Source organism: Eriocheir sinensis, chromosome 55, assembly GCF_024679095.1.
Source record: "Eriocheir sinensis breed Jianghai 21 chromosome 55, ASM2467909v1, whole genome shotgun sequence".
NCBI lineage: Eukaryota > Metazoa > Arthropoda > Malacostraca > Decapoda > Varunidae > Eriocheir > Eriocheir sinensis.
Window position 1 is genome coordinate 8,976,416 of NC_066563.1, and position 105,000 is coordinate 9,081,415.

Consider the following 105,000-nt stretch of genomic DNA (forward strand, 5'->3'; position numbering starts at 1 on the left):
TCGTCAGGTACTGCACGTCGTCCAACCCATACAAGTAAGTCCCTGAGAGTCTCGTTGTTTGTTCCCTTATTTCAGGAAGCAGCTGAGGGCGGGGCGGGGCAGGGCGGGGCGGTGGGGCAGGCACGGCAGCCACCACCCTCGCCCTTCCTTACCCCGTAACGCCCTGCTCGTCACGCCCGCGCCTCGGTGCCTGGCGGGTTACGTGACGCCCGCAGCGGCTGTCACGCGGCTTACGGTGAGCCTGACATCCCGACACCCTCCCGGTGGGGCTAACAACACGGGGCGCGGGGCCTCGGGGGGGGCGGGGAATGTGGTGGCGGGCAGTAACAAAAAGCGAAGTGGCCAAAGTTTACGCTAATCCCCACGAAGACTTCCCTTTCCCTTCACATTACCTCTCTCGGTCTCTGGAATTCACTTTCATTTCACCCTCTCTCTCTTTTTGCGAACGTCACTTTCATTTCACCTTTTCTCTTTTTGCGGACTTCACTTTCATTTCGCTTCGCCTCTTTTTTGCGAACAAACAGTCCCTCTTACCTTGCTTCCCTCCGTGGCTGACCTTTCCTTTCTCTCCACTTTACCTCAGGGCTTGTGGACTTACCTTGCCTCTCTTTCCTTGCATTTGACCTCGCCTCCTTTACCATTGACCTTTTCCTTACCCCTTCATCCTTACCCTATACCCTTCCTTCATCGTCTTCTCTTACCGTCTCCTTACATCTTACCTCCCTTTCCTAACCCTTCCCCTTTATCCTCCACCCCTTCATCCTATCTTCATCCTCTACCTGACCTCTCTCGCATTGTTACCAGAACGCTTGGGGGTTTGACGCTTCGGTAAACAGACACTTACCACACACCACCTTACCTGGGCTTCTTTACGTGTCCTTAACCACCTCACCTGGAGAAAGAGTCATACTGGTTCTTCTCTCCCGCCCTTCGCTTCCTCCCTTCACTAGTGCCATTTTCTAACGCCCTCCTATGGGAACTTTGCATGTTGTTATTCATACGTGCTTTAGGAATAGATAAATAGATAGATAGATAGAGAGAGAGAGAGAGAGAGCACTTCAAACGGTAATTACGAGATGCACTCAACCACAACACAAATTAATTAATGCTTGCACAAAATTACATGCATTCTCCAGTGAACCACAGAGGGAGGGGGGGGGGTAACTCTCTCTCTCTCTCTCTCTCTCTCTCTCTCTCTCTCTCTCTCTCTCTCTCTCTCTCTCTAGTATGTGCATTTCCTCCTCGAGGTCGTGTGTGTGTGTGTGTGTGTGTGTGTGTGTGTGTGTGTGTGTGCGTGTGCGGGTGAGAGAGAGAGAGAGAGAGAGAGAGAGAGAGAGAGAGAGAGAGAGAGAGAGAGAGAGAGAGTTATTCTTTTTATATATATTTCTAATCTAACTTGGCATGTGCTTAAGTTGCTGTCGTAAATGCTTTCAATAATTTCTAACTAGTTTTTTGTCTTGCTTCCTGTTTTTTTCTTGTTGTTATTGCCATGAAATTAAACTCATTATTTTTATAGTGTGGCCAAGACAGCTGGTGACATAGTTTGCATCAATATTTTCTTTTTGCTTAACTTGCTTTTACTTCATTATTCAGTTCCCATTTTCTCTTTCCATTTAGTTTCCATTTTCTCTTTGCATTCAGTTCCCATTTTCTCTTTCCATTTAGTTTCCATTTTCTCTTTCCATTTAGTTCCCATTTTCTCTTTCCATTTAGTTTCCATTTTCTCTTTGCATTCAGTTCCCATTTTCTCTTTCTATTTAGTTCCCATTTTCTCTTTGCATTCAGTTCCCATTTTCTCTTTGCATTTAGTTCCCATTTTCTCTTAGCATTTAGTTCCCATTTTCTCTTTGCATTCAGTTCCCATTTTCTCTTAGCATTTAGTTCCCATTTTCTCTTTGCATTCAGTTCCCATTTTCTCTTTGCATTCAGTTCCCATTTTCTCTTTGCATTCAGTTCCCATTTTCTCTTTGCATTTAGTTCCCATTTTCTCTTTTAGCATCTGCACCTGTGAAAGTATAATGTATGAAAATGTTTTCCCTCAAATCTTTAGGAAACATTTTTTTGCTTGTTGAATTATTGCTGGCATGATAAATGAAGATGTAGATTGATTTCAGATTTTTCCATATCGCTTTTACTCCATTACTCAGTTTTTATTTTCCATTCAGCTTCTGCATTTTATTAACAACAGCATGTCTAGTGGTTTTTCTAATAGCCTAATATTTTTTTTTTTAGTTCTGTAGTGACCAAGAATGCTAAATATGTAGATTGAATACCCATTTTCTGCCTTTCAAGTCAATTATTCAGTTTTTCACTTTAATTTCAGCTTTACCATCTTAACGAACAGCATGTCTAGTGATTTTCCTCAGCGTTTAATGTTTTCTTTGATCAGTAATGACGAAGAGTGCTAAATATGTAGATTGAATACCCATTTTCTGCCTTTCAAGTCAATTATTCAGTTTTTCACTTTAATTTCAGCTTTACCATCTTAACGAACAGCATGTGTAGTGATTCTCCTAAGAGCTTAATGTGTTTTTTTAGTTCTGTAGTGGCCATGAATTCTAATTATGCAGATTGAATATACCCGTTTTCTGCCTTTCAAGTCAATTATTCAGTTTTTCACTTTAATTTCAGCTTTACCATCTTTACGAACAGCATGTCTAGTGATTTTCCTAAGAGTTTAATGTTTTCTCAGGTCACTAGTAGTTATGAATTGTAAATATGCAGAGTGAATACGTATTTTCTGCCTAGCTTAACGTCCATTAGTCAGTATTATTTTCTTTTCAGCTTCTGTATAAGTGAAATCAGCATGTCTAGTGATTTTCCTAAGAGTTCAATGTTTCTAAGTTCTGTAGTGGCCAAAAAATGCTAATTATACAGATTGAAGACTCATTTTCTGCCTTGCTTAAAGTGAATTATTCAGTTTTTTCACTTTTCTTTCAGCTTTTCCATCTTGAGAACAGCATGTCTAGTGATTGTCCACAAAGTATAAAGTAGCGGCCATAAATGCTTAATATGTTGTTTGAAGACCCATTTTCTGCCTAGCTTGAAGTCCATTATTCAGTTTTTGTTTTACTTTCAGCTTTTGCATCATTGAGAACAGCATGTCTTGTGATTGTCCTCAAAGTATAAAAAATGCTTAATATGTTGTTTGAAGACCCATTTTCTGCCTAGCTTGAAGTCCATTATTCAGTTTTTCTTTGCCTTTCAGCTTTTGCGTCTCAAAGAACAGCATATCTGGCGAGTTTCCTCAAAGTTTAATGTATTTTTAGCACAGTAGTGGCCATGGATGCTAAATATGCAGTTTGAATACCCACTTTCTGCCTAGTTCAAGTCCATTATTCAGTTTTTATTTTCCTTTCAGCTTCTGCTTCATTGAGAACAGCATGTCTAGTGATTTTCCTCAAAGTATAAAGTTTTGTGTGTTCAGTAGTGGCCATGAATGCTAGTAGTGTAGATTGAATACCCATTTTCTGCTTAGCTTAAAATCCATTATTCAGTTTTTATTTTTATTTCAGCTTTTGCATCATTGAGAACAGCATGTCTAGTGATTTTCCTCAAAGTATAAAGTTTTGTGTGTTCAGTAGTGGCCGTGAATGCTAGTAGTGTAGATTGAGTACCCATTTTCTGCTGAGCTTAAAATCCATTACCCAGTTTTTCACTTTCCATTCATCTCTCCCATCTTAGCGACCACCATGTCAAGTCATTCCCTTCCAAACTACCTGACTCTTTACTCTCCAAGCCACCACTCACTCGGGTCAACACGTATTTAGGTCACGCAATGGTAGTAATTATCAGGTCAGGCGTTGCCCAGGTGGTGACGTAAGAGGCCCAGGTACTCAGGTGTCACAGAGGCGTTGGTGGTGATGTCCAGGTGGTGTTAGTGGCGCCATCTGTTTACCGAGCGTGTGTCTGTCTGTCCTTCCAGCAGCCGTGTACGTCGTGTGATGATCCTCGGGCGCTCCCTCAGTGCTCCTGTCAATAGGTGGGTACACGAAGGTCTCGGGTTTGGTCTTGGGTACGTGTGTTGACCGACGGGCGGATGCTGTGTTACCTGTTATGGGAGATGGAGGTGAACAGCAGGAGATGAAGGGATCGGAGGAGGGGGGGGGGGGTGATGCTAGTCATTGAGAGAGATAGACAGACAGAAAGGAGAAAAAAATGTAAGAGAAAGAGGAGAAAAAAGACGAAACTGAAAACATAAAAGTGAGGAAGAACAATTAGGCGGAGGAAAAAGAGAAAAAAACAGAAATAGAGAAAGAGGAAGAAAAAAAAGTAAGCGAAAGAGGAAGAAAAAAGGAAACTAATAACAAAAGAGATGAAAAAAACAGTAGACGAAGGAAAAAGAAAGAACGACAAGAGAGAGAGAGAGAGAGAGAGAGAGAGAGAGAGAGAGAGAGAGAGAGAGAGAGAGAGAGAGAGAGAGAGAGAGAGATTGATTCATATTACATGTTGGTCCCACTCTCAACCAATCATTTCTGTCCTTTGGTTATATAACGTGTCTTGTCCGTCTGTGTTTGTCCGCGCTTATTCGTATCTGTCTTATGTTTCTTCGTGTCTATAGGTGACCGTCAGAAGCTTAATCATCTGTCTACTTCCTCTCATTAAGCAATTAAACCCAAAGGTGACGTCTACTGCAAAAAGGCGAATCAGGTAGCATGCGAGGTCATACTGAAGCCTCACGTGACTCCACTATGATGTTTTAATCCCGGTAGCAGCGGGGATCATGTTTCTAAATGGTCCCTCTAAGCGAGAAAAATTAGAAAAAATCATCACTCACACAAACCATCTCATAATATATATATATATCAAAGCATCTGTGATCAGTTTATGTATCATCTATTTGGGGGGTTTAAATCATGGCACAAATTTGGCTCGTCGCTGCTACAGGGTTAAGTATGAGAAGAGGGTCTAAATTCTTAAACGTCTCGGGCTCTCCTCTCCCACTACGACTTTTTCCCAAGGCCACAGAGAAGATTAACCCGTCCACTGCGATTGGCACGGATTTCGCCTTCACTGATAGCCTGGTAACATATGCTCCCAGGTCTTTCTGTGGCTCTGTGGTGGGTAGTGGAGTGTTTCCCATGTGGTATTGGTATGCTGGATTTCCCCTCCCAAGATGCATGACTTCACATTTTTCTTCACTAAATTGTAGCAGCCACTTTATGTTCCACTCCTGTAGCTTGGTGATGTCTTCTTGTTGGAAATCCGCATCCAAGGGGTTAAGCGGATTTTCATGAGTGGGTGTTTTTTTCCTGTTCATGGTGAAGAAGTCGTGTACAACTAGGGAGGGGAAGAAGGGAGGGGAGAGAAGGAAAAGAGGAAAAATAGGGAGAAGAAAAGTAAATGGCCAATCACTGGGGTCACAAAACAGTCCATGGAAATCACAGGAACTTCAACAACGAGAGTCTTTTTAAACAGGCGAACTGAGATAGGTTTATGAATTCGGGCTTAAACTGTCGACTTTTTTTGGACACCACAGCTCGACTTATTACAATACAAAACCTCGACTTAAGGCATTTTCAGTGGTAGTTTTATAATGCCTCTTGTAGCCTGACCATTCTTCTGTACGTTTGACCTCAAAACACACTCATTAGAGCCTGATTGAACCTTAATTCCCCAACGTTTACAACAGCGTCTCCTTCACTCACATATATATTTTCAACGTCATTTCTCTTTCATTTTATCGGCATCACACTACCTCCATTATGATATGAGCTTAACCGTTGACTTCATTTGCGCCACAGTTCAATATAATACAAAACCTCGCCTCATATTCCCAACAGCGTCTACTTTACTAATATATCTTCGCCGTTATTTCCCTTCCTTTCCCTCGGCCATCATTTAAGTAAGATTAACCGTCGACTTCTTATCCTACAAAGCCTCGACTTATAATCCCAACACCGTCAACTTCACTAATAATTTCCCACCGTCATTTCTCATCCTCTTTATCGGCCGTCACGCGCATTATCCCCAATCGCCAAATCATCAAAGACAATCACGAGAAAATTGAGATTACGCATGACGCTTCGAAGTTGTCCGGCGCCGCCTCGCGTGGTTGGCTGTCGTGAGGCCGCTGGGAAATCTACTGCTCGACCGTCTCACGTGATTGGCCCGCATGTTCCAATCAGCGGACTCGTTACGTCGTTGACTCATGGGGGTTGTGGGAGGGAGGGAGGGAGAGAGGGAGGGAAGGGAAGGAGAAAGGGAGGGAAGGAAGGTTGGGAAGGGAGGGAACGAATGAGAATCTGAGAATGAATTGACGTGGAGTAGACAAATTAAGAGAGAGAGAGAGAGAGAGAGAGAGAGAGAGAGAGAGAGAGAGAGAGAGAGAGAGGAAAGCCTACTATTCGTGGACATAAAGAAGAGAAAGAAAATACATAATAAAGAAGAAAAGTAACGACAAGTAAATAGATTGATAGATAGATAAAGAGAATAAAAGATAGATTGATAGATACATGGATAGTTAACACACACACACACACACACACACACACACACACACACACACACACACACACATCAAGAACTGACCCTCTCCAAAAAAAAACGCAAAAAACACTCCACCCTCCCAACCTTCAACTTTCTCCACCTTCTGCTCCATCTTTCCCTCTTTTCTAATCCTTCTTAAGCCCTTCATGACTCCTTCTTCCTCCTCCCCTTTCCTCCACCCTTCAGGACAGGTAGAGACGAAGAAAAGAGATCACACCTGTAGGGAAAGTGAGCGGGAGGAAAGTGAGAGTGAGACAGGTGGTGGGCAGGTGTACCTCAACGCGTCCCCTCTCACTTGCACTCTCAGGGTCACGCCGACACGCTAACTAAACAGCTGACTCACTGTAAACAAATCCACGTGTTGGCTTGGATACGGCTGTCACCCACCCATAGAACAGCTGATTAAGTGTAAACAAGAGCTCGCGTTAATATTTTGGTCTTTTACCCCATTCTGGCCCTCTGTTTTACGCTGCCATTCGTAGACAGCTGATTCAGTGTAGTTATATTCACGTGTTAGGTTAAGTACGGTTGCCTTCCACCCATAGAACAGCTGATGAAGTGTAAACAAGAGCTTGTGTTAATATTCTAGTTTTTTATTCTAGTCATCGTTATCAGCTGACTCAGAGTAAACAAATCCACGTGTTAGCTTAAAATACATGAAACAGCTGATTAAGTGTAAACAAAAGGTCGTTTCGTACAACTCCATAATGGGAAAATAATGACGTTAAGCGGAGAAGAAAAAGATGATGAAGAAGAAGAAAAAGTTGAGGAAGAAGACGAAGATAGAGAGGAAGAAAAAGATGATGAAGAAGAAAAAAGAAGAAAAAGTTGAGGAAGAAGACGAAGATAGAGAGGAAGAAAAAGATGATGAAGAAGAAGAAAAAAGAAGAAGAAAAAGTTGAGGAAGAAGACGAAGATAGAGAGGAAGAAAAAGATGATGAAGAAGAAAAAGTTGAGGAAGAAGACGAAGATAGAGAGGAAGAAAAAGATGATGAAGAAGAAGAAAAAGTTGAGGAAGAAGACGAAGATAGAGAGGAAGAAAAAGATGATGAAGAAGAAAAAGAAAAAGTTGAGGAAGAAGACGAAGACAAAGAGGAAGAGGACGAAAAGCTAATGTTAATTTTTCACTCTCCCTCTCATAAACAGCTGACTTTATCTTTAACTCAACCACCTGATAAGATAATACCGTTGTCTGCACCTCATAAACCTTCTGAGTGAGTGTGAACGACAGTATTATCTTGCAAATTATGGCGGATTGGTGGATCAGTCGAGCGGTGGTGCTTTATTTTGTGATTATGGCTTAAAATTCATGGTTCAGTGGTTGCCTTTCGTCCATCAAACAGCTGCTGGTCGGGTGTAGGTAACCGTGTGATCTTGTTAACCCGATCCGATCCGACGTTTTCAAATTTTCTGCGTTTTTTTGTTTGACTGTTTTTCTTCTAGAGTTAATAAAGAAAAAAAGGTGTATCGTTTTAATCGAAGTTCCTGAAGGGAGGCCAGATTTGTCCCCCCTCGGATCGGATAGGGTTAAATAATGTGTAGATGTTTTTATTATTATAGACAAAAATTATAGATCTGGTCTCTACTTCAACACGATTTCTTCTCTGATCTCTCGCTTTTGAAACAAGTAGTCATATTTGAAGAACATTATTATCTGGTTAAATAATGAAAAATAGATAAAATACTTCAAAATGGTATCTCCTCTCATCTCTCGCGTTTGAAACAAGTAGTCATTTCTGAACAATATTATTATCTGGTTAAATAATGAAAAATAGATAAAATACTTCAAAATGGTATCTCCTCTCATCTCTCGCTTTTGAAACAAGTAGTCATTTCTGAACAACATTACTATATGGTTAAATAATGAAAAATAGATAAAATACCTTAAAATGGTTTCTTCTCTCATCTCTCGCTTTTGAAACAAGTAGTTATTTCTGAACATTATTATCTGGTTAAATAATGAAAAATAGATAAAATACATCAAAATGGTTTCTTCTCTCATCTCTCGCTTTTGAAACAAGTAGTCATATTTGAAGAACATTATTATCTGGTTAAATAATGAAAAATAGATAAAATACTTCAAAATGGTTTCTTGTCTCATCTCTCGCTTTTGAAACAAGTAGTCATATTTGAACAACATTATTATCTGGTTAAATAATGAAAAATAGATAAAATACATCAAAATGGTTTCTTCTCTCATCTCTCGCTTTTGAAACAGGCAGTCATTTCTGAACAACATTATTATCTGGTTAAATAATGAGAGATAGAAAAATGAGCTGTATCGATTCTTGTGTGTTAATGAGAAAGTGCACAGCTTGAGTCACTTCATCAACACTTTCCCTTTGTAAAAAAAATTATAAGCAACGGCGTGATCTTGTAAATTACCATAGTGAGTAATCAGATGAATTGAGTTGCACACATTTTTTTTTATTTATATATGTTTGACAAAGTTCAATGTTCGTCTCCCTTCTGTCAATGCTTTTGGGTTATTTTTTTTTTTTTTTTTAGAGTTGACAAAGTTTATTATAAGCTCGTGTCTTATACCACCATCATCTTTTTGTTCCTATTCTTCATGTTCTGTTTTTTGTTTTCTTCTGTATTATCTTCTCCTCCTCCTCCTTCTCCTCCTCCTCCTCCTTCTCCTTCTCCTATATTTGGTTGGTCTTCTGTTGATCTCTTTTTTTGTCTTATTTATTGTCTTTATCATCTTGTTCCTGTTCTTGTTCTCTTTTGTTCTTATTCTTCATTATCTTTTTCTTCTTCACGAGCTATACAGATTTTTTATGATAGGGAAAATTTATGATTACCTCGTATCTGCTATGTAAACACTTTTTGATCTGTGGGTTATTTTTTATGGGTGGCAAAATGTATAATCAGCTCGTCACCTTTCTGTAAACACTTCTCCGCTTCATAAAGATCAAACCAACACGAGCATTCTCTCTCTCTCTCTCTCTCTCTCTCTCTCTCTCTCTCTCTCTCTCTCTCTCTCTCTCTCTCTCTCAATAGAGCTGGGAGGATTTTGACATTTAACACCTCGGCGGCACACTCCCAAAAAAACGGCTTCCCTCTGTAAATAATAATAAGTAAATAAAAAAAGAAAGGGAAGAGAAAGAAAGTGAGTGATGAAGTATGCAAATTATCTTCGCTGTTTATTTTTGTGTTTAATTTACGATGTGTTAAGGAAAATGGATACTCTCTCTCTCTCTCTCTCTCTCTCTCTCTCTCTCTCTCTCTCTCTCTCTCTCTCTCGTAAACTGGCAATGAGGATGAACGTGTAAGTAAGTAAGGTCATGTGTACCTACCCACGTGAACACACACACACGCACACACACACACAAAGAAGGGAAGCGTGTCAAGGTTGTGAATGAAAGAAAGAAATAATAATGGACATCGTTGGACACTATCAGAGAGAGAGAGAGAGAGAGAGAGAGAGAGAGAGAGTCGTTGTTGCCAAGTCAATCAGCGAGGTGGAGTGGCCCTCGCTGCAGTGTTGCCAATAGTTTATACTCGGAATTTATGGTTCACGGGGTCACATTTTATCCTCTTCCTTCCTCTCTTTCTCCTCCTCCTCCTCCTCCTCTGCTTGGTTGGTCTTCTTCCTCTTGTGGGGGTTTTTTCTCCTTTTCAAGAGTACCACCATCATCTTTTTGTTCCTATTCTTCATGTTCTGTTTATTGTTTTCTTCTTTATTATCTTTCTTTTCCTCCTTCTCCTTCTTCTATATATGTTTGGTCTTCTGTTGATCTCTCTTTTGCTTTAATTATTGTCTTTATCATCTTGTTCTTGGTCTTCTTGTTCGTGTTCTTGTTCTTTTTTCTCATTTTTCATTATCTTTTTTCTTCTTTTCCTCCTCCTCCTCCACATCTCTTTCCCAAATCACGGGAGTCTAATAAAAACGTATTTGAATTCCACTTACCAGAGATGAATAAGAGAACCCAGACAAATAGATAAATAGACAGACAGATAGATAAACATTCACCTTCTCGGGGCAAGATAATACACCGCTTCCCTCTCTTTCGCTAAGCGCTTAGAGAAGAATGGCGAAATATATCAACATCCGATTTACTTTCTTTTTCATTTGTTTTGCGTTTCTCGGAATATTGAGTTCGATCGCCTCAAGTTTGGGTTTTATTGTCTCACCATTCGTATTTCATCTTTATTGCGGATGTGAAGGAGTGAGAGTTGGGGGGAAGGAGGAGGAAGAGGAGGAGGAGGCGGAGGCGGAGGAAGAGGAGGAAGAGGTTCAAGTTCAGGAAGAAGAAATGAAGGTTCGAGTAGAAGAAGAAGGAGAGAAAGGAGGAGGAAGAGGAGGAGGAGAAGGAGTCGGAGGCGGAGGAGGAAGAGGTTCAAGTTCAGGAAGAAGAAATGAAGGTTCGAGTAGAAGAAGGAGATAAAGGAGGAGGAAGAGGAGGAGGAGAAGGAGTCGGAGGAGGAGGAAGAGGTTCAAGTTCAGGAAGAAGAAATGAAGGTTCGAGTAGAAGAAGGAGGAGATAAGGGAGGAGGAAGAGGAGGAGGAGGCGGAGGCGGAGGCGGAGGAGGAAAAGGTTCAAGTTCAGGAAGAAGAAATGAAAGTTCAAGTAGAAGAAGAAGGAGAGAAAGCAGGAGGAAAGAAAAGAAGAAGAAAACAAACCACAAACACAGGAGTTGAGGAGGAGGAGGAGGAAGAAAAGGAGGAGGAGGAAGAGGTTCAAATTCAGGAAGAAGAAATGAAGGTTCGAGTAGAAGAAGAAGGAGAGAAAGGAGGAGGAAAGGAAAGAAGAAGAAAAAAAACAAACCACAAACACAATCTTTAAGCTAACTGAAAGACAAACGTTGAATGGGAAAAGAAAAACAAACAGAGAAGGAAATAAGAATAATGAAAGCTTCGGAATTCATGCAGAACAAATTGGGACAGTGGAAATTCTATAAACCTCCAAACGAAGAAGAGGAAAAATATGTAGAGAAAAGAATAAAAGAAAAAGAAGAGTAGTAGTAGTAGGAGGAGGAGGAGGAGGAGGAGGAGAAGAAGAAAAGGAAACAATATATCATCTATCCTAACACAAGAAGCAGAGATAGTTTGTTTACGCATAATATACAATAGACATTCATAATAGCTTAAACATCAAGAGTAGAATAACCTCAACCTTAGCAAAGCGAGATATAACATTACTTCCCTTGCATCTTCTTATCATGGGCCGAAGGAGTGATGGATTATTTTTTACAACAGATAAAACAAAATAGATAAATGATAGGCTATACGAGACATCAACAAATTAAAAAAAAACATCGCTAACAAATTATGAACGTAGAAAAAGAAAGAAAAAGAAACGAGAGAAAAACCCTCGACAAAAAGGGGGGAAAAACACTCAGCCCTTCTTTAAAATCAGATGGAAAGGAGCGGCCATAAGAGAGACCAATTTCGGAAGGTGTGTCTGTGAATAAGCGGTTGGTGAGACAGGTAGGTAGTCAGGTATCATCGGTAAAGGTTGGCGGGTCGCTCTATTAGATTTTGGGGTCGTTTGCTGGGTCCTCGTTTGGTCACATTATTAATTCTTCCTCGACAAGTAATGGAGTTGTGTTGCCCATATTGATGCCGAGGTGAAACTGATATGGAGCCTGTCTGTCTGTGTTTTGTCGGTGTGTCTGTCTGTCTGTATCTCTCTCTCAGTATCTCTCTATGTTATCACACACACACACACACACACACACACACACACACACACACACACACACACACACACACACTCTCCATGAACGGTTTCCTTCATGACCATCCTAACCAGTATCGCAAACTTTATTATTAGCCTCAACACACACACACACACACAGAGGAGATAAACAGTAACTCATGCGACACTTCTCTTCTCTCCTCCCCCCCCTCTCTCTCTCTCTCTCTCTCTCTCTGATAGACGCATCCTGTACAAAGAGATAAGGACCTGAGGAGTGTCGTGATTTGAACTCGTTAGGTTAGTCTAGTCTCACTCTCCGTACGGTTTCAGCGGGCTAGACTTGACCTCTTAAAAACCACCTCTTGGATTCTCGTATACTTCATCGTCCCCCCTTGATCGTCTCCGCCGCCGCCTCCTCCTTCCGTTTTCTTTCGACCGACAGGAAGTTTGGACGAGGAAGGAGTTGCGTTGGCTGGCGGTGTTGTGGTGACAGTGTTGGTGTTGGTGTTGTTGTGTTCGTTTACCTTTGATAAGAGTGTTGAGGCTTCTGTTTTCGGGGGTGGCTTTGTGTTAGCGTTGTGTCAAGTTTGTGTGTTTCGTTTGTTTGTGTTTGTGTTCGTCGTTAAGGACCAAAACAAACTGATAAACTGGCCATTGGTGTAAGATCATCACTTTCTTTCTTAGTGGAATATCTGTAACCCTCCACTGAGCTCATCGATATTACATTCTTGGTAAGGAAAACGAAAACGAGTAATAAATGATGACAAATACAGGAAAAAAATAACTTGAGGCCTAATAATAGCTATGATATAGAAGAAGTGGGCGGCAGAAAATGAGTAAGAACCGTTGAGAAATAGCTATAGAAACAAATAAACGCCTAAAAGAAGTGACTAGGCCCAGGAAAAAATGAAAAGCTGAAGAACTAGTGTACGAGACATCACTAAGAAATTATTACGAGACACCTCTAACAAACCATGAACGTACAACACAGAAGAAGAAAAAAAGTGATTGATTGATGGTTTATTGTTGCAAGTAAACAACAAAGGAGAAGGGAGGAACATGCCATCAAACAAAGGAGAAGGGAGGAACATGCCATCCCAACCCCCAGGCAGTACAGAGTGTGATTATACAACTAAGGATACATGTTGGAAGTAGCACCAGGAAACTAAAAAGATACAATTGCAGAGGCCAAGTGCTAAAAAAATAAAGAAGGACGAGAGAGACAGAAACCCTAAACTTAAATAGATAAATGGTTTTCAAGACATCACTAACAAATTATGAAACCGCTAACAAACTATGAACGTGGAAAAGCTAAAAAAGAACGAGAAAAAGAACCCCTCAACTCACAGCCACAAAATGATGATGTCCATTGATGCATAAGTGGCAAGATGACTGACCTCTGCACACAGGTTCGAATCCCACCCATTCAACTACACATCTTCAGAATCTATGAATGGAAGTGACGTGTTTCTTATCTACGTTTCCCTTGAACTTGAACCTCATTGTGACACTCTTAGAAGAAATAGATAATGTGTTTCTATAATGGATACAAGCGCGGATTCCTCTCACTCCCTTATCTTCTATGAATGGCAATGACGCTTCGATCCGCTTCCAATGTTTTCCCCGAATCGGATCCTTTGTGTGAGCAGATAAGTGTCTTCCGAGTACCATTCACCCTTCTCAATGTTTACAAGGCCACTCCTCGTCACCGTCTGTTCTGGCGTGAAGTATCCTCAAAACAACCCCGTATAATGAAGTGTGTTGGAGTCTTCGTAAAGGCCGAGGGATAGTGTTCTCTGATGTACTGCTTTAAGAATCGCATCTCAAAACTGCTAACTGCATGTCCCCTCCACGGATATCCGAACCCTCCTTTCCTCTCCCGCCGGAATCTGTTATCGTGTCCTCACCTAAAAAAAAAAAAAAATAAGCAGTGACATTTAGACGCAATGCAGTGTGCGTATCTTGCGACAGGAAATGGAAGACACCCGTGACATCATTTTGCGTCCCTTGAAGACAGCGGCAATGAGATACACAGCCGAGTCTCAGTCAGTGCTCTCAGTGACATTTGGAGCGCTGCAGTGTGAGGATACACCCGCCTGATCCTCGCGAAATAAACTGGAATCGAATGGTACAAGCTAAGACTCTTAACTCCAAACAAGTAACCTGACTGGCAATCCATCGGCCGAGGAAAGAAACAAATGGGATCCAGTGAAGTGAAAACCATCAGACTGTTCTTGAAATCACCGGTAAAGACTGAATGAGGAGACGCAGCCTTGCCGTTTCGACCACTGAATTGTCCGAGAGATTTTGCCTTGCCGTCTCTGCCACTGAATTGTCCGAGAGATTTTGCCTTGCCGTTTCGACCACTGAATTGTCCGAGAGATTATGCCTTGCCGTCTCTGCCACTGAATTGTCCGAAAGATTTTGCCTTGCCGTCTCTGCCACTGAATTGTCCGAGAGATTTTGCCTTGCCGTTTCGACCACTGAATTGTCCGAGAGATTATGCCTTGCCGTCTCTGCCACTGAATTGTCTGAAAGATATTAAGGGGATTACCGGATGAACGCACACTCTCCGGCTTGTCTCTGTGAAGGCCGGAAGTTGCATCGTGACTCCACTGGCTGAGGAAGGAAACCAACCTTTTGACAGTGAGCGGCTATGACATTTCGAGAACCCAAAGCAGAGCAGGATCAGCGTCTGTTACCCTCACGATAACCAGGACTCACGGGTGACTGGCGTGATCTCTTTGACGCCTCTGAAATCCCCGCATCCTCGTCGCCGCCAAGAAACCCCGCGACACTGCCCTCCCCTTCCCTCATCTCAGTGGTCGTCAAGGAAGCCTGAGACGCTATCCCTCCACCCATGATCAGCGGCAGCATCGTCGGGGAGTTCTGCAAGTGGTCGCCGAGTAGTGATGGCAAATATGAAACACGGGACGGTGCGCTGTGGCAGGGCTTTGACGGCGAGGGAGGACTTAGTGAGGGGCGTGGTGACAGACGTGGCTATGGTAGAGAAGACAGCAGCAGTGACGAGGAAAGTGCAGTGAGATGCTCAGAAGACAGAGAGAGCTTTAAAGTGTGTGGATATGTTTTAGGAGGGAGTTCGGAGGAAATTGGAGGAAAGAGGAAGGTGGTTGGGGGTAAGGACAGGGAAGTGGAGGGGAAAAATGCGAGCGATGACCTGAAAATTCGATATTTGGACCCAAACGGCATGTCTTCCGGATCGCAGTTTGGAACGTGTGAACGACATGAAGAAAGTGTGAACGTACTTATGAACTCTGAAAGGAGCGTTCTGAGCGACGGGATGAAGCCCCACATAATAAGTACCAACACAGACGGAGGCACGACACAGAGGAACCGTAATAATGAAAGTTACGTAAGAACCTTTGACTTGCCACAGAGTAATTCCCCCGACAGCAACGAGTTCCAGTCCGCGGGGGGCAAACAAGAGCCCGGCGTCACGGGACCAGAGCGAGAAAACAACAACAGAGGTTCTCTCGTCCTCGCAAGCTTATGGTCCTCCGTTAAGAGACTGAGCGGAGTCGATGGGGGTCCGGTCATCGATACTCCGGCAGACAGCAGCGCTCCACCGGAAAACACTCCCAAACAACCGGAGGAAGTCGGTGAGTCAGGGGACCTCGTCTACAGACCCAACCCCTCGAAGAAAAGAACCCTTCGATCTGTTTCCTTTCCAAATTGTTTCTCCAAGCAGCCAGCCTCCGCCTCCTCCTCCTCCATCACCAGGACCGCCAGATTCAAGACCCTTCCCTCAAGACTCGAGCAAAAGGGTTGCGATGGAAAGACAGTCCTCGAATGGCGAAGAAAACGGCCTTCATGGAAGCTCTCGCGCGGCTTGCCGAGGCGTTCACGTTATGACAACTCTTCCACATCCTCTGCTGACTCCTCCGGCCCCGGCCTCAGGCGATGGAGCAGATTATCCATGAAAAAAATTGGGATCAATGTGTTTAATACCGTTACGAGGCTTTTCAGTCAGATTGTCACGAGGTCGCCATTGAGCGCCTCAGCTCAGGACGGAGAAGGAAAACTTCAACACAGAGGCTCCGCTGTGTGGCACCAGCTGGAGCCATCGACGCAGCAAGGAGGTGAGAGCAGAGACAAAGAAGATGATTCGGGACAACGTGAAACGGGAATGAGTGTCGCGTGCGGAGGCGGCGAAAGGCACGGCAACGGCGAGGAAGTGTCGTCCACCGCGGAGAATAAAAGAGAGGAAGACAGGAAAACTCAAGAGAGCGACGGAACAGGTCATGATCTTGACAGTGAATGTGAAGATGTGAGCAACGGTCTCAGCTACGTACAGAGGGTCGTGAGGAGGTTCGAGAGCATTGTGAGTGATGAAAAGAACGATGACAAACAATCAAGTTCTAATGGAATCAAAGACGATACCAAACAATGTACGAGACTCCAATCAGAGAGAGAACGAAAGGATGGCAAACAAGGACCCGAAAACGAACAAGTAAAGACGGAGGAGACATCAAAGGGAAGCGGACGGCCGGACGAAAATCCACTAGTACCCCAGACGGCGACGAGCGAAGCTAAAGAAAACGAGGATAAAACTAAGAACTCCAAAACAGAGGAACCCACGGAATCGCGTCCCTGGAACCGCGATGAAAAAGAGAGACTTCGAGACACCAAGGAGGAGGAGAAGAAGGAGAAGGAGGAGGAGAAGGATGAAAAGGCCGAGGAGAAGGAGGATAACTCAGAGGACGAGAGTGAGAGCAATTCAGAGGGCGAAGATGTGATTGTCTTGAGATCGAAGCCACGCGGTCAGACTTTGTCCTATTACCGCTGCCGCTCCTTCTACCGCACCTCCATGATCAGGCCCAGGACGGTCATCATCGGCCTCGGGTAAGTGAAGAACAGCAACCGGATTCCCGTTTTCTTTTATTTACAGTGACGGACGCAGCTCGAGGGCAAACTAAAGGATAAAAAGTAACCGCTGTCGCTGCTCTTGCAAAAATAGTTGATAGGCTCGTTGGCTTCAGGGTATTTTTTCAACCATTTTATTAAGTGATCCGTTTGATGTTCATTTTTTTTTTTTTTTTTTTTTTTGACGAATGATGATTTAATTAACTTGCATAGGAATAATAGATTTAGGGAATATCAGCTTGGTTATATTCTTTCCACCAGCGCACGTTTTTACCTTCTTTCGAGTCCTTTAGACGGGGCTTTGGCCTGAGACACACGAAAAGGTAAAGATTAAGCCTCCGTTTTTCTTGATCTTAAAACTGTCTACTTTCTAAACCAAAGCTTGTTACTGTCTTTCTCTTTTAGCCTGTGGTCGGGGTATTTCCCTGAGACACAGAAAGGGGAATGTTTACCTTCTGCGTAGCTATACTGAGTTTGAGGTAGGCCTACAGTAATCAAACACTTAGGAGAATACACAGGCCTACCCTCAACTCCAAAGCTTGTTACTGCCTTTAACTTTTAGACCAGTTGGTGTTATTTTTTTTGCCGGGACACACGGAAAGATAAATATGAAGTTTTTATACCTTACTTGCATTATGATCTTAACCCCACAAGGTCCGAGGGAGGGCAAATCTGGCCCCCCCTGAGCCACTTCTATCAAAACGATACACTTTTTTTATTATCAAGTGTAAAAGAAAATTTGAAAAGGTCGGATCGGATAGGGTTAAAAGAGGTAGTACAATAATCAGAAATTTAGTATATACAGACCTACTTTCTACACCAAATCTTGTTACTGTCTGTGCCTTTGAGTACGGGGTTGGCGCGCTGCCCTGAGCCGCGCGGGAAGCCTCGGCGTGCGGGTTATCAAGGCTTACCTTCACCAGGCTCGCGTTTATCTGCCAGCCGCGAGGGAAGCGAAGCAGCTGCGTGGAATGTGCGCGGAGTAGCACCAGCCACACCCCGGGTCTCGAACGTGGGTGTACTAGTTATGTCAAGGATGTGGTTACTGTATTGCCATGGTTTTGATATACGCGTGGAATGTAGTGATATTGCTGTTTTAATTTAGGTTAAGGGGAGCGTCCAACATATCTTTAATTATAGCGTATGATCCTGATTATATCCATGTTTATTAAGTAAGAAAACAGAGCTAGTGATCAATTTTAACGTTTCATTTCTTGTTTATATTTATTCTTTTATATTTTGTCTTTTTTATCACCCTTGAACTGAAGTCAGACTGTCAATCACGTATAATGCTTTAAATCTTCATATTTGCTTCAGTTAATTAATCAAGCAATATATTAGTTATTTTGAGTATCAGTGTTGGTGTTATTGTTGTTGTTGTTGTTATTGTTATTCCTCTAGTTCTCTTTCTCGTTCTACTTCTTTTCCTTTTTGTTCTTGTTTTTTTTCTGTTCCTCTTTCTTCCCTTCCTCATCCTCATCCTACTTCTTCCCTTTCTTTTTGTTCTCCTTCTTTTTCTCCTTTTATTTTTTCTTCTTTTTCCTCCTCATCATCATCATCCTCAACCTACTTCTTCCTTTGCTTTTTGTTATTTTTCTTCTTCTTCTTCTTCTTCTTCTCCTTCTTCTTTTCCTATTATTTTTTCTTCTTTATCCTAATTTTTCTCTTCATATTTCCTCCTCCTCATCTTCTTCTTCTTCCTCCTCCTCCTCCTCCTCCTCCTCCTCCTCCTCCTCCTCCTCCTCTTCCTCCTCCTCACCATCACCACCATCTTTTTCCTCCCTCCCCCAGAGTCTGCACGGAAACCAAGTTCATCAACGACTCCTTCGGCGACGGCGTGAGCGAGACCGAGAGCGAGGATGAAGAGGACATCTCCCCCGCCCCCGTGCCAGCCCCCGCCCCCACGCCCACCCGCGCACGCCCCACCACGCCCTCCCGCTCCTCCCGCCCCCACTCCCCCCTCTCTGATATGGACACGGAGTCGAAGAGGAATTCACAGGTAACGGGTTCGAATTGGGTTGTTAAGTGAGGTGACGGATTTGAGCTCTGAGGCCACGCGTAGCTTTATCGTATGCCTTTATCGTCTCTCTCTCTCTCTCTCTCTCTCTCTCTCTCTCTCTCTCTCTCTCTCTCTCTCTCTCTCTCTCATCCTTCCTTTCCATTTATCTTTCTCTTTTATCTTTTCTGTTATTTTTACTCTTTTCTCTCTCTCTCTCTCTCTCTCTCTCTCTCTCTCTCTCTCTCTCTCTCTCTCTCTCTCTCTCTCTCTCTCTCTCTCTCTCTCTCTCTCTCTCTCTCTCTCTCTCTCTCTCTCTTCATTGGTATTCCTTTCTTTAGTCTCTCATAAGTTGCCAGTCCTCCTCACACATACCAAGCAGTCTTTTTATTCTCTCTCTCTCTCTCTCTCTCTCTCTCTCTCTCTCTCTCTCTCTCTCTCTCTCTCTCTCTCTCTCTCTCTCTCTCTCTCTCTCTCTCTCTCTCTCTCTCTCTCTCTCTCTCTCTCAAGACTTCTCGTGGAAAGACTTCAACACGTTTCTTCATCATATTTTTTCCCTTAGATCATAAAAAAATTGAGGAAGAGTCCGTCAATAGGCCTAGTATTTTGAACTCTAAGGAATAATCACACTTATACTTCCTCTCCTTCTTTTCCTCTCTACCTCCTCGCTTTTATTATCTCCTTCTTCCATCCTCACTCTTCCTCCTCCTCCTCTTTATCAGCACGTTCCTCCCTCCTCAGTACCCCTCCTCCTCCTCCTCCTCTTTTAGCACCTTCTTTCTTCAATGTCCCTCCTTTTTATCTCTTCCCTTTCATTATCTCCTTCTTCCCTCCTCACTCTTCCTCCTCCTCCTCTGTATCAGCACTTTCCTTCCTCCTCAGTACCCCTCCTCCTCCTCCTTCTTCCTTCCTCAGTGTCCCTCCTCTTTACCTCCTCCCTTTCATTATCTCCTTCCCTCCCCAATATCCCTCCTCTTCCTCTTTATCAGCACTTTCCTCCCTCCTCAGTACCCCTCCTCCTCCTTCTTCCTTCCTCAATGTCCCTCCTCTTTACCTCCTCCCTTTCATTATCTCCTTTTTCCCTCCTCAATATCCCTCCTCCTCACTCTTCCTCCTCCTCCATCCTCAATATCCCCCCTCCTCACTCTTCCTCCTCCTCCTCTTTATCAGCACGTTCCTCCCTCCTCAGTTCCCCTCCTCCTTCACCTAACATTCTCGTGGACTCCTGCAGGCCGTGAGCACCGAGCCGTCAGAATTTGAGGACCACAGTTCGGTGACCACCAGTGACCTTGACTGCCACGAGCACCCGGCGCCAGACTCCCGCAAGGACAAGGCGTACAGGATCGCCCTCGAGCTGCTGCACACCGAGAGGACGTACGTGAAGGTGCTGCATCTCATCGACCAGGTAAGGACGAAACAAATATAGTTCTTTTTTCATCTATATTTTCACCTTCCTCGTGACCTTCCAATAACCGGCCTCATCTTTCCACCATCCTCCTGACCTGCCCCTTGTATCAACCTTCCTCCTGACCCGCTAATAACCTCTTTTTTTTCTTTATCAGGCGAAACCAATACAGTTATTTTTTCATCTACATTTTCACCTTCCTTCTGACCTTCCCATAACCTGCCTCCTCCTCCTCGTTATCAGCACTTTCCTTCCTCTTCAGTACCCCTCCTCCTCCTCCTCCCTTAGCACCTTCTTCCTTCCTCAATGTCCCTCCTCTTTACCTCCTCCATTTCATTATCTCCTTCTTCCCATCTCCATATCCCTCCTCCTCACTCTTCCTCCTCTTCCTCCTCTTTATCAGTACCCATCCTCCTCCTCCCTTAGCACCTTCTTCCTTCCTCAATGTCCCTCCTCTTTACCTCCAACATTTAATTATCTCGTTCCCTCCTCCATATCCCTCCTCCTCACTCTTCCTCCTCCTCCCTATCAGCACTTTCCTTCCTTCTCAGTACCCCTTCCTCCTGACCTGCCTCATCATTCCACCTTCCCCCTGACCTTCCCATAACCTGCCTCATCATTCCACCTTCCTCCTGACCTGCCCCTTGTATCAACCTTCCTTCTGACCCACCCATGAACCTTCCCATGTTCCCTGCAGGAGTTCCAGTTCCGCGTGGACAATGAGAACCGGGCGCACCACATGTTCCCACCCGACGTCATCCTCCACATGTTCTCCAATATCAAGTCCATTTACAAACTGCACCATGATTTCCTCCTGCCGCAGCTGGAGGAGCGGATGGCCCAGTGGGAGCACAACAGGAGGATAGGTGAGGCCCGGCACACGCACACACACACACACACAAAAAAAAAAAAAAAAAATAAATAAATAAATAAATAAATAAATAAATAAAAATAACAATAATAATAATAATAATAATAATAATAATAATAATAATAATAATAATAATAATAATAATAATAATAATAATAATAATAATAATAATAATAATAATAATAATAATAATAATAATAATAATAATAATAATAATAAATAGATAGATAGATAGATAAAATAAATATAAAAAAAATCAATAAATAAATAAAATAAATAAATAGATAGATAGATAGATAGATTGATAATAAAATAAATAAATAAATAAATAAATAAAAGAGAATTAACATCACTCACTCAAACCGTTTCATAATATATATCAACACATTCGTGATCAGTTTAAGTATGTATCATCTATTTTGGGGGGGCTCGTCACTGGTACACGGTAAAGCCACAAATTTGGCCCCTCACTGGTACACGGTAAAGCCACAAATTTGGCCCCTCACTGGTACACGGTAAAGCCACAAATTTGGCCCCTCACTGGTACACGGTAAAGCCACAAATCTGGCCCCTCACTGGTACACGGTAAAGCCACAAATTTGGCCCCTCACTGGTACACGGTAGCCATAAATTTGGCCCCTCACTGGTACACGGTAAAGCCACAAATTTGGCCCCTCATTGGTACACGGTAAAGCCACAAATCTGGCCTCTCACTGGTACACGGTAAAGCCACAAATTTGGCCCGTCGCTGCTACCGGGTTAAAATAATTACTCTTTTTTTCTATTATCAGGAGACGTTAGGAAGAGCTTTAAATCACTTATATGCCCTTCTTCTGCTTCCAGGCGACATCATGAAGAGCTTCGCCCCCTTCCTCAAGATGTACACCGAGTACGTCCGGAACTTCGACAATGCCATGACCCTCATCAACCAGTGGCAGGCCAAGTGTCCGCGCTTTGCCGCCATAATGGATGATATTCATGTATGTAACCTTGTTCATGTTTCTTCCTATCCATTGTCCCTCTTTCTTTATATTGTGTCCTTGTTTCATCTATAGCCATTGCCCATGTTTCATTCATCTCATAGCCCTGTAACACAAGTCTCCTTCCTCCCCGGCAGTCCATGGAGGTGTGTGGAAGCCTCACGTTGCAACACCACATGCTCTCCCCCGTGCAGCGCATCCCCCGCTACGAGATGCTCATCCGAGACTACCTGAAGAAGCTGCCCGAGGACTCGCCGGACTGCCACGACACAGAGAGTAAGTGGGTCCTGCGGTGAGGCCGATTCTGCTCTCCTTGGTTATTGAGAAGTTTATTTTTAATGGTAAAGGAAATAACTCAAGGGGAAAAATAAATAAAACATAAAAGCCTCAATATCGCAGAACACTAATTTCAATGGTGTGTGAATTATCTTGGTGCCATAAACACTGATTTACATTGAGGTTTAGATGTGTGAAAGACAGAAAACACAATATCTCAGCACACTAGTCACAATGGTTAAGGAAATACCAGACAAACCCTAATTGTCGGTGCCATAAACACTGATTTGCATCAAGATTTAGATATTCGGAAGATGGACAACCCAATATCTCAGAACACTAATCGTAATGGTATGTATGAATTACCAAACACACCTAAATTTTCACTGCCATAAACACACTGCCTCTACCCCCACAGAGGCACTCCACCTGGTGTCCACTGCAGCTAACCACGCCAACGATGCCATGAAGAAGATCGACAAGTTTGAGAAGCTGTTGGAGATTCAGGAGAGCCTTGGCGGGGCGGAGGACCTCGTGTCGCCCACCAGGGAACTCATCAAGGAGGGGAAGATCATCAAGATATCCGCCAGATCGGGAGACCATCAAGAAAGATATATATTTTTGGTGAGTATGCTAAGGGGATAAGGCTGAGTATGGCATATAGGGTAGAGATACTGAAGACTACACAACCCCCAATATGTTTTCAGTGAGTACGCTAAGAGAATAAGGCTGAAAATGTCATATAAGGTAAAATGCTGAAGATTAAACAACCCCCAATACATTTTCAGTGAGTACGCTAAGAGAATAAGGCTGAAAATATCATATAAGATAAAGTACTGAAGATTACGTGACCCTAACAGATATTAACTTGTTTATTCTTAGTGAGTACTGTACCATAAAAGAAGGCTGAGTAGGTTATGACTCAGCAGTCCCCACAGATGGTAAAATATATGTTTATTGTATGGGTTCAGCTGTAGTGTATTGTAAACTCGCTATCCTTATAAAGCGACTAATAGAAATAAATGATGAGTATTATTTTATAGATGGTCTAGAATTCTGAAAACTGTGCACAAGGATTTATCTCGTTACAGTTATTTTTTCAAAGCCAAAATAATATTCCTCAAAGAAAGATCATTAACCCGGTAGCTGCAGGGATCATGTTTCTTAAAGCCCCCTCTAAGCAAGAAAAATGAGAAAAAATCATCACTCACGCAAACCATTTCATAATATATATCAACGCACTTGTGATCAGCTTATGCATCTTCTATTTTGGGGGGGTTATATCATGGCAAAAATCTGACCCATCGCTGGTACTACACGGTAAAGCCACAAATTTGGCCCGTCGCTGCTACCGGGTTAAGATTTCAACCAGATCAAATAACCCCCAAAAAAGATATAATTTTCAATGAGCACCAGACGGCTAACCTTCCCTGATCCTGTCTTAACCCCCCATCACAGAAAGCACATTAAGATTGATACCAGATCCGACAACCCCCAGGAAAGATATTAATTTCAATGAGCACCAGAAAACTAGCTAACATTCCCTCATCCTGCCTCCCCCTCCAGCTGACGGACCTCCTGCTGTTGTGTTCGCCTCGGCTGATGGGCGGGCGGGTGATGAGCGGCCCACAGTACCGCCTGAGGGCCAAGTACCACGTGGAGAACCTCATCATCCAGGAGGGAGACAACCTGGAGACGGCAAACACCTTCTACATCAAAGACAACAATAAATCAGTGGAGCTTTATACTCAGTAAGTTAACAGAGTGGACAAGCAGGCAGAGGCTCCATAGTGTTGAGTAGTGCCTCCGCCACAACGGGCTGGGGCCGACCATCAGGCTCCATCAAGAAAGCATACCGGCGCCATAGGTGAATACGGAAAAAAGAGGAAACAGCTCAAGGGCCAAAAACAAAGAGCCCACACACAAAAAAAAAGCCCAAAAAAACACAAAAAAAAAAACCACATAAAACACACACAAAAAAGCCCACAAAAAAAAACACAAAAAACACACAAAAAAACCCACAAAAAAACCCCCACATAAAACACACACAAAAAAGCCCACAAAAAAAGCCACACCAACTTTTTAGAATCAGTTTTGTGTCAATGCTTTGAGTTTGTCAGAAAATGTACTAAGAGTTTTGTTATTAAGTAGAGAGGCTTGTAAGACTAAAAACGTAGCCTGTAAACTTTTTTTTATAGCTTCAGAAACATTTTACAGTTAATTTTCCACTTTACTATCCACAAAAATACATACAGATGAGATATTTTATTACATTTTTCATTTTTGTCTTGCATTTCAAATCACACAATGGCTATGGATGACAAGTCTTCACACATCACATTTTTAAGGAGTAATATGAAGTTCACTTTTTATCACTCCTCTTTTATCCATCTCCAGAACCATTGAGGAGAAGGAGCAGTGGCTGGACGCATTCATCCGTGCCATCCATGAAACCTCCCAGCGGAAGTCCTCCCTGAAGCTGCATTTCAATCCCAACCAGCGGATCTTGGATTTGGACCTTGGCCAGAAACAGCCGATGCTTATCCGGTCAGACTCCGTCAACAAGTGCATGGAGTGTGCCAGCCAGTTCACGATGGTCCGCAGGAAGCACCACTGCCGGGCGTGTGGAGCGGTGAGTGGAGGAGCGGTTTGTTCGACACACGCCACAGATGTCATTTTCAGTAGTCATTGAAAATAAATGACTTAAAATGACCAAACTAAAAAAAATAATTAACTTTGTTACCAAACTAATGAAAATAATTGACTTTGAATTACCAAACTGCTTATGGTAGTAGAGAGAAGGAGTATTTTTATATGATACTCAAATAGATTAATAGAATATCACCCATTTTCATGTATATTTTTATGTTTTGTAATAGAACAGTGCTTCTTCCTTAATTTTTACATCAATATTTCCTGGAATGCACATAGATTAACACTTGGCAATTTGAAAGACAGCTTAAATTTTAGATATTCACTAATACATGGCTTTCACTGAGACCTAAACCATCATGTGTTAATGCTGCATCGGCCCCCAGGTGGTGTGTAGCAAGTGTTCCAGTTTTAAGGCGTCGCTTGCCTATGAGTGCGGCAAGAGTGTGCGGGTGTGCAGAACGTGCCACGCCACACTCCAGGAGCTGTCGTCCTCCACGGCCACGCCCTCGCCGGAGATAGATGAGGGTGACGAGTGCTCCTTGTACAGTGCCAAAGAACCCCTGGACCTTCCCTTCCGCAATCGAGGAGTGTTAGAAGTACGTGCTGTTATCTGTAAAACACTATCATGCTACATCTGTGTCTGTCTAACTGAACATTTGATTAACCCGGTAGCAGCAGGGATCATGTTTCTTAATGGTCCCTCTAAGCGAGAAAAATTAGAAAAAATCATCATCCACACAAACAGTTTCATAATATATATCAAAGCATTTGTGATCAGTTTATGTGTCATCTTTTTTGGGGGGGGTTTATATCATGGCACAAATTTGGCCTGTCGCTGCTACACAGTAGAGCCACAAATTTGGCCCGTCGCTGCTATCAGGTTAATATATGGCAACGGGCTTTTTTTTTCATTGTTTCCTTTTTTGTGTGCCTTTGTGCTGTCTCCTTTGCTGTAAAAAAAAAAAAAAAAAAAAAAAACTAGTGTAAAATATTGTATTGATATAAACACTGTTTGAGATCTGTCTTCTTTTTTTCTTGTGCTTTATCTATCTGTACCAGGACTTGTATTAAAATGAAAGCCTAATGGTAATCTGAATTTTCAAGGTGTCCGCCAAGACCAGCGGGGCAGTGATCCAAGGGTTCCTCCAACTTAAGACTCACCGCAAAACTTGGGTCAAAAGATGGTTTGCCTTACACACCGACTTTGTTCTTTACTCCTTTAAATGTGAGGCTGACGACCAGGCGCTCACGGCCACCCCAGTGCCTGGCTTCACGGTGACACACCTTCAGGTACGGCAGAGTGTGGAGGCAATAAAACTTGTCATGGTGAGACACAGAACAGATAACGCTGCAGGGGATGTCAATAGGAACTCACATCATGTTCATGCAACGGTGCCAGATTGTCGTTCTCAGCTTCTCATTTTTCCCGATTTCAGGCTAAAAAATGTCCCACCCACAAAACTAACGTCACCTATTTATATTTATTGCTAGAAGTGTTAATTATAGGGGGTTTTGTGCAGTCATTATGCATTAGATATGGGAAAATCTAGTTTAGTGAGTATGATATCATGGCATCCCTGTGTTCAAGTACCAATTTTCATGAAGTAAATGCACATATTTCTCAACAGGGTACGAGAAATGAAAGTGGAATCAGCGATAAGGAGAAAGAGAGAGCATTTAAGTTACATCACGCCAAGAAGCAATACATATTCCAGGCAACTTGTAAAGAAGAATCTCAAAGGTGAGAGAGAGAAGAACAAGACACCATGCTGTCAGTCATGGTGGAAGTTGTAATCAGTTGTCCCACATAATCACAGCATCTTTTTTTCTGTTTTACTATGTGGGAGCAGCATGTTCTTGAAATTTTATATACAGTACCTATATTTATTGTTTATCCCTTGCTCTGTCTTCCTTGCCATACAAAAATCTTATGTCCCCCCAGATGGGTAGCGGCCTTGAAAAAAGCATCGCAGGCGGAGCTGCCATCCCCGGTTCAATGACGAGAGAGGCAAGTGATCGAGGCTCTCATCACAAGTCTGTGAGAACAACTACCAAAAAGTAACAACTACAACTCTACATACATACATGAACACTAAAACACAACCGCACACACTCACCCAATTTGGACGTGGTTACAGGACTTGCTGTGGTATATTTCTTCTCAATCAACTCTTGAGTCACGCTGACTGGAGAGTGACACACCTCAACGGTCCACCACAAGACACAATGTAACGGTGCATTTCCTGAGTATCTCGTGAAAACTGTTTGTTATGTTACTGTAGCACAGTTAGCAAGGTTATTTAGGCTTCATATGGAACAGTAAAACTTATTTATGTATTTGATGCAACTTGCTAATGTAAAATTATGGATGTTTACTGGTATAATTGTTTTGTGTATCTTCTCTACTTACTTTTGTGGTAGTAAATTCAGTAGAAATGGCTGGTAAAACATTTAATTCTACAGCAGTTCTTTCTATCCATTGAAGCTTTTAGTAAGTCAAGTTCTTCACATCTTCATAGTGGTCATAATGTGTTGTGGCTTGTGTGGAGGACATTCCCTCCCTGTGCTGCGCGGCGGAGTGTTGGCGGCCGGCAGCACAGTGTGAAGGTTTGTGTTTTGGATTAGGGAACAGGAGCAATAAGAAGTTCAAAATGTACATAAATTTCATTTATGCTTATAAAGAATTCAAGAACACCAGGAAGAAATATAACATTTCAGGTTCTGATATGAAAGTCTAAAAAAAAAGAACAATAAAACACATACATCAAAACGTCCAATCACAAAGCGCACAGATGACGTGACGTCCAGAATTAGAAGGTTAAGACAGAGACGTGTAATCAGTATTGTTGTTATTGTAATTGGCATATCACAATGTAAGCTGTCTCTCTTTCTCTCTCTTGAACTTTCTCACTTGAAGTACAGTGCAATACTATTTCTGGTCAAGGGTTCTGCTGTGTGGGAGAACCTCGCAGAGCTATTTTTAAGTAACATTGGGATACACTTGTACTATACTTTTTACAGTTAATGTGAAAAAAAAGTTAGACAAACTGTTTAACTAAAAAAATTATTAGAATGGAATAGTACAGCTTCAAATCGGTCAAAAGAAGATTAACAAGTGTGTGCCATGAGCTGCATCAAAGACCAGTCAGCACACAGAGAGGTTTAGTGATGGTTTTAGCAGACTTAGCGTTGTAGGTTTCAGTAAGTCTTAAAAAAGAGGAACATTGAATAATTATAAATTTGATTATTCATTCAATAATAATGAATAACATTCATGAGATTTAAGTAAATACCAATCATGCCATGAAATCTGCCTTGACATAATCAAAAGTTCAGATACTTCACCATGGGGTTATTTTTGTGGGTGCTGGAATGGTCATGTTACTTCTGAATTATTTTCTCTCCCACTCAAAAATCCTCAAATCACCCTGAGTGTTGGAAGTGGATGACTTCACTAATGCCCATTTCTGTACTCAGTTAATGTGGTGGATATAAGAGACCTGATTGAGCCTATATATTAAACACAAACATTTTACCATCAAGGTTTTCACATTCACAGCACCACACACTTCATAACATACATTCTTTGACCAGCATCTCCACTCCACACCGACAGGTACTTCTGTTGCTTTACCTGTGTCTAGTACCGTAGCACTTTTACCATAAATTTTGTAATTCTGTGATTAAATTTACCAAAAATAATCCCAAAACTTCACAAAAAGTGCCTGTGTATGTGAACCCTAGGAGAGGTGTTCTTACCTCTGGATGGCACTGAAGAAATGGGATTGATACTGGCAAGAAAATTAACAAAAAAATCAATTAATTATGAATGTGACGCCCGACAATAGTATTTGAGCTGTACTGCCGCTGTCCTCTGCCCTCTCCCTCCTCCTGTGTCTTCAGCCCACACATACCTCAGCTTGTACAGTGACTGGATGTGTCAAGATATTTCTTTTGTATGAAAATCAAATTGATATCATGGAAAATGGATATGTATAGACAAGTGTATGTGTAAATTAGTCTAGTGAAAATGTGTTAACTACAGTGAAGGATGTGGTACCTAGTGGCTTCTACCGAGATCATGGTGTCCTTACAACTAGTTACTGGAGACAAATATTCCTTTGTCATTGAAGTTCCTTCCATGCAGACCCTTCTTGCTAGACCATTACCATAGAGAACAGTGTACCTTGCTTATGTATGATTGGGGAAGTTTTCTTTCACAATGCAACCCAAGACCTCAGCACTGAGGAATGGAGGCTTGTCGGAGGAGGTTCGTCTGTTCTGTCTCATAGCAGCAGCTTCATCACCTCGTCACTCGGGTGTTGCACGGCCCCGGGCTGCACCACACCCACTCTCATCTGGCTGCTTGTTGAAGCTTCATTGTGCTTACCATTACTTGTTTCATAGTTTCAGTAAAACTGAGATGAAACTTATGCTAAAGAGAGTGTGTTCTTTTTTTATCTGAAAACATGTATCATGTCACTGAGAAAACTTGTTTTCACTTTTTTATGAATTTTACATGTAACAGGAAATTTTCTAGGAGTATGTAGGATTTGAGTTGTTTACAACAGAACAAACTGACAGGTTTGGTCCTTGAGGTCACCGACATGAAACACAAGTGGATGCTTGTTGAAGTGTTATAATTATTTGAAATTAACAAGGTGTGTGTGTGTGTGTGTGTGTGTGTGTGTGTGTGTGTGTGTGTGTGTGTATTTACCTAGTTGTATTTATCTAGTTGTGACATACAAGAAAAGAGCTACGCTCACGCTGTCCCATCTCCATATCCACTCTTATCCAACTTTTCCCTAAAATTATGAATGTTTCTTGCACAAACCACCTCCTCCTCCAGTCTATTTCATAGCTCAATGCTTCTGTTTGGGAAGCTAAACTTTTTCACATCTCTCCTACACGTGGTCACCCTCAACTTCTTTCCATGTATGTGCGTATGTGCATGTGAGTGTGTGTGTGTGTGTGTGTGTGTGTGTGTATGTGTGTGTGTACAGCAAGCATATATGATATACCAGTGTGAGAAAGATTTAAGCTCTCACCGGTGAGTCATGCGGTTGCCTCCTGGGCCCAGCCTCTCACTTTACATTAGTTGTCCTCACAGGATGTGGAGGCTCGCTCACAAAGTCTTAGCTCTATGCTTGTGTATAATGTACAGAAACCATTTGACTTTCTTCACCCACCTGATTCAATCACACGCACGCTTTGTATTCTTCTTTCATTTGCTGTTCAACAGTATAATGACTGTGCTCATTAAATATTAAGACTGCACAGATTGTTAGTATTACAGATATTTTAGATTTTATTATTCTGAACTGCAACAACTTACATCATATAGAAATGCAGTATGCAATATTTTTTTGTATAGTTATACATGTAATGTGCCACATATTTATATATAAGACCAACTTTCATACACAAAAGGATAATCTAGTGTCTGGGACAAAACTTCATTCTAAAAGTGGACATATCAAAGGTTCTTCAGGAGTCCCGGCCCTTCCTTGTACATGGTACAGGTCTGCCTGACTCCGGTGCTCCGCCTCCTGCTGCCTCTCGTCCCTCACAGGCAAAGTTTTGTGCATATCTCACCACCAAGGAGCACCATTTTTCTGTGGATTGTGAACACTTGTCGCTAGTAAGGCACGGCAAGCACTTCTGGCTCTCACCTCCACACACGGCTGTTCATGCCGGCGACAGTTGCAGTAATTAGCATCCCTCATGTGTTGCCTCCTTTCCTGATGCAAATTCAGATTTTGGTAGAACTTTCTGTACTCTGTATATGATGGTTCCTCCCACGGTCTCCAGGCCTTCACTAGAATGTTATGTATTGCAAGTTTACGATGATTTGCATGAGTTAATGGTGCTATTTCTTTGAAGATTAGTGTAGGTGTGTTGCATTAGCAAGGCACTGAAAATAAATGATTGTTGAAATGCATGTAAAGTTAATTTAATAGAATGACAAATATTCTGTATATAAGAAGATATTCTTACATGTCCTATTAAGCATCTGTGCCCGAAATTGTTATAGATATGCAAAAGATAGTCCTCGACACCCCCGCTAGTCAGTGAAGCAAACACAAACGTTTCATTTTTACCGATCGAGTTAATTAAGGAAAATGACTAACATTCTAAAGCTACGGTTAACAAAATTCCCTCTCAGCTGTATGGACGACGCTCCTTCATCACTGGGCAGTAGATATTTATGTACAATATTTGGTTATTATATATTCTTTGTTAAATAAAGAGATTGTAACCTCCTGCATTTATCCCTTGAGCGGCGAAGAGGAAGACTCGAACCTAGCGCCGCGTGAAATCGTACAATCGTCACCAAATTGTCATACTCACCACACTGTATTTTCCAGTTTCCGACCAATAACTATCACAAAAACATCAATAATCAACGGTTTCAACCATAACTTTAATCGGATTTCGTTATTTACGTGGGTAGGACAGTTTTGGGTCTGAAACTGATATGAAAGGAAAAAAGAAGGAAATTGAGGGAAAAGAAGACAGATGAAAGAGAAGAAGGAAAAGAAAGAAGGAAAATGATAAATGGAGTGTTCTGAGTACGAGAATCTGGTAAAGCTGACTTGAATTTGGCGCCACGTGACGTATCAAGGTGGAGAAGGATGCCAGGTAGGGTATTGGGAAGGATTGGTTTAGTCACGCAGGTGTGTCGAAGAAGGTAGGACGTGTGCGCGAGTTCTAAGCTGATTCACTGACCATCGGGAGTTCCGGGAAGTGACTAAAAATGGACTGCTGCCGAAACCTTCAAGATATCACGGGCGTCATGGTAATCAGTTACAGGTAAGTTGACATTGAAGTGATTTGAGGTGCATTGTAGTTACCTAGTTAATTGTCTCGAGCGAACGAGGTAATGGCGGCCTGATGGTAGTTGGGCGCGCGTGTGTTCGTGTGTGTGTGCAAAGTGGTGATGACTGGTTATGTCGTGTGTGTGTCAATGAGGTAATGGTATGGTACTGTGACGGTCGTTTTGTATGGGCGAAGTGATGGTGTTGTTAATGGATGTCTCGTGTGTGTGTGTGTGTGTTGGACGAGGTAATAGCGGTCCGTTGATGGTTGTTCGATAGTAGTTGGGAAACTGCATGTCCTTTTACTGTAATCAGCCTGAAATGTCTTAATTGAATACGAAGTGTTCTATTGCCCCCATTGAACATGTACTTCTTTATACTTTAATGCAGGCCCGAAATTTTGGCAGACATTTTAGGGGGGGCCCCCCCCCTAAAATGTCTGCCAAAAGGGCATCATAGGTTCATGAGGGGGGGGAAGGGGGCGACCGAAGCGAGCATAGCGCAGGTGAGGGATTTTTTTTGAATAGGCACTTTTATGAGCATTGGCCGATATAGAAAACACTAGGAGGGGGCTGTAGCCCCCCAGAAATTATGGCCCTGTAATGATATACTAATGAGGCGTAGGCTACTGAATCTCCGAGACGGGGTTCGAATCACGGCCCGGCCAGTAGCCGACGTTGTGGACTGTGTGCACAGTCCACAACGACGTAGCGCATCACCATGATGATGCGCTACGTCGTTTTATTATTCCAGTGAGCCTGAAGTGTATTAGATTAATATCAAGTGTCCTACTACACAAGACGTATCTTTGTGCCCTAGTGATGCCCCGCTGAGAGGTGGTGTAACCTACTGAATCTTCGATCTTGGGCTCGAAGCACGGTTTCGGGACAGTCCGCGTCCAGCCCAACCGGCTGTTCATCCCCTTTATCGGACTGGTTGATAAAAAGGTAGGCCTACTTGTGGAACCTTGGGGAAGGTAAATTGCAGAAGCCTAATATGGAAATCACCTTTTCCCATGTCCCGGGCTAATTGAACCCTACTATGATTCAAGGACCAATGAAACGGGATGATCACACGCAGTTACGGCGTGACCTTGATCTTCATCAACACGAGTACTGTACCACTAACTTAATAAAACTGCATCCTTAAACAATTGATGATTGCAGGTTCATTAGTGTAAAAATACCTCTTTACCACCACAATGAAGCTCGATAAACCTGGAATATTTGGAGGCAACACCACCGCAAATTAAGTGCGCATATGCGGAGGTTGATAATCTCGAGGAAATTGCGGGGGATGAGAATGCGGGGCTAATGGGGAGGTTGTGGGGATTGATGAGCCTTTTTAAAGGTTAATTTAGAGGTTTGTTGGGGTGTAAGTTATGGGTTTGACGAGATGGTGGAGGTCGTTGGGGTAGATGAGGTGGTTTAAGGGTTGGAATGGAGGCAGTTGTGGGGATGATCAGGTTAAGGGTGGAGATGGGGGTTATGGGGATAAGGAAGAGGTTCTGATAACCCATCAATAGCTTGTTGAACCCCAGTGATACCCATATAGTCATGATATACTCCCTTGAACCAAAATGATGTCAGAGTGACTTAGTGGTACCGATATAATACCACGAACTCTTTCAACCCCCTCAATCTCCTCCTCACCTCCCACAACCTCCGATACCAGTAACCAATATAATACAACAAGCTCTTTCAACCCCCCTCAACCTCCTCCTCACTCCCGACAACCTCCGATACCAATATATTACCACAAGCTCTTTTACCCCCCCCCCCAACCTCCTCCTCACCCCCCCACAACCTCCGATACCAATATAATACCACAAGCTCTTTTAACCCCCCACAACCTCCTCCTCACTCTCCACAACTTCCTCCTCACCCCCCACAACCTCCTCAACCCCAACAACTGGAACTCCACAACCTGCATTATATATAGTACGTACTATCTGCTTTAGTATTTTCTCCTAATATTCAGATTTATTCGGTTACTCTGTGGTAAAAGATGCCTTTATCTCTGAGCCTGGGCAGTGTAGTGTTGTTCTTTAGGCTTGATCAAACTCACCGGAAGTAAACAGTAAGATAATTTCCATGAGCCAGTGGGTGGAACATGACTTGCCATATGTATGCCAAGGGTATGGACGCAATGGTAGAACACTTGTTAGAATGTTCCTGATGTAAGAAAGAGAAAGGGAAGGTAGAGATAGTCACACAAGAGATAGGAGCAAAAAATCGTAATACCGGTGGCTCAGAGAATGCAGGAATGCTTCATGGATTGTCTGTTTTGTGTATTTTTTGTGTGAAGCTTACAGTCCTCCATATTACTTTATCATGAACTGCCACTGACCGCATATCTACCTCATCCCATCGTACATAAAGACTTGCTTTTGGGTAATGGAGTGTTTAGTTGTGAGGACCTAGTTTTGGGGGGAAATACAATCTTGAGTATCCAGGCCTGTGTAGTCACTCATTGGGCCTTTATAATATTGCAGTAGTGCCCTTGCCCTTATCAGAAAATCCACAGGAATGTTAAACCACTAGCATGTTAAGCACAGATACAGAACTCGTCAACCAATGCTCTGTCATTCTTGTGTGATTAGTTGGTCTTCTTAATTATTGGGAAGTGGTGAACAAGAACCCAGTTACATATAATTGGTTTATTGGTTTAATGTACATAAATAATGCCGGTCAACTCATCCCCCGCACAGTGGCTTACCAGACGTGTTCAAGGGAGAAAACGCTCTGAAGCTGTATACCCGCAACACACCTACCAAAATCTATTTACGTAATTACAGAGGCATATGATGTGATGAAGTAATTTGGTGGTTATATCTTGTCCAACTCCACAAGGACAGACATGAAATCAACTTAAGTTTATCCTTCAGTACGTCCTGGAAGTAAGTCGGGACATATTAAGCATAACTTAAAACAAATCTAAATATTTGCCTCTACAAAATGTTTACAGCAACATTTTTTACTTTGCAAATATGGGATTAAATTTATTACTGAGAACAAAGTGTGTACTTTACTCTGTAGAACTAAGTGTTAAATCATACGTGGTCACACAGTGGTTGCCTCCTGAGTGTGTAGGACACACGGCTGGAGGAATATTATGAACACAAGCTGCGCTCATTCTTTGTACAATAGCACTTCATGGTGAACCTAAAAAAGCTCATTTGCAATAAAAATAATCATAATACTTTTTTAAACAATATCAATGAATAATAAAAACTGTTTGATTCAAATCTACTGTTATACTAAGATATAACTGTGCACTGCAAAAATGTGTGCAACAAATTCCAAATTGGCCACCTTCCTGAGGTGGCTGTCCCCTCCCCCCCCACAATTCCCTCCTAAAATGAGGGAGTAAAGAACTGGAAGATTCCTCACAGTAATAATAATCTTACTACACACTGATCACAAAGTTGCCACACAATCATGATTTTTACATATGAGGGAGTAAATAAGATGAATCGGAAAGGAACAAACCTCCCTAAACGGCAACAACACAGCATGAGACACGGCCGTGGCGGTGACGTGCACGGGAACACTGGGGAGCACGAGGGAAGGCATACAGGGAATGGATGAGGCCTTTTTCTTTCTTTTGGCATCTTTCAACCCTGATGGTGATCCGTAACTTTCACTAGATATAAAGATAAGGAGTGGTGATGATGGCGGTGGTGGTGGTGAGCTGTCAATGGGATTGGAGGTGACAGTGGTGATGACTGATACAGAGACATGAGGGATGATGATGAGTAATTTGAGGGTCTAGGGATTAAGGGACAAGATAATGAATGAGAAGTGACTGAGTGAAGGAAGCCAAGATCATCTTAGCTCAGCAAAGCTTTGCATAACCTCTCACAGCTGCCTCACTTGCAGGAATACACAGTGGAAACCTTGCTTTCCATTTCACTGAGGACTATTTCAAGGTGCTTCTGTTTATCACAATTTACAGGAAAACTACAACAATACAATTATCAATCACTACTCAAGGCTTTTTCCCTACTGGTCAGTTGAAAATCATTAATCTTTTCATATAAATATCCATCACATAATTAGCCATAGAAATAATCCATTCTAAAAGGATAAGCTGTAGGAAGTCCTCTCCTTGGGTAGACAGGAAAAGGTTGTGCATGGGGATGGGTGAATATGGAAACAATTAGTTTGATATTTGCTTCTGAGTCACTTTTTTTTCCGTAGAATACCAGATCTGCGATGTCTTGGTGACCAGTTACTCCTTTGGTGTTGGCCAAACAAGATGAGTGATGCCATTGGTTCCCAGTTACTCCTATGGTGTTGGCCAAACAAGATGAGTGATGTCATTGGTTCCTAGCCAGACGGCGGGCCCAACCTGGGAACACACACTTCCAAGGTGAGTGTGATGACTGTCTTGCTGGCACTCCACCAAACACACACCCCTGCACCCTTGATAATAATAATTTGTCCATTTCATAAAATCACATGCCCTCAAAACTGTGAATCAATACACATTGTTTGAAAGCAGTTGTTTTAAGTGTATCATCATGAAAGTAATATTTCTGAGATTGAGAAAATATAATTCTGATGCCACACTGCAGTAATAAATCAACCAGACCTACTAGTCAGTCCTTGAGCAACTCCCACAAGACAGATTAGATCACTTAACTGTTATCATTTACAAACAATGCACTTAGGTTCCCGTAAAGGTAGTGATGTCCTGCACTTTGCAAGCCTGAATTTCAGCAGGTTTCCTCGGTGACCGTCCCTCACGTTGAACTGCCCAGCTCCTGCAGGATGGAAAGGTTCTCGAATGCACTGAAGTCTATGCTCTGTCTCGTGTCGCTGAGGATGCTGCGGACCTGGAAGAAGAAGAATGGTTACAGTATGTTTACATAGTTTATCATTAATAGATGCTGCAATAATGTGTAAAGACCTTGATTTTGCATACCACCAGAAGGATCAGTTTGTAATTTCCAGAAAAGGACATGATTGAATGCCTATATTGGCTTTCTTTAATCATTTAAAAAATTTCACTTTTACAGGGTGCAGGGAGGCTCAGAGGGTACAGTCATCAACTCGCAAGTTTAATCCTGGCTCTCGGTGAGATAAGAAAGTCAGTCATCACTTTCTTATAAGGTCATAAAACAGCTTATAAAACTCGTATATAGATTGTGTACATCATGAAATGAAGATCTCAAGATTTATTATTTTAAGAGATGTATATATGTTTTTAGTCTATATCAATAATACTATTATTCCAGTCAAGTTAACTATTTTATCGAAAAAAAAAAAATATTGTCAATGTTGCTAACATGAGCCTGTCAGAGGATCATCAACTATTCCATCTGCCAGATTAACTCAGTAGGCTGAGAGTGGACATAGTGGGACTTTCTGAGATGAGGAGACCTGGCAAAGGAGAGACCAGTATTGGAGGCAATCCCTACTACTGGTCAGGCCAGAGCAATGGTGCCCATCTCTAAGGAGTAACTGACTACAGTCCTCTGTTGTTGGGGTTACTACATTTTTTTACATCAGCTGAAACCACTAAAGGGCAGAAAAATACCCCCCCTAAAGCAGACAGCTCCCTCTGGCTTGGCTGCTAACTCACCAATAGGTGAACTCAGTGCTCTCTTGCAGAGATGAGAAGCTGAAAGGAGGAAAGGCAACTGAGATCTGTAATATCAGTATGGAGATGCTGAAAGGTGGGGATGAAGCCATGATTCATGGGTTATATGCTAGGCTGCCTACCACGTGGCAGGCTGGTGCCATTCCTCTTGACAACATATCGGAAAGGGAAAGGGGTCTGACAGGACTGCACAATTACCGTGGTAATACACTGCTCAGTGTGCCGGGCAGTGTTCACTCATCTGCTGCTGATGTAAATGTAATCTCATCTGCTCAAGTTTCACACCTGAGCAATCTGGGTTCATGCCTAGTCAACAACTGACCGGGTCCTAGCACTTTGTGTCCTTGTGGAATACTGACGTCAATTGAGATCGACATTGGCTGTGAGTAGCCCTCGTCAAAACTAAGTCGGCATTCTACAAGGACGCGAAGTGCTAGTACCTGGTCAATTGTTGAGTATTGAGCATGAACCTAGAAAGCTCAGGTCTCTTAACATTAGCAGATGAGGTCTAATTCACCTTGGCAGCAGATAAGTAAGCACTTTACCCAGCACACTGAGCAGTGTGTAATACCATGGTAATTGTTGCAGTCCTGTCTATCTCCTCATCCTATCCAGATAGGGACAACCAACCCCCTTTTCCAGTCAGCAGGAATAGCACTGGACTGCCACATGGCAATGTGTTGCATGCAACCCATGAGTCATGGCTTCACCACCATCTTTCAACATCTCAGTGCTGATATTAAACACCCCAGCTGCCTTACCATCTTTCAACTTCCTCACAGCCTCAACTCCGCAAGGCTGGAGTTTTGTCTATTGGTGGATCAGCAGCAGCCATCTGAAGTGACTTTTAAAATAATAAATCACAAGATAACTGAAATAGTATCATGCTGAAATGACTTACTTGTGCTGCCCTATGAGTGAAAAATGGAAATGTGACAGTAATTTAAGACAATTTTGACATTATTCAACAAATTAATCCCTAGGTAGACAGGGAGGAACCCTCCCCTGTTATTTATCTTGCAGTTTGTTTTTGTTGGTATGAAAATGAAAAATAGTAGCAGCAGCAAAAAAGTTTATTACAGGAGGAGGAGGAGGAGAATCTGTAGGAAGAGGAAGTAAATCGAAAGGAAGCAGACAGGAGGATCAACAAAAAGAAAATTTTAAAGTATCAGTTCTTTTCCTGTTGTTCCAGTTTCAGCTAGGTTTGTTAGTTTTTATAAGGTTTCATAACATTAATACTAAAATGAAGCTAAAAAAAAAATCTTAAGAAAAGAATCGAAACAACAAATCTTTCATCTTCCCCTTCCTTTCACTTTCCTTCCTGCTCCTTATCCTTTAATAGAATTTATTGTTCAGCGTGAATATATCAACTACCACTATTACCCAACAACACCAGCAGGAAGTTCAACATGAGCAGTATTAATAATGATAATCAGGCAAGGGTGTGGTGCTTCCTGCCTAATCAGGGATTGACGCATTTCGGGAAATTTTCTTCATCGTTGCCACATTTCTAAGTTTCACTTGTAGGGCAGTACAGGTAAAAAAAATGTCTTCTGAGCATGATAATATTACACCTAGGAGAAAGAGAATCTGGTATTACGTTAAAAGATATTCTGTACTGATTTCCGAGTGTCTGGAAAGATGCTCAACAAATAAACTGTTGCGGACATTCATTCATCTTGTTTGACTTAAAAAAAAATTATTCCAGTTTCTCCGGAGCCTCTTTTAGGTATTTTGGACTTAATACAGTTTTTAGGCCCTTTCTAGTGCTTTTTTCATGCTATTCCTACAAAATTTCTACCAAATTTCTGATCATACACAAAACAAATATCTCAACAGGGAGTACATTGACATTAACAAGGGCACAACGCCAAACACTACCGGGCAACAACAAAAGTTTTGAAATAGTGCAGAGGATGCTGTTGTGATGCAGAGCAGCTGGGACATAATACTGCTAGAGAATTGTAACTGTTGTTAGATACATAAGGATGAAAACTGAAATTGAATGTCTTAGAGTTGGGTTGCATAACAAACCATCCACTAATTCATTTCCAGTCATCGGCATTTCTCAGCATTATCATTTTTTTAAATCAATACTTGGGTAACAAACCATCCACTCCACTAATCAATTTTCATTCAGCAGCATTTTCCTGTTTTAATCAATACTTGGAGCTCTTCCCAGCCTCGGCCTCATTACTAAAGACGATGATCTTACCATGTTGGCAAAGAAGTTGGCATGTTGTGGTTTTTCGGCATACTTCTCATACTGGTCCAGACTGTCGTGGAGCTTGAGGGTGAGGCTGTCGTAGTTGTTCCGCACCACCTCCAGGACCTGCAGTGGAGGGCCAGAGTGAGCTTCGTGGGAGATTGGTTTGCTTTACACTGAGAGCTGGCATGTTGTAGCTTTGGCTTTGTATCTGCCTAGTCTCTCACTTTGAAAGAAGTCTGAGGGATCATGGTGAGCAGCGTGTCTGAATTTTGAATGTTAATCTTATAATCATATATTTTTGTCTACTGTAAACCTACTTCCTACTCCCAATAAAATCTTATAAACTGATCACCATCTTTAAGACTCCTTGGTGCACTCATTTCTTGTCTCCCTCAACACCCTTAACCCGTGGGCTTCGGCTACGGGAAAGCCAAGAAGTGGCTTAAAAACGTCAACATTACCCTGCATTTTGAGACTAAGAAAAGAGCATGGAACGTATATCAGAGTACTCCTCTCATAACCATAAAGCCGTTACAAATATTTACTTTTACTCAAACTCCATTCTTTTTGGTGGTGTTTGTTACAAAATAAACAGCCTGACTGATGGATTGATAGGGTTGAGGAATACTTTAGGTGATGGGGAGCTGTCAACGTTACAGGGAGGAAGTACATATGAACACTTCTGCAACAGACGTCCCCTGGAAGAGAGCTCCTGAAGGTTATGTCCTGTATAAGCATGACGGGACTGTTCCTTTGAGCCAGACTGACCTGTTCTTCTGTGAGGGTTGAGATGCCGTGCTCCTGACTCCACTTGTCTAGCTTTGGAGTGAAGTGGTTGATGATAGACCTGAGAATGAAGAGCTTATGTGAAAAAAAGCACATCTAGTGACCTTCGGCATTAGCCCATTATATAAAATGAGTAGACTAAAACTCATTTTCTTAGCAAGTATAGCACTGCACTATACAGAAATAATAAATATGAAGAAAACAAAGGTAATGTTTGATATTCATATGGCAGGACAACAAATAATGATGGGGAACTAAATACTTGAGGGAGTAAAGGAAAACATCATATACGGTATCTTGGACGAAAGTACGAAAGTAGTAAAAATTCACCCCACAGGCAATAAAAACAATAAGCATTTAGATAACCAAGGTAACAGTGGAAACTCAGGCATTATAGAAGTAAGGTCAAACAGAGGGGCAGGTGATAGGATGAAATTAGAGCATTTTCCAAAAGCAAGATGAGGTACACTGAACATCAAACAATCAGGGAAAAGCCTTTGTTACGGAGTGGGCTAGTTAGGGCAGATGATGATGACGTGGCAATGAAGAATTTCTTACCTAATGTTGCCGAGGGAGTTGGTCAGCTTCTGTGCACTTTCCTTGTAGTCTCCATCCGTTCTGGAGTATCTCAGACTCATGGAATACATGTTTTCGAAGACCTGAACAATAAGTGTAGAAATTATTGTTTGTCATCAAAATATATTAATTATTTTCATCCAAAACTGTTTTAATGTCTCTTAACACCATTTTTTGGCATTGCACTACAAATCTTTCCTTTAAGAAATATTTTACATCTAGCTGTGTGATGTTATTAAAGTTCAATTTCATTCTAGACAATTAATACACTCAATAATTAACACTTTCATCACAACCTAATTTCCTAAACAGGCAGAGTGGAAAAGCTAAAAGGAATGATACAAGGAGCCATTTAAGGCATCTAACAGGACTATTTTTGTTTCAATCAATCATTCCAAGTGATAATCTAAACATCTCTGGACAAACATTCAAATTATCAAGTGGGATTAAGACTATTATGCAGTTTATCATTGAAAGAGTATAATCCTGCCTCACACCAGCATGCACAAGGCTCCCACCTGGTGCATCCGCATGATCTCATAGTAGAGTTCGTCGTAGCTGGAGGGCGTGGAGAGGAAGGTGTCGCCGTAGGTGATGAATAGGTTGAAGATGTTCATGACCTACGAAGGTAAGTAAACATAAACGTAAATGTAAGTTTCATGCTGGCAAGGACTAATGCACTGTGTGACACTAAACAACTACATGTCCCAAAACTAACGTCAAAATATTTCAACATCATAATAATGTAGTTATGGTCGGTTCACCCAAGTCTGAAGTGAGCATTATCGTGCACAGGCAGCCTGGTGTCACGCTATGTGTCCGATTTCGTGGATACTGTATACTAGCCTACCCATAGTAAACAGTCGTCAGTGTCAGTAATATTCAGGCAGCAATAGCAGATACCATCAATTATAATCACTTATGAGTTAAAAAATATTAGTAATGTCGCCAATAGCTGTTTTGTTAATTTACACGATCACTGATTATGATTATTAAACAGCCTTGAAGCCGTCCACCACCGAGAAAATCAGCAGGCCTTATATTAACAAAACAGCTATTTGTAACATTATTAATATTTTTAACTCATAATCGACTATAATTGACAGTACAGTTGTCACTCAAATAGTACGGTTTCCAATAGTTCGGTTTCGGTTTTATGTGGATTGTCACGGAAGATCTTTTAGGATTTTAAAATTTCCTGCTCATTGGGAAATTCAAAAATCCTAAAAAAATCTATGAAAATCCACATAAAATCGAAACCGAACTATTGGAAACCATACTATTTGAGGGACGACTGTATTTGTCATTGCTGCCTGCACGTTATTGACACTGACGACTGTTTACTATGCGTAGGCTACCATACAGTATCCACGAAATCGGACACGCTATATGTGACAGCAGCTTGCCAGCGCACGATAATGCTCACTTCAGACTTGGGTGAACCGACTATTTTATCTAATAAAAACTACTGATCAATACTACACCACTGCTATAAGAAAAACTACCAGAAACTCACTTGGTTGGCCAACTGGAAAATGTTCATCTTCTTGGCAAGGTAAGCTTCATTAGTGACCAGGAACTTGGCCAGCGCTATGAGGCCGGCCCACAGGTCCTTCCAGTTGTAGGGCAGCCGCACAGAGTTCCTCTTCTGGTAGCAGAGGAGGCGGTGGGTGATGCTGACGCTGAGGAGGAACAGCTCAATGGGCAGCTTCTTCATCATGTGTGACATCATGAACTCCACCATCACGTCTGGAAAAGGAAAGAAGGATCAGAGGAGAGGAGAGGAGAGGAGTATCACGACACCTTCCATCTGAAACTGACCTCTCTTTCTGCCACTCTTCGCTACTTTCTTTTACAGGAGCAGCGCTAGTGGGCTTTTGTGTTTGATTTATTTTTGTCCTTCAGCTGCTTCCTTGACTGTCAAAAAAATCAGAGACCTAAACACCTACTCACACTAACATGGCTACAAAATTAATACCAAAGAACCACTGTCCTGAACGTTATCCCATCAAGAGGTATCCAGACACCTCTCCATCAAGAACTGGCCTCTCTTTTTCGCAACTTTCTTAACCCGGTAGCTGCGGAGATCATGTTTCTTAAAGGCCCCTCTAAGCGAGAAAAATGAGAAAAAATCATTACTCATGCAATCCATTTCTTAATATATATCAACGCATTTGTGATCAGTTTATGCATCATATATTTTGGGGGGCTTACTTATATCATGGCAAAAATTTGGCCTGTCGCTGGTACACGGTAAAGCCACAAATTTGGCCCGTCGCTGCTACCGGGTTAATTTTTTCTTTACAGGAGAAGCCAGTAGGGGACCTTTCATTGTTTGTTGCTGTGTATTGCCCTTGAACTGCTTCCTCTGCTAAATAAAAAAAAAAAAGAGGGTGGATGGGGAGTGTTACCCAGCACAGCGCAGGCCAGTGGGCGGGCGTGGGCCGTCCTCTCGGGCACGACCTTGCGGTGCCTCATGGGTAGCCTGTGGAGGGGCACCGTGAACACCAGGTTTGCGTCGTGCAGCAGCAGGTTGCAGTACTGGTCCTCGGCAATGCAGGTGATGATGATGAAGCACAGTTTGACGTTGCTGAGGCTCTCCTCCGTCTTGGTGTCCTGCATCACTATGGAGCTGCACGGAACAAAAAAATAAGGTACAGTGATGCTAAAGACACATACCTTAATTTCTAATCCATCATCATCATTGTTTAACATCCATTTATTCCCTTATTATGAGTTATACAAGATTATGGAGCACTAAAATATCTATCATGATTCAATGTACATGTTCCTTTTTACTTTGTTGAGCAGATTCTGGCAAAACTCTTTCTCCCATGTTTACCAACCTCTACTCTCTAAAAAAGTGGCAATCATCATCATCTTTTTGTTTCATGTTCTTATTTTTCTTTTCATTTAACAATCTTATTTATACTAATGGGACAGGCCATAAAAATCTGTAAAGCTCTCTCTTTTCGTTTAACATCCTCATTTTTCCTTATGGGGTTGGGTGTAAAAATTTGTGAATCTAAAAAAGAATTCCTCAACTCACCAGTACTCCAGGAAGGTGACGAGAAGGTTTGTCGGCTGAACGTAAGTCTCCATCTCAACCGGGGGCGCTGGGTTGGGGGTCTCGGTGGAGTCCGGGGCGGGAGGGGTGCTGCCTCTTTCCAGGGTGTTGGCCGGCGATGGGGGGGTGGAGGGGTCCGTGGCGGTAGTGAGGGCAGTGATGAAGTTACGATTGAGGTGAACAGCCTCGTACAGTGCCAAGAGGAAGGAGTCGTTAGCCCTGTGGAGGTTGTGGCTCTTTAGAACAAGTTGAAATGACTAGAGGATGTTTGCCAATGTCTTTTTACAGTAAAGGAAGCAATTCAAGGGCACAAATAAACAAAGCAATAAAGCCTGCTAGCGCTACTCCTATAAAAGAAAGTAAAGTGGTCAAATGGAGAAAATTAAAACCCAGAAGAGTCAGAAGAGTAGCCAAGAGAGATTACTTATATCATGAAAATTCCTAATCTGCAAAATTGTGCTAAGATACAAAAATTCTGAAATATACAGTATACCCTAAATTTAACCTAACAAAAACCCTAACAATTAACCTATGCATCTACTCAGTAAAATCATATTTGCTTCCTTATTAATTAAACTTTCTATCTATTATTGTTTCCTTTTTTTTTTTTGCCCTTGAACTGCTTCCTTTACTATAAAAAAAAAAAAAAATAAAAAAAAATTGCTGGCTGTCATGAGTGTGAAGAAGCCTTTAACCTTATTAATTATAATCAAAACAGTCACTTACATAATGTACATAATAAATTCATATATGCTTCCATAGTAATGAGTCTTATTATCTACTAAAGTGAGCTCTTCCTTTGTTAATTTATACAGTACGTTGCTAACTATCCTGTATTTCAAAATACCATTAACCTAACCTAATCTAACAAAACTCCAAACAGTTACTTACTTTATGTGCTCATTCCTGGTGGCCATCTCTTCGGACAGGAACATGGAGCCCACCATGGAGGTGAGTGAGGCGAACCAGCCAGACCCGTGTGGCTCCATGAAGTGTGCCGAGTACTTGTGGTTGAAGTCAGCGAGAGAAGCCGTGATGACCTGAGGAAACCAAAACACAAGTTGAAGCAATGAATAAATGCATATTTCTCAAAGGCACTAACACTAAAATCCAAAGCAACCACAACATGGGTGGGGAAAAACTTCTGAAGGGTTTTTAACACAGCCACAATCACCTGCCTGAGGAAACTAAAACGTTTTTCAAAAAATTATGAAGCAATTAATTAATACATTTATCCCCCACTTTATGGCTGGAAAAGGTGATCATGAAGTGAAACGGTCATATAATGAACTTGAGGCTTAATCAATTACAAGGGATGTGTTCCTGAACTTGTATATTAAGTGACCTAAAACACGATATCAAATATTAATAGTGATTTATGGACTGTGCTGTATCTGAATAGTTACCAAAGCAAACATGAACACATACTACCTGTACGCTTACATAAATTAATACATGAAATAGCATAAGTAAAGACTGAACTGATCGTAAAAGCAAGCCAGATGGATCATAAAAAGAGAACAACCTAAGGAGGGAGACATCATTGAACTAAACACCTGCAGACAATTTCACAAAGGCACAGACATAAAAACTGGCTGCGATTTATTCACCTGCCCATAGCCATTGAGGATTAGTTCGTCGTCAAGGAGGGAGATGTTGACAGTATAAGGATTCGTCATCTCATGCTTCCGGTAGTTGACCATCAGCATGAGGTACAGGACTGCCTCAGGCCCGTGATGGTTCCTGGTGCTGGAGTGACTCAGGAGCTGCAAGGAGGATGGAGCGTTGTGTTAAGTGAAGTGTAGGAGTGCCAGAAAGTTGGAAAGTTTCGTTTAGTCGGCGCAACATCTGAGGTCATATGCCAGAGAGAGACAGAAAGGGAAGGAATTATCGAGAGGAACAGATCCCAGGAGACGGGACACAACCCCCGATTAATACCTGGTACCCATTCACTGCTGGGTGGACAGGGGCGTAGGGTATCGGAAAATAGGATTGCCAGTTTGTATGCACAGTTCAAAATTAGTACTCATGTCAAGAACGAAAGCTGCAATGGGAAACTGACCTGATGAATAGAAGATGGAGAACTGTGTTAGGTATAGGGTAGCACTAACAGTTTGTACGCATCGTTCAAAAGTAGTACTCGTCAAGAAAAAAGAAACTAAGCTGATCAATAAAAATAAAACTGTCAAAATAATAAGAAAAAAAAAGAAACTCGGCTGATCAATAAAAATAAAACTGTCAAAATAAGAAAAAAAGAAACTAAGCTGATCAATAAAAATAAAACTGTCAAAATAAGAAAAAAGAAGAAACTAAGCTGAAAAATTAAAATAAAACTGTCAAAATAAGAAAAAAGAGGAAACTAAGCTGATCAATAAAAATAAAACTGTCAAAATAAGAAAAAAAAAGAAACTAAGCTGATCAATAAAAATAAAACTGTCAAAATAAGAAAAAAGAAGAAACTAAGCTGAAAAATTAAAATAAAACTGTCAAAATAAGAAAAAAGAAGAAACTAAGCTGATCAATAAAAATAAAACTGTCAAAAAAATAAAGTCTCATCATCTTAGTTTCCAAGCCTACTTCTTCCCTAAAGAGCTCGGACATGTAAACACACACTAAGAAAATCGGTACTCAGCCAAAAAAAAGGGAGGAAAACTGAACTGATGGATAAAAATAAAACTTGGTCAAAATAAAGTTTCATCATATCAGTTTCCAAGCAAATTTCTTCCCTTTTGAGTTCAGACTGGTAAACATACACTTATGAAATCACATGAGACACCTGAGATACCGAGAAAGAGAAAATGAAAGAGAAAGCAATGAGAGAAGGAAAAAAGAGGATTAGAGAATAGACGATTAGAGAAATGGAGGGACAGTAGGTTAGGGCAATAAATATCTAAAAACACACACCATAAAAAATAAATTAAGAAGTAAAAACAGTAAATAAAATATGAATATGAGCAACAAAGAAATGAGAGAGGGAAAAAAGAGGATCAGAGAATATAGACAATTGTAGAAATGGAGGGACAGTAGGGCAGGGCAATAAATATCTAACAACACACACCATAAAAAATAAACCAAGTAAAAACAGTAAATAAAATATGAATATGAGCAACAAAGAAATGAGGGAAGGAAAAAAGAGGATCAGAGAATATAGACGATTATAGAAATGGAGGGACAGTAGGGTAGAGAAATAAATATCTAAAAACACACCATAAAAAACAAATCAGTAAGTAAAAACCGTAAATAAAATATGAATATGAGCAACAGAGGTGTCTTGCCTGGATCACCGCGTCAAAGTTACAATTGATGGTGAGGTATTCGAGGACTGTGTTTTGGCTGATGTTGTCGGTGCCGGTGGCCAGAACTAACAGGAACTTGAGGCTCAGGGACTTCAGGCTGTCGCAGTATTCACCTGTGGAAAAATAGAGGGGGCATGTCATAGGGGAGGAACCAGTGCTCTCGGGATGAAGGCCAGACTCTCTAGCTCTAAGTCAAAGGGTTCCAAACAGTTCAACCCCTTTGGAATATTTTATCTGTATCTCAGGCCATTACAGTGTGGCAAAAGGATACAAGATTACAGTTCAAATAAAGTGTGGTGACTGAGGATGAGTTATACCAAGAATTTAAAGAAGGGTCAGAGGGATTTATCCACATCATATTATTGAAGCTTATTGAATAAATCAGGGCATGGTCTAAAACATGCAGTGACAGATCATAATCCTTACTCAACGCTTTTTTAATTAGTTATTCCTGAAAAAGCTATATAACACGGCTTCTGAAATCCATGGTAGTTACTGATGGCAAACAATATACACCACATTTACCAATCAACCTCTCTATCTGTCAACTCCCTACACATCTATCTAAACGAGGTTTCCAATGGGTGAGAACAAGGAAAGCGGATGAGCCAAGGCCACCTGTGAGGAAGTTTGAGCAGTGGTTGAGGAGCAGCTGCATCTGTTCCTCCGCTGCGTCAAAGCCGATGAGAATGTTGATAAAGTCGAAGCCATAGTCTCCCTGCATCTTCCGGTACAGCCCGCGCACCAGGCTGCAAAGGGTCTGTGGGGCGGGGGGAAGTTGGTTACTTATACATAAAACACACTAAAATTCATGTAAAAATAATCATAACTATCACAATCACTTACTGTTTGGAGGTAAGTTACTTTCAGAACACAGATAAAAATGTTCAAGTAGGAATAAATAAATTCACCATAACATTAATACCCTTTACCTACATCAAAATTATTGGGATTCAAGCTTCAATAAACAAGTGCAGTTACAAAAGAGGAAGTCTGCTTAGTGAAACAGGCTACACTACCACTAATCTCCACTTATAAAGATTGCAAAGTTAGGGCCATCAATAAAAAAGAAAATGGTTACAAGAAAATGACTGCTCAGTGAAAAAGGTAAGAGAACCACCAAGAGAATATAGAACAAGGATCATAAAGTGTTGAAGGCCAAGAATACCACCAAAAGAATCACTCCTACAAGAAATACAAAGGAAGGGTCATAGTGTGTTGATGTGTTGAATGGTTCCCTGGCCCCAGCACCCACCAGCAGGGCGTTCACCACCCGAATGTTGTGATCGTGGGCCAGCGTCTGGACACACTTGGCAAACAGCGTGTTGATGTTGTCCTTAAGGCCCACCAGCTGGTCCGAGGTGCAGCGGCTGATCTCCCCCTCCAGGGCTGACATCTTGGGCTGTTGGCATAATAAGGAAAGGTAAATAAGAAAGAGTATGAAGAAGTGATATAAAAAAGGACAAAATAATAATTCTTCCTTTTAACTATTCCTCTTTCTTCTCCTTCTCCTTAAGAAAATGAAGGAAGCTATTTGTATCATTCAAAATCTGGGCTGATATCTTGGGCTGGAAGTGTTGGCATAATAAGAAAAGGTAAATACGACAGCAAATAAAGAACGAAAACATATTCTTCCATTATTCCTCTTTCTTTTCCTCCTCCTCCTCCTTAAAAAATTAGGGTAAATAGTTGTATTATTCAAAATCATATTCCTAACACTATCTGGTCTTCCTCCTCCTCCCTTGTTTCTTCTTCTTCCTCCTCCTCCTCCTCCTTCTGGAAACTATCACTGTAAACTGACATGAGGCACAAAAGTGAGCAATATTCAGGTCTATTTAAGTCTAATGGATCTTTTTCATCCCTTGCTCTATCACCTTCACCAAAATTAGTATAAACAATAAAAAACACTCCACCTTCAGCAGAAAGAGGTCCTCCCAGAAGCGGGGGTTGTTGATGCAGGGGTCGACGCCGTGGAACAGGTCCTCATACATCTGCACCACCTTCTCCTTCAGGTTCCGCCGGACGCCCCCCGGCTTCAGCTTGCTCCCCATCTTATCCAGCTTCCCGGCTTTTTGTTAGTCCAGCGCCTGCAAGCAATGAGCATTCCATTTACAATTTTCTTATTGGATCTACACCTGTACTTTTTTTTTCCTGACCTACTCTTGAATTCTGACTATGTACTTGTAAAACATCTGGATGATACACTTTATCACCCATACCAGTGTTTCTCCAGCCCAACCATTTGAATGCCTGGCTAGTGTATCTGCCACCATGTTGCAGGTCATCCCCCTTCCATGTCCTGCCCTAGCTGGCTGGACCACAGATCGACGGAGGTCTCACTAGGTAAGAGAACCTCTGCATTGTTCAAACCCCATCATGTAGTGTTGCAGAATGTATTGTGTTACATTAATGTTGAACATTATTATATAGCCAATAACACCCAATAACTAAGAGGAACCTAAAACGAACCTTAAGCCCCACAGCACCTCACCTCGCCCCGCCACCACCCCCCACCTGGCCCGGGCACCGTGACCCCCGTAATGCGGCTCCCCACACCTGCCTTACCTGTTGGTCACACCCACGTAGGCAGGGCGGCCCAACCCTGGCCCTCACCACCCTGACCACCCTCCTGTTACTGCCCCGCCCTTACCCCTGACACCCCCTCTGACCCATGACACTCCCCTTGACCTCGCAGTCCCCCAAAAGTCCCTCCTGGAGCACTGACCTGACCTGTGACCTCGCGCCGGGACGTAAACAAAACACAGCTGAGGGACAGAAAACCAGGAGGCGGCGGCCCGAGGGGGGACTATAGGGACCTCGAGGGGCTGGTTTTACGATAGTTTTCCTCCTTTTATGATTTGTTTTATCTTTTGGGGGTTGTTTTAGTAGTTTTTTTTATTTTTTACAGTCTCTTACAATAGTTTTTTTCTGGTCTTACAATAGTTTTCCCAGTCCTTTACAGTTTTTACGATAGTCTTCCTCTTTTGTATGGTTTATTTTATCATTTGGCAGGTTTTTATAGTAGTTTTATTTATTTTTTACAGTCTCTTACAACAGTTTTTTCTGGTCTTGCAATAGTTTTCCCGTTTTTTTAGTTTTCACAGTAGTTTTCCTCATTGCTACAAATTTTTACGGTAATTTTATTCATGTATTTTTAGTTTCTTGATAGTGACCATTCCTTTCTTTATTTGTCTATTACCGTTTTAAGACCTACAGCTTTTCCAAGTAGTTCAATCCACGTATTCATAAAAAAAAGCTACTTCCTCGTAATTATTGTCTAGCGTTTCCTCTGGTGTTATTTCCTCTCTCTCTTGAAAATATATTCGTGAAGCAATCACAATTATACATCAACAACATCTATGGCTGTCTCTCCTTGGCCAGGTGGGGGTCACTATGTGTTTTGTAACGTGGTGAGGTGTTTGTACAGGTGTTTAAACGTCACAGGTGAGGCCCACAGGTGTAACAGGAAATATTATCGGTAGCAGGACTTTCCCATACAGTGCCTCCCTTACCTTCAACGTTTCTCCTGTAACTGCGTCTTATTCCTATCCCTTCTGTTACTGCCTGTTATTTTCCTTCCGTTATCAGTTATTCCTTTTTATTCCCTCTCATTCTCTTCCATTATTATTAGTTACTCTTGCTATTGCGTCTTATTCCTCTCCCTTCTGTTACTGCCTGTTATTCTCCTTCCTTTATCAGCTATTCATTTTATTCACTTTCATTCCCTTCATTTATCATTAGTTTCTCCGGTTATTGCGTCTTATTCCTTCCCCTTACTTTTGTTACTCCCTGTTATTTTCCTTCCTTTATCAACTGTTCCCTTTATTCCCTCCTATTCCCTTGTTATCAGTTACCTACTCCTGTTATTGCTTGTTATTCCATTCCCTTATCTTTTTTTTTATATAGTAGAGGAAGGAGGTCAATGTTACCCCAATTATTGCTTATTAATGAGTGAATGAAGGCTTAGCTATCTCGAAATACACTAAAGTCATGAGTGTTAAAAATATCATCAATGGTGCTTATAGTGGGAAGGGTTGACGTTTATATTTCTTGGATTTTCTGTGAGTTTTATTGATTTTATGAGTCATTTAGCAACCCGTACAGTCATCCACGCAGTAAGTCATCCAGTCAGCCATACACCTAACCGCTCATATACTCACTCATCCACTCACACTCATCCACACAGCTACCCATACAATCCTAGCATTCAACTGTACACTACCCACTAAATCAACCAGTCAGCCATACCCCTAACCACCCATATACTCACTCACCCACACTCATCCACACAGCTGCCCATACAACTCTTGCATTCAACTGTACACTACTCACTAAATCATCCATTCAGTCATCCACCAACCCAACTGTTCATCCACCCACGCGAATTAAAACTTAGAGCTATGCACAAATTCCTTTTTATATATCTTAATCTTATATAACTCTTACCTTGTGGCTTCTGTAATCTGTTTTTCTTCTCTCTTTCTCATAAACAGATTACTATGTTCGCTATCATAATCACCCTTCCCTTTATCACCAAATTCTCCCTCCAACTCACTCCCCCCCTCTCTCTCTCCCTCTCTATATGTTTCTCTTATCTCTTTCTGTAATTGCTATCTGATTTTTCGTTTACCTAACCTAACTTTTCATTTCCATAGTTACTTCTCCTTTCTTTCTTTCTTTCCTCCTTTTTATTTTCTATTTCTCTCTTTTTCTTTCATTCCTTTTCATTCTTTTGACACCTGTTTCTGTTTCTTCTTTCTCTCCCAATCTATCTATCTATCTATCTACCTCTTTTCCTTTTCTTTTCTCCTTTCTTCTTTCTTTTTCTCCCTTCTTTCTTTCTTTTTTATATATACCTGTTTGTTTCTTCTCTCTCTTAACTTATCTATATCTATCTATCTCAACCACGTATACCTCCACTTCCTCACCACAATCTCCATTTCTAACAATAACAAGCATCTCTTCCCATCCTCCGTAACCCCAAATGAGCAGTACAATCACTCCCTTTGTGCCGAGGGGAGACAATGCATTATTAAGAGCCGGCTGTGTCTCTGTGCATGCGTGTGAGGTGTGTAGGAAGTCATACATTGTCGGCGTTACATAAGCTGCGGTGTGAACTCTTCCTTCGCGGCCAATAAGAAGTGCTCAGAATGTGTGATAACGAGAGGTGGAGCGTGATGCAAGGGTGAATACGAGGAGGGGATGAATGAAGGCGTTGTAAGAATAGGTGCTGGTGCTGGTGGTGGAGTACAGTGTTATTAGATGTGAACAATGCTATGAGAAGTGTGTGCTGGATACGTGATTTATGCCGACTGGTTGTTGTTGGTGGTGGTGATGAGGGATAATGAGAGACCCTGGGATAATGATGGAAGGTTATGAATTGATTACTGGAAGATGATAATAAGAATGGTTGCAATACTTCATGAGGAAATAATAAGACACGAAAGGGAAGCAAAAGGAGAGGAACAATAAATAAAGGAGGTTGAAATAAAAAAGAAAGAAAAAGGAGGATAAGAATGGATAAAGATAAGAAAATGATAACGGCTCCACTACTTCAAAGAAAAAAAACACGAAAAGAATCAAAAGAAGGAAGGAAATAGGGAATAAAAAAAATGATAAAAAAATATAAAAGAAAAACAAGAAAAAAGAAAGATAAGGAAGATAAGAAGATATAGATGAGAAAAGAAAATTAAGATAAGAAGCAAAGATAAGAAAAGAAAGATATGATAAAAATATGAAAGCTGAGAAATTAATAAGAAAAAGAAATATAAGAAAAAGAAAGAAAACAAAAAGAAAGATAAGAGAAAGAAAAGAAAAATAAGAAAAAAAACAGAAAAAAAAACAAAAGAAGAAAACCATTTGAAGACAACCCGTACCCCTCTGAACCAACGAGGAGAAAACGCTGTGAAGTAAACGACAACAAAACAAACAAATATAAAAACAAAACAATAAACGTTCCATTAAATCCCTTGCCTGGCTTCGTAATGGGACACGAGCGTAGCGTTTTTCCTGCGTATCTGATTCCCTCTGGCCTCAACATCGACGAAGAGGAGGAAGGAAAACTGACCAAAGCGGTTAACCTCTCCTGACCTCGGCTTGCGGCGGCGGCGGGGCGGAAGAGGAGAAGGTGAGGAAGAGAGAGAGAGATAAGGGATGCTGGGAGGGAGGGAGGGAGGGAGAGAGAGAAGGGATGCTGGGAGGGAGGGAAGGAGGGAGAGAGAGAAGGATGCAGGGAGGGAGGGAGGGAGAAAAGGATGCAGGGAGAGAGAGAGGGAGGGAGAGAGAAGGATGCAGGGAGGGAGGGAGAGAGGGATGCAGGGAGGGAGAGAGATGAAAGAAGAGGGGATGGCAGAGGAGAGAAACATGGAAAACTGGAAATGTAGGCAACAGAAAGTCTACTGGCTCATTACGAAGTCGCCCGCTCTCGTGATTTTATCTGCTTAAAGCCACCTCGTGCTTGCATCGGAATAATAAGAATAAGAATAAGAAGAAGAAGAAGAAAAGTGAAAAGAAGTAGATAATGATGATGATGAAAATGACGATGATGGTGAAAACAATAAAGGTAGAGAAAGAAACGAAAGAGAGAAGCAAAAAAGAAAGAAGAAGAGAAGGTAAGGGGAAGAGAAGGATGCAGGGATGATAGAAAGAAGAGAGATGCAAGAACAGAGGATAACAGTGAAGAGAAGGAAGAAGAGAGATAAGGTGAGGGAGAGAGGGAGGTAAGGAAGAAGCGAAGTTGAGGGAGAAATGGATGCTGAAAGGAGAGAGAGAGAAAGATGCAAGAAGAGGAGATGGAAGGATAGAAGATAAACAGAAGAGAAGCGAAAAGTACGAAATCAATGAGAAAGACGGAGATAATGAGAAATGAGATGAAGGTAGAGAATAAAACTTGATGTGGAGACAATGAAAAAAGGGGAAAGACAAGAGTAGTTAGACAGAGAGGAAGGAAGAGGAAGAGAAAATATTAAACTAGAGAGGGAGGGAGGAAGGGAGATAGATTCAGGAAGTAGATGATAACAGAAGAGGAAAGAAAGAAGAGAGAAGGAAGAGGGGAAGAAAGGGAGGAAGGGAGATGAAGAGAAGGAGAGGGAAGAAAGGAGGGAGGGGGGAAGGGCGCCGTCAGGAGATTACAATGTGGTTAATTATTTGACTTGTTGCTGAAGAAAAATTAAGGAAAAAAATGTTGAGGCGAATACCAATAGAAAAAATAAGCACGTCTATATGGTTACTTAATTCAAGGCTGGACGGTGAAGGATGGGTACACTCTCTCTCTCTCTCTCTCTCTCTCTCTCTCTCTCTCTCTCTCTCTCTCTCTCATGATTTACGCTTCCCAACGCACATAAACAATACCTTCCAATCCTTTATGTGCTTTTATCCAATCCCTTTCTCTCCTTTTTCGTCCCCTGTCACTTAATTACTTCTCTAACTATTTTCTTCTATTCCTCTTTTTAACTTTTTTTTTTATATACTCAAGAAATATTCGTGAGCATATTACCTTGCACAACCCTAAGTAACGTAGTATCTCTCTTATCATCTGTGTGTGTGTGTGTGTGTGTGTGTGTGTGTGTGTGTGTGTGTGTGTGTGTATGTGTGTGTGTGTGTGTGTGTGTGTGCGGACAATTAAAGCATCACCGTTATATCTTTTTAGTTCCCCCTCTCCCCCCCTTCAACAGGAGAGATAAAGGGGGGGGGGGAGAAGGAGGGGGAAGGGGGAAGGGAAGGGGGGAGGGAAGGGGGAAGGGAGGGGGGTAAGCATAGTAGTTGTCCTTGGGGTGAGGAGGTGAGGAAGGGAAGAGGAGATGAGGGGAGGGGAGGGGAAGGGAAGGAAGATGATGGGATGGGAAGGGAGGGAAGGGAAGGGAAGGGAAGGGAAGGGGAGATGGGAGGGTGAGGAAGATGGTGGGATGGGGAGGAAAGGGAAGGGAAGGGAAGGGAAGGGAAGGAAGATGATGGGATGGGAAGGGAGGGAAGGGAAGGGAAGGGAAGGGGAGATGGGAGGGTGAGGAAGATGGTGGGATGGGGAGGAAAGGGAAGGGAAGGGAAGGGAAGGGAAGGGAAGGGGAGAAGGGAGACGGGGAATATGGTGGTATGGGAAGGGAAGGGAAGGGAAGAAAAAGAAGAACAAGAACAAGAAGATAATGATGATGATGATGAAAAATAAAGGAAGGAAGCAAAAGAAACGAAAGAGGAGTAGAAAACAAAGGAAGGTAAGAAGAGATATAAATAAAATCGAAAGGAAAAAGCGAAAGAGAATAAAGAAAAATGAGTAAAAAGAAAGGAAGAAAAGGCATAATACCGAAACGAAGAAAACGAAAGTGAAGAAAAAAAAGAAAAAAAAGAAGAAGTATAACATCGAAAAGAAGAAAGAGAAAGGGAAGAAATAAATATCACCCCTCCTCCCCCCCCAAAAAAAAAAAAGAGAAGAGCTAGACTAAAGACAGACTACCACAAAAAGACCCTAACCCGCTGAGTCCTACCTGGGAACACACCTGCCCGACGGGATAATTAAGGAGCCAACCACCCCTTCCTTACCTTGCCCACCTGTACCCACCTAGCCATACCTGCCTGCCTGACCTACCTGGCACACCTACCGTCAAGCTCTGCAGGTAAACAACAACAACAACGGCAACAACAACAACAAAAATAACAAAAAGAACAAAAAGCAACAAAAACAGACGAAGACGAAAACAACAACAACAACAACACTAATGACTGACTTGCCTCACCTTGTGCTATACGGTAAACAAATGCATGAAAATGAACGTTAGAAAAGATGAAAAGAAAGAAAATGAAGTAGAAATGTTAGAGAAGATAAAAAAAAACAAAAAGACCAAGAAAATATAAACATGTTACAATAGAAAAGACAAAAAAAAAAAAGGGTTAGAATATTCATGTTAAAAAAATAATACTACAGAGAGATCTAGACAACTCAAACACGCATGATAAACAAAATAAAAAAAGATACTATATAAAAAGGAAAGGTAGAGAGAGAAGTATAAATAAACCTAAAAATAAAAGTGAAGGTAAAAAAAAAATTAGTATAAATAAAAATGGAGAGAACGTAAATAATAGAAAAAAAAAACATATTAGAGAGTACATTTACCCCTCCATTCACCATCTGGCGTTGACCGTTTGGCAGAAGAAAAGTGGACATAAATAAAAGACTCTTGGATTCGACTTTTGACATTTACCAACCACCGACCGACTGGCGCTTACATCACCTGTCCTAAGCTTCGTCTGTTCCTCTTCTTTCGGTTCTCTCACCCCTAAGCTTATATTCCTCTTCCACCTCCTCTTTCCCTACGTCTAAGCTTCCTATTTTCCTCTTCCTTCTTCGCTTCTTCCACTTCTAAGCTTCTTCTGTTCCTTCTCCTCCTCCTTTTTCTTCCACTTCTGAGCCTCTGTTCCTCCTTCACTTCGCCTTCTCCCATTTCTAAACTTCTATTCCTCTTTCTCCTTTTCCTTCTTCCACTTCTAAGGTTTTTCGGTTCGTCTTTTTCCTTCACTTCTACTTCTCCCAACCTCCTCCTTCTTTGCCTCCTCCTACTTTCAACTTCTTTTCCTTTTCCTCCTTCGTTTCTTCCCTCCTAAGTCTCCGTTCCTCTTTTAATTTTTACATCCACTCCTGAGCCCCTTCTCCTCCTCTTCAACCTCCTCCTCCTCCATCGTTTCTTCCCTCCTAAGTCTCTGTTCCTCTTTCTACCTCTATAACTGAGCTCCTCCTCCTCCTCTTCCTCCTCCTCCTCCTTCGCTTCTTCCCTCCTAGTTTCTGTTCCTCTTCCTACCTCTACAACCACTCCTGAGCTCCTCCTCCTCTTCAACCTCCTCCTCCTCCTCCTCCTTCGCTGCTTCCCTCCTAGTCTCTGTTCCTCTTCCAACTTCTACACCCACTCCTGAGCCCCTCCTCCTCCACTTCAACCTCTCCCTCCTCTTCCTCCTCCTTCGCTTCTTCCTTCCTGAGTGTGTGTTCCTCTTCCTACCTCTACAACCACTCCTGAGCCCCTCCTCCTCCACTTCAACCTCTTCCTCCTCCTCCTCCTCCTCCTTCGCTGCTTCCCTCCTGAGTGTGTGTTCCTCTTCCTACCTCTACAACCACTCCTGAGCTCCTCCTACTCCTCTTCAACCTCCTCCTCCTCCTCCTCCTTCGCTGCTTCCCTCCTAGTCTCTGTTCCTCTTCCAACTTCTACACCCACTCCTGAGCTCCTCCTACTCCTCTTCAACCTCCTCCTCCTCCTTCGCTTCTTCCCTCCTAGTGTCTGTTCCTCTTCCTACCTCTACAACCACTCCTGAGCCCCTCCTACTCCTCTTCAACCTCTCCCTCCTCCTCCTCCTCTTCCTCGACAAAAACAAGCCTGTGAAATATGCGACGGGATGAAAGAACGAGAGATCAAAAGAGAGGAAAAGGCGAAAAAAATCATGATAACAATATTCTCGATAAAGTTAAAAGCCCACAGACGCGTTTCACAAGTTCTAAGACGCGGGGAAGTGACGGAAATCCTCTGATGAACTGATTGCATGAACGCCAAGGAAAGAAAAGGATGGAAATGATTTACGAATGAGTGTTTGTATTCGAGTTTTTCTTTATTTGGAGACGCTTGGCAACCTTGTGGAGCCATGACGTCACTGCGAAGTCTTCCTGCGTAGCACATGGGAAATAAAAGTGGTTGGAGGAGGGGGAGGAAGAGGAAGAGGAGAAGAATGAAGAGAAAGAAGATAATGGTAAAGAAAAAGATAAAAAAAAGATGTAGATAGAAATAAAAGAGATGATGATGATGAAAAAGAAAAAGGAGGAAAGAAGAAAACGACGATGATGATGATGATGAGGAGGAGGAGGAGGACGAGGAGATGAGAACGAGGAGATAGTGAATGGGAAAGAATAAGAAGAAAAATAAAAAATAAAAGAAGATATGAGACAAAAATGAGAAGAAGAAGAAGGAGGAGATAAAGTAGCAATAACAAGATGGAGGAGGAAGATGACGACAAGAGGAAGAAGATGGGGAGAAAAAAAAACAGAAAATATGAAAAGAAGAAGAAAGGAAGGAGACAAAATAGAGAAGGAAGAGGAGGAGGAGAAAGAGGAATCATAACAGGACAGAGAAAACAGAGGAGGAGATAAAGAAGAGGAGGAGGAAGAAGAAAAAAAGAAGGAAGAGGAGGAGGAAGAAGAAAAAGAGAAGAGGTTTATAGTTGATTCTCACGATGATGACGCGGACGGTACCTGATTCAACCAAGCTGGCTACCAGTCTGACGGGTTCTCTCTCTCTCTCTCTCTCTCTCTCTCCGATTCCTGTTTCTTTTCCCTTTTTATCTCCCTTACGAACTTACTTTCACTTATAGGTTTGTAATAATACGTAAAAAAAATAAAGAAGATGAAAATAAAAGAAAATGATATAAAAGTGAAACAAGAAAACACAAGACAATTTTTTAACACTACGAACAAAAAATAGAAAAAAGAACACATCTTTTCTTTTTGTTTATTTGTTTGTTTGTTAGCCTCGTCGATTTGTTATGTAAAAGATTTAAGGTGTTTGGAAGAAGTCGTAGTTGTAGTAGTAGTAGTAGTAGTAGCCATCGTGTGTGTGTGTGTGTGTGTGTGTGTGTGTGGGACGGGGAGTGGCAGACAGGTAACCTTGCTCTCTAGGCTAATTAAGGTGAGCAAAGGTGAGGTAGGTGCGTACCTAAGTGTGTGACCTTCCCTTGCAACCTCTTCACTTTCGTTTTTTTATATTCTCAGAAGAGGAGGAGGAGGAGGAGGAGGAGGTAGAAGAAGAACAAGAACGAGAAGAACAAGAACAAGAACAAGAAGGAAAGGAGAAGAAAGAAGAAGGGAAAAGGAGGACGAGGAAGAGTAGAAGTGAAGGAGGAGGAGGAAGAGGAGGAGTATGTAGAAGAAGAACAAGAACAAGAAAAGAAGGAAAGGAGAAGAAAGAAGAAAAGGAGGACGAGGAAGAGTAGAAGTGAAGAAGAAGGAGGAGGAGGAGGAGGAAAATAAGTGGTAGAGAAGGAGGTTGAGAGAGGCAATCGAAAACGAGAACGAGGAGGAGGAGGAAGAAGAAGACCAAGACAAGGAGGCGGAGGAGGAGGAAGAAGAAGAAAAAAAAGAAGATGAGGAGGAGGAGAATGAGGAGGAGAGGGTGGGCGTGGCATAGAGAAATGAATGAATGAACTGGGGGGAGGGGCGAGGTTGTGTACGAAGAGAAGCGACCAAGGAGATGTTTTTGCAGGGGTAACTGGATCATCCCGAGGCGAGGTGAAGATAGGGATGAGTATGGACAAAAAGTGACGGCCAGGGAAGAGGATACGAGGAGGAGGAGGTAGAGGAGGTGGGTTTTTCTCTTCATCCTCCTTCTCCTCCTCCTCCTTCTTCTTCTCCTCCTCCTCCTTTTCTTTTCTTCTGCGTTTTTGTCTTTGTTTTCATTTGCGTGTTTCTATCTCTCTTTCCCCTCCTCTACCTTTTATTTTTTCTCCTCCTCCTCCTCCTCCTCCTCCTCCTTCACTACTTCTCGTCATCCTCCTCCTCCTCCTTTATTTTCCTCTTCTTCTTTTTCTTTTCTTTTTTCTCTTCTTTGTCTCCTTTTTCTCTTCTTCTTCTTTTTCTTCTTCTTCTTCTTCTTCTTTTTCTTCTTCTTCTTCTTCTTTTTTCTGCCTACGAGCTGTCAAATTTTATGAGTTATGGAAATAAGAAAAATAAGTGAATACAGATGAAGGAACCAGGAAGTTGTCGTACAGGTATGTCTACTACTACTACTACTACTACTACTACTACTACTACTACTACTACTACTACTACTACTACTACTACTACTACTACTATTCTTTTCTGCATCTTCTAATCCTCTACTAAAATCACTCTTACCACCCCCTCTATACCTGTCCCATTCCTCACCCCCCCCCACGACTTGCTAATTCCACCTTTCCCACATGTAAATAGCGAGTAACCTGTCCGTCTGCTTTCTCTTTCCTATCCCATCCTTTCCTTTTCCAACCGTCTCCTTCATCTTGCCTCCATCATCTTCTGTCTACGTTAAATGCAATACACATGACTATTCTCTCTTATCAGTCCCGTATCGTGTGTCGTATATCTTAAGGTATGTTCTGTGATTGTCTATTTTATTCGTATTTTGTAAGGGCTGTTTTGTGTTCCTTTTGAGTTCTGTTGATTACTTTGTACCTCTTTTGCTGTCTGTGTCTTTCTGTGTCTCTGTCTCTGTGTGTTCGTGTTGTCAATAGCAAAACAAGTAAATTCCTATCCCTTTTTTACTTTTTTTTACGGTTTCTTTATTCATTCTCTATTTCCACTTTCTCTGTTTTCCGTTTACTCGGTTTTTCTGTGTGTCTGTGTGTTCGTGTGCTCGTGTTGATAATACCAAAACAAGATTTTCCTTTTGTTTGTTTTTTTCTTATCTTTTGTTGTTATTTATCTTTCATTCTTCATTTCCACTTTCTCCGTATTCCATTTTCCGTTTCTTTCTCTCTGTGTTCATGTAGCATATACCAAATAAGAAATTCCTATTGTTTTTTTTCATCTTTTGCTGTTATTTATCCTTCATTCTTCATTTCCACTTTCTCCGTCTCCCATTTTCCGTTTCTTTCTCTGTGTTCATTTAGCATATACCAAAAAAAAAATTTCCTATTGTTTTTTTCTTGTCTTTTGCATTTACTTTTCATTCATTCTCCATTTCCACTTTCTAATCCTTTACTGCCTCCCCCCTTTCACTTTACCTACCAACTATCACATCTAAGTAAGTATTCTTTTACCCTCTAATACCGTTTTTCTCCCTATTGCATTCTTTTTCTCTTACTTTTCAATCATTCGCTATTTCCACTTTCTAATCACTTTACTGCCCCTTCGTTTTCGTTTACTTCCAGACTTCTGTTACATATCTAAGTATTTATTTTTCGTTTTGATTCTGTATTTCTTCCTCATTAAAATACGTCTTTTTCTATGGTTTCCTGCGTTCTTTCTATCTCAATTTTCCTTCCTTTCCCTCTATCTCCTTCCTTCCCTCTCTCTCTCCCTCACACTTCGTTCCCTTCCATCTCCTTTCCTTTTCCTTCTATCTTCCTCCTTCCACCACCACCACTACCACCACTATTGAAGACGTACAAACATTCGCTGTATCAATTAACGCTTTATAAGGCGATAGCGAGGGACGCGACCTTGACCTCAAAGCGACGGTGACTCTGCCTTGTAATGGTGCAAGACGAAGCGGAGGAGAAGACAAGGAGGAGGAAGAAGAGAAGGAGGAGGAGGAGGAGGGAGATAGAGGATTAACACATGATGGGTTGAGTCGTATTTCACTCTTGTTACGACTCGTTTCTCGTAAAGTAAGAACAGAATCGGCTTTATTGTGAATTTTCTGACGCTCCAACACACACAGGGGCCAAAAAATTCGTCCTTGTTTGCCTCTCCGCGCTAATACAAGACAAAAAACCAACCTTACCAGAATTTCCTTTCCTTTCCTTTCCGTGGGAGACGTAAGTAAGTAAAGAGTGTAAAGTGTGTAAGTAAAATGCGTAAGTAAAGTGCGTAGGTAAAATGCGTAAGTAGTGTATGTAAAGTGTATACGTAGTGCCTAAGTAAAGTGTTTAAGTAAAGTGTGTCAGTAAAGTGTGTAAGTAAAGTATGTCAGTAAAGTATGTAAGTGAAGTGTGTAAGTAAAGTGTGTCAGTAAAGTGTGTCAGTAAAGTTCGTAAGTAAAGTGTGTAAGTAAATTGTGTAAGTGAAATGTGTAAATGAAGTGTGTAAGTAAACTGCGTATGTAGAGTGCTTGTCTGCGGCAAGCTGGGTCTGTACACTCACGGGGCCGAGCAAGGTTACGTAACGAAGGGATTAAGTCACATTCTAAAACATTCCGCCGCCCAAGCACACACATATCTGACAAGGCTTTCGAGGGGGCTTTCTACATTACCAGGGATAGTTTCATGACCCCCCCTGGCAGTGTGACCCTTCTTCTTTACCCTGAACCTAAAAAAACACTCGAGAACCCGATTTGTCTTATTTTCGGCGTTTCTGTTCGTCCAAGCACACACATATCTGACAAGGCTTTCGAGGGGGCTTTCTACATTACCAGGGATAGTTGCATGACCCTCCTCTGGTAGTCTGACCCTTCTTCTTTACCCTGAACCTAAAAAAACATCTATTAGAACCCGATTTGTCTTATTTTCGGCGTTTCTGTCACATTCTTAAACATATCGTCCAAGCACACACATATCTGACAAGACTTTCAAGGTGGCTTTCTACATTACCAGGGATAGTTTCATGACCCCCCTCTGGTAGTGTGACCCTTCTTCTTTACCCTGAACCTAAAAAAACATCCATTAGAACCCGATTTGTCTTATTTTCGGCCTTTGGAATTAGTTAATGGGAGAGACGATTTACCTTTCTCAAACTAACGCATATCTATTAATTTCTCTGTTTTCTTTTCTCCCTTTCCCTTCTTCCTCTATCTCCCTTTCTTTCCCTCTCTCCTTACTTACCTCTAATTCACATAACTTCCCATCTCTATCTTATTCACCTAACTTCCCATCTCTATCTTATTCACCTAGCTCCCCATCTCTGTCTTATTCACCTAGTTCAACATCTCTTTCTTATTCACCTAACTTCCCATCTCTATCTTATTCACCTAACTCCCCATCTCTGTCTTCTCCCTCCCTTCTATTCCTAACAGAGATTGACCCGCCCGTGTGCCCAAAATCTCCCTTCCCTGACCACCATATAAGGGGAAGGAGGGCCGAGGATGTGTGCCAGAAGGTGAATTAGTGATCGAATGTAGGTTACGGTCGAGGAAAGAAGAGAGTGGGAAGAGCAAGATCGAGACGAGGGAAGAGGAGAGGAGAAGAGAGATGTGAGGTGAGGTGAGGGAGGGACTGCAAGGTCGGGATGGTATAACATGAAGAAAGGAGGAGAAATAAGAGAGATAATGATGGAAGAAACGAATTAAGAAGAGGAGGAAAGAAGAATAGTGAGTAAGAGAGTAAAAATGATGGAAAAGACGAATTAGAAGGAAAGAAAAAGAAGCGTAATGAGAGGTAAAGAAAATAAAACTTATAACGAGAAGATAGAAGCATAAGGAAGAGAGATAATGAAGGAATAGACGAATTTAAGAGGAAGAAAAAGAAAGAGAGTGACGAGAGAGAGCTAACGAGTAGGTAGGAACATGAGGAAAAGATAATCATGGAGGAGACGTAAACGGAAGCAAAATGAACAAAAAAGAAGAAAGAGAAAAGAGAAGAATGGGAACTCTACAAAATTAAGGTGGAATAACGCGTGAGTAGGAACATAAGAAGAAAAAAAGATGGAAGATAGAAACTGGGAAGAAGGGTTAATGATGAGAACAGAAAAGAAATCAGAGGAAAAGAGAGGAGAAGCGAAGCGAAGAGAAAATAACAAAAAGAAAAGAACAGAGGAAAAGAAAACAAAGGAAGGGAAAAAGAGAAAAATAAAAGAAAACAGAAGAGTAGGCTAAGCAAGATCAAGATAGTAAAATATGTAAGGAAGATAGAGAAAAGAAAACGAATTGAGGAAGAAACAGAAGGGATAGTGATGACAGGGGAGATGAGATGAGAAGATGGGGAGGAGGAGGAGGAGGAGGCTGAGCAAGGTCGAGACAGCTTGAGGCGTGGGTAGGAAGAGGAGTGGGAGCAGGAATTACGGAAGAGTTGATAGGTTGAGAGGTTGAGAGGCAGGTAGAGTTGTAAATTGAAAAGAAAAAAAAGAGCAGATATAATGATGGTAGTTGAGAAAAGTGGAGAGGAGAAATGAGAAGAAGAAGGAGGAGGATAAGGAGGATGAGAGGAGAAAAGAAGAAAAGAGAAGAAAAGAGGAGAAAATAGGTGTGAGGAGGAAAGGAGAATGATAGGAGATAGTGATGAAAGAAGAGAAAAGAAGAAAAGAGAAGAGGAGAGGAGAAAAATAGGTGTGAGGAGGAAAGGAGAATGATAGGAGATAGTGATGAAAGAAGAGAAAAGAAGAAAAGAGAAGAGGAGAGGAGAAAAATAGGAGTGAGGAGGAAAGGAGAATGATAGGAGATAGTGATGAAAGAAGAGAAAAGAAGAAAAGAGAAGAGAAGAGGAGAAAAATAGGAGTGAGGAGGAAAGGAGAATGATAGGAGATAGTGATGAAAGAAGAGAAAAGAAGAAAAGAGAAGAGGAGAGGAGAAAAATAGGAGTGAGGAGGGAAGGAGAATGATAGGAGATAGTGATGAAAGAAGAGAAAAGAAGAAAAGAGAAGAGGAGAGGAGAAAAATAGGAGTGAGGAGGAAAGGAGAATGATAGGAGATAGTGATGAAAGAAGAGAAAAGAAGAAAAGAGAAGAGGAGAGGAGAAAAATAGGTGTGAGGAGGAAAGGAGAATGATAGGAGATAGTGATGAAAGAAGAGAAAAGAAGAAAAGAGAAGAGGAGAGGAGAAAAGAGAAAAGGGAGAATGAGGAAAGCAGGATGGAAATAATGAGAGATAGAATGCGGAAGAGAGAAAAATGTGAAAACAGTGATGAGAGAAGAGAAGACAGAAATTAGGTCGACAAAATATGAGTAAAGATGGTGAAGAGGCAAATAAGAAAGCACAAAAATGAAGAGACAGAAGAGAAAATGATGGAGTAACAGTCAAACGAGATGAGAAGAGAGAAGAGAAGAAAGAAGACCTGAGAGTACGGTTGAGTGCAAAACGAGATGAGAAGAGAAGAAGAGAGGGAGAGAGAGAAAACCTGAAAGTGAAACATGGGGGGTAGGACCAGAAACCAGAAGAGATATGATGAAGAGAAGAGTAGAAAAAAGAGAAGAGGAGATGAGAGGGAGACTGGAGATAGAAACAGTAACCAGAAGCAAAAAACAACACACAGAGGACCAGTTAGGAAGCATGACAAGCCGAGAATCATCATAATCACCATCAGCAACATCAGAAGACGAACCAGAAAAACAACACCAGAAAAAGGGATAGTTATGCGATGCTGTGGCCTTGAATGGAACTTGCCCGCCCGCTCAGGTAAAGGCGGCAGGTAAAGGTAAAGCCCCTCACTCCCAGACGCCTCGCAGCCACCACCACCACCGCGTGAGGGCAAGGCTAGACCAAGGCCGAGGGAGCGGATCACGGAATCATATGAAAAACTATGACAGGGGGAGTAAGGTGTTTGTGATCTACTGAAGCTGCGTTAACGGGATATGAAGGAGGAGGAGGAGGAGGAGGAGGAGAAAATCCCGGTGCAGACAGAGAGTTGAAAAAAGAAATAACAAAGAATCGTAACTAGAAAGAGGAGGAAGAGGAGGAGGAGGAGGAGGAGGAAGAGGAGAAGAAAGACCGGGTGCAGACAGAGAGATGAAAAAAAGAAATAACAGAGAATCGTAACTAGAAAGAGGAGGAAGAGGAGGAGGAGGAGAAGGAGAAGTGGACACAGAGAGAGAGAGAGAGAGAGAGAGAGAGAGAGAGAGAGAGAGAGAGAGAGAGAGAGAGAGAGAGAGAGAGAGAGAGAGAGAGAGAGAGAGAGAGAGAGAGAGAGAGAGAGAGAGAGAGAGAGAGAGAGAGAGAGAGAGAGAGAGAGAGAGAGAGAGAGAGAGAGAGAGAGAGAGAGAGAGAGAGATAGAGAGAGAGAGAGAGAGAGAGAGAGAGAGAGAGAGAGAGAGAGAGAGAGAGAGAGAGAGAGAGAGAGAGAGAGAGAGAGAGAGAGAGAGAGAGAGAGAGAATAAATAAAGAAGGAAGAAGCAGAAGAAAAGAAGAGAGAGAGAGGAAAAAGAAAAGGAGGAAGAGATAAGGGCTGCGCTAATGAGATAAACAGATAGATAAACAGATAGATAGATACAGACAGACAGATAGCGTGCAGATACATAGAGTGCAGAGTGAAGGAAGGAGAAGAGGGAAATAAATAAAAGAAACACTACACAACTGGCAAGGTCGCAAGGGCTGGAAGGCGGAGGGAGAAGGCGTAAGGAACATGTGTGTGGAGGAAGAACTAACAACTCGAGACTTTAATGGGTAACTAAAAGATATGGACGTATGTACCTTTTCCTCCTCTCGTGGGCGTTAGTAAACACACATATGGGCCCTTAATGGTGTATGTACGTGTGTGTGTATGTGTGTGTATGTGTGTGAGAGAGAGAGTTAGAGACACACAGACTCTACCGTCAGTAAAGAAGGAGAGTAGAATGTGGACCAAGCTAATAGTTCACCTCCATTTGCAAGACCTTGAGTTAATGGGTGCAATAATAGAGGTCCATTAGCAGATATGCACTCCGAGGTAGGGAGGTAGGTACGAAGGGGAGGTGGGGAGGTAGTAAAGAGAGGAGAGAGAGAGAAGAGAGAGAGAGGAAGGCGGTGGGGGAATGGAGAAATGAAGGGGAAGAGTGAAGAGGGGAAGGAAGGTGAGAAGGAACGAAGGAGCGAAGGAAGAGAGGAAAGGGAGGGAAGGAGAATGAATGAAGGGAAAAGGGAAGAGAGGAAAGACTGGAGAAGAAGAGATGATGAAGAACGAGGAGGGAGAGAAGAAGGTAAGAATGAATGAATGAAAGAAAGAAAAACAACGAAGAAAGGAAGGAAGGAAGATAGGAAGGAAGGAAAGAAGAAAAAAATAAAGGAAAATGAAAGGAATGAACGAAATAAAAACAAGAGAGAGAAAGAGGATCGAAGAAATGGGAAGTATGAGAACGTTATCATTATCATCATCGTTATCATAATTAGAACGTTACACATTATTCCTTCATTAATTTCGCGCTTGGGTATTAAATTTCGACTCCACACAAACCTCTCCCCCATTATCTTCTCGTTCAATCTTCTTTTCATCTCCTTCCGCCTCGCAGTAAACGCAAATATGACTTCATTATATTTTTTTAGGCTCGTGTGCTTTCCTACTTTCTCTTTGCACAATTACGGTTCATCTGTTTGCAAGCCTGTCTCTCTCTTTTTTTATCTCATTTCCTTCTTTCTCCTTTCTTTTTTTTTCCTTCCTTCCTTCTTTCTTTCGCTTTCGTTCATTAGACATTTATTATTTATTTTCTTTCTTTTCTTCTCTTTTTTTCATTTTTTCATTTCTTTCTTTCCTTCTTTCTCTTTCTTTCTTTTTTACGTTCATTCAATATTTTTACTTTATTTTTTCCTACTATTCCTATCACTCTATCTATCTATCTATCTATCTATCTAATCTGTCTATATCTTTCTTTCTTTCTCTTTCTTACATTCATTCTATATCTTTACTTTATTTTTTCCTACTATTTCTATCTATCTATCTATCTAACTATCTGTCTATCTAACTATATATCTGTCTATCTCATCACCGCAGCTCCTCCTCCTCCTCCTCCTCCTAATTAACTAACCCGGGAACAAGAAACAACGGTAAAACAAAAGCGAAGCGATGCATTACGAATACCGGCAGGAGCCATTTCTCGAGCAGGGTCGTCCGCCACTGCACAGCCTTCCCGCAGGAGTGGTTAGTCTCTTTGCTGCATAAGAAGTGAACTAAACGTATCCACGAGTACGTACAGAAATGCTTTGGTCTTTCCGCTGGTCACTCTAGCCTAGTAGCTGACGGACTGACTAATGCACTAAAAGCAGGCAGTCTCGCAATGGGCCAATAGAGTTTCTGCTGCCTGCTGGTCTATGTTTCCATGTTTCCTCGTTTTTGACCTTGTTTCCTCCTGAAAATTGTGTATTGCGTTACCTAAGTTCACCTGTAGAAGAGCAAACCACTTTTTTTATCTCCTACATCAAGGGGGGGAGAGAGGGAGAGAGGGGGAGAGGAAGAAGAAGAAGAAGAGGAAGAAGAAGAAGAAGAGTGTGGGAGGGTTATGAAGGTGAAAAGAAACAACAAAAAATAAATGAGAGTGAGGGAAAAAAAAGAGAAGAGGGGGTTGTGAGGGTGGGTTGTGTGTGTGTGAGGGGAGGGGGGGGGGGGGTTGTGTGTGTGTGTGTGTGTGTGTGTGTGTGTGTGTGTGTGTGTGTGTGTGTGTAAGGAGGTCTACATGAGGGAGAGTGGATTAAACGAGGAAGGACGATGATGAAAGAGAAGGAAGGAAGGAAGGAAGAGAGGGAAGAAGAGTGGAGGAGGAAGAGAAGGAGGAGGAGGAGGGGGGAGGGAGGTAGGCTTCTTCTCCTTATATGAAGTGGAGGAAACAAGTGAATCAAGGAGAGACGATGAAGGGAAGGTTGAGGAAGGGAGAGAAATAATAATAATAATAATAATAATAATAATAATAATAATAATAATAATAATAATAATAATAATAATAATAATAATAATAATAATAATAATAATAATAATAATAATAATAACAACAACATCAACAACATATCACACCTGTATAATTTTCTCTTTTTTTTTTACTTTCTTTTTAACGCTATTGTCTTTCCTTATCTTTCAGTATGTCTTTTATTTCATTTTTAAGGCAACTGCATACTTGTACTTTTTTCCTATTTCCAGTTTTAAATTCATTGCACACTAATTAATTTTGTTTTTTTTCGGTATTTTTTTCGTCTTTTTCTTTTTATTTCTCTCTACTTGCTTATCTTCACGTTTTCTTTTCTTAATCTTTTTCATTTTCTCGTTTTTTATACATTTTACGCCGCCCCTCATTTGTTTTCCATCTGTCTTTTCTCTCCTTTTCCTTCTCCCTCCCTTTCTTTACTTATTTCACGTTTTCTTCTTTTAATCTCTTTCATTTTCTCGTTTTTTATACATTTTACGTCGCCCTTCATTTGTTTTCCGTCTGTCTTTTCTGTCCTTTTCCTTCTCCCTTCCTTTCTTTACTTATTTCACGTTTTCTTCTTTTAATCTCTTTCATTTTCTCGTTTTTTTATACATTTTACGCCTCCCTTCACTTGTTTTCCGTCTGTCTTTTCTGTCCTTTTCCTTCTACCTCCCTTTCTTTACTTATTTCATGTCTTCGTTTCTTCCCTTTCTTTCCTTATTTCATGTCTTCTCCTTCTCCCTTTCTTTACTTAATAATGTCTCCGTCTCAATCTCCCTTCACTAACTTCACATGAAAATAACCACCAATGATATTTTCTTTTATCTCACGTATCAAGTTATCCACATTATTTTTCTCTCCCTCTCTTTCTACTCCTACTCTTTCCTCTCCCTCTCTTCCTCCACTCCCTCCCTTCCTCCCTTCTTTTCCCTCCCTCCCCTCCTCGCTGACAGGCTCTCCATCTTCTCACTGTTGTTGTTTCTCTATTGTGTTCGCCTTCACGACTGACCTGATTGACCTGCCCCCCCCCAAGGTCAGGTCACGTGATGGGTCAGTTCTGGCAGCGTTAACAGAGCATAAGCGAGATAAAGATGCAAGAAAGAAGAGATTGGGGGGAGGAGGATGAGGAGGAGGAGAGTTGGGAGTTGCAGGAGGGGGATGAGCGAAGAGGGGGGTTGGGGAAGAGGAGGAGGAGGAGGAGGTGGATTGGTCAAGAATGAAGAAAGGGAAGACGAAAAAGAGAGCGATAAAGATGGAGATGATGATGATGATGATGATGAAAGAGTGAATGAATATGAAGAAAAAATGAATAAATGAAGAAAAAATGACTGACTGAATGAATGAATGAATGAATGAATGAAATGAGGAAAGGAAGGAAAGAAAGAAGGAAGGGAAGGATAAAGTGAGTGACGAGAGAAGAGAAAGAAGGAAGGAAAGAAGGAAAATGGAAATGAAGAAAGACAGAAATGGAAGAAACAGAGAAACGAAAGAAAGAAAGACAGACAAAAAGAAAACAAATGAAAGGAAATGAGGGAGAAAAAAAAGACAAAAGAGGAAAAAGGAATAAAACAATCAAACAAACAAACGAAAACAGAACAAAAGACAAACACAGGAAACAGAAAAACCACGAAGAAGAAAAGAAAAACAATAAAAAACAAAAACAAAAATATGACTGACACTTTTTCTTCCTGTTTTTAGATACGTTTGTGGTTAAATAAATCTTGGTGATGGTGGTGATGATGACAGTGGTGGTGGTAACAGTGGTGGTGATTGTGGTTATTTAAGACAGTAAAAATAGAGGATGTGGTGTTTGTGTTATTGATAGTGGAGGTGATTGTGGTGGTGGTGGTGGTGGTGGTGATTGTGGTGATGGTGGTGGTGGTGGTAGTTTTGCTACACGAGACAGCTAACAGTGGCGGTAATTGGTGTTATTGCAATGATTTAGACGCTAATGACGTACAAATTACCGTCTTCAAGGGGAGAGAGAGAGAGAGAGAGAGAGAGAGAGAGAGAGAGAGAGAGAGAGAGAGAGAGACATGGATCAGAATTTCTTTTAAACGTTTTATTATATTCGTTTTCATTTCTTATATATGCAGTTGGAAAGTGGCGTCAGTAGGCTATTTTAAGGGGCACTGGGTTTTTTTGGTGTGTGTGTGTGTGTGTGTGTGTGTTAGCCGTGACTGAAGCTTCCCTATCTAAGTGTGCGTCTTAAGTGGGAATGCAAACACACGCACACACATACTCTCTCTCTCTCTCTCTCTCTCTCTCTCTCTCTCTCTCTCTCTCTCTCTCTCTCTCTCTCGTGACCCATGCAGCCGCCCTGAAGGAGATCAAGCTGAGGAATGTGAGGAGGAGGAGGAGGAGGAGGAATAAGGAGAGGGAAATTTCGTTAAGACAATTTCACTTTTTTTTTTTGCGTTGATATGATTACTGAAACACACACACACACACACACACACACACACACACACACTACCCCCCCCCCCAACACAGACACAACCTAAACACCCACAAATACAACAAAAAATAAAACAATGAAAAAAAAAAAAGAAAATAAAGAAAATACAAGCGTGCCACAATAGACCGACAAACACCTGAGAGAAGAGAGATGAAAGTGAGGCCGACAAGGCAGGTGAGGTAATTATCCCGCAGGTTAATTAACAAGTACAGGTGTGAGGGGGGTGGGTAAAGGGGAGAGGGGGGGAGGGGGGGTGCAGTGACGAATTGTGAAGGGTAATGGTTAAGTGAGGTTATATTATGGTGACTGGGATGGTGTGTGTGTGGGGGGGGGGAGGGGGGGCTAATGGTGAGTGTGATAGTGATTGTGGTGATGGTGAAGTCTTTTATGGTGTGTGTGTGTGTGTGTGTGTGTGTGTGTGTGAAAGGGACCGGCCGCTGATATATATATTCTTTTTTTCCTGCTTCACTCATCTTTCCTTCCATAACTTGTCATCGTTATTTACTTTTATATAATTTTATGACACGACTATTTTTTTATGGCATAGTGAGTCAGTGTTTGCGTGTTGTGGTTTTTGAGAAATTGACGCAGCTTTGCATAACTTTCATTTTGGCTTTTTTGTTAATTATTTCTGTCTTTATATTTAGGTTTATCATTGGAACGTAAGGCAACCAAATATTTCATCTTTTAATTAGTTTTATTTTGCAGCTATTAACAAAAATTCAATGGTCGAGGGTTGTGGGTTTCAAATTAACACGAATTATTTTTTTTCTGTTCTAAATTTACGTTTTTTTCCAACATCGTAACGTAATTTAGCCTTTAGGTTCATCAGTAAGTTTCCTAATAAGGAATCTATCTATCTATCTATCTATCTTACCTATCTTACGGAACAAAAAAACAAACAGGACATTTTCAGGTATCTTTTTTCTTTCCTTCTTTTTTCTTTCTCTTCTTTCTCTTCTTCTCTTTTCTTTTTCCTTTTCTCTTTTTTTCATCGTAAAGCAATTTAACTATTTCTTCACTATAACGTCACCCAAGTTTTTCCACGGCAACATTCCTTGAGTTTATTCATTCTAGGTATGTTTTTGTTTATTTGTTTATAGTTTATTTATTCTTAGCTTATTTTTGTTTACGTTTTAATTTATTTTCCTCCACAAGGGCGATTATCTAACCTTCGTGGGCGTCACCGTAGCTCTTAAGAACATGCAGTAAAAAACACACACAAGGTTACCAGCGCAAATAAACAAAGGTGAACTCTCTCTCTCTCTCTCTCTCTCTCTCTCTCTCTCTCTCTCTGCTATTTGATTTTTTATTTGTTTGCTTTTTTTCTTGTTTACTCTTCACTTTTTCCTTCTATCATTCTTTTTCTCTTTTCCTCTTTCTTTTCTGCTTTCTTCTTTCTTTTCTCCTTTCTTTTTTTCATTTTTTTCTTTCTTTATATGTCTGTTTCTGTTTCTTCTCTCTCTATATCTGTCCATCTATCTATCTATCTATCTATCTATCTATCTATCCATTATTCATTACAGAACAGCTGAAATAAAGGGACGATTTTTACTTATCTCTTTTTACTTACTTTCTTTTTTTCAATCTTTACTTTTATCTTTATCAATCTTTATCTATCTATTAATCTATCAATTTATCTACTTTTCATTACAGAACAACTATAACAAAGGAAACATTTCTACTTTTCTCTTACTTCCTTTTCTCCCAGTTTTCATCGTCCTTCACATCTACGAAAATGGAGCGGCGGAGAGAAGAGGACGAAAAAGAAGGAGAAGAAGGAGAAGGAAAAGAAGAAGAGGAGGAGGAGGAACACAAACAACCAAACCACGAACACACTTTTAAGCAAGATTGAAGACACGCGCACAACGGAAAAAAAAAAACGAAAAATCAAAACAAAGCAAATAAAACTGGAAAGGAAATAGAAATAATGTAAGCTTCGCAATTCAAGCTGAACAAATTGGGAGAGTGGAAATTCTATAAACGTCAAGGTAAGCTGAATAAATGGAGGAAGAGGAGGAGGAGGAGGAGGAAGGGAGGGAAGGGAGGGCCACTAGCGCCATCTACGGTCAGAAATAAGAAGTAGAAACGCTGCTCAATCTGGCTCGCGTGTGTTTACCTGTGCTTAATATATATTCTCTCTCTCTCTCTCTCTCTCTCTCTCTCTCTCTCTCTCTCTCTCTCTCTCTCTCTCTCTTCCTAGTCAATTTCAACTTCCTTTCCTCTTCATCTTTTTCCTTTTAATTTTCATCTCTCTCTCTCTCTCTCTCTCTCTCTCTCTCTCTCTTTCTACTTCACAATCTCTTTTTCTTTTCCTAGTCAGTTTGTCTTTTCTTTCCTCTTCATCTCTTTCCTTTTAACTTTTCCTAATTTTGTTTATCTTTCACATTTGCTGTTTTTTTTTTATCTCTCCATCTTGGGTTTAATTAATTTGCTTCATCCTCATTTTCTCCTCTTATTCCTGTTCTTCCATCTAATCATTTTTTTCTCTCTCGCCGTCTATAATGTTTAGTGACTTGTTCTCTTTCCTCTCCTTTTGTACTTCAAGTTTATCAGCGTCTTTGTTTTTACTTTTTCTTATCTCCTTCATTTATTACGGTTATGCCATTCTCTTTTATTTACTCGTTACATCGGCTGTCTGTTTTATTTTTTTGTTCAGGGTATTTTTTCTTTCAATTTATTCCCTCCTTTCCCTTCCCTTCCCTTCCCTTCACATTCCTTTCCCTTTCCTTCCCTTCCTTTCCCTTCTCTTTCCTTCCTTTCTCTTGTCTTTCCTTCTTCCTCCTTTCCCTTCCCTTCTCTTCCCTTCCCTTCCCTTCTCTTTCCTTCCCTTCTCTTTCTTTCCCTTCCCTTCTTTTTCCTTTCCTTTCCTTCCCTTCTCTTTCCTATCCCTTCCCTTCTTTTCCCTTCCCTTCCTTTCCCTTCCCTTCTCTATCCTATCCCTTCCCTTCTCTTCCTTTCCTTCCCATCTTATCTTTAGTTTCCTCAAATTCATCAAGTGGTTTTTTTTTGCTTCATCTCTTCTATCATTTATAATTTCAACATATCATTTATTGTTATCGCTATCATCAACTTATTTTATTATTTTTCTTTCTTTCTTTAGTCTCTCCTTTCTCTCTGTCTTCTTATAATTATCTTCCTCCAATCGATCTTTTTCCTCATTTGTCTTCTCTTAATGTCTTCTCTCTATTTGTCTTCTCTTCTCATTTCCTCTCTTTTGTTATTCTTCCTTTGTTTATCATCCTTCACTCTTGTTTGTCTTCTCTTCTTTCTTTTCTCCTCCGTTTTCTTTTTCACTTTGTTCTATTCCTCTCTCTCTCTCTCTCTCTCTCTCTCTCTCTCTCTCTCTCTCTCTCTCTCTCTCTCTCTCTCTCTCTCTCTCTCTCTCTCTCTCTCTCTCTCTCTCTCTCTCTCTCTCTCCTCTCTCTCTCTCTCTCTCTCTCTCTCTCTCTCTCTCTCTCTCTCTACCTCTCTTTCCACTTCAATCCCCACCCCGTCCATTTCTTTCTTCTCTTCTCTCCCCATTCCCTTCTCCTCCCTCTCCTTTCCTTCCCTTCCTTTCCCTTCCCTCCCTTCCTTCCTCTCCTATCCAAACCCCTTTCCGTCCCACCCTCCCTCTCTTTTTCCTTCCCTTTCCTCTCCATCTTCTCTCCCTTACCCTTCCCATTCTTTAACCTTCCTTCCTTTCCCTTTCTTTCCTTCACCCTCCATCTCCTCCTCCCTTCTTCCATCCCTCTCCTTTCTCTTCCCTTCCTTTCCCTTCCCACCTTAACCTATCTCCTCCCTCTCTATCCGCACCCTGTCCCGTCCCACCCTTCCTTTCCCTTTCCTTCCCTTCAGCCTCCATCTCCTCCTTCCCATTCCCTCCCCTTCCCTTCCTTCGCCCTTCCCAGCGTTTCACTCCCTCAGGCTCGATCAGACAACTTCCTGGCTGACCCGCAAATGGTGCAAGGTCGCCTGCATCACGCGCCGCGGGTGAGCCGGAGGGGAAGGCTATTGCTGCTGCCGCGTCCCCGTTTAATCTTGTGGCTCGTATTATATTATTCTTTCAACCTCGAGGGGCAGTTTTAGCTTTCGTTGTTGTTGTTTTATGTTCTTATGTTCTTATCTTCGTTTGGTGTATAAGTTCTGTTCTGCGTTTTCTTCTGGTACTTTTCTTCCTTTTTCTTTCTTTTTCTTCTTAAATCTTGAGTTGCGATACATTTTTTTTAACCTCGAAGACAGTTTTAGCTTTGGTTGGTATTGTTGTTTTATGTTCTTATGTTCTTGTTTGGTGTATCAGTTCTATTTTATGTTTTCTTCTGGTACTTTTCTTCCTTTTTCTTTCTTTTTCTTCTTAAATGTTGAGTTGCGATACATTTTTTTAACCTCGAAGACAGTCTTAGCTTTGTTTTGTTGTTGTTTTCTGTTTTTCTGTTCATTTCGTTTATCGTTTCTGTTCTGTTTTCTCTTTCTTTCTTTCTACGTTTTCTTCTGGTACTTTTCTTCCCTTTTCTTTCTTTTTCTACTTAAATCTTGAGTTGCGATACATTCTGTTAACCTCGAAGACAGTTTTAGCTTTTGTTGTTCTTGTTTTCTATTCTTAATTTTTTTTCGTTTATCGTTTCTGTTCTGCTTTATTCGTTCTATATCCCTTTTTCTTCTTTATTCTTTACTATCATTCTTTCATTATTTCTCTTTTTGACTCGAAGGGCGGTTTTAGCTTTTCTTGTTCTTGTTTTATGTTCTGATGTTTTTGCTTATTATTTTGTTCTATTTTTGGCACTTTTTTTTCTTTTTCTTTCTTTTTGTCTTCTTTCTTCTCGACACAGAGTATTCTAGCTTTTGTTGTTAATGTTTTTTTTTCCTTGTTTTCTTTTTGTTTATCGTTTCTCTTCTATATTTCCTTCCCTTCCTTTCTCTTCTCTTTCCTTCCTTTCTCTTGTCTTTCCTTCTCTTTCCTTCCCCTCCCTTCTCTTTCCTTCTCCTCCTTTCCCTTCCCTTCCTTTCATATTCTTGTTTATCGTTTCTCTTCTATATTTCCTTGTGGTACTTTTCTCTTTCGTTTTATTTTTTTCGTATTGTTTTTGTTTCTTTTTCTTTCTTCTTAGCTTAGTCATTCATCACGGCAGCCACTATAAAAAAAATTCGCCTGCGCCACTGTCAGGTTGGAGTCGCCCAATAGGCCCCTCAAGACAGCTTACAGGCGCAACACAACAAAAAAAGGTCCCAGCAAAGAGTTATGTATCACCAGTTCACCAGCGTCACTAAAAAGCTGTATAGGCCCCAACCACCTTATACACTACTTACAACAGATGTATATATTTCTGTTATTGTATATGTATTTGTGTATTTTTTTGTGCAATAAACCTTTGAACGATCTAGCCCGTTCAGAAAGAATATGGGGTCGTGCGATGGAATAAAACATTTCTCCTATTATACTTCACTTTTGAACGCCACACGAGGTTGAAAAGGCGGAGCAAAAAGTGTGTACCGATCATGACTTCAACTGTTAGCCTTGTGTGTGGGCAGCGAGAAACGGAGAGGAGACAAATGAAACGTGAGGGAAAAATTGAAGCGTGAAAACAAGAAAGGAAAATTTAGAGGTTAATGAAACGAGTGGAATTAGTTTAGATTTTATAAGAGGAAAGTAGTGAAGCGAGGGAATACAGAAAGCACAAAAAGAGAAGCATCACTCTAGTTTTGGAAGAGAAGAAAATAGAGAAGGTAGGAAATATAGGTCATGAAAAGCTAAAACCGCCCTTCGAGTTAAAAGGAAGAAAAAAAGAAACAAGAAAAAGAAAAGGAAGAAAAAGGAAAAAAAGTGGAGGAAAAGCAAAAAGCAAAAAGAAGAAAAATAAGAAAACTCCTGCTTATTATAGAAGATAGATAGATAGAGAGACAGATAGATAGATAGATATAGACAGATATATAGATAGAGATGGATTGGTAGGTAGATTGACACAGTAAGTTGAAAAGAACGAGAAAATTGAATGAATGCAGGAATGAATGAATGAATGAATGAAAAAAACACACATTGGAGCTCGACTCATCCTCTTTTCGACCTTTGGAAATACTTAACATGAAAGGCGGAAAGGTCTGACTAAACTAAATCGACCTAAAATCCACGCTGAATGGGCGACCTGACTACGTAGTCCTCGACCAGATAACACACATTTCAAATACCAGTAACAAACGAGTCTCCTTGACCATACAGCAGTTAACGAGGGCCGCGCTGACCACGAGGAAATAATAAAAAAAAACGAAGATAAAAAAACAGGAGCGCACACACTTTCTCTTTCCTTAACATTGGGGAGGGGGAGAAAAAATATAGCAGACATGCATTAAAATTGATTCGTGAAAAGTATACACGGAATTATTGATCAAGGATGGGCTCATGTAGGAACTATTGTAATTCTTCTTCAAATGCACGACCTCCCCTCCCCTCCCCCACCCCCGACATACACTCCCTTCTCCACCCCCCACATACACTCCCCTCCCCACCCCCCACATACACTCCCTTCTCCACCCCCCACATACACTCCCTTCTCCACCCCCCCACATACACTCCCTCCCCCACCACCCACATACACTCCCTTCTCCACCACCCACATACACTCCCTCCCCCACCCCCCACATACACTCCCTTCCCCACCACCCACATACACTCCCTTCCCCACCACCCACATACACTCCCTTCCCCACCACCCACATACACTCCCTTCCCCACCACCCACATACACTCCCTCCCTCATCCCCCATATGCACCCCTTCACCCCCCTTCACCCCTCCCTTCCAACCCCCCCACACACCCCTATCCCCAACCCCCTTCTATATCCCCATAACCCCCCCGGCCCCAATACATACTCCCCACCATATTCACCCCCATCCAAACATATTCTTCTCCCCTCCACCCCTTCGATTCCCCACCGCAACACAGTCCCTATTCCCATCTCTCTCCCTCCCCACGCATAACTATACTCACCACCGTGCTCTGAATCTCAATGAGGCGTCCTTGGGCTCCACTATACCCGCCCTGATACAGTTAGGTGGAAAGTGAAGCGTTGAGGACGAGGAGCTGAAGGCCGAGTGGGCGGGAGATGGCCGGGATGCTGCTGGGAAGAAGAGAGAGAAGGACGCGAGGATGAGAAGGCGGTGAGGAAGAGATGAGAGATGAGTGATGAGGATGATGAGGAGATGAGGGAAGGGGGAGATGAAGAGGAGGTTAGGATATGAGATGATTTGGGGAATGAAAAGGAGATGAGAAAATGAGGAGATGAAAAAGAGATGATAAGGAGAGGAGGAAGAAGTGAAGAGAAGATAAGGTTGGAGATGAGTAAGAGATGAGAATAGGGGGAGGACATGAGCAGGAGGTGAGAGATTTGGAGAATAAGAGATGAGAAACCTTGAGATGAGGGCCGTGTAGGCGGAGAGGATGGGCGGGATGCAGCTGAGGAAGGGAGAGAGAAAGGCGGGGTAGAAGAGAGACGTAGAAGAGAGAGAGGGAGAGAAGTAGAAGGAGATGAAGGAGAAGAAGAAGTAGCAGAGGAGATATACAGGGAAGGAGAGAAATTGAAGGAAAGGAGACAGGTAGAGATGGAACGGGAAAAAAAAGAATGGAAGATAGAAACGAAAATGAAATGAGAAGAGGAGGAAGAGGAGGAGAAGGAGGAATGACGTCAGTAGAAGAAGGAGAGGCCAGAGGAGAAAGAACGAGTAAGGAAGAACCATGAAACAATGAATGAAGGAGAATGCAAGTAGAGTGTCATGAGGGTGGGGTGGGGAGTCAGCAGGAAAGGGTGAGGGCTGAAGGGGTGGGGAAAGACGACATACACGGCTGACTTTGGGTGGAGTTGAGGGTGTGCAAGGGTGAGGCGGGTGAGGGTGGGCCAGGTTATAACGACAGGGTGCAAGGATGTGATGAAGGAGGGCGGGGTGAGGGCGTATGTGGAAAGGTGAGTTACTGGGTTGGCTGTGAGGAGTAAAATCACTATTCCTAAACGCATTTTTTTTTTTTTTTTTTTTTTTTTTTTTTTTACGTCTGAACCTATAGCGCCGGTAGGGTTGCTTGAGGGGACTGTATGGTAGTCGGCCCCAGCCCGTCATGGCGCAGGCAAGTGTTTATAGTGGCGCCATCTTCTCTTGGCTCATGCTGCCCCCCGGAACTCCTTCTTGATTCACTTGAACTTGGACTACCCATATGAATTTGATAAGCTTTTGACATATTCCTGTATTTTTTTTTTTCATAGTGTAGTATTTTGCAGATATTTTTTTTCCTCTCTGGTCTGTCTCCTTTCCCATTAAGAAGAGAAAGTAAAAAAAATCCTGCTAATTTGATAAGTTTTTGACATCCTCCTCTAACTTTCTTTTATATAGAGTAACATTTTGCAAGTATTTTTTTCCTCTCTGGTGGAAGAATAAAAAAAAAGATGAAAAATAAATAAGAAAAAGAAGAAAAACAAGGAAAAAAGTGAAGGAAAAGCAAAAAAAGAAAAGAAGAAAAATAAGAAAACTCCTGCTTATTACACATGTGGTTGCAGGATCGCGCCATTACCCTACTGAGCAGATTAAGCAGGAAAAAAAAGAGCAGATGATGGTCTCAGGTGAGGCGACAAAGCGGTCCACGTCATACATTATGCATCAGGTGTTCCCAGGTAAGGCGGGTGTTACATCATGACGTGTGGAAGAAAAGCGGTAAGGATGGATTATTCGTGTTTGTGTGTAAGTAGGTGGCGGGGGGGGGGGTTAGGGGGTATGTGTGTTTGTGCTTGTGTGTGTTGGGGGGGAGGTGTGTGTGTGTGTGTGTGTGTGTGTGTGTCTCTGTGTGTGTCTGTGTTTGTTTCTGTCTGTGTATGTGTCTGTGTGTGTGTGTGTGTGTGTCTGTGTGTGTGTGTGTGTGTGTGTGTGTGTTTACGTGTTTGCATGCGTCACTCACTCACATTTATAAAGAATACGAAAGAGCAGAAAAAAAATATAAAGAAAAATAAAGATAAAAAGAAGAAAAATGAATGAAGAATAGGAATGAACGAGTATAATAAAACAAAAAACATGAAAGAGAAAACAAATCACATATACTTGTAAATAAACTAAACCTTGTAAATAAACTAAACCAAGCTAGATGGTGAAACAAAAGGCAGGAATGAATGAATGAAAAGACCAAACGAGCGGAGCATAGGAAACAATGAAGAAAACAAGAGAGCCATAAATACAGCCAAGGATTCGAACTGGGTATACTTCACATCACCTTGACTCTCACTAAGGGTCGAATTCGTAAACATTATGGCTCCCAGGTACATAAATTTGACAAGGCTTTCGTAGTAGTTCGGGGCATTTCCAGCGGTAGTTTTATGACCTGGATGGTAGTTTGGCCCTTCTTCTCTACCGTGAACCTAAAGAAACATTCATTAAAACCCGATTACTCTCCTTTTTGGCCTTTGGAAATAGTCGTTGTGAGAGTCAGAAGCGTCTAAGAATACCAGTCTTTGTTCAAACCCCTTCTCTGATCTTTTTATTGAGGGTCTAAGGTCCATATTATTAAACGTACCAAGCTTCCTTCATTACCTTGACTCTCACTAAGATCAAATCCCTTCTCTGATCTTTTTATTGAGGGTCTAAGGTTCATATTAAACGTACCAAGCTTCCTTCATTACCTTGACTATCACTAAGTTCAAACCCCTTCTCTGATCTTTTTATTGAGGGTCTAAGGTTCATATTATTAAACGTACCAAGCTTCTTTTATCACCTTGACTCTCACTAAGATCAAACCCCTTCTCTGATCTTTTTACTGAGGGTCTAAGGTTCATATTATTAAACGTACCAAGCTTCTTTTATCACCTTGACTCTCACTAAGATCAAACCCCTTCTCTGATCTTTTTACTGAGGGTCTAGGTTCCATATTATTAAACGAACCGAACTTACTTTATTGCTATTTCCCAAGTCCACAGAGAAGATTAAATGGGAGGAAAGGACCCGAGGGAGCCTACGCCAGACCGGCCTCGATATATTAGAGAGACTATGGATCCTGATGTTTCTTGGCAATAGCTAGGCGTCAGAAACCGGTAAATACTATGCTCTGAGTACGACAATCTGGCAACGGTGGGCGATATGTTTAAGAGTACCAGCTTCAACGAGACTGCCTTCCCGGGACGCAGGGCAGAGAACGACATCCGGGTTGCAATAGTTCACCTTCTGTGGGTTTCCTCGGGCCAAGACAGATGGAGAATAATCAGATAGTTAAGACAATGAACGTTCCCTCTTTCCGACCCGGATTTAAGGCTGGACCTGATTCGTGGTAAAGGTTTCTGAATCGCTTTGAGTTTAGCGAGTTGGATTGGAGAGGATTGGAGAGGATTGGATCTTAAGTTTGGTGAGATGGATTGGATTGGATTGGATTGGACAGGATTGGATCGTGTTTGTTTAGAGTTGAAGAGGATTGAAGTTTGAGAAAAGGATTATGAAAGGCGAGAGAGAGAGAGAGAGAGATACACAGCTAAAGATGAGAATAGGAGAGGAGGAGGAAGGAGGGTGGAAGAGGGCAAAGAAAAGGAGGAGGAGGAAGAAAAAAACGATGAACAACAGGAATAAGAGAGTAAGAATAAAGACAAGGACAAGAAGAACAACAAAAAGAACAAGAATGAGAATGAGAACGAAAATAACAAGAACAAGAAGAACTAGAACAAGAATAACAACAAGAAGGGGAAAGAAGAAAATAAAAAAAGGAACCAAAACAACTACAAGGAGAATATAAATAAAACACAATAAAAAAAACATACAAGTAGAAGGTTTGAGATGCACGTTCGATATGGAGGAGGAAGAGGAGGGGGAGGAGGAGTAAGGCAGGAGTGGAAAGATGGATGGGGAGAAAGGTGAAGGTGTGGGAGGGTGGGGAGCAGAGAATAGGTGTGTGTGTGGGGGGGAGGAGGGGAGAAGGTGACACGCTTGGGTGATTTCATTGGGGTGACCGTGAGCAAATGGGGTGACATGGGGAAGAGGGGAGAGGAGGAGGAATAGGAAGAGGAGGGAGATGAAAAGATGAGAGTAGAGTGAAGGGGAGGAATAGGGAGAAGCATAAATAAACAGTGAGAAGATATAGGGAGAGAGAAAAGGGAAGAAAAGGTGGGGTAGGGGAGAGGGGAGAGGAGGAAAGGGAGAGGCGGTGAGAGAAGAGATGAAACAGTAAAGAGAAAGGGAAGGAAGAGAGAGAAGAAGAAATGGACCAAAGCGAAAAAAGAATGGAGGGAAGAAAAGGTGGGAGAGGGGAGAGAGAGAGGAAGAAGAGAAGATAGGAGTGGAGAGGAAGAAAAAGAGAGAAGAAAATAAACGAAGGGAGGAAGGAGAATGAATGAAACGAGGAGATAGGAAAAAACGGTGGAGAGAAATAAAAAAGGAGAGGGAAATCAGAAAGAACGGAGAGAAAAAAAAGAAAAGGAGAAAGAGTAGAAGATGATAGACAGAATGAAGATGAAGGAAGAGAAGTAAAATAAAAGGAGACAGATTGAGTTAGAACGGGAAGAAGGAAGAGAGAAGGAAAAAAAGAGACAGAGAATGATGATGACGATGAGGAGGAGGAAGAAGTGGAGATGAGAAATGACGTCAGCAGAAGGAGTAGAAGGGAAGGAGGAGCGAGGGAGAAGGGAGAGAGCGAAGAAGGGAGTGGCAGAAGGCGCTGACGTGAATGGAATAATAAGAAGCGAAGTAGTGGAGCGAAAAGAGAAAAAAAGAAAAAAGGGAGAGCATGATAAAGCAAGGTCAGTTTGTAAGAAGAGTCCGTTTTTTATTCTACCTTGGACATGGAAGACTATTTTATAATTTATTTTTACTATATGTTATTTATTTTATTATTTATTATCTATTGTATTTTTTTTATGTTATTATTTACTACTTGTTTCATGTTTTATTTATGCTATTACTTATCATCTATATTTTAATTTATTTATTTTCTAGTGTAGGAAATGAGATGAGAGCAGAAAATAAATGATGAAAAACCGTTAGTTAAAAAAAAAAAGGGAGTGCTTTATGAAGGGTAACATTAATAAGACAGGTTCACAAAATGCATTAAAGTTCTACAAAAAAAAAAATAATTGAATTCGGAATCCGGTTGGTACAGGTAAAGGTTGGGTTAATTATTTCTTATTTAATTTACTATGATAAGTTTCAGGGCAACTCACGTAAGCTTGAAATCATTCCTTCACGAACCACGAAATGATGATTCACCTCTGCACACCTAACGGCAATATCATCAACCTGTCGAGGGACCCCACAGGTAACAAGACTTCAGCTTCTATCTGTATAATCACCTACACACTTCCTACACTACTTCCTTCACGCACCAAAACGAAATGATTCACCTTTCCACACCTTACGGCAATATCATTAACCTGTCGAGGGCCCCCACAGATAACAAGACTTCAGCTTCTACCTGTATAATCACCTGCACACTTCCTACACTACTTCCTTCACGCACCCAAACGAAATGATTCACCTTTCCACACCTTACGGCAATATCATCAACCTGTCGAGGAACCCCACAGGTAACAAGACTTCAGCTTCTACCTGTATAATCACCTGCACACTGACACACCTGCTTCCTTCACGCACCAAAACGAAATGATTCACCTTTGCACACCTTACGGCAATATCATTAACCTGTCGAGGGGCCCCACAGGTAACAAGACTTCAGCTTCTACCTGTATAATCACCTGCACACTGACACACCTGCTTGTTTCCCGTGGGCAGTGTAGTGTATTCAATTTCTTCATCTTTTTTTTTTTATAGCAAGGGAGGCAGTTCAAGGACAAAAAAAATGGTCAGCAGCAAGAAAGTCCGCTAAACGCCACTCCGACAAAAGAAGAAAGAACAAAAGGACAGAAGAGAGGTCAGTATCGGGTGGAGAGGTGTCCTGATACTCTCCTGAAAGAGCTCGATTTGTACATAGTCGAGGTGCAACTGTATGGTAATTATGGAGCATTGAAACACCTTCTAATTATACTCTTCTTGGTACGTAGTGATTAGAGATGTGTTAATTGCCCTTGTCACGCGGAGCTGAGGTTTAGGTATACGGTAATTATACAACACGGAGACATTTTCTATAATTGGCAATACTTTCAGGAAAAAAAACTGCAATACTCTCAGGAAAAAAAATCTGGCAAATGCTGTTAAATACTTCCTTCTATTTCTTTTCTTGAATCAGTTTTCCACCTTTTCTTTCTCTTCCACATCCTATTTCTCCATACCTCCTCCTCCAGCTTTTCTTCTTTATCTTTCCGATCTTCTTTACCTCCTCCTCTTCCTCCTCCTCCTCCTGTTTCCCCTCTCCCTCTCCACCTAATTTTCCCCTTTCTTCCTCTCTTCCTTTTCCTTTTCTTCTGATATTTCTCTACATCCTCCTCCTCTTCTTCCTCCTTCCCCTTTCCACCACCACCATCACCACCTCCTCCTTCCTCTCCTCCTCTCCCTCCTCTTCCCTTTCCATAACCATCATCAACCCTCATCAGAAAACAAATACGGCTTTTTCTTCTTTTTCTCGTTCCTCCTCAGGTGATAATTGCCAGGTGTGGTAACGAGAGGAGGCCGCAAGCACTGGTTACCTGAGAAACGACCCGTGAATTACCTAGCGTACCTGTCGCAGCCAAGGTGAAGCCCCCGACAGGTATAATCGCATCCTCTTCCTCCTCCTCCTTCCCCTCCTCCTCCTCGTTATCGCCATCATCTTCCTCTCTTTGTACTTCTTTCATCCTAGTGTGTGTGTGTGTGTGTGTGTGTGTGTGTGTGTGTGTGTGTGCGTGTGTGTGTGCGTGCGTGCGTGCGTGCGTGCGTGTGTGCGTGTGTGTGTGTGTGTGTGTGTGTGTGTGTGTGTGTGTGTGTGTGTGTGTGTCGCGTAAGCTATGTCATATTGTGCTCCCAGAAATCAATAAAGAGGAAAAAAATAAAAATAAAAAGCGTCATTGTCTGCAGTGGAGTGAAATGAATGTCAAAGGTATTTAACGAGGACACCACCAACGAACAGGTAGATAAGTTTGTCATCACCACCATCATCACCACCGCCACCACCATCACAATCACCACCACAAGCTTAACCACCACCCTCACCACCATCACCATCACACCATCACCACAACCACCATCATCACCATCACCACCACCACCACCATCATCACAATCACCACCATATCACCACCACCACCACCATCATCACAATCACCACCACAAGCTTAACCACCACCACCACCATCATCATCACACCATCACCACCACCATCCTTCCCACAATCATAACCATCACCACCACAAGTCACCATCATTACCACCACAATCTTCATCACCATAGTCTTCATCATCACCACCATCACCACCATTACCAACGCAGGCTTGACCACCACCTTCAGCAGTCACCATTACCACCATCATTACCACCACAATCTTCATCACCACCAGCATCACCATCACCACAACCATAGCCACCACTACCACCATCACCACCATACCCTTCACCACCACCACCACCACCCTAGCCATCAGTTTCGTAACCTCACCCGACCAAAGTTTTTTTTTATGTTTATTCATTTTTCTACATTAAAGGTGACAGCTCAAGGACCGACCTCCCAAAATAAATAAAAAAAAAAGCGCAAAACGGGTCTTGTGTTGCTCTGAGGGTGGTTAGGTTGCCAAATTACAATCATCACCACTACACGAGAACATAAGAACATAGGGAGACTACAAGAGGCCGAATGCCCAACACAAGGAAGCTCCAGATTCCCCCCGCTGCCACCTGTCATCCTCGTCCATGTAGCCATCCAGTCTACTCTTAAAACAAGCTGTCGTCCCTGCACTCACTATGGGATTGCCGAGTCTATTCCATTCCCCCACCACCCTATTACTAAACCAATGCCTGCCTATTTCCCTCCTACATCTATACTTTTCTAATTTAAATCCATTACTGCGTGTTCTATCCCGCTGGCTAATTCTCAGAACTTTACTTATATCGCCTTTGTGGTAACCCTTGATCCATTTGAATACTTCTATCAGATCTCCCCGCACTCTTCGTCTTTCTAGAGAATATAAGTTGAGATGTAACAGCCTATTTTGATATGGGAGGTTCCTAAGCCCCTGAATCAGCTTGGTCATCCTCCTCTGAACTGATTCTAGCAAGTTGATGTCCATTCTGTACTACAATAGATCAAGGGCCAGCGAGGTGGAGATGAGCACTGAGGCCACGCGCAGCTAGAGGGTATGCTAACACCTTTTATCTACACTACTACAGTCATAATCATCAGCAGCGAGTAGCGGGCTTTTTATATTATTGTTTTCTTTTTTTGTGCCCTTGAGCTGTCTCCTTTGTTGTAAAAAAAAAAAACTCTCGATCGGTTACCTCACCTAAGAACAAAAGAAATATTGCACTAAGTGAGCCACGGATAAGATTAAAAAAGGAGAAATGCGTTAGTTTTATGAACACAAAGACAACACCAGAACTATGAGGTTAGATAAGCCACAGACAAGAAAAAAATACGTTAGCGGCAAATGAACAGAAAGACAACACAAGAATTATTAGGTTAGATAACCCATAGATTAAAAAAAGAAATACCTTAGATCTAAAGAAACAAAGACAACACAAGATTAGATTACATAAGCCACAGATAAGAAAAAAAAAGAAATACGTTAGCGGGAAATGAACAGAAAGATAACACAAGAATTAGGTGGTTAGGTGAGCCATAAATAAAAAATAAAAAAATAAAAAAATACCTTAGATCTAAAGACACAAAGGCAACACAAGATTAGGTTAAATAAGATACAGATAAAAAAAAAAAATACAAAGACAATCCAGAAACCATTAATACCTGTACAGCTTAGTGACGCGCTCCAAGGTCACCTGCCCGGCCCAGCACAGGTGTGGCGTGACCTGCAGCCCGCGTTACCTGCTCTCCCACGCCCTGCCCCAGCCACCCCCCCTTCACCCCCCCCCTCGACACCATCGCCCCCTCCCCCCGTGACCTTGGCAAAGCGTGACTCATGGGAATTAGTGGAGACAGGAGGACAATGGGATTCGGTTAATTGGTTATTGTTATTACCTGTTCGACTGCTCTTCCTCCTCCTCCTCCTACGACTACGACTACGACTACTACTACTACTACTACTACTACTACTACTACACCACTACGACTACCACAACTACTTCTATGGGTGTTGCAAAGATATAACGAATAACATGAATAAGATGATGATGATGATGATGAAGGAAAAGGAGAAATAACGAAAAGAAGAAAAAAAAAACGAAAATATACGAAGAAGAACATTGGCAGCGCTTTATTATTCTTGTTTCTTGTTTCTTGTTTTGTTTTTGTTTTGTTTGCCGGGAATCCTAATTTATATAACTGTTCACGGGTGGGAGAACAAACAAGACTCACCTGTTATATTACGTTTGCCATAAAAGTCTCTCGCGCACACACACACACACACACACACACACACACACACACACACACACACACACACACACACACACACACACACACACACACAGAGATAAAAAAAGAAAAGTTTGACGCGTAACTAAACTGCATTCTATTCAAATAAACTTGTTGTATATAATTTAAACCTCTCTTCTGTTCTTTTTATATTTCTCTGCGTGTGAAGCATCACTGTTCCGTAGTTTATGGGACAGATCCGGTAAAAACTTGATGTATATTATTTTACCCACCAAGTGGTATTAATCTCTCTCTCTCTCTCTCTCTCTCTCTCTCTCTCTCTCTCTCTCTCTCTGTGTGTGTGTGTGTGTGTGTGCAGTATTACCGTTCCTTAATTTATGGACGAGATCCGGTTTCTTCCTTGCCTAACCTCAAGGTCTAGCAAGGGAGAGGAGAGCCTCGCTAAGACCCTTCCTCGATTCCTGTGATGGGTAAATATTTTATGGGTGTCCTTGTGCCGGTGTACTTTAGAACAACGATGAGTCTCGCCAGGAAGTCTTACGGCGGGTTGGTTTGGCCCACGGTGTTATGGACTCGCTCAGCACGAGTATATGGCGTTGTCGAATCTTGTGCGGAAGGACAAAGATCAGGATCTTCAAGTCCCTTGTGCTCCCTGTCTTACTCTATGGCTGTGAGACATGGACACTAAATGGGGACTTAGAGAGGTGGATTAATGCCTTTGGTAATAAATGTGTACGCAGAATCATGGGATATCGCTGGAATGACTGTGCCAAAACGATGAATCTCCTTTGCGGCCTTCGGAAGTAGTTGTTGTGAATAAGGGACATTCCTAAACATTTCGGCGGCAAAGCACACACATTTGACAAGACTTTGATGGTGGTAGTGTGACCCTTCTTCTGTACCGTGAACCTAAAATACCACTCTTGAGAACCCGATTGATCCCCTTCGTGGCCTTTGGAAGTGGTTGCTGTGAGAGTCGAAGGCGTCTCACAATACCGACTTAGAGACCTCACAGCCCTCACGCCTTGTCCCTCGCTTAGACCTTGAGCCCTCCTAACGTGTGAGGTCAGCGGAGGTCAAACCAGTCCCGCCCCTTGCTCGCCTTCCTTCTATCTGGTCTCCTTCCCCCTCTGTTCCTTCCCTCATTCCTCCTTCTTATCTTCTGTTATCTTCTTTTTTTTGTTATCTTCTTCTGTTATCTTCTTCTGTTATCTTCTCTTATCTTCTGTTTTCTATTACTTTTATATCTGGTTTTCTTTTTCCTCTCTTCTCCCTTCATTTTTCCTCCTCTTCCATATTTTCATCTGTTTCTCCTATTTCTCCTCTCCGGTTCTCTTTCCTCTCTTTTCCTCCTCCTTCTTCCTCCTATTCCCTATTTTTGTCTGTTTCTCCTATTTCTCCTATCCGGTTCTCTTTCCTCTCTTTTTCCCTCCTTCCTCTTCCTTGTTTTCTGGTTTCTCCAACTTTTATATCTGATTTTCTTCTTCCTTTCTCTTCCCTTCCTTCCTTCTCTTCCCTATTTCCGTCTTTCTTCTGTTTTTCTTTGCTGGTCTCCTTCCTTTTTATTACCCTTTCTTTTCTTCCCTTCCTTCTCCACCTCCTCCTCTTCACCCTCTTCTTTTTCTTTACCCTTCCGCCTCCTCCTCCTCCTCCTCGGTAACACGTGTTGAGGGACCACCAGTGACCTTTCCCTCAATGTCTTCTGTTCTGCGCGAGAAGGAAAAGAAAAGGAAAAAAAATAACGATACTTCTTATGTGATTCAACTCGTGCATAGCGGAGACACATCCTGTTTGAGTGTGCGTGTGTGTGTGTGTGTGTGTGTGTGTGTGTGTGGGCGCGCGTATAGATAACAGTGACAAAATTTCCGTCCTTTATGAGATATCCAGTTTACACGTCATAGAGAAGGAATCCAAACCCTTATAAAGGAATCCAAACCCTTTTTTGTGTGTTCTGAATCCCCTCTCATCGCTGTATCATCTCCCGTTGCTTCATTCTCATCTTCCTACATCTTCAGTGACTCCTCCTCCTCCTCCTACTCCTCCTCCTCCTCGTCCTCCTCCTCCTTCTCCTTTACGATAACAGGAGGGCAAGTTTTTAGGCCGCCCCATCTCCCTTGTTCCTAAATGTTGCTTGTTTGGGAGGAGCAAGGAAGGGGGGAGAAGGGACAAAGGAAAGAGAAACAGGGAGGAAAGGAGGAATGGAGGAGCGAGGGAGGAGGGAGAAGGGACAAAGAAAAGGAGAAACAGGAAGGAAAGAAGAAATGGAGGAGTGAGGGAGGGGGAGCAGGGACAACGGAAGGAAAAACAGGGAGGAAAGGAGGAATGGAGGAGCGAGGGAGGGAAGCGAAGGGACAAAGAAAAGGAGAAACAGGAAGGAAAGAAGAAATGAAGGAGCGAGGGAGGGGGAGAAGAGACAACGGAAGGAGAAACAGGGAGGAAAGGAAGATTGAAGGAGAGAGGGAGGGAAGAGAAGGGAGAACGAAAGGGGAAACAGAGAGGAAAAGAGATGTGGTAAATGCGGAGAGGGAAAAGGGAAGATAAAGTAAGAGAAAGAGATAGAGAGAGATGAATGAGTGAGAGTGAGCGTTTGAGGAATGGATAAAAGGAATATATATAAGGTTTGATAAATGCGTGACAAAGAAAAAAAGAAAAATAGAGTAAAACAAAGAGAAGAGCCTATGAGTAGAGATGAATAATAGGGAGAAGAAGAGAAGAAAAGATAATGAAAGAGAAATGAAAGAGAGTCAAGAAGAAAATATAGAGTTTACGAAGGAAAGAAAGACGTAAAATGAGATAAAACACGGAATAAAAGAGGAATAAAATAAAGAAAAGGAAAAATATATAAAACAAAGGAAAAGAAGAATAAGTAGCGAAGACATGAATGGAAGAAAGGTGAAATGGAGGTGGAATGTAACGGAGAGGAGAGGAAGGAAGGAAGGACATTTGGAGAAGGAGAGCGAGAACTGTAAGAAGTATTATAGAGAGAGAAGAGAAAAGACAAAGGAAAGATGAAAAGAAGGATAAGTAGAATGAAAGCATGAGGAGTAGAAAGGTAGATAAAATGGGAAACGAGGAGAAATACGGAATAGAAAAGAGAAAAAAATAATGGAAAAGAGAAAGAGAAAAGAGGAGAAGGTATGATATGAAAGGAAGAAAATGAGGAAAGAGAAGGAAGAATTAGAAAGAAAAGGGAGGAATAAGAACAACAAATGAAGAATAAAGAGGAGAAATAAAAAATGAAGAAGAGAAATGAGGAGCGAAGAAGAAGAATGAGTAAAAAATCAGGAATAAGTAAGAGGAAAGAGGAAGAAAGAGGTAGAATGCCGAAGTAAGAGGAAGAAGAATTAAGAGGAAGCAGAATACAAGAAAATCAGTAACGAATAACAAGGAAGTGAAGAAAAATGAAGAAAAGAGAGGAGAAAAAAAAAAAGGAAAAAATGAGAATAATTAAGAAAAACAATAAATAACAGAAGTGAGGAAGAAAAAAATAAGAAACGAAAAGGAAAAAAGGAAATTAGAAGGAAGAGGAAAAATGATGAAGAAATGAAAACAAATAAATACAAAACAATAAATAACTTAGAAGCAAAGAAAATAATGATACAGAAGAGAAGGAAACAAGGGAGTAATTATCATGGAGAGGCTCAAGGGCAAAAAAAAAAGTTATTAGTGAGCAGGTGTTAATTACTGATGAAGGCAATTAAAGCAGGAAAATTACCAGGTGGGAAGAGTGCAATTAAGGTGAGCGGGAAACAACGAAAAAACAATGAAAACAAGATGACGAGATAAGAGAGAGAGAGAGAGAGAGAGAGAGAGAGAGAGAGAGAGAGAGAGAGAGAGAGAGAGAGAGAGAGAGAGAGAGAGAGAGAGAGAGAGAGAGAGAGAGAGAGAGAGAGAGAGAGAGAGAGAGAGAGAGAGAGAGAGAGAGAGAGAGAGAGAGAGAGAGAGAGAGAGAGAGAGAGAGAGAGAGAGAGAGAGAAAGAGAGAGAGAGAGAAAAGAAAGAAAATAGGAAAGAAAGAAAGAAAGAAAAAGAAAGAAAAAAAAGAAAGAACGAAAGAAAAAGAAAAGAAGAAAGAAAAAAAGAGAAAGAGAAAGAGAAAAGAAAGGAGAGAAAGAAAACGGGCGAAAGAATGGAAAATACGAAAGAAAGAAAGAAAGAAAGAAAGAAAGAAAGAAAGAACCGTAAAGCAGAACAAAGAAAAATGACGGAACGAGGGAGAGCGCAAAAAAAGAAGAAAACTAATTTAATATAACAGGAAATTGAAGGACAAACGTGGGCAGTTGAGGGAAAGACGAAGAAAGGAGGAGGAGGAGAAGGAGGAGGAAGAGGAAGAAGAGGAATAGGAGGAAAGAGTAAATACAGATGAGAAAGGTAAAGGAAGGAGGAGGAGATGGAGGAGGAGGAGGGAGGATAAATAAGGAAGAGGAAGTGGAGGGCAGGTAAGGGAGGAGGAGGAATGAACGATGAGGAATGAGGAACCAGAATGAAAGGAGGGAAGGAGGATAAGGAAGAGAAAAGAGAGGAGATAGTGGAAAGATGGAAGGATTTAAGTTTAAGGAAAAGGAGGAGAAGGAAGAAGCACAGTGAGGAATGAAGGAAAAGAGAGATAAGAAAATAAACTGAAGAAAAAAAAGAACAATAAGGAAAATTAGAAGGAAAACGAAGATAGATTATAAAGAAGAAACAAACAGATTGAAACAGTAGTAGTAGTAGTAGTAGTAGGAGGAGGAGGAGGAGAAGGAAAACGAAAACAACTAGAAACAAAATAGGAACAAACAAATGGAAGGAGGAGGAGGAGGAGGAGGAGGAAGAGGGAGGGAATGAGGAGAAGGAGGAAAACGAAGATAGATGAAAAAAAGCCAGGAGGAAGAGGAAGAGGAGGAAAATAAGGACACATGGGAAAGAAAGACAAAAATATGGAGGCAGAAGAAGGAAAGAGGAGGAGGAGGAAGAGGTGGAAGAGCAGAAGGAGGAGGAGGGGGAGGAAGAAAAGAAGATGGCAAAGTTAGAGGTGGTGGTTTCAAGGGTGGAAGAGAAGGAGGAGGAGGAGAAGATGCGAGTTAGAGGTGGTGGTTTCAAGGGTGGAAGAGAAGGAGGAGGAGGAGAAGATGCGAGTTAGAGGTGGTGGTTTCAAGGGTGGAAGAGAAGGAGGAGGAGGAGAAGATGAGAGTTAGAGGTGGTGGTTTCAAGACTGGAAGAGCAGGAGGTGGAAGAGGAGGAGATGGCAGATTTAGAGGTGGTGGTTTCAAGACTGGAAGAGCAGGAGGTGGAAGAGGAGGAGATGGCAGATTTAGAGGTGGTGGTTTCAAGACTGGAAGAGCAGAAGGAGGAGGAGGAGAAGATGGCAGAGTTAGAGGTGGTGGTTTCAAGACTGGAAGAGCAGAAGGAGGAGGAGGAGAAGATGGCAGAGTTAGAGGTGGTGGTTTCAAGGGTGGAAGAGAAGGAGGAGGAGGAGAAGATGGCAGAGTTAGAGGTGGTGGTTTCAAGACTGGAAGAGCAGAAGGAGGAAGAAAAGAAGATGGCAGAGTTAGAGGTGGTGGTTTCAAGGGTGGAAGAGAAGGAGGAGGAGGAGAAGATGGCAGAGTTAGAGGTGGTGGTTTCAAGACTGGAAGAGCAGAAGGAGGAGGAGGAGAAGATGGCAGAGTTAGAGGTGGTGGTTTCAAGACTGGAAGAGCAGAAGGAGGAGGAGTAGAAGATGTCAGAGTTAGAGGTGGTGGTTTCAAGACTGGAAGAGCAGAAGGAGGAGGAGGAGAAGATGGCAGAGTTAGAGGTGGTGGTTTCAAGACTGGAAGAGCAGAAGGAGGAGGAGGAGAAGATGGCAGAGTTAGAGGTGGTGGTTTCAAGACTGGAAGAGCAGAAGGAGGAGGAGGAGAAGATGGCAGAGTTAGAGGTGGTGGTTTCAAGGCTGGAAGAGAAGGAGGAGGAGAAGATGAGAGTTAGAGGTGGTGGTTTCAAGGGTGGAAGAGAAGGAGGAGGAGGAGGAGAAGATGGCAGAGTTAGAGGTGGTGGTTTCAAGGGTGGAAGAGAAGGAGGAGGAGGAGAAGATGGCAGAGTTAGAGGTGGTGGTTTCAAGGCTGGAAGAGAAGGAGGAGGAGAAGATGAGAGTTAGAGGTGGTGGTTTCAAGGGTGGAAGAGCAGAAGGAGGAGGAGGAGAAGATGGCAGAGTTAGAGGTGGTGGTTTCAAGGCTGGAAGAGAAGGAGGAGGAGAAGATGAGAGTTAGAGGTGGTGGTTTCAAGGGTGGAAGAGAAGGAGGAGGAGGAGAAGATGGCAGAGTTAGAGGTGGTGGTTTCAAGGCTGGAAGAGAAGGAGGAGGAGAAGATGAGAGTTAGAGGTGGTGGTTTCAAGGGTGGAAAAGCAGAAGGAGGAGGAGGAGAAGATGGCAGAGTTAGAGGTGGTGGTTTCAAGGCTGGAAGAGAAGGAGGAGGAGAAGATGAGAGTTAGAGGTGGTGGTTTCAAGGGTGGAAGAGAAGGAGGAGGAGGAGAAGATGGCAGAGTTAGAGGTGGTGGTTTCAAGGGTGGAAGAGCAGAAGGAGGAGGAAGAGGAGAAGATGGCAGAGTTAGAGGTGGTGGTTTCAAGATTACACAAATGAACAAAAGGGAGAATAAGAAGATAAGAAAGACATAAACCTTGATAAATGACACTGAAGAAAAAGGAGGATTAATAAGGAGTAAAAGAGCAGTGAGATGAAGGAAAGGAAAAACATAAAAAAACAAATAAAGAACGCTACTTGAACGTAAGACTCGCGCCGTGGCTCAAGACTAACGAGGCAATGAAAGGAAACATTCGGAGGAGAAACAAAAGAGGCGTGACGGACCTCCGCGATGCAGCCTCCTAAAAGACTCCTCCCAACGCCGCTGAGCTCACGAGACGAACTACCTTTTTTTTTTTTTTTTTTACTTTATCTTATAGTCACTTCACGCTTCCCCAATGTGCTGTGCTGTGCTGGTTTTTCTCTCTCTCTCATTTATTACTTTTTTCATTGATTTTATTTATTCATTCATTTTCTCTTTTTGTAAACTGTCTATCGTTATCTGTCTGTCTATCTGTCTCTATCTGTCATTTATATATCTTATTTTATCTATTTATCTATCTACCTATCTATCTATCTCTTCCGCTGGTCAGTCGTTCATTAGAGTTAGTTAATAAACCTTATGATACATCTTTATCTATCTCTCTATCTCTCTATCTCTTTATCAATCTTGAAACGGAAAAGTTGCGCTGCGTCCCAGTTCACCTTCCTAATGATCTCTCTCTCTCTCTCTCTCTCTCTCTCTCTCTCTCTCTCTCTCTCTCTCTCTCTCTCTCTCTCTCTCTCTCTCTCACTATCTATCTATCTATTGCTCCATCATCTATTCCTCTATCTCTGTAACTATCTCATAGCGGAGGGGTGACGCTGCGGCCCAGTTCACCTCTCCATCGTTCTATTTTTCACTCTATGTCTTTCTCCCTATCTCTTTTGGAGCGCAGGTGTGGCACGGCTCAGTTCACCTTTCCATTTCGAGCCCAGGCAAGACGAATGACCCACCTCGCTGCGTCAGGAGGCCTCAGGGTCAAGCCGTCCGCGCAGCTCACGAACCCGACCCCCACTAATACCTTCTTCCACCCAAAATAAGAGAAGCAGCGCAGGGCCACCGAGCCATTGAGATCGCATTCTATGTTCCACTTTCTATCAATGCAGAGTCACTGGCGCGCCCGTTTTTCCTTTTAAGGGGGGACTGTGGAAAAAAAATAAAAGTTCCCGTCTCGCTAAGGTTTAATGGGAGGCGCACGCACGTTCTCTCTCTCTCTCTCTCTCTCTCTCTCTCTCTCTCTCTCTCTCTCTCTCTCTCTCTCTCTCTCTCTCTCTCTCTCTCCTTGGCGGGCTTAATCCCCTTGAAGTGAATACCTGGACGTGTGATGTGCGTCCAGGGACGTTTTATTATTTTGTGTTGAGGAATTCGTGCAAAGGAGATGAAGTGGAAGGAGGAAACGAGGCGAGGGAGGCGTGGGTAGAACTGGAGAAGTGAAAGAGAGCAGAAAGGGAGGGGAGTGAGGGAGAAGATAACTGGAGGAGAGAAACAGAGCAGAAAGGGAGGGGAGTGAGGGAGAAGATAACTGGGAAGGGAGAGAAAGAGAGCTGAAAGGGAGGGGAGTGAGGGAGAAGATAACTGCAGAAGTGGAAGAGAGCAGAAAGGAAGGGGAGTGAGGGAGAAGATAACTGGGAAGGGAGAGAAAGAGAGCAGAAAGGGAGGGGAGTGAGGAAGAAGATAACTTGGGAAGGGAGAGAAAGAGAGCAGAAAGGGAGGGGAGTGAGGGAGAAGATAACTGGAGAAGGGAGAGAAAGAGAGCAGAAAGGGAGGGGAGTGAGGGAGAAGATAACTGGAGAAGGGAGAGAAAGAGAGCAGAAAGGGAGGGGAGTGAGGGAGAAGATAACTGGAGAAGGGAGAGAAAGAGAGCAGAAAGGGAGGGGAGTGAGGGAGAAGATAACTGGAGAAGGGAGAGAAAGAGACCTGAAAGGGAGGGGAGTGAGGGAGAAGATAACTGGAGAAGGGAGAGAAAGACAGCAGAAAGGGAGGGGAGTGAGGAAGATAACTGGAGAAGGGAGAGAAACAGAGCAGAAAGGGAGGGGAGGAGAAGATAACTGGAGAAGGGAGAGAAAGAGCAGGAAGGGAGGGAGAAGATAACTGGAGAAGGGAGAAGAGAGCAGCAAGAGGGGTGAGGGAGAAGATAACTGGAGAAGGAGAGAAAGAGCAGAAAGGGAGGGGAGTGAGGGAGAAGATAACTGGAGAAGGGAGAGAAAGAGAGCAGAAAGGGAGGGGAGTGAGGGAGAAGATAACTGGAGAAGGGAGAGAAAGAGAGCAGAAAGGGAGGGGAGTGAGGGAGAAGATAACTGGAGAAGGGAGAGAAAGAGAGCAGAAAGGGAGGGGAGTGAAAAAGAAGATAACTGGAGAAGGGAGAGAAAGAGAGCTGAAAGGGATGGGAGTGAGGGAGAAGATAACTGGAGAAGGGAGAGAAAGAGAGCAGAAAGGGAGGGGAGTGAGGGAGAAGATAACTGGGAAGGGAGAGAAAGAGAGCAGAAAGGGAGGGGAGTGAGGGAGAAGATAACTAAAGTGAAGAAAAGCAGGAATTAAGGGAGTGGAAGAGAGAAAACCTGGAAAAGTGAGAGGTGGAGTAAGAAGGGAGGGAGGGGGAGAGAGAAGAGCTGGAGAAGTGGAGGGAAGAGGTGAGAAGGAGGAAATGGGGAAGAGCTGGGCTGGAGAAGTGATAGAAAGAGCAGAGAGAACGAGAGAGGAGCTGTAGAAATGAAAGGAGGAGATAAGTAGAAGAGAATGGGCGAAAGGACAAAATGGAATAAAAGAAGATAAGGAAGGAGAAAGAGTGGAATGATAGGGATTACTGGAAGATTTTTTTTTTTTTTTTTACAGCTAAGGAGACAGTTCAAGGGCGTAAAGAAAAATATAAAAAAAAGTCCGCTACTTACTGCTCCTGAATAGAGGTCAAAGGAGTGGCACTTGTAGAGAGGAGGAGGAGGTAGAAGAGGAAGGAAGGAGCAGCCGAGAGGAAGGAATATATATAAGAAGTTAGAGAAGACAAAGAGAAAAAAGAAGAAAACGAAAACGAAGAAAACTAGAAAAAGAGGAGAAAGAAGAAGAGATAGAGGAGAAGAGCTAGTGGAAGAAGAATAGAGGAAAAACGACTCATCTTCAGCGCTAACCCACTAACCCTCTTCTCGCCATAACCTTGACAAAATAAACAAAAAAATATATATAAAGAAATGAAAACAAAAGAAGTGTGTGTGTGTGTGTGTGCGTGTGTGTGTGAGGGGGGTGGGGGCGACTCAGCGGTAAAGCAGTGAAATATATGGGAATGGAAAGGGGTGAAGATGGGATGATGGGTGAGTGAGGTGGGGTGTGGGGTGGGGTGAAGGGGTGAATGGGTGTGTGGGTGGGAGTGTGGGGGTGAGGCCAGACAGACAGACAGGTGAAGAGTGTGGGGGGGGCGGAGGGGGGGGACGGTCACCTGTTGCAACGGGGTCAGGTTCCCACATTAAGCAGCCGCGTCCACACTCACGTTCCCTTTAAAAAGCCGCTCACGCACAAACAAACACACACGACGAGCTGTACATGAACGGCCGGTCACGTGATGCATTCTTGGGCTCATTCAGACTTTTATTCATTCATTCAGACCTTAACCTTACTTTCATGTGCTAAAATACAGTGACACATACAAACGTACATACAGATTCAAACACATACAAACACACATGAACGGCCGGTCACGTCCATTCATACTTTTGTTCATTCATTCAGACTTTAACCTTACTTCCATGTGCTAGAATACAATGATACATACAAACATACATACAGATTCAAACACATACAAACACACATGAATGGCCAGTCACGTGATATTCTAGGACTCATTCATGCTTTTATTCATTCATTCAGACCTTAAACTTACTCCCATGTGTTAATATACAGTGATACATACAAACATACATACAGATTCAAGCACATACAAACACACATGAACGGCCGGTCACGTGATATATTCTTAGACTTATTCGGACGTTTACTCATTCACTCATTCAGACCAAACTTTCGTATCTTAAAATGCAGTGGTATACATATTAACATACAAACACACCTTCTACCTTACTCTCATACGTCAAAATACAGTGATGCATATAAACAGACAGAAAAACACACAAACAGCCATATAAAAACACACAAATACCCACACACACAGACAAACAAACATCAATATATACATTTACACACGCAGTTTATTTATTACGTATGCAAGAGAGGAGAAGAAAAAAATGTTACCAGATAAAACACACACACACACACACACACACACACACACACACACACACTCCTACCCCTCATATGCACCGTCCCTCCCTCCCTTCCCTCCACCCACCTCCTTTCTTCCCCCCCTCCCTCCTCTCCCTCACACACCCCTTCCTCTCTTCCCACTCCCCTCCTTCCCATACCCTCCCCCCCTACACACAAAAGGCAGGCGGTACAACATAATTAATAGGTAGCAACAAAAGAAATCTCGCGAGGAAACAACTTAATGCATTCAAACTCCATATACGGACCTATGATAGATTTGTCTTGTTCACTCCCCTCCCTCCCCCTCCTCCTCCTCCTCCTCCTCTTACTCCTCCTCCTCTTTCCTCTCTCTCCTTTCTTTTTCTCTTTATTTTCTTTCCCTCTCTGTTTGTCTCTTTTTCGCTGCTTCTCTTTTACTGTTTCTTTTCTCTGTGTTTTTCTCTTTTTGCTTCTTTTTCATTTTCTTTCATTTTTTTTCTTTTTTTATCTTCACTTTCTTTTTTTCTTTTTCATTTTTCTCCTCTCTTACCATTTTTTCCTTTTTTCCTTTTTCTCCTTCTCTCTTCTTTTCTCTTTTTCGCATTATCACTTTTTCATTTGTTTAATTTTTTCTTTTCGTCTTTTCTCTTTTTTCTATTTTTTCTCTATTTCTTTTGTTCTTTTCCTTTCTTTTTTTCTTTTTCTCTGTTTTCCTCATTTTTATTTATCTCTCTCCTGCTCACTTCTCTTTCTCTAACCCCCTCTCTCTCTACTCCCCTTCTCTCCCGCCCCCTTTTCTCCCCTCCCCCTCTCTCCCCTTTCTCCCTTTCCCCTCCCCTCCCCCCTTCCCCTCCCCCCACATCATAATAACAACATACATCATCACACACAACATTTCCCAGCCTTCGAATGCAAAAACTCATCTTCCTCATATTTTTTTCTTTTTCCTTCATTTTCTGGTACATTTTACTTCACCTTTTTCACACATTTTTCTCAGCCTTCAAAAAAATCCACCTTAATTTTCTAGTACACACGTTCCCTCCACTCCTTCCCTCCACCCCTTCTCCAAGACACGAAGATAGATAGATAGATAGATAGATAGATAGAGAGAGAGAGAAAGCAAAAAAGGCTACGTATATATATTTACATTCGACTCTCATGGGCAGTGTGGGAAATAGGGCAACTTCAGGGCCGTGGCGGTAGTGAGGAGCGTGATGGGCATGCGTGGGTGGGGGGAGGGGTGCATAAGAGGCGGAGGAGTGAGGGGGAAGATGGGTGAGGGGAGCGGTGAGGGGGGGGGGGGGCGGATTCATAGGAGAGGAAGAGGAAGAGTAGAAGACGGGAGGTTACGGAGGTGCGTGGGTGGTGGTGGGTGGTGGAGATGGGTAGGTGGGTAGGTGGGAAAGGTGGGCAGGTGAGAGAGGAGAGGGACGTGGGAGGGGGGAGACCCGGGAGAGGAGGTGCTGGGGAGGGGTTATGAGGTTACAGGGGTGCGTGGGTGGTTGTGAGTGGTATACAGGTGGGTGGATGGGTCAGGTAAGCAGGCAGTGGGCAGGTGGGCAGACAGGTAGGAGGAGACGTGGGTGGGGAAAGAAAAGATACTGAGGTGGGGTTATGACGTTACGGGGGTGGTGGTGATTGCCACAGATGGGTAGGAAGGTGGGTAGGGCAGGTGGGTGGTGGGTGGATGAGTTGGTAGGTGGAAGGGTATGTTAGATGGGTGATGGAAGGTACTGGGGTGGGGTTTGGGGCAGATAGGTGGGTTGGTGGAAGGTAGGTGAGGGTAGCTAGGTGGATAGGTGGGGTGGGGCAGGTAGGTAGGTGGATAGATGGGGTGGGGCAGGTAGGTAGGTGGATAGGTGGGGTGGAACAGGTAGGTGAGTGGTGCAGATGGGTGGCTAAGTGGAAAATACATCGGGAGAAAAAAAAAGACGGAAAAAAGTAAAGTAAATAAATAAAAAGAAGTAAGATGATAAACAATAAAATATACATCTGGGGTGGATGGGGTAGGTGGGGGTGGGTGAGAGCAAGTAAGTAGGTGGATGGCTGGGAAAAGTGGGTGACTGGGGCAGGTGGGTGTGGGTAGGTGGGTGTGGGTAGGTAGGTGGGTGGGTCGGTGTGGATGGGGGTAGGAAGGGCAGATGGGTGGATGGGGCATATAGTTTGGTGGGGTGGGGTAGGGGGGGCCAGGTGGGAAGGTGTGGGTAGGTGGGTGGGTAGGTGGGTAGTGGGGGGGGTTAGGTGGGCGCACATATCATCACCACCCACAAAGGCTCATCACCTCCGCCCAGTGAGCCGCCAAGACCAGCGTGCCAGTTCAAGGTTGTGCGCGCAGCCTCCGACCCACTAATTATTGTCTTTACAGGTGAGAAATGGAGGCACAGGTAGAGTGGTCTGAGTTTCTTTCTTACGGTTACTTCTTTATTTATATCTATTTTTTATTTATTATTTTTTTATTCTCACTAATTATTGTCTTTACAGGTAAGAAATGTATGCTCGGGTGGCGTGTTATGTTTTTTTTTACGCTTAATTTTTATTTATTTATTTTTATTTATTCTTTATTTCTTATTCTTTGTTATCTTATTTTTTTATTCCATTTTTATGCTAACTTCTTTATTGGTGTTTTCTTTTATTTCTTATTCTTTATACTGCATTGTTTATTGGCTTGCTTCTATTCCTTTTTCATGCTTACTTTTTTATTCGTGTTTATTTTTATTTTTTTTATACTTTTTTATACTTTTTGTTCTTTGTTTTTCCGTCTCTCTTTCTCTCTCGATGTTTATTTTTTTATTTTTCTATTCTTTATATTGTATTGTTTATCGGCTTGCTTCTTTTCCTTTTTATTCTCTGTTTTCGTCTCTTACGTTCTTTCTCTCACGATATATTTTGTTTTCGTTTTTTTAATATTTATTTTTTTATTTATTTTTCGTCAAGCGTTTGTTCATTTTTTTTGTTTTATTCTACTCCCTGTTCGTTGTTGCTCTTTTTTTCTTTCCATTTATCATTCTTTCTTTCCATTCATTATCTTTCTTTGCCATTTCCATTCATTATCTTTCTTTGCCATTTCCATTCATTATCTTTCTTTACCATCCTTTCTTTCCATTCTTTCCATTTATCTTTCTTTCTTTCCATTCATTATCTTTCTTTACCATCCTTTCTTTCCATTCTTTCCGTTTCTCTTTCTTTACTATTCTTTCTTTCCATTTATCATTTTTCTTTCCTTTATCATTCTCTCTCATTGAATTTACTTTCCCTGGTCTTAGTCACTTCGATTTATTTATTCATTCATTCACTTGTAAATTGTGGAGGTGCTGTACAATATTTCTTCATCTTTTTACTCATATTTATTGCATCTTCTTTCCAGTCGCCTCTTCCTTTAACTCACTAACACCATTAATTCTTTTTTTTTCAGTCTCCGTTCTTTTATCTTACGTCACTTCTGTATCTTCAATTCGTTATCTTTTTACATCTTTGTATCGCAGTTTATTTCCAGTCGTCTCTTCCTATGACTCACTAACGGTATTATTCTTTTACCATCTTCGTTTTTTATCTTACGCCACCTCAGTACTTTTAGGGAGAGAGAGAGGGAGGAGGAGGAGGAGGAGGAGGAGATAATAGGCAGGGTACAGAGCGATCATTCTCACGCCAAACACACACACTCACACACCCGCGTCTCATTTTCTTCGGCTCCGTTTTCTTCGGTGGTAATAATGTTCTCGATACGGCCCCATGAAGATGATATCACGCGCCGGGTTCGAGTCTCGCTGGCTCGCCCCCCACCACAAGGCCAGCGTCGGGGCACGTGATACACAGACTCGAATTATCACACGTTTCGGGGTCTTGTTACGTGGGTTTGGGAAGGCTACAGAGAAGATACGTCGGGTTGCTACCATGACTGTTTTTCCCGTTCATGGCGCAGAAGACTTCATAAACTATCTCTTGTTCTTCTTATTGTAGGTGGTTTTCATTTTTTTTTACGTTTTTTCCTTTTTTTCCTGTTTTGCTCTTCCTCTTTCTTCTCTGTGTTTTATTTTTCTACCGCTTATTCTTCTTAATGCTAGGTGGTTTTCATTTTTTTCCCCGTTTTTCCTCTTTTTCTCCTGTTTTGCTGTTCCTCTTCCTTCTCTGTGTTCCATTTTCTCACTTTTCTTCATTGTTTCCCTGTTTTCCCTTCTTCCTCGGTGTTTTATTTCTGTTGTTTTTTTCAGAGTTTTTCTTCCTCCTCTTCTTAATCGGTGCTTTTTTATATCACTTGTTTTTACTGCAGTGTTTTCTTCGTTGTTTTCCTTCTTCCTCGGTGTTTTATTTCTGTTGTTTTTTCAGAGTTTTTCTTCCTCCTCTTCTTAATCGGTGCTTTTTTATATCACTTGTTTTTACTGCAGTGTTTTCTTCCTTGTTTTCCTTCTTCCTCGGTGTTTTATTTCTGTTGTTTTTTCAGAGTTTTTCTTCCTCCTCTTCTTAATCGGTGTTTTTTTATATAACTTGTTTTTACTGCAGTGTTTTCTTCCTCTTCCTCTTCTTCCTCGATGCTTTTTATATCGCCAGGGTCGAGAAACCACCCACGGAAACCCCTACAACAACGTCTGCAGAGCCTTCATAATAACTGCACTAAGGTTTCGAGGAGTCTGATGAAATGGGTCACAGCCTCGCCGGAGCCCTGGGTCATGTCACGCTGGCCGCCTCTTCTCTCACGGATCTTCTTCGCCTGACCCAGTAAATAAAAGTGAACTCTCATGGACTGATTTTTCTTTTTGATCCGCATGATCTTGACTTGAAATATCGCTTAAGCGTGATAGAGATGGGTCTAGCGGTTCATTTTTTCGCGGTTTTGTTCTTACGTGCGTTGTCTACGGTATATGCTTCAGACTATTTTGTACTAACCTCTCACTGTAGAGCCTCCCTTTGTATAACTTGAACTCTTTCCGAAAGCGAGGGTCAAGACATCACTAACATTGCTTCTGGCGTCGTCCTCTGTCTTCTTTTTATACGGAGTCATGGCCGCTCACCTGTGCTGTGGAAGAGATATATACATGTGAAGAGTGTTTATTTTCGGTACACAAAGGTCTTGAATACTTAAAAATAGACCGTAAACTGCACAATAAAAATTAACTGTAGAAAATGATAAAAAAAAAACTACCTGAAAATAGACTGTAAAACCTCTACTGTAAAAAAATATTGCAAAACTAATTACTGAAAAAATACTAGAAAAACAACAGAAAAAATGCGATAAAAATACTTAGCATACTTTAAACAGACTACAACTAAACTAAAAAAAATAAACTAAAAAAAATGATACTTGAAATCCTTTATAGATATTAAAACCATATTAATAGTAGACGATAAAGTGAGATAAAAATATCGACCTAAGATCCTTGAAATAAACATGAAGAAGCGGAAGCGTGATTTTCCGTATACATAAACCTAAAAAATCCACATTCCAATACCAAAGTGAAATTCAGCTCAAGGCATTCATTCTTCCTTCTTATCTTAGAAACATAAGAGTCGAGGTAGGAAATAATGTACTGATCATATTTTGCGAGACTCTTGGCCTTAAAAATATATGAAAACAAATCATTCGCAGTATTTCCCTTGTGTCGATTTTCTTTTGTTTGTGTTTGCCTCAAGAAACCCAAAAAGGTTCACGTGTTATCGAGAGTTTTGGCTGAAAAGAAATAAAAAAATACCTGTTGATCCGCAAACTTTATTCATTTATCTGTTTATTTATTCAGTTTTGATTGAGGAGATTTCTTTATTCATCCGTTATACATTTGTTTAGATTACTTAATTAACCCGGTAGCAGCGACGGGCCAAATTTGTGGCTTTACCGTAAAGTGTAGCAGTGACGGGCCAAATCTTTGCCATGATATAAACCCCCAACATAGATGATGCATAAACTGATCACAAATGCGTTAATATATATTATGAAATGATTTGCGTGAGTGATGATTTTTTGCTCATTTTTTCTCGCTTAGAGGGAAGGGCCTTTAAGAAGCATGATCCCTGCAGCTACTGGGTTAAGGAGGTATGTTTCGAGAAGTCTACCCTCATTCATTACTTACCTTAAAAGAATCACAGTATCTTTTTCCGTTTGTGAAGTTTATGGCAACGGTCTATCAGTCTACCTCAAGAAATCACAGACCTTCAGACCTTTATTAGAACCTTTGCGTGGAAAGTGGAATTTGCACCATTTTCTCTATCGGAGCAACATGTAGCGGGCATTCACTACTACTTTATACAACCCTTGGCCTAACTTAACCGTGAAAAAGGAAGAAATGAAATAGATCGTTCCGGCCGCTCAGTGTTTCATGAGAATGCTTAGGTTATACGGTCAGCGTGGCGGCAGCGAAGCATTGAGCAACAGACAGTATTACCACACCGACACGCCTCAGTACTTTCTATACTTCTATTTGCACAAGAAACTTAATAAGACCGTTAGTTCATGTCGCAATATTTCACGTCAACGCAAAGAATATTATTGTCAGCAGAGTATAGGTGTCAGAGAACGGCCCAAGCACTTTCTTTTCATGCCTAAGAACACTTCCTTTGCTTACTTTCCCATCCAGGGTTTGAAGCTTTTGTTGCCAGAGGAGCCTCAATGCCGGGGGAGG

The 105,000-nt window shown here is 41.9% G+C and overlaps 2 protein-coding genes across 10 annotated transcripts in view; one reads left to right on the forward strand and one right to left on the reverse strand.

Annotated features, from left to right (window-relative positions):
* LOC126984029 (FYVE, RhoGEF and PH domain-containing protein 4-like) overlaps positions 1-31,464 on the forward strand; it is a 100,974-nt gene extending 69,510 nt beyond the window's left edge. For 3 of the 6 annotated variants that reach the window (XM_050837382.1, XM_050837384.1, XM_050837383.1), the window contains 14 exons: positions 1-34; positions 3,926-3,982; positions 18,813-19,020; positions 20,249-20,422; positions 21,120-21,288; positions 22,137-22,273; positions 22,411-22,549; positions 22,968-23,173; positions 24,116-24,300; positions 24,947-25,181; positions 25,588-25,800; positions 26,309-26,494; positions 26,833-26,945; positions 27,147-31,464. The exon at positions 1-34 is cut by the window's left edge and continues 1,229 nt beyond it. In XM_050837382.1, the coding sequence (XP_050693339.1) occupies positions 1-34; positions 3,926-3,982; positions 18,813-19,020; positions 20,249-20,422; positions 21,120-21,288; positions 22,137-22,273; positions 22,411-22,549; positions 22,968-23,173; positions 24,116-24,300; positions 24,947-25,181; positions 25,588-25,800; positions 26,309-26,494; positions 26,833-26,945; positions 27,147-27,204 (2,114 nt within the window). In that variant the 3' untranslated portion in view covers positions 27,205-31,464. Of the gene's footprint in view, positions 35-3,925; positions 3,983-12,525; positions 17,001-18,812; positions 19,021-20,248; positions 20,423-21,119; positions 21,289-22,136; positions 22,274-22,410; positions 22,550-22,967; positions 23,174-24,115; positions 24,301-24,946; positions 25,182-25,587; positions 25,801-26,308; positions 26,495-26,832; positions 26,946-27,146 lie in introns of those variants that run through there. The other 3 variants (XM_050837381.1, XM_050837385.1, XM_050837380.1) reach the window with 3 other exon arrangements.
* Positions 31,465-34,666: 3,202 nt separating this feature from the next.
* Positions 34,667-103,394, reverse strand: LOC126984030 (armadillo-like helical domain-containing protein 3). Of its 4 annotated transcripts, none has more exons than XM_050837389.1 (15): positions 103,274-103,394; positions 49,477-49,650; positions 48,819-48,965; positions 48,182-48,323; positions 47,543-47,676; positions 45,878-46,033; positions 45,159-45,307; positions 44,250-44,486; positions 43,612-43,832; positions 42,717-42,949; positions 41,719-41,820; positions 41,183-41,283; positions 40,607-40,685; positions 39,845-39,961; positions 34,667-36,862 (listed from the first exon to the last, which is right to left on the reverse strand). In XM_050837389.1, exons 2-15 carry the CDS (start codon positions 49,612-49,614, stop codon positions 36,770-36,772), a joined length of 2,049 nt encoding a protein of 682 aa, XP_050693346.1. In that variant the 5' UTR covers positions 49,615-49,650; positions 103,274-103,394; the 3' UTR covers positions 34,667-36,769. The 4 variants fall into 4 exon arrangements, with proteins under 4 accessions (XP_050693346.1, XP_050693343.1, XP_050693345.1 ...); XM_050837386.1 differs by lacking the exon at positions 103,274-103,394 and adding an exon at positions 50,289-50,443; XM_050837388.1 differs by lacking the exon at positions 103,274-103,394 and adding an exon at positions 50,294-50,350.
* Between the last annotated feature and the right edge of the window lie 1,606 nt (positions 103,395-105,000).

What these genes read in the sequence shown, in the direction of transcription:
- LOC126984030 (XM_050837389.1), bottom strand. Translation starts at nt 49,614, where the DNA reads ATGGGGAGCAAGCTGAAGCCGGGGGGCGTCCGGCGGAACCTGAAGGAG. An exon ending in AGGACCTCTTTCTGCTGAAG is followed by an intron (nt 48,966 to 49,476) that starts GTGGAGTGTTTT and finishes TTATGCCAACAG; the next exon opens with CCCAAGATGTCAGCCCTGGA. An exon ending in GTCACCTTCCTGGAGTACTG is followed by an intron (nt 43,833 to 44,249) that starts GTGAGTTGAGGA and finishes TGTTCCGTGCAG; the next exon opens with CTCCATAGTGATGCAGGACA.